This window comes from Bufo bufo, chromosome 4 (genome assembly GCF_905171765.1).
Source record: "Bufo bufo chromosome 4, aBufBuf1.1, whole genome shotgun sequence".
NCBI lineage: Eukaryota > Metazoa > Chordata > Amphibia > Anura > Bufonidae > Bufo > Bufo bufo.
This window is the reverse complement of record NC_053392.1, coordinates 77,740,866-77,885,044: the sequence shown is the minus strand read 5'-3', so window position 1 is coordinate 77,885,044 and position 144,179 is coordinate 77,740,866.

Sequence of the window (144,179 nt, the reverse complement as noted above, 5' to 3'; positions counted from 1 at the left end):
AAAACTGAACATCGGAACGCAATCGCAGTCAAAACTGACTGCAATTGCATTCCTACTCGCGCGGGTTTGCCGCAATACACCGGGACGCATCCGGACCTAATCCGGACACGCTCGTGTGAACCCAGCCTAAGGAATGCAGCTCCCCCGACATGTTTCACTGCCAGATGCGGCGTCTTCAGGGGAAAAGGAGCTGCTATCAACACGAGCGTTACACTTGGATGGTCCTTTATACCTATAGGGCGGATCTCACCCTTTGATAGACTATGGGATTCGAGCTCGTGTTGACGAAAATAATTTCGGGCCAATCCAGTCCACTTATTCAGTCACTATGTGCTGATTTCGGGCGAATCAAATAGTCACTTACGCGCTTCCGTCCGATACTTAGTTATTTCCGGCTACAATGATTAGGTGCGCATGCGTCAGAACTTCAGATTTTTCACATCTCTACTTAAGAAACGCAGATGCGCATGCGCGAGTACTTAGAACATTATTTCAGGCTACAATGATTAAATGCGCATGTGTCAGGACTTCAGATTTTTAACGTCTCTACCTAGGAAGATCCGCATGCGTGTAGGGCAGAGAGTACTGGCTTAACTGGATGAGAGGCCTAATTCAGGGTTTGGGGGATACTATCTCTCATTGGGGAGAGAGCCTTAGTCAGACTTCCAGGCCATACAGGCTCCTCTGGAATTATGGGAAGAAAGGGATGTAAATGAACTCATAACAAGCTCCGCTGCTAATGCCCCCAGATGTAAGGCGGCTATCCTATAAGTTAATGTTCGAGCTGACTTCTATCCGGTAGCATTAGAGGCAGAGCTTGTTAAGAGCTCATTTGCATCTAAATCACAATTTTTGGTAGTTCGATTCAGGCAAATTTTGAGTTTTGGATAGTGACAGAGAGAAATAAAAAAAAATAAAAAGAAATTGTTATAGAAGACATAAAAAATATCCTAGGCACCTTGAGAGTGTCATCCACAAATTTTGCAGGCCGATTGTAGCACTTTTAATTTGGATAGAATCGATTCTGACCCGAATGGAATTGGCCGACCAATTTAGCTGAATTAAGCGGGAGTCATCGCCTCATCTCCCGTTAGAAGCTTTTGGGCTTTTTAGAACTTGGACAACCACTTTAACACTCATCTGCTTTGCTGCCAATGTTTCTTTTGTACCCTGACTACTCTCTACAGTACTCATCTTTTCATTCCTTATCTTCACTCTTGTTTTTGATGACCAGTTTTCAAACATACATCAAATATCACTTATTGCCAGTTACTAAGCAAAAAAAGTAGACAGATGAGATGAAAAAAAAAGTCATTGTAAAGTTCAACTCTGGTGAAGAAAATAAGAACAAAGACAGTAGGTTATTATATTGAGATGTTGATGTGTGGTCATGGACCCTTGACATCGCTAGGAATTGTTGTTCTGGGACTTATCACTCTGTGTTAGGTTTTATTCCTTGCTCTGTCTGACAATCTTCCTATTTTATGACAGTTAAACTTGGTATGGAGCACTGACTCATCTTACAAATTGAGTGTTTTTCTATTTTGCCTTGAAAGGTATATGCTGCCTTGGAGATAAATTGACATTTTCTGACACCAAGATAAAAGGTTCAACAGAACTCCCCGGCTGACATCGAGCGACATCTGAATATAATGTTTACTTAACTGTATCATGTTCTCCTTATGGCACATTACCGGGAGCTCAATACTTTGTTACATTAGTTTCTACATGATGCTTGTTACATAATAACCGCAGTTAAGGATGAGATTGCATTTAACCTCCTAGATTGAAGCAATCGGGAAATTTTACTTTACAATACACGAGATGATACAGCCGACCGTAAGGCTTATCTTTTTCATGTTCACTTCAGTAAACAGTAACCTTCCAAATAGCTGAACATTTTTTATTTACTTTGTATAAATTCCTTGTCTTCTTTGGTTCCGTCCGTACAGACATGTAAATACAGTGGTAGAGAAATACGCAGTACAGGAGTAATTTATTCCCACACAGGGGCAAGGCTTTTAATGAGGGGTTTCCAAGACTGTTGGTTCCCAACAGAGACATGAAAGTTTCCCTAATTAGACGTCTTTTCCAACTTTCTAGATAAATTACATTACACATGTTTACTAGCAATAATAATGTAAACATACTCCTGTTGGTATAGGGCAGGGCTGGCCAACCTGCGGCTCTCCAGCTGTTGTAAAACTACAATTCCCACCAGGCCCTGCTGTAGGTTTATACCTGTAAGCAGTCTGGGCATGCTGGGAGTTGTAGTTTTGCAACAGCTGGAGAGCCGCAGGTTGGCCATCCCTGGTATAGGGTAATGACAGGGTTAATAATGATGTGTAGTATTCAGGGTCTAGAGTGGTTTAGTGGTTAATTGTCCGGTGGTATAAAGTATAAATAGGGCTAAAAGGGTTTTCTGGGGAAAAATGTAAAAAAGTAAAATGAACGGACCAGAACATGTTAAAGGGGTTATCCAAGACCATTAAATGTCCCCCATATGCTCAGGCCCCTCACAAGGAATATACTTACCTCGGCGCTACCACTGCAGCTGCTTCCCCACATGCGCGTATGAAAAATCTGGTGTCGGGGGGGGGGGGGGGGGGGGGGGGGAGCAGCCAATGGCAGGCTGGGAAAGAGATGAGTCTCCCTAGCATCGCGGGTGACGCTAGGGAGGCTCGCCCCCAATGCCGCCTGCCATTGGCTGCTCCCCACCGACACTGGATTTTTATCTGCGCATGTGGGGATACAGCTGCAGCGGTGCAGAGACCAGGAGCAGCGCAGGGAGTAGGGAGCCAGTATATTCATTGTGAGGGGCCCGGGCATATGGGGGGAATTTAATAGTCTTGGATAACCCCTTTACGCATTAAAAGAATCCTTGTTTACCTACACTGATTCCCCAAATCTGCCTTTGCAATGCTGCTCTCTAGTTCCTTCACACAAATATAAGGAAAGGCCTGCTGGCTGTTCATCGCTAAGGACACTGGTTGGTTGAGTTGGCGGTTCCTGGCATTTCCAGTTTGTTGAGTTGGGGCACAAAGTGGAGACCAATAGGGGACCAGGGCTACACAGGGGTAGAATTCAAGCAGGGAGCTCTTTTCAGAGCTGTTGCTCAATATATTAGGAACATCCAGGGGTGGACTGGCCATAGACCCTACAAGGAAATTTCCAATTCCACTGCCAATGCCCAGGTGGCATATATGGCACAATAGGGACAGGATCAGACTGCATTTTGTTTTTGTCTGCCAATGACCAGGTGTTCACCCAAGCCTTCTGCCGGCCGGATACGCAGCGATCTGATGCTATCAGCATTACATAATGTTAGGAGCATCAGGACATCGGGTCTGCTATGAAACTGTACACAGTTATTGAACCCATTATTTTGCTGTGTGATTGGTGGGGTACAGGTGGCGCTACCTGGCCCAGGATGTCACTTCTGATATCTTGACCTTATTATTTGGCCCTGGTTTTACTTCTATAACTACAGAACATTACATTTTATTATATCATGGTATTCCTTACCTCTATCTTTAAATTTCTTTCAGCCTGTTGGATTTGGGTGTGTGGGAGTATGGGGTGGTAATCCGGCGTTTTGCATTTGTTCATTTTAATAGTCATGTGATGTACCAACAAGACCATTTACATAGCCGCACCATCTTCTGCTTTGGCACTGAAATCATTTGGCGCATATGCAGATACAGGAGATTCTGCTAGGAAGTAGACACGTGGCCATTGCCAAATTGATGGCTATGGATGCAGCATTGATCATGGGCAGTGATCATCTTCAGTTGTCCAGTGATAGTACCCCCATCGGTCAGACTGTTATCACTTATTCTGTGGATAGGTGATAAGTAGGGTTGAGCGAACCCGAACTGTAAAGTTCGGGTTCGTACCGAACTTTAGGATTTTTGGACCCCGGACCCGAACCCGAACTTTTTCGGAATAGTTCGGGTTCGGTGTTCGGCGCTTTCTTGGAGCTTTTTGAAAGGCTGCACAGCAGCCAATCAACAAGCGGTTAACTGTCTGACCTTAGAAGCCATCACAGCCATGCCTACTAATGGCATGGCTGTGATTGGCCAGAGCAGCATGTGAGCCAGGCTCTATATAAGCTTGAGTCACGTAGCGCTGCACGTCACTCTGCTGTTACAAGTGTAGGGAGAGGATGCTGCTGCTGTGAGGGAGAGAATAGCAGAGAATCTAACTCAGCGATCTACAGACAAATAATTGCATGGGTGCAGGACACAATCGTTTCACCCTGCCCTGAGGCCATTGACCAAAAAAATAAATAAACTTTTATAATTCTGTTAGTTAGGTGGGTGGCAGCGGCGGCCATTTAATGCAAGCTCAGTGCACCAGCACTGCATCTGAGCTATTGGGACATTGCAAATCACCATTTTTTGGCAAACTATATCTGGATTAGTCAGTGTGCAATTTAAGGTAGAAATACACATCATTTTCTGTGGTTTGAAAAACACACTTTTTTTTTATCAAAAAACTGTATTTTCCAGATCTGCAAGTGTTAAATTCAAGTTTAATATATACAGCTTTCATATTCTGTTACCAAAAAAACACATTTTTGGCAATCTACAACATCTGTTATTAGTCAGTGTGCAATTTAAGCTAGAAATACACCCATCATTTTCTGTAGTTTGAAAAACACACATTTTTTTCTTCAAAAAAAAGTATCTTCCTGTTCTGCAAGTGTTAAATTCAAGTTTAATATACACTGCTCAAAAAAATAAAGGGAACACAAAAATAACACATCCAAGATCTGAGTTAATTAAATATTCTTCTGAAATACTTTGTTCTTTACATAGTTGAATGTGCTGACAACAAAATCACACAAAAATAAAAAAATCTAAATCAAATTTTTCAACCCATGGAGGTCTGGATTTGGAGTCACACTCCAAATTAAAGTGGAAAAACACACTACAGGCTGATCCAACTTTGATGTAATGTCCTTAAAACAAGTCAAAATGAAGCTCAGTAGTGTGTGTGGCCTCCACGTGCCTGTATAGAAACATAGAAACATAGAATGTGTCGGCAGATAAGAACCATTTGGCCCATCTAGTCTGCCCAATATACTGAATACTATGAGTAGCCCCAGGCCTTATCTTATATGAAGGATGGCCTTATGCCTATCCCATGCATGCTTAAACTCCTCCACTGTACAGGGAGTGCAGAATTATTAGGCAAGTTGTATTTTTGAGGATTAATTTTATTATTGAACCACAACCATGTTCTCAATGAACCCAAAAAACTCATTAATATCAAAGCTGAATATTTTTGGAAGTAGTTTTTAGTTTGTTTTTAGTTTTAGCTATTTTAGGGGGATATCTGTGTGTGCAGGTGACTATTACTGTGCATAATTATTAGGCAACTTAACAAAAAACAAATATATACCCATTTCAATTATTTATTTTTACCAGTGAAACCAATATAACATCTCAACATTCACAAATATACATTTCTGACATTCAAAAACAAAACAAAAACAAATCAGGGACCAATATAGCCACCTTTCTTTGCAAGGACACTCAAAAGCCTGCCATCCATGGATTCTGTCAGTGTTTTGATCTGTTCACCATCAACATTGCGTGCAGCAGCAACCACAGCCTCCCAGACACTGTTCAGAGAGGTGTACTGTTTTTCCTCCTTGTAAATCTCACATTTGATGATGGACCACAGGTTCTCAATGGGGTTCAGATCAGGTGAACAAGGAGGCCATGTCATTAGATTTTCTTCTTTTATACCCTTTCTTGCCAGCCACGCTGTGGAGTACTTGGACGCGTGTGATGGAGCATTGTCCTGCATGAAAATCATGTTTTTCTTGAAGGATGCAGACTTCTTCCTGTACCACTGCTTGAAGAAGGTGTCTTCCAGAAACTGGCAGTAGGACTGGGAGTTGAGCTTGACTCCATCCTCAACCCGAAAAGGCCCCACAAGCTCATCTTTGATGATACCAGCCCAAACCAGTACTCCACCTCCACCTTGCTGGCGTCTGAGTCGGACTGGAGCTCTCTGCCCTTTACCAATCCAGCCACGGGCCCATCCATCTGGCCCATCAAGACTCACTCTCATTTCATCAGTCCATAAAACCTTAGAAAAATCAGTCTTGAGATATTTCTTGGCCCAGTCTTGACGTTTCAGCTTGTGTGTCTTGTTCAGTGGTGGTCGTCTTTCAGCCTTTCTTACCTTGGCCATGTCTCTGAGTATTGCACACCTTGCTTTTGGGCACTCCAGTGATGTTGCAGCTCTGAAATATGGCCAAACTGGTGGCAAGTGGCATCTTGGCAGCTGCACGCTTGACTTTTCTCAGTTCATGGGCAGTTATTTTGCGCCTTGGTTTTTCCACACGCTTCTTGCGACCCTGTTGACTATTTTGAATGAAACGCTTGATTGTTCGATGATCACGCTTCAGAAGCTTTGCAATTTTAAGAGTGCTGCATCCCTCTGCAAGATATCTCACTATTTTTGACTTTTCTGAGCCTGTCAAGTCCTTCTTTTGACCCATTTTGCCAAAGGAAAGGAAGTTGCCTAATAATTATGCACACCTAATATAGGGTGTTGATGTCATTAGACCACACCCCTTCTCATTACAGAGATGCACATCACCTAATATGCTTAATTGGTAGTAGGCTTTCGAGCCTATACAGCTTGGAGTAAGACAACATGCATAAAGAGGATGATGTGGTCAAAATACTCATTTGCCTAATAATTCTGCACGCAGTGTATTTGCAGCTACCACTTCTGCAGGAAGGCTATTCCATGCATCCACTACTCTCTCAGTGAAGTAATACTTCCTGATATTACTTTTAAACCTTTGCCCCTCTAATTTAAAACTATGTCCTCTTGTAGCAGTTTTTCTTCTTTTAAATATTCTCTCCTTTTACCTTGTTGATTCCCTTTATGTATTTAAAAGTTTCTATCATATCCCCTCTGTCTCGTCTTTCTTCCAAGCTATACATGTTAAGGTCCTTTAATCTTTCCTGGTAAGTTTTATCCTGCATGCCTGTATGACCTCCCTACAACGCCTGTGCATGCTCCTGATGAGGTGGCGGACGGTCTCCTGAGGGATCTCCTCCCAGACCTGGACTAAAGCATCTGTCAACTCCTGGACAGTCTGTGGTGCAACGTGACGTTGGTGGATAGAGCGAGACATGATGTCCCAGATGTGCTCAATTGGATTCAGGTCTGGGGAACGGGCGGGCCAGTCCATAGCATCAATGCCTTCGTCTTGCAGGAACTGCTGACACACTCCAGCCACATGAGGTCTAGCATTATCTTGCATTAGGAGGAACCCAGGGCCAACCGCACCAGCATATGGTCTCACAAGGGGTCTGAGGATCTCATCTCGGTACCTAATGGCAGTCAGGCTACCTCTGGCGAGCACATGGAGGGCTGTGCGGCCCTCCAAAGAAATGCCACCCCACACCATTACTGACCCAATTCCAAACCGGTCATGCTGGAGGATGTTGCAGGCAGCAGAACGTTCTCCACGGCGTCTCCAGACTCTGTCACGTCTGTCACATGTGCTCAGTGTGAACCTGCTTTCATCTGTGAAGAGCACAGGGCGCCAGTGGCGAATTTGCCAATCTTGGTGTTCTCTGGCAAATGCCAAACGTCCTGCACGGTGTTGGGCTGTAAGCACAACCCCCACCTGTGGACGTCGTGCCCTCATATCACCCTCATGGAGTCTGTTTATGACCGTTTGAGCAGACACATGCACATTTGTGGCCTGCTGGAGGTCATTTTGCAGGGCTCTGGCAGTTCCTCCTTGCACAAAGGCGGAGGTAGCGGTCCTGCTTCTGGGTTGTTGCCCTCCTACGGCCTCCTCCACGTCTCCTGATGTACTGGCCTGTCTCCTGGTAGCGCCTCCATGCTCTGGACACTACGCTGACAGATACAGCAAACCTTCTTGGCACAGCTCGCATTGATGTGCCATCCTGGATAAGCTGCACTACCTAAGCCACTTGTGTGGGTTGTAGACTCAGTTTCATGCTACCACTAGAGTGAAAGCACCGCCAGCATTCAAAAGTGACCAAAACATCAGCCAGGAAGCATAGGAACTGAGAAATGGTCTGTGGTCACCACCTGCAGAACCACTCCTTTATTGGGGGTGTCTTGCTAATTGCCTATAATTTCCACCTGTTGTCTATCCCATTTGCACAACAGCATGTGAAATTGATTGTCACTCAGTGTTGCTTCCTAAGTGGAGAGTTTGATTTCACAGAAGTGTGATTGACTTGGAGTTACATTGTGCTGTTTAAGTGTTCCCTTTATTTTTTTGAGCAGTGTATACATCTTTCATATTTTTGTTACCAAAAAAACACAATTTTGTCAATCTACAACATCTTGATTAGTCAGTGTGCAATTTAAGCTAGAAATACACCCATCATTTTCTGGGGTTTGAAAAACACACTTTTTTGACAAAAAAAAACACTATTTTCAGGCCTAGCAGCATCAGCACATGTGAAATTACAGGCTTATATACTGCTGTCAAATTCAGTTGTTAAACAAACATATTTAGTTCAGGCCTACACTGGTTCAGGCCCTGTGAGATACTCCCTCTACATACAGGGGTTTGATTCAGGGATTTGAAATACAGCCATTTGAAATACAGCCATTTTGTGCAAAGAAATATTTATTTCAGGCCTACACTGGTTCAGGCCCTGTGAGAGACCCCCTCTACATACAGGGGTTTGATTCAGGGATTTGAAATACAGCCATTTGAAATACAGCCATTTTGTGCAAAGAAATATTTACTTCAGGCCTACACTGATTCAGACGATGTGAGATACCCCCTCTACATACAGGGATTTGAATTAGGCATTTGAAATACAGCCATTTGAAATACAGCCATTTAGGGCAAAGAAATATTTAGTTCAGGCCTACACTGGTTTAGGCCCTGTGAAATACTCCCTCTACATACAGGGGTTTGATTCAGGGATTTGAAATACAGCCATTTGAAATACAGCCATTTTGTGCAAAGAAATATTTACTTCAGGCCTACACTGATTCAGACGATGTGAGATACCCCCTCTACATACAGGGATTTGAATTAGGCATTTGAAATACAGCCATTTGAAATACAGCCATTTAGGGCAAAGAAATATTTAGTTCAGGCCTACACTGGTTTAGGCCCTGTGAAATACTCCCTCTACATACAGGGGTTTGATTCAGGGATTTGAAATACAGCCATTTGAAATACAGCCATTTTGTGCAAATAAATATTTACTTCAGGTCTACACTGATTCAAACCATGTGAGATACCCCCTCTACATACAGGGGTTTTAATTAGGCATTTGAAATACAGCCATTTGAAATACAGCCATTTAGGGCAAAGAAATATTGAATTCAGGCCTACACTGGTTCAGGCCCTGTGAGATACTCCCTCTACATACAGGGTTTTGATTCAGAGATTTGAAATACAGCCATTTGAAATACAGCCATTTTGTGCAAAGAAATATTTACTTCAGGCCTTCACTGGTTCAGGCCCTGTGAGATACACCCTCTACATACAGGGGTTTGATTCAGGGATTCGAAATACAGCCATTTGAAATACAGCCATTTTGGGCAAAGAAATATTTAGTTAAAGCTTACATTGGTTCAGACCGTGTGAGATACCCCCTCTACATACAGGGGTTTTAATCAGGCATTTGAAATACAGCCATTTGAAATACAGCCATTTTGTGCAAATAAATATTTAGTTTGGGCCTACACTGGTTCAGGCCCTGTGAGATACTCCCTCTACATACAGGGGTTTGATTCAGGGATTTGAAATACAGCCATTTGAAATACAGCCATTTAGGGCAAATAAATATTTAATTCAGGCCTACACTGGTTCAGGCCCTGTGAGAGACTCCCTCTACATACAGGGGTTTGATTCAGGGATTTGAAATACAGCCATTTGAAATACAGTCATTTTGTGCAAAGAAATATTTAATTCAGGCCTACACTGGTTCAGACAGTGTGAGATACACCCTTTACATACTGTCGTTCTATTCTACTATTAATTAAACACCCATTTAGGGCAAGATCCTAAATTCAAAAAATATGAGGAGAGCGTCAAATAAGGGACGTGGCCCAGGTCGTGGTGCTGCTGGTGGAGATCCTGTTGCAGGGAGAGGACGTGGTCGATCTGTGCCAGCTACACGCACAAGTGAAACCCCTTCCTCAGGTGCGAGTAGGCGACAAAACCAGCAGCGGTATTTGGTCGGGCCTAATGCTGCTCTACGAATGGTGAGGCCTGAACAAGTACAGGCGATAGTAGATTGGGTTGCTGACAGTGGATCCAGTTGCTTCACATTGTCTCCCACCCAGTCTCCTGCTGAAAGACCACAATTGGCACCTGCAGCCCATGTCCATCAGTCTTTCACCTCACCCCCTTGCAAATCAGCCAAGCAGTCTGAGCCCCAAGTCATGCAGCAGTCTCTTCTGCTTTTTGATGACTCTGTTAGCAGGGTTTCCCAGGGCCATCCACCTAGTCCTGCCCCAGAAGTGGAAGAGATTGAGTGCACCGATGCCCAACCACTTATCTTTCAAGATGAGTACATGGGAGGACCATCGCAGCATGTCTCGGATGATGACGAAAAACAGGTGCCAACTGCTGGGGCTTTCAAAAGTGTGCAGACCGACAAGGAAGGCAGGGGTGAAGACTGGGTGGAAGATGATGTGGAGGACGATGAGGTCCTCGACCCCACATGGAATCAAGGTCATGCGAGTGACCTATGTAGTTCGGAGGAAGAGGCGGTGGTCGCACAGAGCCACCAGCACAGCAGAAGAGGGAGCAGGGTGCAAAAGCGGAGCGGCCGTCCTTTAGACAGTACGCCTCCTACTGCCCACCGTAGCAAGGGACCGAGCACACCAAAGTCAGCTCCAAGGAGTTCCCTAGCATGGCAGTTCTTCAGACAATGTGCTGACGACAAGACACGAGTGGTTTGCACGCTGTGCAATCAGAGCCTGAAGCGAGGCATAAATGTTCTCAACCTGAGCACAACCTGCATGACCAGGCATTTAAAGAGGACCTTTCACTAGAATAAAAAATCTAAACTAAGCATACAGATATGGAGAGCGGCGCCCAGGGATCTCTCTGCACTTACTATTATCCCTGTGCGCCGCTCCGTTCTCCCGGTATAGGCTCCGGTATCTTCATATGTTCGGCTCCACCCAGTTGAGCCTGCCGGCGTCTCCTTCTCCCAGGCTGTAGCGCTGGCCAATTGCAGCGCTCAGCTCATAGCCTGAGAGTTATTTTTTTCTCTCAGGCTATGAGCTGAGCGCTGCGATTGGCCAGCGCTACAGCCTGGGAGAAGGAGGCGCCGGCAGACTCAACTGTGTGGAGCCGAACATATCAAGATACCGGAGCCTATACCGGGAGAACGGAGCGGCGCACAGGGATAATAGTAAGTGCAGGGGGATCCCTGGGTGACGCTTTCCATGTCTGTATGCTTAGTTTAGATTTTTTATTCTAGTGAAGGCACGAGCTGCAGTGGAGTAGACACCTCAAAAACCAAGAAAGGTCTCTGGCTCCTCCTGCTTCCTCTTCTGCTGCAGTCATGGCCTCTTCATCCACCCCTGGAGTGACAGTGCCACCTGCCACCCCGCAAACAGAGGATCTGCCAGCAACACCAACACCTGGGTCACCAAGCATCTCCACAATGTCCCACGGAAGCTTTCAGCTCTCCATCTCCCAAACGCTGGAGAGGAAGAGGAAGTAATCCCCTACCCACCCGCGATCCCTAGCCCTGAATGCCAGCATTTCTAAATGACTGGCCTTTGAAATGCTGTCATTCCATCTGGTGGAGACGGATAGTTTTAAAGGCCTTATGGCGGTGGCTGTCCCACAGTACGTCGTGCCCAACCGCCACTACTTTTCAAGGCGAGCTATCTCTTCCCTTCACAACCAAGTAGTGGACAAAATCAGGTGAGCACTGCGCAACGCCATCTGTGGCAAGGTGCACCTGACTACGGATACGTGGACCAGCAAGCACAGTCAGGGCCATTATATCTCCTTAACAGCACACTGGATAAATGCAGTGTCGGCTGGGCCTGAGGCGGATAGCAGATTGGCGCATGTCCTTCTACCACCAAGGATTGCAGGGCGCTTCAGTTTGCCTCCTGTTGCTTCCTCCTCCTACTCTGCTTCCTAATCCTCTACCAGCCCCTCATCCGGTCAACGTAACACCTTCACCACCGACTTCAGCACAGCTAGGGGTAAACGACAGCAGGCAGTTTTAAAACTTATCTGTTTGTGGGACAAACCCCACACCGCGCAGGAGCTTGAACAACAGACCGATGAGTGGTTTGTGCCAGTGAGCCTCAAGCCCAGCCTGGTGGTGTGCGGTTTGACGCACATCCCTTGCCTGGCGCATGTGATGAATTTGGTTGTGCAGAGATTCCTTAAAACTTACCCTGCATAAAGTGCGGGCCGTCTGTGTGCGCTTTCTGCGTTCTCACCCTGCTGCTGCTCGCCTGTCAGCGCTGCAGCGTAACTTCGGCCTTCCTGCTCACCGCCTCATATGCGATGTGCCCACAAGGTGGAACTCCACCTTGCGCATGCTGGCCAGACTGTGTGAGCAGCAGCAGGCGATAGTGGAGTTTCTGCTGCAGCACTCACGGGTGAGTCGCTCGGCGGAACAGCACCACTTCGCCACCAATGACTGGGCCTCCATGCGAGACCTGTGTTCCTTGCTGCGCTGTTTCGAGTACTCCACCAACATTTCCAGTGCCGATAATGCCGTTCTCAGCATTACTATCCCACTTCTATGCAGGGCTGTGGAGTCGGTAGATAAATGGTCCGACTCCTCAATTTTTGGTAACTCCGACTCCTCTGTATTTAATATGCAAATGTTTTTATAGTATAAAATACATTTGCATATTAAATACAGAGGAGTCAGAGTTACCAAAAACTGAGGAGTCGGACCATTTATCTACCGACTCCACAGCCCTGCTTCTATGCCTCCTTGTAAAAACGCTCCTGGCGATGATCGAAGAGGATGTGGCACAGGAGGAGGAGGAGGAAGAGGGATCATTTCGTAGGGTTTCCGGCCAGTCATTCCCAAGTGGCTCCAAGGGTGGGTTCCTGCACCCACAAACCCAAGGTACACAATTGTCCAGCCAGGGCACAGTTCTGGAGGATGAGGAGGTGGAGGATGAGGAGGAGGAGATGGAGGAGGAGGAACCATGTTCACAGCAGGGTGGCACACAGACCGGCTCATGGCCATCACTGGTGCGTGGATGGGGGGATACAGAGGACACAGACGATACACCTCCCACAGAGGACAGCTTTTCGTTGCCTCTGGGCAGCATGGCACACATGAGTGATTACATGCTGCAGTGTCTCCGCAACGACCGCCGAGTTGCCCACATTCTAACTTGCGCTGATTACTTGGTGGCCACGCTGCTGGATCCCCGTTACAAGGACAATGTACCGTTCTTAATTCCGTCACTGGAGCCTGATCGGAAGATGCATGAGTACAAGCGCACGCTGGTAGACGCGCTGCTGGTGGCATTCCCACCTGACAGCGGGGGCACAGTGGAAGCACAAGGCGAAAGCAGAGGATGAGAAAGAGGTCTCCAACGCAGCTGGGGCACTGCCAGCACCTCAGAAGGCAGGGTTAGCATGGCCAAAATGTGGAAAAGCTTTGTCAGCACGCCACAACAACCAGCACCACCAGCTGATATGGAACGTCTTAGCAGGAGGCAGCTTTTCACCAACATGGTGGAGCAGTATGTGTGCACACGCCTACACGTACTGAATGACCGGTCTGCCCCCTTCAACTTCTGGGTCTCCAAATTGGGCACATGGCGTGAGCTTGCCGTTTACGCCTTGGAGGTGCTGGCCTGCCCTGCAGCCAGTGTATTATCTGAACGTGTCTTTAGCACAGCAGGGGGCGTCATCACAGACAAGCGCAGCCGCCTGTCCACAGACAATTAGGAAAAGCTAACGTTCATTAAAATGAACCAGGCATGGATCCCACAGGACTTGTCCGTACCTTGTGCAGAATAGACATGTATGCCGGCACTAACTAGCCATTGTTATACTGCAGCGCAATTGCTCATGTTTGTATTTTGGATATTTCACACTCTTTTGGAGTATACCTTAATTTTACAAAATTAAATTAAAACCAAAAACCTGTGTTGGCTATCTCGTCCTACTCCACCGCCGCCTCCACCTACTCTGCTACGTCCACCGCCTCATCAAACTCCTACTCCATATGGAACTCAACCTCATAAATCCCCCAAAAATTTTTGTACGTGTTTTATTTTATATCATTTCACTACTTTGTCATTTACATTTTCTGGTGAAATTAACAAATTTTTGGGTGTATAGTACCACTGCTATACCTAGTAGGCCGGTTAAAACAAAAAAAAATTGTCATTAACATTTTTGGGTGAAATTCACCAATTTTTGGGTGTATAGTACCACTGCTATACCTAGTAGACCGGTAAAAAAAATATAAAAATTGTCACTTACATTTTCTGGTGAAATAAACAAATTTTTGGGTGTATAGTACCACTGCTATACTTTTATAGACAGGTTAAACAAAAAAAATAATTGTCATTTACATTTTAGGGTGAAATTCACCAATTTTGGTGTGTATAGTACCACTGCTATACCTAGTAGACTGGTAAAAAAATAAAATAAATTGTCAGTTACATTTTCTGGTGAAATTAACAATTTTTTGGGTGTATAGTACCACTGCTATACCTAGTAGGCCGGTAAAAAAAAATAAAAAAAATGTCAGTTAAATTTTTTGGTGAAATTCACCAATTTTTGGGTGTAATATACCCCCCCTCTACCTAGTTGACAGCTTAATAAATTTCAATAATTATTCTGTTACATTCTTGGGTTAACATTATACAATTTTAGAACAAACACCTGTTCTGCATAGGTGACAGGGAATAAAATTTAATATATTATTCAGTAATTAATGCGCGCCACATCCTTTCATTCAATGCTTAAACTTTGAAAAGTTGTCACACTTTTACGCTTTAATAATTTTTCCCATATTTCAACTCTATAACTTTTAATTTGAAAAAATGAATCCTACCTTGGATGTAGTCTCTCTTTCTCACGCTCCCTCTCTGGCCTGGAACCCTGATTCCCCACCACCCGTGATCACCATGGAAGGCGCATAAAAGAACATCGAAAGTTGATAGAGCAGATATCAAATTGGATCGTGAACATCACGGGGACGTGCAAAATGGTGGGGCAGTAAGTGTGCACACGCCTACATGAACTGACTGACAGGGGTCAGCCCCTGCAACTTCTGGGTCTCCAAATTGGGCACATGGCCTGAGCTTGCCCTTCACCCCTTGGAGGTGCTGGCCTGCCCTGCAGCCAGTGTATTGTCTGAACGTGTGTTTAGCATGACTGGAGGGGGTTATCACAGGTTATATTTCCCAATCTTTTGGGGGGTACCCTAATTTTTAAAATAAAATTTAAAACCAAAAAGCAGTGTAGGCTACCTCCTCCTCCTCCGTCGCCGCTTCCACCTACACCGCAACATCCACCGCCTCCTCAATCTCCTACTCCATATGGACCTCCTCCTCTTAGATCAAGATTATTATTTTTTATTTTTACGTATTTTATGTAATTTAAAGTTATTTCCTTATCCACATTTGTTTGCAGAGCACTTGCCATGCTCTTAACCACATTTTGACGCCATTTGCAGCCCTCTAGCCCTTTCCATGACATTTTTACAGCCATTTTAGTGCTCAAAAGTTTGGGTCCCCATTGACTTCAATGGGGTTCAGGTTCCGGGTCAAGTTCGGGTCCCGAACTCGAACTTTTTTCCGAAGTTCGGCCGAACCCGTCGAACCCGAACATCCAGGTGTCCGCTCAACTCTAGTGATAAGTTGAAATCTTGGCTTTTGACCAGTGATAAACCTGCCCACTGTATGACAGGTTGCAGTTGAGTGGTGGCCAGACATATGTAGTCTCCCTCCAGGAAAATAATTTCATCAGAGACTACCCCTTCGATATTGCAGTCATTCCGGCTCCTGGAAACTACTGGTTCTGCCATTGGAAGCATTCTCTGGCAAAACATTGCCCCTGCAAAGAAAATATACTATAGCATGGCTGCCATTCAGTTGAAGGGCCATCCACATGGTATACTGCATGGATGCCTCAAATGTGACAGAGCAGGTCTTGCTAAGTGGCTCACAGAGTAAAAATGGACATATGGACAGGATTTTTCTTCATGAGACATGACAACCCCTTTAAAGTGAATGAGATATACAAACAGAACTTGGCACACTGCTTTGCTGAGTTATAGACTCTCCACTGTGAATATAGAATATAGAATGTAATGGGACTCCTTGAGTCAAGGGCAACATTTGAGGCCCCCCTTATGTTGTAGATTAAATACGTTTTCTGGGAGTTTAATATTCATGGCCTATCCTCAGCACCGAGGCCTCATCACAGCTAAGCAAGCACAGCTCTGCACATTGAGTAGTGGTTATATTTGGTATTGAAGCCTAAGCCCATTCATTAGGCCATGACCGATGAACAAGATGTCACTAACCTAGGAAAAGGCCAAGGTGGAGAGCTTCACCTATTCTAACAGCTGATCGGTAGGGGTGCCGGGATCAGATGTTGATAACCTTTCCTGAGGATAGGCCATCCTTATTAAACTCCTGGAAAACCCCTTTTAAAAGTAACTATACTTTTTTTTCAATTTTTGATACATCATAGGGACATATCAGAAGTATTGATCGGTGGGGGTCCTAGCTCTGAGACTCCTACCGATCGCATCCGCCTCGGTGCTGAGGGCAAGACTGTGGACGAGCTCATAGTCTTTCTGACAAAACCATCTACAGTCTCTGGGTCAGCAGCAAGGAGAAGCTGCGCTCGGCTAAGCTCTTCTGACCCCTCATTCTAGCGATCGGCGGGGGTCTCAGAAATGAGACCCCCGCTGATCAACTCTTCTGATATGTCCCTATGACATATCAAAAATGGAAAAAAAATGTGTTAGTTAGTCTTTAACTACCACTGCTGCAGATCTAATAGAACATGATGTCATCATGACATCAGCAGCAAATGATGGACCCAACTACAGATGTAGCAGGGTAGGGTTAACACACAAACCCTTAACTTAAATTTCTTAACTCAAAGCCATTGAAAAGCAATTGAAGGTGTTTGCTTGTGTGCTAACTCTACTACATCTGTACCTTATCCCATCCCCAAGCTCCAAGCTATAGCTTCTGTATCCTCCTACCTAAACAGACCTAGTCACTCCTGGTAGATAGGAAACCACTGTATTTATGACCGCTGGAGTAAACTACCTTCTGCCTGGTTTTAATAAATACATAAATTTTATGTTTTGCCAATGAAATGAATCTTTAGCATTTATTTTTCATCCTAGAAACTTCTGCCGATTACTTTTTCCAATAACGACAGACACACAACCAAAAAAACTAAATATCCCACCAAATACATTAAGCTAATGTAATGAAGGTTTATAGCCCTCAAATACCGAACAACGAAGGACGGTAATTGCCGGTCAGTTTTACGATGTGATTTTAATTGTCATTCGGCTTTAAAATGGGATTTTAATTGCCGGTCAAGTTTTAAAATGCACTTTCAATTGCTGGTCAGCCTGGAGAAATATGTTTTGCAAGATTGGATTCACTCTCTTTGTTGACTTTATTGGTACAATAAAGCTAAGCTGAAAAAAAAAATCAATGGAGATCTGATTAACAAGATGCACTAAATCCAGTGCCGACTTCTTTGATTCCAGCTGTGCAATTCAGTTTAACATGAATGTCTCTATAATTAATGCAAATTATTTCGAATCAATATTTTAGCAAGCGAGTTGAAAGTAGCGGGAAGAAATTATTTATAAAATAAATTTCACCTTATATTTTCTGCTTTTACCACATAATTACACACAATTTACTGTCAGCGTGCTATTCACATTGTGCATTAAAAGAGTATTATATATTTATAGTCTGTGCCGTCAACGGAGCCGGCTATGTAAAATTAACACAATCTGTCTCCTCCGAATTACTAATTACCTAGCTGCAATCGTCAGGTACGAATGCTCATTTGTGTCATTATGTTGTAATTATATTATACTGTAGTTTGGATGCAGCAAGCATGTATAAGGGCTGATTTACTAATGTCCCAAGTTTTTGTTTGATTAGAAATATGCTAATGAGGCAATTTGCATATTTTGAAAGTTGGAGCGCTTGTTAGGGAAGTGAATGGCGGAAATGACGGCGTCTATTTGAAATCTGTGAATGAAGAGTGAATGGTTCGATATTAGGCAGATAGGTTCCCCTTTGCTTTAGCTCGAATTTAGTAAGGACTCTACTTCCTCATGAAACAAATTCAGCACAATATTGCAAGATGCTAGAAATTCACAGCACAATCACTGGGTGGCCACACATAGAGGACAGACATCTTGTGACACAATATCACACAGTCATATTTTCGTTTTTACAATATGATCGTCTCGCTCCAAACATCTCAGGATATGTCGAGCTACGACAAAAGTTAAGGATACATCTGTATATGGGCTCATGCACAGGAACGTATTTTCTTTCCGCGTCCATTCCATTTTTTTTGCAGACCGTATGTGGAATCATTCATTTCGATGGGTCCGCAAAAAAACAGAAGTTACTCCGTGTGCATTCCGTTTCCGTATGACTGCAGGACTTTAGCCCCCCAAAAATAGAACATGTACTATTATTGTCTGCATAATGGACAAGGATAGGACTGTTCTATTAGGGGCCAGCTGTTCCATTCCACAAAATACCTATGAACTTGCCTACCTTTGGGGCCTGTTCATACTGGTAGTCTGTCAGGACTAGAGTTAGGGTTTTCTCTCTGAGGAGTCCATCTTCCTTCCATAGTTTCCAGGCCTTATTCCGGTATCTCCTTTACCTCCTCTGCTCGGTGTGGAGTTTTCCTCCAACACACGAGTGTGACACCAGCATCTGATTTCTTGGTGCCAGCGACCGCCATTTTTAACTTTATTTGTATCCTTAGACCATGAATAAAGTTGAAAACTGTGGCAGCACTTGGAAGCCACTGGCTCCATGCCACAACTTTTATCTTTTAGACCTGCTGAACTCAAATGTAGGCATGTGCAGCAGGCCTCTGAGGAGCCGTTGCAGATGATTGGAGTGGTAATGTCCCTTATGAGGTGTTGTGTCACGGTGTATTTCCTCAGTATTTTTCTCCCTGGGGTTCTTTGCAGTTGGAGGAATTAGGTCAGAAGTAAATGTATAAAAGTTATTCTTTACTGAGTGTAAAAGTTCACTTGTGGCACATCCAGCATTATTAAATTCAAAGTGCAGTTTCTCAGAGACCAGATGAGGAGGTATGATGGCTGGTTGGATGGCAATAGGTTGGCATTAGCAAGTGCTTGTGGATATAGGTGTCCACTTTAGTATTGGCTTAATGTTAATCTGGCCTAGTGATGGTTATTGTAGGTGGTGGTGTCTGAGCTGTTGTCCATCACCTTGTAGCAGTGTCTGTAAAGCTGAATTCTGTTGATCCTTGTTCTGTCTTGTCTCTCAAGTGTTCTTCAGGCAGGATTATGTTGTTCTCACAGGAGAATAATACCTTGTTCCTGATGATCTGGAGTGTTGGTCTCACAAGGGAATAAGATACGGTTCCTGGGAGTGGGAGCTTTGACATGTGCTTAGTAACTCCTCCACTATCCGAACAGAAACTCTTTCTCCCCTCTCCCTTCTGTGTCTCACTGACTAGACTGAAACTTACCCTTCTGGCAGGCAGCAGGTCCAGCCCACTCCCAACAAGAGGGGCGGAACAGGGCAGTTAGCCCTGTTCCTGCCAACCATTGGCAACCATTTCTCCTCTGCTGCAATAAATGGCAAATATATGGAAAATACATAACATTACATAATACAATAACAGTAATTGCAGATACCTCCAGGTCTTGGGTACCACACAGGCACAATATCATTATGTCCACCTGTGGCATTTCACCCATGCTGTCATACCCTACCAAGTTAAAACTTTGTTCTTTTTTTTTTGTTCCACCTTCTGCTTGGTGCCACAATCTGCGCTGCATTTCTTCTTTAACAGGAATTCAACCTCAGGTATTCAGCTTTCTAGGTTAGCTGATTTGCCTATTGAATTGTTTCTTTTGCAAACTCCTAAATGACTTTGGTATGATCCAAACCACGACTAATGATTACGACCAATCATATATTCAACCTTGTACATTTTTGTTGGTATCGCTAAAGGAAACATGAATTATAAACTTGTTTAATAAAGCCTTGTAGAACTGATTCTCTTAATTGAAAGTTTGCAGTGATTTGCAGCTTGGAGAACCAATGAAGAGCATTAATTTTAAAGATTTGTTTGTTCCTAATTAGAATTATTCAGTATAATGATACAGTTAACTCTTCATGTTTCATTAGGATGGAGGCATCAACTTTTTTGGCCTGTAAATATGAAATAATTTTCTCAGGTTCCACTACAGTATATGGACAATGGGTCTGGTTAACATGTCTGAGAGTGTGCTGGGATTTCCTGCTGAGAGAGTGGCTGAGAATGCTGCTACATTTACGGACTCAACATGGAGCTGTTTATATGACCGCTGCATAGATAAATGTTTACCAGTGACTGTTTAGGTTAGTTCACATAACAGACTCCGTTAGTCTGTTTCAGCAGGGGAACAGACTAACAGAGTTTACCATATCCGGTGTAGCCCAATACTGTGGCTTACTGACAGATCCCCATTGACTATAATGGGATCCACTGCATGCAGTATTTTTTGTCTGGCCAATATCCGGCATTTATGCTGGAAACCTACTGAGTCCCTGTCAGATCCCATTATAGTCAATAGGGATCCAGTGGTGCTCATTAGTATTCAGTTATACCAGATACAGTAAACAGTTGTCTGTTTCTCTAATGGAGTTTGTGACGAAACCAACCTCGCCACTGGGTGGTGGAGAAGCCTGGCTACCAGCCTCTTGCCCCAGGATTATGGGCCCTCTCATCAGCCAGGCTTTCTTTGTTCACAAAGGACTTTTACTAACTTTTGAACCCCTGGTCTAATTTGTGCCATTTTGGGATATGTTAAATGTCTATGTGTACTGTAAAGGGTGGGACATTGTATATTTGAGTAGTGATGTCTGTCCTATTGTCTCCACGTGTGTATTGGCGATTTCCCTTTGTCCTGAGAGATAATTGACTTACTCCTCGGTTGTCTCCAGGACAGAAGACACTGTGTATTCTCCTGCCTGTGATGCAATTACATCAACCCATTGTGTAAGGTAATTGTATCACAGGCAGAGGGGAGGATTTTGTGTGGGAGTGTCTGAGTGTATTGTACGTGTTTATTTGTTGTTTTTACAAAACTCTGTGGGTGGTAACCTTGTTGGAAAATGTGTATAAGTCTATGCTTGTGTGTTCAATAAAGAGTTCCTGTTTTACCCTTCATCATGTTGAGGCTGGTGTTTTGGTAACTGATCAACACTGGGGATTGCTATACGCTGAAGATTTGCTATACTCCCCTGGCTATACTATTAGCTCTTGTAAGAGCTGTTCCTGCTCTCTGGATTTAGGAGAGGTTCACCCACTGGAGCCTGGAGCCTTGTCGTAGGGCCAGGGTGCGTAGGAGACGGTGAGACCTCAACCAAGCTTCGGCGGTTCGTGGGGTCTGCAGCACTTACGGTGTCAAGTGGAGTGCTTGGAGTCCTCGGGAAGCACTAGGAGCATCCATCGACGGAGGTACCCGGTCGGGGTGCCAGGAGATCCGTTACAGAGTTCGTAATATATATGTAAACATACACTTAGCTGGGTAGCAATGGAATAGATTGCTAATGTTCAAATATGTATATGGACAATGGGTTCAGCAGTTTAATAGGAAGCAATTTAACTGCTGATTGATATTTGAGATTTTGCTGAGACTTCCTGCTAGAAAGGTGGCAGAGAGAGCTGTTACATCTACTGCCTCAACAGGGAGCTGTTTACACGGCTGGTGAAGAGAGCATACATTGTGAAATATGCTGTAGGTAAGTTAACCGTTTCTCCTTTTTTGCATTTTAGGCCTTAGTAACAAAACGTTAAAATTTTTCCATTGATGTACTGTACTTGTGTAAGGTTTTTTTTTTGCAGAATAAGTTATAGTTTTTAATAGTGTCATTTTGGGGTACACATAATCATTGATTAACTTTTATTTACCCTTTCTGTTGAAGAATGGGAAAAAAAAAACAGCAATACCACCACTTCCTTTTTACGTTGTAAATTTTACAACATTCATTTTGCGGCATAATTAACATGATAACTTTACTCTCTGGGTCAGTACAATTACAGCAATACCAAGTATACTGTGTATATATATATATTTTTTTTTAGCATTACTGTATTTTTGTACAATGAAAGCTTTTTTTTTTTTTAGAAAAAAGTTTTTAGTTTTTTTTATCAGCACTACTGATGTGTGAAGTTCTGTAAAATCCGATTCGGCTGTTTTGCTGAATTTTACAAAAAAATTAGCTTTTTGACGAATTACTTCATCAGGAATCACATTTCTTTGTAATTAGTGGGTGCAATGACAGGGAGCGGCGATTGTGCCACTTCCCATCATTGTACCCCTCAGATGTTGTGTTTATAGCTGAGCACAGTATCTGATAGTAATAATACAGTGTAAAATTAAAAAATATATTAATAAAATCATACTTACCTCATCCATTTGATCACAAAGAGCTGGCCGCCACCATCTTGATTGAAGATCTAGTGTGAAATCTCTCAAGATCCGTGATGACATCATCACATCGGCTGGCATAGTGACGTCATTTCGTGCAAGATCTTTAATCAAGATGGCTCTTCACGCTCAAACAGATGGTAAGTATTATTTTTATTTTTTACTGCCATTCAGAGAAAATCTAATTTTCCCTGAAATTCTGATCGAAGTCCACCACATTCCAAGACCCATCATTTTATTATTTTTCTTTCTATGGAGCTGTGAGAGGGTTTGATTTTTGTACTATAGTTTTCACTAGTATCATTTTGGGGTACAAAAGAATTTTTGATTGTTTTTTATTCCTTGTTTTTGATGGCGGATAAGCAAAAAACAGCAATTCTGGCATTTTTTTTATAGGTTGGGTCATTATGGATGCAGAAATACCAAATATGTGGAGGGGATCTATTTATATATATTTTTCCAATGAAAAGCATTTTTTTTATTTGAACACTGAAGTTAAACATTTTTTTTTTAAATAAAACTTTTATTATTGACTTTACACTTATTAACCCCACAAGGGACATGGGATCCTTTCATTGCTCATATAGGGGTTAATTTATTAAGAGTGGTGATTTGTGTCTCTGTACTGCTGGAAGAAGCATCAAAGTTATACGGATGTGCAGGCCTCTAAATAACTTTGCCGTATACTCCAATAGGCCGCGCGATTAACAAATCGACACCAGCTCCCTTGTTGGTGTAAATTTTAGCCATTTTCTATGCCAAAAACTGGTGTGGAAAATGATGAATCAGACAGGCTTGCTGGCCGCCCTCTTCCCCACCAACACCACACACCCTTTTCTCGCCCTGTCGGAAAAGTGGTGTGGGTGGGAAAAAGTCGAAAATTTGGTCACAAAATCTGAAAAAATTTGCAACTGATATCAGTAATAAATGAGCCCCATAGTACTTATGTAGTGCATATATACTACTTATGCATTACAGTGTATTATGCTGTCAGTAGACCTGAGGGGGGGGAGCTTTACTGGACCACAGACTTTACCGTGAAGACATTAGCACCCTGCGATCTCATTCGTGGCAGTGCCAATGGTTGATAGAGGGAGCACCCTCCCTCTGAACCAACTTAGATGCCATGGTCGCTATTAACAACTGCATCAAAGAGTAGAGAAGAACAAAGTTTAGAAAACTTTGATTCAGCTGATTTGCCAAATTGCACAAAGAAATTTGCTTCTAATTTGTCACGAAGCCCATTTCTGTGTGATCAGCGGGCGCAATGATGGGGAATGGCAATTGCACCACCCCCGGTCATTGAACCCTTCACATGCCCCATTTATTGTTGATCGGGGCATCTGAGATAAAAAAAAATGGGCTTTTAGGGGTTAATCAGTTAAAAAAAATACACACATTATCCATTTGAGTGCGAAGTGGCTGCCGCAGCCATCTTGATTGAGGATCCCAGGTGAAATCAGGGAAAATTGATTCGTTACCAAAAAGCAGAAGGAAATTCCAGCTTTCCAGAGAATTGAATTTTTCCTAAAATTCGGATCGAATTCCACTTTGGATACTTCAATTCGCACAACATTATGAAAGAGGTTAAATGTCGCTGTCATACCAGAGCTGAGCTTCTGCATTTTACTGCACAAGTCCCCCACACCGCGCTTAGAAGAGGCTGCTGTGAAAAGGCGGCGGCCTAGATTAAGGCCCTTTTATGACCACAGTAAAAGGTGCATTGGCGGCCATTAAGAAGTTAAATTTGATGTTTTTTGCTATGAGTACTGTCCAAAAATATTTTATACAAGAACATTAAAGTTATTTTTGAAGAGGAATAAGTTTTTGTGTTTAAAACCTCTTTAGTCTCGAATTGAATCTATGCATTAGCAAAGCCATACAGGATGCATACTCAATGCAGGTTATCTCTTTTCAATGGAACATGTTATGTGCTTTTAGAAATGCTTAGCTGAGCAATTACTTAATGAGAAATGTACTATAAAGGTTCTTTGCTTTTCTATACATTTCATAAACTAAAAGCATAGCAGTGAAAGTTTAGGTTCAGCTTTGGTGAAGTACTGCTTAAGAAAAAAAAAATGAAAAAAAAAAAATCATGCCTCTAGGATCAAAATCAAGTAAGTCAAAGCGGCAAAAACTTTTTGTTTTTGAAATGAGGGACATAGGAGGAATACAAGGCATAACGCTAGCTAAATAAAAGTGCCATAGAATGTCCCGAGAGTACCATAAAGTATTCAAATAACAGTGCCTACTATTAGCCACTTTAGGAGCCTGCCGTTTTTCACCTTAAGGGCCAGGCCATTTTTAGCAAATCTGACATGTGTCACTTTATGTGGTGATAACTTTAAAATGCTTTTACTTATCCAGGCCATTCTGAGAATGTTTTCTCGTCACATATTGTACTTTATACACTCACCTAAAGAATTATTAGGAACACCTGTTCTATTTCTCATTAATGCAATTATCTAGTCAACCAACCACATGGCAGTTGCTTCAATGCATTTAGGGGTGTGGTCCTGGTCAAGACAAACTCCTGAACTCCAAACTGAAGGTCAGAATGGGAAAGAAAGGTGATTTAAGCAATTTTGAGCGTGGCATGGTTGTTGGTGCCAGACGGACCGGTCTGAGTATTTCACAATCTTCTCAGTTACTGGGATTTTCACACACAACCATTTCTAGGGTTTACAAAGAATGGTGTGAAAAGGGAAAAACATCCAGTATGCGGCAGTCCTGTGGGCAAAAATGCCTTGTGGATACTAGAGGTCAGAGGAGAATGGGCCGACTGATTCAAGCTGATAGAAGAGCAACGTTCACTGAAATAACCACTCGTTACAACCGAGGTATGCAGCAAAGCATTTGTGAAGCCACAACACGCACAACCTTGAGGGGGATGGGCTACAACAGCAGAAGACCCCACCGGGTACCACTCATCTCCACAGCAAATAGGAAAAAGAGGCTACAATTTGCACGAGCTCACCAAAATTGGACTGTTGAAGACTGGAAAAATGTTGCCTGGTCTGATGAGTCCCGATTTCTGTTGAGACATTCAAATGGTAGAGTCCGAATTTGGCGTAAACAGAATGAGAACATGTATCCATCCTCTGATGGCTACTTCCAGCAGGATAATGCACCATGTCACAAAGCTCGAATCATTTCAAATTGGTTTCTTGAACATGACAATGAGTTCACTGTACTAAAATGGCCCCCACAGTCACCAGATCTCAACCCAATAGAGCATCTTTGGGATGTGGTGGAACGGGAGCTTCGTGCCCTGGATGTGCATCCCTAAAAATCTCCATCAACTGTAAGATGCTATCCTATCAATATGGGCCAACATTTCTAAAGAATGCTATCAGCACCTTGTTGAATCAATGCCACGTAGAATTAAGGCAGTTCAGAAGGCAAAAGGGGGTCCAACACTGTATTAGTATGGTGTTCCTAATAATTCTTTAAGTGAGTGTATATTGGAGAATGGAATACTGCACACTGTTATGCTCTTCCCGGTGCCAGCAAAGACCCGACGGCCATCCAACAGTAGTATAAATATGCGGCACACGGAATATTATTTGCAATTTAAAGGTAATTTTATTTAGTGATTTTCACAATAAAAAGTGATCCAGTTTATAGGAAATTAAATGTTGCGTAACTACTATCCATATGTGAGCCAGACGTTTCTGTCCATACAGACTTTCTTCAGTGACTTGGAGTTTCTGTAGTCAAAGATGAAGGGATATCTGAAAATCACTAAATAAAATTACCTTTAAATTGCAAAGAATATTCGCGGTGCCGCATATTTATACTAATATTGTACTTAATTACAGTGGTAAATTTGAGTCAAAATACCAAATCTACAAAAAAAATTTAAAAAATTGCAAATTTTAATTTCTCTACCTTTAAAATATACAGTAATACCTCCAAAAATAGTTATTACTTTACATTCCTCATATGTCTACTTCATGTTTGGATCATTTTGAAAATTACATTTTATTTTTTGGGATGTTAAAAGGCTTAGAAGTTTAGAAGGGAATCTTAACATTTTTAAGGAAATTTCCAAAACCCAATTTTTTAAGGACCAGTTCAGTATGAAGCCACTTTGTGGGGCTTAGATATTCGAAACCACTTATAAATTACCCCATTTTAGAAACTATACCCCTCAAGATATTCAAAACTGATTTTACTAACTTTGTTAACCCTTTAGTTGTCCCACAAGAATTAAACGAAAATGGGAATGCAATTTCAAAATTTCACTTTCTTTAGCAGATTTTAAATTTTAATCCATTTTTCCTGCAACACATCAAGGGTTAACAGCCAAAATTAAAATCTATTACCCTGATTCTGGAGTTTACAGAAACACCCCATATGTGTTTAAAAACTGATGTACAGGCTTCAGAGTGGAAGGAGCACTATATGGATTTTGGAGAGCAGATTTAGCTGGAATGGTAATTGGGAGCTATGTTGCATATGATGACACCCTGAGGTGGCCCTACAGTGGAAACCCCCAAAAAGTTACCCCATCTTGGAAACTACACCCCTCAAGAAATCTTTCAAGGTGTGTAGCGAGCAATTTGACCTCAAAAGTGTTTCCTAGAATTTGGAAACACTTGGCAGTGAAAATTAAAAATAGCATTTTTTTCTAGAAAAAGTTCCTTTACACCCACATTTTTCACTTTCCTAAAGGGTAACAGGATAAAATTCACCCCACATTTTGTTCCCCATTTCTCCCCGAATACGGCAACACCCCATATGTGCTCAAAAAATGATGTATGGGCACACAGCAGGGCTCTAGAGTCAAACAGCAAAATATGTATTTTGCTGACCTGTATTGGCAGACATGGATTTTAGGTGCCATGTCGCATTTAAAAATTTCCTGAGATCCCCAGAAATTTAAAACCCCAAGATGTGAATTACATTTTTGACAGTGCACCCCCATACGAACATTTAAAGGGGTGGAAAGGGCACTTTTGACCTAACAGGTGTTTCACAGAAATGAATATGTAATGGTTGGTGAAAAGTGGATCTGTAAATCAGAGATATAAGGTGGTAAAACTACAGGGTACATCAATGATGAAATTAAATTAATACTCCATGGATGTGTGTAGATTTTAAAACAATCCTGCATGCACAGGCCAGGTTTTTCAGGGCAGGTTTCGCAGTGGTAAATGGTGTCTTTCCTTATCCCCCTTTTGGAACACACCCTGCATCTTTTTGGGGCCCTTCCCTTCCTTGCTGTCTGGGGGACTTGACCTGTAAAATGTTGCCCTGGTACAACACGGGCACTATGACTTCCTGAAGTACTAGGAACCTCCCTAGCCTGGTTTTTAATAATTAGGGCCTTGATAACCACCTCTTGGAACTGCAGGAAAGTTTCTGTGTGGTCTGCAGATTGAAATAGCACATACGCATTGTAGATTGCCGTCTGTACAATGTGTATGGCCAGCTTTTTGCACCACACTTTCATTTTTTGTGTGGCACTGTAGGGATTCAGAAGTTGATCTGAAAGACCCACCCCTCCCATGTGCCTGTTGTAGTCCAGGATGCAGACTGGTATGGGGACAGTGGTAGTGGTACCACGTACTGGGGCAGGGGAGCTGGCGTTAGTGTGAATGAAGGTCAATAAAAGGACGTCCCTCTTGTCCTTGTACTTAACCACCATCATGTTCTCATGGAGGAGAGACCTGCTTAAATCCATTCTGAGTGGTTGCCCTACCAGGGATCTAGGGAGGCCTCTCTGATTTTTGCGCACTGTGCCGCAAGCCACAGTACATCTGGCAGTTAGGGATATGAATAGGGGTATGCTGGTATAATAGTTATCCACATAGGAGTGGTAACCCTTATCCAGAAGTGGGTGCAGTAAGTCCCACACTATCTTCCCACTAACTCCTAGGATGGGGTGGCATTCTGAGGTTCTATCCGGGAATCTATCCCTTTGTAAATGCGGAACTTGTGGGTGTACCCGGAGCTACTCTTACAAAGTTTGTAAATCTTTATGCCATACCTTGCCCGTTTGCTAGGCAGGTACTGACGGAATCTAGCCCACCCTTTGAAAAGTAATAGGGACTCATCTGCACAGACATTTTTATCTGGGTTGTACACCTCAGCAAACCTGGTGTTAAAGTGGTCAATGACAGGCCTAATCTTGAACAGACAGTCAAATGTTGGGTCGCTTTGGAGTGGGCACTGTGCATTGTCGTTGTAGTGTAGGAGTTTCCTAATTGACTCAAATTGCTTCCGGGTCATGGTCTGACTGTAATTTGGAGTCTGGTAGAAAATGTCTGAACTCCAATATTGCCTAACGTTTGTTTTTTTTACAACGCCCATATGCAGCACAAGTCCCCAAAACTTCATCATCTCTGCTGCATCTACTGGGGTCCAACCTAGGGGTCTAGCATATGGCGAAGTAGGGTCCGGGAAATAAATTGTTGGGCACAGGGGCGTTGCTAGAGTCGGAAGAGATCTGGGGCACGAGCCCATGTGAAGCCACACCCCCAACCCATGAAGCCACACCCTCATCACAACCGGGGGGGCCTTCACAGTAGTTATTAACCCTTCAGTGAATGGGGGACTGCTGAATGGGGTTAATACCTACAGTGAAGGGCCTAGCCATCTGGGCAACCCCACAGATCCCCATAAGTGTCATCCACAGATCCCCCATAAATGTCATCCACAGATCCCCCATACATGTCATCCACAGATCCCCCATAAGTGTCATCCACAGATCCCCCATAAGTGTCATCCACAGATCCCCCATAAGTGTCATCCACAGATCCCCCATAAGTGTCATCCACAGATCCCCCTCCCCGCCCAGCGCCGCCTCCTAGCTAATTTATTCACTTCACTTGCCTCTGTGTAATCTCGCACAGGCGCACTGGCAGAGGCATTGTCGAATAAGGTGTGCTGGAAGACGGCGCATGCGCACTTCGTTCGACGATGCCTCTGCCAGTGCGCCTGTACGAGATTACACAGAGGCAAGTGAAGTGAATAAATTAGCTAGGAGGCGGCACCGCGGACCGGGTGCCCCTGCCGGCCCTGCATTTAGGGCACTGGACAAAACATCTGGGGCTCCAGCCCTGAATTTTTTGACCTAACGATGCCCCTGATTGGGCGTATAAATTAGTTTGGGCCACCATTAAATTTACAAAATCTTCAGAGAAAAAAAGTTTGAAAAAATCTAGCTCAGTGAAGCCCGCACAATCTATCTGAATTCCTGAGTTGCCCACAAACTCAGGAATTTAGGGCTGATATTCGTCAGGGGGTGGGGTCCATATGGGGTCACTCTGGGGGGCTACCTCCTCTGCTAGCCTTTGGCGCCTTCTAGAGGGTCCCTCATTAGCGGATGATGATGATAACGAGGGGGTAGGGGAGTAGAGGAAAGCGGCATCCTCTTCTACCTCACTGGCAGACTCAGTATCGGAGGCAAGCATGGCGTATGCCTCTTCAGTTGAGTATACTCGTCGGGACGGACGCGCCATTTTTATTTTATTGGGGTGTGACGTGTGAAATGTGTAAACCTTTATTTAGTGTGAGGGGTGTGTATGTTGTGTTTTCACACATGAAGGGGCTTGTAATAAATATAGAGAAAAGGAGTGCATGCGTGCAAAAATCTATACTAACACTACCTAACTAAAACTGATTTCTATATATATTGTGGGGTTTCGCTCTGGTACATAGGGTAAGTGGACGCCGTAGAGATGCAAAATGCAAGTTCTTAACTCAAACTTCAGAGTTTATTCACACTTGCGGCAGTTGCATAAAACAACACATCACTTTGCAGTCTTTGGTGTTAATTCACACACAAATGGAAAGTTCAATTTGCACAGAACAAGATGTCACCTTGTTAGCAGTTCTGCCTCCAGTAGTCCACAGCAGGCTTTAGGGGGCCTTTTCATCCTGCACATGGGTCTCAGCCCTCTAGTCCGGCACAAAACCTCAGATCCCAACACAGAGACTCAGCTGCTGAGCCCAGCTGCTGCGCCCATTTAAGGACAGCCAGGTGCTACCAAAACCCAGACCGGCACTTAAACTCCGGTCCGGAATTTGACCTCACCTGGCTGGAAACCAGCCCAGCCGCACATGTTGGGAGGAGAAAACCTGCCTTCCCAGACAAAACCCCTCACTGTGTCACATACCCCCCCTTTGTTCAACCCTGAAGGGGTGAACACACACCAGACAGTGTACCCAGGACAGGACATCCACATTTCCCTGTAACCGGCCTACCCTGTGTTCCACCGAAAACTTAAAGTTTTGTAAGGACAAAAACAATTGGGTGACCTGGGCATTTCTGTCCTTGACCTGGCTCATCCATTTGAGAGGGGAGTGGTCAGTCACCAGGTGGAACTTTCTCCCCAACAAATAATAGCGGAGATACTCGAGTGCCCACTTGATAGCCAGGCACTCCTTCTGCACTATACTATACCTGGTATCGGCTGGGTTGAGCTTACGGCTGAGGAAGACAACGGGATGCTCCTCCCTGTTGACTTCCTGAGACAGTACAGCACCGAGGTGTCACAACCAGACAGCTGAGAAGCTCTGACAGAAGCCTTTCAGAACCTCCTCCTTGAGTTTTCTTTGTTTTGGTTTTCAGTTCCTCATCTCGTTAGTCTCTCTCAGCTGTCATGTAGTTGGACTGATTGCATCCCTTTAAATTCTCCCCCATAATGCATTAATGTGCGGCTTATACAACTTCCTGGAGTGTGTGTGCATGCTGTTCCTATTTCCCAGTCTTCTACAAGATAAGTGCTGTACATTCATTTGTGATTTTCTGTTTGCTGGATCCCAGATGACCCTGACTCCCTCCGTGTCTAGTGTAGGGAGCCGGTGGTCGTGTCCCCTCACTATTGTAGGGTGTTCAGGTATTATATAGTCGAGGTATGGGGATATGCGATCATCCACCTTTGGGGTGTTCGCATAGGCTGAGCAATCAGGGAGAGTACCAGGTCTCATGCAGGGGTCTCCCTTTTGTTCCTTAGTTTTGGATCCAGTGAGTCATAGATTCTTTTGCATTGTCTTGTTTCCTGTACACCTTCCGTGACATTATAAGCCGCCAAAACCGTCTCAAGCATGGATCTGGTTTCACTTTTGGCTGAACGCTTCCAGGGTCTTTCATTGGAGGTAGCTGATCTCCGTAAGACTTTTTCTCAGTTTCAAGTGACCGGTTCAGCTTGCGTTCATGGAGTTTGTTCTGAGCCTAATATCTCGCTCCCGGATACGTTCTCCGGGGGTAGTGAGAATTTTGTGCGTTTTAGAGAGGCTTGCAAACTCCATTTTCGCCTTCTTCCCCATTCCTCTGGTGATGAGTAACGGAGGGTGGGGATCATTATATCGCTGCTCAGGGGTAACGCTCAGTCCTGGGCCTTTTTGCTGCCGGAGGGGGCACTGCCCCTCCGTTCAGTGGATGAATTATTTTTAGCCCTGGGTCAGATATATGATGATCCGGATTGTATTGCTCTGGCTGAGTCTAGACTACGTCTGTTATGCCAGGGTAAACAATCCGCAGAGATATACTGCTCAGAATTTCGGAGATGGGCAGCTGATACTGGTTGGAATGATGCTGCACTCCGAAGTCAATTTTGCCATGGTCTTTCAGAGGGATTGAAAAATGCATTTGCCTTTCATGAGAGGCCTATCTCCTTGGACTCTGCTATGTCTCAGGCCGTTCGTATTGACAGGCATCTTAGAGAGAGAGGAGAGATCTCTCCTTCCTGTCATACTCAGTGCAGCGGTCTCATTCTGTGCGCAGGGGTCTCAGTCGCTGTCAGCCCCTTCTGAGCAGGAGCCCATGCAGCTGGGGTTGATTGCCTCTGACAATAGAAGATTCAGCCCGCATGGGAGGGTTTGTTTTTGTTGTGGAGGTACAAATCATTTGGCAAATGTTTGTCCCTCTAGGAGATTCAGGCAGTTTTCTGGGAGTAATAAAGAAACAAAAAGGAAAAAATCTTTTAAAAATGTTCTGTCTGTTACTATTGGCAGGGTTGAGGCGGAAATTGAAGGTTTTCCGTTTGCTTGTAGTTCCCGTTTTGTCCTGCCTGCTAGGGTGGCGCTAGAGAGCAAGAGCATTTTTTGTGAGATTTTTGTGGATAGTGGAGCAGCTGTCAATCTCATTGATAATCAATTTGCAATAACTCATGGTTTCCAGGTATGCACTTTGGGAAAGGATATTCCTGTTTTTGCTATTGATTCCGCTCCACTTTCTCAGAAATCGTTAAAGGGCATAGTTCACAATATCCGTTTAATTGTGAGTGATACTCATGTTGAGGATGTGTCAGGTTTCGTCCTAAACGGGTTGCCTACTCCTCTAGTGTTGGGGCTACCCTGGCTCACTAAACATAACCCCACCATTGATTGGCAAGCGAGGCAAATAAATGGTTGGAGTGACTTTTGCAGAGAGAATTGCCTCACGACATCTGTTTCAGAGGTTTCTACTAAGACTGTACCACCTTTCCTCTCTGAATTTTCGGATGTGTTTTCTGAGAGTGGTGTTCAAGAATTGCCCCCTCACAGGGAGTACGATTGTCCTATTAATCTCACCCCAGACGCCAAGCTGCCTAAATCTCGTTTATACAATCTCTCCCAACCTGAAAGGGTCGCTATGCGTGCTTATATCTCTGAGAGTCTGAGAAAAGGACACATACGACCCTCGAAGTCACCTGTTGCCGCTGGTTTTTTCTTTGTTAAGAAAAAAGATGGTTCTTTAAGACCTTGTCTGGATTTCAGGGAGCTGAACAGTATCACTATTCGTGACCCTTATCCGCTTCCTCTGATCCCGGACCTGTTTAACCAGGTTGTTGGGGCTAAAGTCTTTTCCAAATTAGACCTAAGAGGGGCATACAACCTGGTCAGGGTCAGAGAAGGAGACGAATGGAAGACGGCCTTCAATACCCCTGAGGGCCATTTTGAGAATTTGGTTATGAATTTTGATTTTGATGAATGCCCCAGCCGTTTTTCAACATTTCGTGAATAGCATTTTTTATCATTTAATGGGAAAATTTGTATTAGTGTATTTGGATGACATTTTGATTTTTTATCCTGATTTCAAAACTCATAAGGAACACTTACGTTAGGTCTTGCTCATCCTGCGGGAGAATAAATTATACGCGAAACTGGAAAAATGTGTGTTTGCGGTTCCAGAAATTCAATTTCTGGGGTTTCTTCTCTCCGCTTCTGGTTTTCGCATGGACCCCGAGAAGGTCCGCGCTGTGCTTGAGTGGGAGCTTCCTGAGAATCAGAAGGCGCTGATGCGTTTTTTGGGCTTTGCCAATTATTACAGGAAGTTTATTTTGAATTATTCCTCTGTTGTTAAACCACTGACTGATATGACCAGAAAGGGGGTAGATTTTTCTTCCTGGTCGGTAGAGGCGCGTAAGGCCTTTTCTAATATCAAGGAGAGTTTTGCTTCCGCTCCCATCCTGGTACAACCTGATATTTCTTTACCCTTCATAGTTGAGGTTGATGCTTCTGAGGTGGGTGTGGGTGCGGTCTGAACCCGAGACAGGCCAGATGGTCTTTGTTCTTTTCAAGGTTTAATTTTGTTGTCACGTTCCGCCCTGGGGTTAAGAATGTGAAGGCAGATGCCCTGTCACGTTGTTTTCCGGGAGGTGGGAATTTTGAAGACCCGGGTCCCATTTTGGCTGAAGGTGTGGTGGTCTCTGCTCTTTTTCCTGAATTGGAGGCAGAGGTGCAGGCAGCCCAGTCGGAGGCTCCTGATCTTTGTCCTCCTGGGAGGTTGTTTGTGCCTCTCGCTTTAAGACACAAGATTTTTAAGGAACACCACGATACGGTCCTTGCTGGGCACCCGGGGGCAAGAGCCACACTGGATCTCATCGCTCGGAGATTCTGGTGGCCTGCGCTTCGTAAGTCGGTTGAGGGTTTTGTGGCAGCCTGCGAGACTTGCGCTCGTGCCAAAGTCCCTCATTCACGGCCATCAGGTCCTCTCCTTCCCTTACCCATTCCTTCCCGTCCTTGGACACATCTGTCCATGGACTTCATAACGGACCTGCCTCGTTCCTCGGGGAAGACTATGATTCTTGTGGTGGTGGACCGTTTTAGCAAAATCCTGCATTTCATCCCTTTTCCTGGTTTGCCCAATGCTAATACGCTGGCGCAGGCATTTATTGATCACATTGTCAAATTGCATGGTATTCCTTCAGACATAGTCTCTGATAGGGGCACGCAGTTTGTTTCCAGATTCTGGAAGGCTTTCTGTTCTCACTTGGGGGTTCGGTTGTCATTCTCTTCTGCTTTCCACCCGCAGTCGAATGGCCAGACTGAGCGCGTCAATCAGAATCTGGAGACATATCTGCGCTGTTTTGTGGCGGAGAATCAGGAGGATTGGTGTTCTTTTTTGTCCCTTGCTGAGTTTGCTTTAAATAACCGTCGTCAGGAGTCCTCTGATAAGTCACCATTTTTTGGTGCATATGGGTTTCATCCGCAATTTGGGACTTTCTCGGGAGAGGGGTCTTCTGGTTTACCTGATGAGGACAGATTCTCCTCGTCTTTGTCATCTATTTGGCAAAAAATTCAGGATAATCTAAAGAGCATGAGTGAGAGATAAAAGCGTGTGGCAGATAAGAGACGTGTGCCTGGTCCGGACCTGAATGTTGGTGATCGGGTGTGGTTGTCTACCAAGAATATCAAATTGAAGGTTCCCTCCTGGAAGTTGGGTCCTAGGTTTATTGGGCCTTACAAGATCCTGTCTGTCATCAATCCTGTTGCCTACCGTCTTGATCTTCCTCAGACTTGGAAGATCCATAATGTTTTTCATAAGTCCTTATTGAAACCTTATGTTCAACCCATTGTACCCTCGCCTTTGCCTCCTCCTCCGATTATGGTTGATGGGAATCTTGAATTTCAGGTCTCTAGGATTGTGGATTCTCGTCTTGTCCGCGGTTCTCTCCAGTACCTCGTTCATTGGGAGGGTTATGGTCCTGAGGAGAGGATGTGGGTCCCAGTGACGGACATTAAGGCCACTCGTCTCATCAGGGCTTTCCATAGGTCCCATCCTGAGAAGGTGGGCTCTGAGTGTCCGGAGTCCACTCGTAGAGGGAAGGGTACTGTCACAACCAGACAGCTGAGAAGCTCTGACAGAAGCCTTTCAAAACCTCCTCCTTGAGTTTTCTTTGTTTTGGTTTTCAGTTCCTCATCTTGTTAGTCTCTCTCAGCTGTCATGTAGTTGGACCGATTGCATCCCTTTAAATTCCTCCCCATAATGCATTAGTGTGCGGCTTATACAACTTCCTGGAGTGTGTGTGCATGCTGTTCCTATTTCCCAGTATTCTACAAGATAAGTGCTGTACATTCATTTGTGATTTTCTGTTTGCTGGATCCCAGATGACCCTGACTCCCTCCGTGTCTAGTGTAGGGAGCCGGTGGTCGTGTCCCCTCACTATTGTAGGGTGTTCAGGTATTATATAGTCGAGGTACGGGGATATGCGATCATCCACCTTTGGGGTGTTCGCATAGGCTGAGCAGTCAGGGAGAGTACCAGGTCTCATGCAGGGGTCTCCCTTTTGTTCCTTAGTTTTGGATCCAGTGAGTCATAGATTCTTTTGCATTGTCTTGTTTCCTGTACACCTTCCGTGACACGAGGCCTACTTCGGAGGCATTGGTCTGTACTATAAACTCCCTTTTGAAGTCCCAAAACCGGGGACCCACACAGGGCCGACTTCAAAGCAGAGAAAACCTCTTACTCCCAATAATACCAGCGAACCATCACTGACTTGTGTCCCTTCAAGAGCCCTGTCAATGGCGCGGCCACCGTAGCAAAGTGGAGAACAAATCTCATGAAATAGCCCACTATTCCCAGGAATTACTTTACTTGCCTAGTGGTGACAGGTCGGGGCCAATTCCGTATTGCCTCTATTTTGTTTACTTGGGGTTTGATGACTCCACGCCCAATGACATACCCCAGGTACTTAGTCTCCTCTAACCCTATCGCACATTTTTTCGGGTTATTGGTTAGTCCAGCCTTCCGAAGGGAGTCCACTACAGCCTTCACTTTTGGTAGGTGACTTTCCCAGTCGGTACTGTGGATGACAATATCGTCCAGGTAAGCCGAAGCATACCGACAATGTGGCCGAAGCACAATGTCCATAAGTCGCTGAAAAGTGGCGGGGGCCCATGCAGACCAAAGGGTAACACCTTATAGTGATACAGCCCTTCAGGTGTGACAAAGGCAGTTTTCTCTTTGGCAGCCTCCGTTAAGGGCACCTTCCAGTACCCTTTCGTGAGGTCCAAAACAGAAAAGTACCGTCCTTTTCCTAACTTCTCGACTAGCTCATCCACCTGGGGCATGGGATACGCGTCGAACCTAGAAATATCGTTAAGTTTATGAAAGTCATTACAAAACCGCAACGTCCCGTCCGGCTTGGGCATCAATATTATAGGACTGGCCGACTCACTTTTTGACGTCTAGCTGCAACATTAGCTGCACCTCCTCTGATATGGCTTGTCGCCGAGCCTCAAGTACCCGGTATGGTTTTAACCAGACTTTTGCCTGAGGCTCAGTGACAATGTCATGCTGGATTATGGAAGTGCGTCCAGGGAGGTCCGAAAACACATCCGTGTCTTCAAACTAACTAACTCCCTGGCCTCCTGAGTCTGTTTAGAGGAGATGCTGTCAGCAATTTTTACTGTGGCAGTCGCTTCCCTTGCATTAGACAGAGGGGCCGGAAACTCTACTCCTAGATAACCCAGCAGCGGGCTGGAGTACAGGATTCTCTCTCTTTCCATGGTTTGAGTAAATTCACATGGTAAACCTGCTCCGGCTTTCGTCGCCCTGGCTGGTGTACCTTGTAGTTTACATCTCCAATTTTCTCGAGTACCTCGTAGGGCCCCTGCCACCTAGCCAGGAATTTACTGTCCACGGTCGGCACCAGAACCAAAACCTGATCACCTGGGTTAAAGATCCAGGCCCGAGCCTGCCGATTATAGACCCGATTCTGGGCTTGCTGAGCTGCCTCCATATGCTCCCTAACAAGAAGCAACACTGTCTCTATCCGAGCTTGTATCTAGTTAATGTACTCAATTATACTTTTAAGTGCAGTGGGTTGTTGTTCCCACGCCTCTTTGGCCACGTAAAAGAGACCGCGAGGGTGTCTGCCATATAGCAGTTCGAAGGGCGAGAACCCAGTAGAGGCCTGGGGTACCCCTACTGCGAACATGAGATAGGGCAGAAGGAGGTCCCAGTCCTTCCCATCTTTAGACACTACCCTTTTCAACATATTTTTTAATGTTTGGTTAAACCTTTCTACCAGACTCTTCCACCTCTCTGAATATGCCGGGCCAGTAAAACCGCTGTAGAATACGATACTGAGTTTTCTGCAGCACCAGGTGACCCCCGAGAACGTGTTGGTGGGCTAGATCTAACACGAGTTTGCGATAAGCATTGGGGACCACCAACAGTTCAATAGGCTCACCCCGTAGTTGGTTTACCCGATAGAACATATCTTGATGAATCACAAAATGGGGAAACACTGACTCTGCGCCAGGTTGTTGTGAATCACCATCTACTATTAACACATTTTCCCAAGTTCGGGATAGGGTCCCGACGTGGGCGGTACCAAAATTGTCCCTGGAGACATTGAGGTCTGCCAACTCAGGACCCGGCGTCAAGTCCTCCAGGTCTCGCACCATCACACTTAGCAGGGTTGTCTCCCCCTCTTTCACCGAAGTGGCGGTCACCCCTATCGCTGGCCCTTCGGTCTCGGGTTCCCAGGGTTCTGGTCTCCCCCCTGAGCAGGGCCACTCTGCTAGGGTTACCCCTGTCTCATGGATATCTGTAATTCTTGTAGCAGGCCACACTGCTGGGAAGCCCGGGAAGTCTCTCCCTATTATCAGTTTATAGTGTAGATTGGTTGGCGATGGACACCTCGTGGGTCCACCTGCCGGCAACCGTGGATAGAGACACCATAGCGGTGGGGTAGTCTTTTAAGTCTCCATGAATACACATTACCCTAACTTTCCGGCCAGTATACTAAGCGGGCCGTACTAGTGTAGCCCTTACCAGGGACACCAGACTCTCTGAGTGCAGCAACGCCACCGCCAGAGTGTTTCCTACTTCCACCTGGCACAAGTGGTTGTTGTCTATAGTCTCTGGGGTACCGGAGGCACACAGCTTCCTGGCATATAATGAATGGTGGTAGCCATAGTTAGTGTCCACGGGCTCACCCCGACGGGGACAGTCAGCCCTTATGTGGCCAGGCTCCTGGCACTGCCAGCAGACTATCGGAGCCGGGTCCTTAGGCTGGTTTTATTGCCACAAGTCGCCGGGCCTGGGGTGGAGATTTCTGGGGTTTGACTTCCCCCTCACAAAAGAACCCTCCTGTAGATTCCTGGTAGCCTCATAGCATTCCTCCAGGTCTCCATCTCAAGGGCATTACCAGGAGACACCTGGCCGATCCAGTGCTGGAGAGGGTATGGCAAAGCCCTCCAGAATACATCAGCCAACAGACGGTCCAGCATAGCAGTGGAACTTAGCACGTCAGGCTGCAGCCATTTTCGCAACAGGTGTAGATCATAATATTGAGGTCTCAAGGGTTCAGCCGGGTTAAACTCCCACTGATGCACCCGCTGGGCCCGGACCAACACATTTACCCCAGTTTCGCCAGAATCTAGAATCTCACCCTTTATTGTCGGGTACTCGGCCGCTTGATCGTCCGGTAAGTCGAAATACACCTGCTGGGGTCCAGATGCCAGAAACGAAGCAACGACCTCAGCCTATTGATCTCGGTGTAGCTTTTCCGTCACGGCCACCTTTTCAAACAACGCCAAATAGGTTTCAACGTCATCCGAGGGGGTCATTTTGGGAATCACCACACGGACTGCTTTCCGGGCATCGTGGACGCTCTGGGATGGTCCAGCCTCCTGTAAATCCATCACATGTTGTAACAGCAGCTGGCTTGTTTCTTGCTGCTGCCTATTAGCCTCCCACTGCTGCAGGTTAGCCTCCACGAGGGCTTTTCTGACAGCTTCCATTTTGTCGAGGGACACGGGTTGTAAATTACTACCAAATATTAATTAAGGCCTGCGATATATCATATTTTTTGCCCTATAAGAAGCACCGGCCTAGGTTTTTGAGGAGGAAAATAAGAAAAATAATTTTTTGAACCAAAAGGTGTGCTTTTGATGGGTTTTGAACTAATGGTGGTCTGTGGATGACACTATTATGGGGGATCTGTGGATGACGCACTGTTATGGATGGATCTGTGGATGACGCACTGTTACAGGGGCTCTGTGGATGGCACTGTTATGGGGGATCTGTGGATGGAACTGTTATGGGGATCTGTGGATGGCAGTGTTATGGGGATCTGTGGATGGCACTGTTATGGGGATCTGTGGATGACACTGTTATGGGGGATCTGTGGATGACACATATATAGCATCTTATGCTATATATGTCATCCACAGATCCCCCCCATAACAGTGTCCCTGTGAATAAATGACCCCCAATACAGGGGGTGGGGGCCAGCATCTGGTGTTTTAATGGCAGCGGGTCCCGATGCAGTAACTGTATTCTATTACACTGGGTCCCGCTCACTGTAGTATTCATATGTAACGTGTATGCATTAAACAATAGCAATCCTCTGCGTACTTACTTTAACTCCTTAAGGACACAGCCTTATTTCACCTTAAGGACCAGGCCATTTTTTGCAAATCTGACCAGTGTCACTTTAAGTGGTGATAACTTTAAAACGCTTTGACTTATCGAGGCCATTCTGAGATTGTTTTTTCATCACATATTGTACTTCATGAAACTGGTAAAATGAAGTCAAAAAATTCTTTTTTATTTATAAAATAATACCAAATTTAGCAAAAATTTGTAAAAAATGGCAAATTTCCAAGTTTCAATTTCTCTACTTCTATAATACATAGTAATACCTCCAAAAATAGTTATTACTTAACATTCCCCATATGTCTACTTCATGTTTGGATCATTTTGGGAATTATATTTTATTTTTTGGGGATGTTACAAGGCTTAGAGGTTTAGAAGCAAATCTTGAAATTTTTCAGAGATTTTCAAAAACCCAATTTTTAGGGACCAGTTCAGGTCTGAAATCACTTTGCAAGGCTTACATAATAGAAACCACCCAAAAATTACCCCATTCTAGAATCTACACCCCTCAAGGTATTCAAAACTGATTTTACATACTTTGTTAACCCTTTAGGTGTTCCACAAGAATTAATGGAAATACAATTTCAAAATTTCACTTTTTTGGCAGAATTTCCATTTTAATAATTTTTTTCAGTTACAAAGCAAGGGTTAACAGCCAAACCAAACTCAATATTATGGCTCTGATTCTGTAGTTTACAGAAACACCCCATATGTGTTCGTAAACCGCTGTACGGGCACACGGCAGGGCGCAGAAGGAAAGGAATGCCATACGGTTTTTGGAAGGCAGGTTTTGCTGGACTGTTTTTTTTGACACCATGTCCCATTTGAAGCCCCCTGATGCACCCCTAGAGTAGAAACTCCATAAAAGTGACCCCATCTAAGAAACTACACCCCTCAAGGTATTCAAAACTGATTTTACAAACATCGTTAACCCTTTAGGTGTTCCACAAGAGTTATTGGCAAATGGAGATGAAATTTCAGAATTTTAATTTTTTGGCAAATCTTCCATTTTAATCCATTTTTTTCCAGTAACAAAGCAAGAATAAACAGCCAAACAAAACTCAATATTTATGGCCCTGATTCTGTAGTTTACAGAAACACCCCATATGTGGTCGTAAACTGCTGTACGGGCACACGGCAGGGCGCAGAAGGAAAGGAATGCCATACGGTTTTTGGAAGGCAGATTTTGCTGGACTGTTTTTTTTTACACCATGTCCCATTTGAAGCCCCCCCTGATGCACCCCTAGAGTAGAAACTCCAAAAAAGTGACCCCATTTTAGAAACTACGGGATAGGGTGGAAGTTTTGTTGGTACTAGTTTAGGGTACTTATGATTTTTGGTTGCTCTATATTACACTTTTTGTGAGGCAAGATAACAAGAAATTGCTGTTTTGGCACCGTTTTTATTTTTTGTTATTTACAACATTCATCTGACAGGTTAGATCATGTGGTATTTTTATAGACCAGGTTGTCATGGACGCGACGATACCTAATATGTATACTTTTTTTTATTTATGTAAGTTTTACACAATGATTTCATTTTTGAAGCAAAAAAAATCATGTTTTAGTGTTTCCATAGTTTTTGGGCGATTACCTTGGGTAGGGTATGATTTTTGCGGGATGAGATGACGGTTTTATTGGCACTATTTTGGGGTGCGTATGACTTTTTGATCGCTTGCTATTACACTTTTTGTGATGTAAGGTGACAAAAAAATGGTTTATTTTGCAGTTTTTATTTTAAATTTTTTACGGGGGTTCATCTGAGGGGTTAGGTCATGTGATATTTTTATAGAGCCGGTGGATACGGACGCGGCGATACCTAATATGTATAATTTTTCTTTTTATTTATGTAAGTTTTACACAATATCATTTTTGAAACAAAAAAAAAATCATGTTTTAGTGTCTCCATAGTCTGAGAGTCATAGTTTTTTCATTTTTTTGGCGATTATCTTAAGTACAGTCTCATTTTTTGCGGGATGAGATGACGGTTTGATTGGCACTATTTTGGGGTGCACATGACTTTTTGATTGCTTGCTATTACACTTTTTGTGATGTAAGGTGACAAAAAATGGTTTATTCAGGACAGTTTTTTTTTTTTTTTACGCTGTTCATCTGAAGGGTTAGGTCATGTGATATTTTTATAGAGCCGGTCGATACGGACGCGGTGATACTTAATATGTATACTTTTTATTTATTTATGTGGTTTTACACAATAACAGCTTTTTTAAAACAAAAAAAAAAATAATGTTTTAGAGTCTCCATATTCTGAGCCATAGTTTTTACTTTTTGGGCGATTGTCTCAGGTAGGGGCTATGCTGCAACTAAAACCAGCTACAGTAAAAGTTGTGAGTTGTATCATACCACTGTCTGCCTCATTCTTCAATACTACCACTACAACTGGTTGTACCACCATAAACGGTACTGGCGTCACGACAAATACCACCAAGGGACCCAGCTGCCACAAGCACCCTAAACACCGCCGTCATCAAGGGCACCTCAACCTCCATCTAGGCTGGTGTTTCCCTACCACAGAGTGTGACCTGGAGGATTTCGTGCTGTCTTCCTCATCACTGTGCTGCTGGCCCAGGGAGGCTTTCTGCTAACCGTGAGTAAACCGATGAACTGTATTGCCTACTGCCCCTCATCGGCTCACCGTGCACCTCACGTGTCGCCCCTGCGGTTCTGGCACGCCACACTGGCTACATGCCATTAGGAGGTGAGGCTCTTTGGTTAAAAGAGTATAAAAGCTGGAACTTTTCAGCAAGCTGTTGAAGTTCATGTACAGAAGGAAACTTCACATAGAAATGTTTTCCCAATCGAGACTCTGGCTGCTTTTGCTGAAATGGACTTCCCAGCTGATGTGTTACTGTCAGATGATGTTAGCTCAATCAGTGATGTAAGTTTTCTATTCTTTGTATTTACTTAACTTGACAAAAGAAGGACTTCACATGTCTACATCTATATACTTATTGTTATATTTAATAAAATCATATTATCAAGGTTCATTTGAAGTGTAGTTGCATAGTTGTCATCTTCATTTGAAGTTGCAGTTAAAGAGATCCCCTCTTTAAACAGTTTCCAAACCTGAAGTTTTGCTCTTATCAGCAAAACAACTTATTCCTGTGAAATATGATAAAAGAGAACAATTACCATTATTTTCTCACACGCTCTTACACATTAATGAGATTTAAGCTCTGGTTCTGGTAAACAGACTTTAATGTGTGATATTTATATTTCTTGCGGAATCATACGATACACATTGCCGTCCAGCCCATAACACTTGTAATATAAGGGTACTTTCACACATGCGTTGTGAAGATCCGGCAGGCAGTTCCGGAAATCCGTGTCCAAACGAATAACATTTGTAGACAGATCCTGATGTGGATCTGTCTAACAAATGCATTGAAACACCAGATCCGTCTCTCCGGTGTCATCCGGAAAAACAGATCCAGTATTATATTTTTTTGCATTTTTAAAGGTCTGCGCATCCTGAAGTCTGGATACGCCAATGCGGCACTAATAAATTTCAATGGAAAGTGTTCCAGAATTTTGGCCGGAGATAAGCATGCTGCGGTATTTTTTCTGGCCAAATACCGTAAGAGGGACTGAACTGATGCATCCTGAACGGAATGCTCTCCATTCAGAATGCATTAGGATCAATTTTTTTCCGGTACTGAGCCCCTAGGACGGAACTCACTACCAGAAAAGAATAACGCTAGTGTGAAAGTACCCTAAGGTGGCACCTTGTAGCTTAAAGCCGCTTGGCCCATGATGTATCGTCTATAAGGGCAACACATCGTAGGACATATATACTGCATAAAACATTGTAATATGTCTTGGACTTAAATTATTATCTCATTATTCCATAAGCATGTTTAGTGTCTGTGTCCTGTCTACTCCGAGCTCTATACTCCCTAGAGCTACTCCGCTACCAAGTGATAATGTAGTTGTATTGCAGACATACATAGCAGGCGTCAGCTCATATCTGCTTTATTGGCATATGGCAGGAGAGCCTTTGGGGGAGTCCTAGGACCTGTAAGAATCTCTGTAAGCCACTCCTCTTCACTTAGGGGGCCCCTTTTTGAGACCTACACTTATCTGACATTGATGCTATTTTCTAGCAATATGCCATCAATATCTGAGATGAGAACACCCTGCTATTGAAGCATTTAGTATAGGGACTAGTTCTCCAGAAACCTGCCCTATTAGTTATTCTCACAGTCACAGACTAGCTAAAAGAGCACTGTCTACCATCCCCCAACATGTTTTGCTTCATCAGCAGCGAGCCCCTGAGGAGCCGGTGCAAAAGATGGCAGTGGTAGTGGCCCTGATGAGATGTGTATCGGTGAACCTGTTGCTCCCTGGGGATCGGTGCAGTAGAAGGGTGGTATGAAGAATCAGGCCAGAAGTAAAAGTATAAAAGTCTCTCTTTACTTAGTGCAAAATATAACTTGTGACATATCCAGCTGTAGTAGGTACAAGGTGCAGTTTCTGTCACCAGATGATGTGGTATGGTGGCTGGTTAGATGGTGGCACTTGTAGGAACTTTTGGAATAGGGGTCCAGTGTATGATAAAGGCCTGGAGCTAGACTGGCCTGGATGTTAGCTAAATAATGGGTGTCTGATCTGTATTCCTTCTCTTGCAACAGGGTTAGAGTTGAGCAAACCCGAACTGTAAAGTTCGGGTTCGTACCGAACTTTTGGTTTTTCGACACCCGGACCCGAACCCGAACATTTACGTAAAAGTTCAGGTTCGGGTTCGGTGCTTTCTTGGCGCTTTTTGAAAGGCTGCACAGTAGCCAATCAATTCAACAAGCGTCATACTACTTGCCCCAAAAGGCCATCACAGCCATGCCTACTATTTGCATTACTGTGATTGGCCAACTGCAGCATGTGACCCAGCCTCTATTTAAGCTAAAGTCACGTAGCGCCGCCCGTCACTCTGCTCGGATTAGTGTAGGGAGAGGCTGCAGCTGCTGTGAGGGAGAGATCAGGGAGAAATCTTATGAAGAACTGCTTCTTTACTCAGCGATCTACAGAAATTTGTGTTTTGTGGGTGCAGTGCACAATTTTTTTAAGCCTGCCCTGAGCCAACTACTGCTGAAAACGAACTTTTTTTACTTCAGTTTGTCAATATCAACACATAATCGGCAGCCATTTTATGCAATGATAGTGCACCAGCACAGGATATCTGCCTGTCTGCAAGTCAAGAAATACAGCATTTTGCTTACTGGGGTTAAAAAAAACATCTGTTTCATATAGTGCACATCTGGGATTAGACGTGCATAAGTGAGTGTCACATTTAGGCCAGAAATACAGCTTTTTGCTTACTGTGGTGAAAAAAAAACATCTTTTTCATATACTGCACATCTGGGATTAGACGTGCATAAGTGAGTGTCACATTTAGGCCAGAACTACAGCATTTTGCTTACTGGGGTGAAAAAACCCTCTGATATACTGCACATCTGGGATTACACGTGCATAAGTGACTGTGAAATTTAAGCCAAAAATACGGCTTTCTCATACTGGGGCATACTGGGGTGAAAAAATAACATCTGTTTCATATACTGCACATCTGGGATTAGACGTGCAAAAGTGACTGTCACATTTAGGCCAGAAATACGGCTTTGTGCTTACTAGGGTAAAAAAAACCTCTGATATACTGCACATCTGGGATTAGACGTGCATAAGTGAGTGTCACATTTAGACCAGAAATACGGCTTTTTGGTTACTAGGGTGAAAAAAAACCTCTGATATACTGCACGTCTGGGATTAGACGTGCATAAGTGACTGTCACATTTAGACCACAAATACGGCTTTGTGCTTACTGGGGTGAAAAAACCCTCTGATATACTGCACATCTGGGATTAGAGGTGCATAAGTGAGTGTCACATTTAGACCAGAAATGCGGCTTTTTGGTTACTGGGGTGAAAAAACCCTCTGATATACTGCACATCTGGGATTACACGTGCATAAGTCACTGTAAAATTTAGGCCACAAATACGGCTTTCTCATACTGGGGCATACCGGGGTGAAAAAAAAACATCTGTTTCATATAGTGCACATCTAGGATTAGACGTGTAAATGTGAGTGTCACATTTAGGCCAGAAATACAGCTTTTTGCTTACTGGGGTAAAAAAAACTCCGATATACTGCACATCTGGGATTAGACGTGCATAAGTGACTGAAATTTAGGCAACAAATACGGCTTTTTGCTGACTGGGGTGAAAAAACCCTCTGATATACTGCACATCTGGGATTAGACGTGCAAAAGTGACTGTCACATTTAGGCGAGAAATACGGCTTTTTGCTTACTGGTGTAAAAAAAAACATTTGTTTCATATAGTGCACATCTAGTATTAGACGTGATTAACTGACTGTGAAATTTAGGCCATAAATACAGCTTTTTGGTTACTGGGGTGAAAAAACCCTCTGATATACTGCATATCTGGGATTAGACAAGCATAAGTGACTGTCACATTTAGTCCAGAAATACGGCTTTGTGCTTACTGGGGTGAAAAAACCCTCTAATATAATGCACATCTGGGATTAGACGTGCAAAAGTGACTGTCACATTTAGGCCAGAAATACGGCTTTTTGCTTACTGGGGTAAAAAAAAAACTCTGATATACTGCACATCTGGGATTACACATGCATAAGTGAGTGTCACATTTAGGCCAGAAATACGGCTTTTTGGTTACTGGGGTGAAAAAACCCTCTGATATACTGCACATCTGGGATTAGATGTGTATAAGTGACTGTCACATTTAGGCCAGAATTAGGGCTTTGTGCTTACTGGAGTGAAAAAACCCTCTGATTTACTGCACATCTGAGATTAGACATGCATAAGTGACTGTCACATTTAGGCCACAAATATGGCTTTGTGGTTACTGGGGTGAAAAACCCCTCTGATATACTGCACATCTGGGATTAGACATGCATAAGTGACTATTTAGGCCACAAATACGGCTTTCTCATACTGGGGCATACTGGGGTGAAAAAAAAACATCTGTTTCATATAGTGCACATCTAGGATTAGACTTGCATAAGTGAGTGTCACATTTAGGCCAGAAATACAGCTTTTTGCTTACTGGGGTAAAAAAAACCTTCTGATATACTGCACATCTGGGATTAGACGTGCAAAAGTGACTGTCACATTTAGGCCAGAAATAGGGCTTTGTGCTTACTGGGGTGAGAAAACCCTCTGATATACTGCACATCTGGGATTAGACGTACATAAGTGAGTGTCACATTTAGGCCACAAATACGGCTTTGTGCTTACTGGGGTAAAAAAAACCTCTAATATACTGCACATCTGGGATTAGACGTGCATAAGTGACTGTCACATTTAGGCCAGAAATACGGCTTTGTGCTTACTGGGATGAAAAAACCCTCTGATATACTGCACATCTGGGATTAGACATGCATAAGTGAGTGTCACATTTAGGCCACAAATACGGCTTTGTGCCTACTGGGGTGAAAAAACCCTCTGATATACTGCACATCTGGGATTAGACGTGCATAAATTACTGTGAAATTTAGGCCACAAATACCGTTGTCATATAGAGTAAAAAAATAAATAATTTGTGCAATACCCTACATCAGGGTTTTTATTGGCGGTTAATTATTTTTAACAGACTTAACCACTTTTTACTTTGCTTTGTGAACGCTAACTATGAGGCAAACATCTAATAAGGGACGCGGTCATGGTCGTGGTGGTGGTATTGGTGGAGCCTCTGGTGCAGGGAGAGGACGTGGCCGTTCTGCCACAGCTACACGTCCTACTGAACCTAATACCTCAGTTCACAGTGGCCGCTAGAATCGACAGCGATATTTGGTTGTGCCTAATGCCGTTCTAAGGATGGTAAGGCCTGAGCAAGTACAGGTGCTAGTCAATGGGGTGGCCGACAGTGGATCCAGCACGTTCACATTATCTCCCACCCAGTCTTCTGCAGAAAGCGCACAGGTGGCGACTGAAACCCATGCTCATCAGTCTGTCAAATCACCCCCGTGCATATCGGGGAACCTGTTTGAGCCTCAAGTCATGCAGCAGTCTCTTATGCTGTTTTAAGACTCTGCTGGCAGGGTTTCCTAAGGGCATCCACCTAGCCCTTCCCCAGGGGTGGAAGACATAGAATGCACTGATGCACAACCACTTATGTTTCCTGATGAGGACATAGGAATACCACCTCAGCACGTCTCTGATGATGACGAAACACAGGTGCCAACTGCTGCGTCTTTCTGCAGAGTGCAGACCGAAAAGGAGGTCAAGGAGGAAGACTGGGTGGAAGACGATGCAGGGGACGATGAGGTCCTAGACCCCACATGGAATGAAGGTCGTGCCACTGACTTTCAGAGTTCGGAGGAAGAGGCAGTGGTGAGACCGAGCCAACAGTGTAGCAAAAGCGGGAGCAGGGTGCAAAAGCAGAGCAGCCGTCACCAAAACAGTTTGCCTGCTACTGGCCACCGTCACCAGGGACCGAGCACACCAAAGGCAGCTTCAAGGAGTTCCCTGGCATGGCACTTCTTCACACAATGTGCTGACGACAAGACCCGAGTGGTTTGCACGCTGTGCCATCAGAGCCTGAAGCGAGGCATTAACGTTCTGAACCTTAGCACAACCTGCATGACCAGGCATCTACATGCGAGACACGGGCTGCAGTGGAGTAAGCACCTTCAAAACCAAGAAAGGGCTCAGGCCCCTCCTGCTCCCTCTTCTGCTGCTGCCTCGGCCTCTCCCTCCACCTCTGGAGTAACGTTGGCAACTGCCGCCCAGCAAACAGAGGATGTGCCACCAACAACACCACCTCCGTCACAAGCATCTCCACCATGTCACACGGAAGTGTTCAGCTCTCCATCTGACAAACCTTTGAGAGAAAGCGTAAATACCCACCTAGCCACCCTCGATCCCTGTCCCTGAATGCCAGCATTTCTAAACTACTGGCCTTTGAAATGCTGTCATTCAGGCTGGTGGACACAGACAGCTTCAAACAGCTCATGTCGCTTGCTGTCCCACAGTACGTCGTTCCCAGCCGTCACTAATTCTCCAGGAGAGCCGTGCCCTCCCTGCACAACCAAGTATCAGATAAAATCAAGTGTGCACTGCGCAACGCCATCTGTGGCAAGGTCCACCTAACCACAGATACGTGGACCAGTAGGCACGGCCAGGGACGCTTTATCTCCCTAACTACACACTGGGTAAATGTAGTGGCGGCTGGGCCCCAGGTGGAGAGCTGTTTGGCGCACGTCCTTCCGCCGCCAAGGATCGCAGGGCATCATTCTTTGCCTCCTGTTGCCTCCTCTTCCTACTCGGCTTCCTCCTCCTCTTCTACCACCTCCTCATCTGGTCAGCGACAGACCTTCACCACCAATTTCAGCACAGCCAGGGTAAATGTCAGCAGGCCGTTCTGAAACTGATGTGTTTGGGGGACAGGCCCCACACCGCGCGCGAGTTGTGGCGGGGTATAGAACAACAGAGCGACGAGTGGATGCTGCCAGTGGGCCTCAAGCCCGGCCTGGTGGTGTGCGATAATGGGCGAAATCTCGTTGCAGCTCTGGGACTAGCCGGCTTGACACACATCCCTTGCCTGGCGCATGTGCTGAATTTGGTGGTGCAGAAATTCATTCACAACTTCCCTGACATGTCAGAGCTGCTGCGTAAAGTGCAGGCCGTCTGTGCGCGCTTCCGGCATTCTCATCCTGCCACCGCTTGGCTGTCTGCTCTACAGCGTAACTTCGGCCTTCCCGCTCACCGCCTCATATGCGACGTGCCCACCAGGTGGAACTCCACCTTGCACATGCTGGAGAGACTGTGAGAGCAGCAGCAGGCCATAGTGGAGTTTCAGCTGCAGCACGCACGGGTGAGTCGCACTGCGGAACAGCACCACTTCACCACCAATGACTGGGCCTCCATGCGAGACCTGTGTGCCCTGTTGCGCTGTTTCGAGTACTCCACCAACATGGCCATTGGTGATGACGCCGTTATCAGCGTTACAATACCACTTCTATGTCTCCTTGAGAAAACACTTAGGGCAATGATGGAAGAGGATGGGGCCCAGGACGAGGAGGAGGAAGAGGGGTCATCTCTAACACTTTCAGGCCAGTCTTTTAGAAGTGGCTCCGAAAGAGGATTTTTGCAACAGCAGAGGCTAGGTACAAATTTGGCCAGCCAGGGGCCACTACTGGAGGACGAGGAGGAGGAGGATGAGGAGGAGGATGAGGAGGAGGATGGGGATGAAGCATGTTCACAGCGGGGTGGCATCCAACGCAGCTCGGGCCCATCACTGGTGCGTGGCTGGGGGTATACGGAGGACGCAGACGATACGCCTCCCGCAAAGGACAGCTTGTCCTTACCTCTGGGCAGCCTGGCACACATGAGCGACTACATGCTGCAGTGCCTGCGCAACGACAGCAGAGTTGCCCACATTTTAACGTGTGCTGTATCCCCGTCACAAAGACATGTGCCGTCCTTAATTCTCTCACTGGAGCGTGATCGGAAGATGCGCGACTACAGGCGCACGCTGGTAGGCGCGCTGCTGAGAGCATTCTCGTCCCCCAAGTGGAAGCAGGGCCGTGCCGACACAGATGCTGGGGAGGCTCCAGCCTCAGGGCGCAGGCCAGCACCCCAGCCTCTGGGCAGCAGGCAGGCCACTGACCACGTCGCTGCTGCTGCCGCGCCTGCCACGCTGGAGGACGGAAGGAGTAGTGAGCACTTGGCACTGACTTACGTGCTCCCTCCCCGCTCCGCCTCCTGGCTCGGCCGCTCCGCTGCTCTGGTCTTTGCTCAGTCGCTTGTCTGACTGGCTGCGTACAGCGCGCACTTTGACCTGATGCGCTGTATGCAGTCAGGTCACATGTGCGCCCTCTGGAGACCAGGAGCAGCGCGGGCAGCAGCAGGCAGCAGCACAGCACTGTGTCACGACCCAGCCCAGGCCTCAGCAGGGATAGAGCGTGAGAGTCTGCCCTGAAGTGAAGTAAGATAGTTCTTAAATAAAGATAATATTATTTTCCGTCTGATCTGAGGTCTGATGGGGTTCTGGATGGATAAAATTACAAGGAACGTTGGGGTGGACGTTGGGGTGGATTAATAACAAACATACATATCTAAATGGCGGGGGGGGCTTGACTTGAGTCATCTACTGATCAGTGATCATCAGAGCATTAGAGCTGCAGGAATAAATAACATCTAAATGTCTGGTGGGGTAGATGGGGGGGGGTCGAGGGCTGGTGGGGGGAGGGGGGGTTAAATGATCTAACCCAGCCCCCCTTCCCCCATCAGCCCTTGTCCTACCACACCATCTACTTGTACCCCCCCCATCTACCCAAACAGACATTTAGATGTTATTTATTCCTGCAATTCTAATGCTCTGATCAGTAGATAACTCAAGTCAAGCCCTCAACCCCCCCCCCCCACTTTATTTCTATCTTTATATGGATCTAAAGAGGTTGTGCATTTGTTTACAGCTATAGTTAATTGGTACATTAAACTGTGCATATTTATGTGTGATTACAACAGTAAGTATTTAGTAAAGACTCCACAAGCTGGAGGGGGGGCGCACTTGGGCAGCTCAGCCTCTGTTGGTGGGGGACCTTGTCCCAGTCCTGAGTGGAAGCACAAGGCGAAGGCAGGGGAGGAGGAAGAGGTCACCAACGCAGCTGTGTCAGCGCCAGCACCTCAGAAGGCAGGGTTAGCATGGCCGACATATGGAAAAGCTTTGTCACCTCGCCACAACAACCGGCCCCAACTGCTGATATGGAGCTTGTTAGCAGGAGGCAGCATTTGAACAACATGGTGGAACAGTACCTGTGCACACGACTACACGTACTGACTGATGGTTCTGCCCCATTCAACTTCTGGGTCTCCAAATTGTCCACATGGCCAGAGCTTGCCCTGTATGCCTTGGAGGTGCTGGCCTGCCCTGCAGCCAGTGTACTCTCTGAACGTGTATTTAGCATGGCAGGAGGCGTCATTACAGACAGACGCAGCCGCCTGTCCACAGCCAACGTGGACAAGCTCACGTTCATTAAAATGAACCAGGCTTGGATCCCTCAGGACTTGTCTATACCTTGTGCAGAATAGACAGTTCTAACAGCCTCAACCATCCATCCTTGTACTCAAGTGCACTTATTCCTTTTTTTTTTTATATGTCCCAATATTTTGGGGGATACCCCTATGTAAAAATGCAAAATAACACACATCTGTGTTGGCTACCTATTCCTCCTCCGCCGCCGCTTGCACCTAGACCGCCACGTGAGTCTACACGGCCACATCCACCCATTCACCGCCTCCTCAACCTCTTCCTCCTACATCATTCCTAATTTTTTTTTTTAAGGTATTTTATGTTTTTTAAGCACATTTTGCTGCCTTTTGCAGCCCTCTATCTCTTTCCATGACATTTTTACAGCCATTTTAGTGCTCAAAAGTTCGGGTCCCCATTGACTTCAATCGGGTTCAACTCTAAACAGGGTCTATAAAGCTGAGATTGCTGGTCATAATAATAATAATAATAATAATAATAATAAATGAAGATTTTAGTAACTAGAAGAGCAAGCTATTTGTAGTCTGTAACCATGGAGACACATAAATGTGCACGGGAGCTGTAAAGACAAAAGGAAATTATTTATTATCAAAACTATTTATTTACATTTACGTACAGTCGTGGCCAAAAGTTTTGAGAATGACACAAATATTCGTTTTCACAAAGTTTGCTGCTAAACTGCTTTTAGATCTTTGTTTCAGTTGTTTCTGTGATGTAGTGAAATATAATTACACGCACTTCATACGTTTCAAAGGCTTTTATCGACAATTACATGACATTTATGCAAAGAGTCAGTATTGACAGTGTTGGCCCTTCTTTTTCAGGACCTCTGCAATTCGACTGGGCATGCTCTCAATCAACTTCTGGGCCAATTCCTGACTGATAGCAACCTATTCTTTCATAATGACTTCTTGGAGTTTGTCAGAATTAGTGGGTTTTTGTTTGTCCACCCGCCTCTTGAGTATTGACCACAAGTTCTCAATGGGATTAAGATCTGGGGAGTTTCCAGGCCATGGACCCAAAATGTCAACATTTTGGTACCCGAGCCACTTAGTTATCACTTTTGCCTTATGGCACGGTGCTCCATCGTGCTGGAAAATGCATTGTTCTTCACCAAACTGTTGTTGGATTGTTGGAAGAAGTTGCTGTTGGAGGGTGTTTTGGTACCATTCTTTATTCATGGCTGTGTTGTTGGGCAAAATTATGAGTGAGCACACTCCCTTGGATGAGAAGCAACCCCACACATGAATGGTCTCAGGATGCTTTACTGTTGGCATGACGCAAGACTGATGGTAACGCTCACCTTTTCTTCTCCGGACAAGCCTTTTTCCAGATGCCCCAAACAATCGGAAAGAGGCTTCATCGGAGAATATGACTTTGCCCCAGTCCTCAGCAGTCCATTCACCATACTTTCTGCAGAAGATCAATCTGTCCCTGATGTTTTTTTTGGAGAGAAGTGGCTTCTTTGCTGCCCTTCTTGACACCAGGCCATCTTCCAAAAGTCTTTGCCTCACTGTGCGTGCAGATGTGCTCACACCGGCCTGCTGCCATTCCTGAGCAAGCTCTGCACTGGTGGCACTCCGATCCCGCAGCTGAATCCTCTTTAGGAGATGATCCTGGCACTTGCTGGACTTTCTTGGACGCCCTGAAGCCTTCTTAACAAGAATTGACCCTCTTTCCTTGAAGTTCTTGATGATCCTATAAATTGTTGATTGAGGTGCAATCTTAGTAGCCACAATATCCTTGCCTGTGAAGCCATTTTTATGCAACGTAATGATGGCTGCATGTGTTTCTTTGCAGGTCACCATGGTTAACAATGGAAGAACAATGATTTTAAGCATCACCCTCCTTTTAACATGTCAAGTCTGCCATTTTAACCCAATCATCCTGACATAATGATCTCCAGCCTTGTGCTCGTCAACATTCTCACTTGAGTTAACAAGACGATTACTGAAATGATCTCAGCAGGTCCTTTAATGACATCAATGAAATGCAGTGGAAAGGTATTTTTGGGATTAAGTTAATTTTCATGGCAAAGAAGGACTATGCAATTCATCTGATCACTCTTCATAATATTCTGGAGTATATGCAAATTGCTATTATAAAAACTTAAGCAGCAACTTTTCCAATTTCCAATATTTATGTAATTCTGAAAACTTTTGGCCACGACTGTACATCTTTTAGATGCGTTGGAACTAGAGATGAGCGAAGTTTGAAAAATTCTATTCAGCAAGTTTGCCGAAGTTTGGCAAGAAATTCTATTTGTTCTGAATTAATTTGTCATGAATCGCTATGTTACAACCCTATCCAGCCTAACAATCAACGGCCGCAAAAGTGCACTCGTCTAACGGCCGTTAAAAATGGTAATACGCTAGTGCAAAAGGACCTGCTCTGAAAGTGATGATGTCACCGTATGCTCCGAGCGTGGTGACGATGACATCACGCTCAGCGCAGGTCTTTCGGCAGGTCTTTCCCACTCAAGAGAGGAGCGGACTGCCTCTGCGCGAGCAAGTGGATGAGATGAGTAATTTTTTTTCCTGTTCTTTCTAAGACAACTCTAGCTGCCATTTTAGGAAAAATTATTAGTTACAATGAAGAGTGAGGAAATTTTGTTTCGTGGTGAATTAAATGTTTCCTAAGCTTCGGATTGAATTCCACTTTGGATGCTTCAATTCACTCAACGCTAGTTGGAACACTAGACACATTGACAAAGGTGGACACAGACTTGGTAATGTCAGAATATGAGAGATCAACCATTAATGGGCCTAAACGAGAACTATCTCTAGACTTACATAACCATAGATATGGTTTTCCAGATATCTTCTGGTGGCTTAAGCTACAGTAGCTATTATTCCTGCAGCCATTATTCCCCAGTAAAGACAGGAAAGAAGCATACGGGAAGCACATGCCATTTGTCTGGCTGCCTCCATAACGCCTCACCATAACTTCATGGAAGGTTCATGTGTTCTATACAATGTGACACCTATGACCTTATTAGAGTCTCTCGTACTCCTACACTCAACTTGTTATTTCGGGAGCTGTGATAATGACGGTGGCATGTGGCATCATGTTGAGTCTACCGGGAAATGCTTTATGTATTAATGATATGACAATACCTATGTAACGGCATCTAACCTTGCAATGACAGGAGTCACACAAGGCTCGGAGTATTCACTGTGCCATAGGCTGTCAGTGCTGTCATAGCTAGAGGTGATGTATTGTATGTAAGCATAGACATATCTGAAACCTCTGCAAGGTGAAAAATATATACAAGAAGGTAGAGGTATATAGCGTATCACAGCCCAGAGGCAATTTCACTCATGATGCCAAGTTGCATATGTCTTAGTTGGTTCGTCACTTTGCAAGCATTGATGAGATCTAGATGCGAGCCTGGTTTCATTTCAGTGGTGACACCTGCTCACTTTGAAGATGGAAATGATTGAGGTTGTCACAGCCTCGCCCCTGTCATGATTGCTGAGTAGCTGGAAAGTCTAAAACTGTAAAATCATACTGGTTACCTTTTGTAACACAATTTTTTCTTGTTTTTTGATTGTTCAATCTTTATGTCCTGTTAATATCATCAAATATAGAATATACCCCCAAAATAACAGTAATTACTCCCTTTAAGGGGATGTCTCACAAGGACATCCTCTGTCTATATGTTCTATGAGACAGATTATATGAGCTTCTCCCAATGTGATGCCCATCCACAGGGCAGACTGGCCATAGACCTTACAGGGATATTTCCAGGTTGACCGATGCCCAGGGGGCCGCCCGAGCCCTCCTCTCTGCCACTGGCTGGGTACTCTCAGTGGTAAATAATGCCATGAGAATCAGGTACCTGGCCAGCGACCGCACATGCCCTTCTAAATTCAATTGCTATGGCCACATCTCCCCTCCTAAGCCCCCTGCCCCATATTTTAATCAGAGATAACTGGAGAAAGAGGACAGAAAATGGTGCAGTACGCAGCCTTGCAGGGTATTGCGATGGTGAGGTCACGGTTACTAGGCAATCGAGGGTTTCTCTTGGTTACTCACAGTTTGTAGGGAAACCCTGGGCAGGCGTACAGCAGTGATGGAGAGGCTGGCACAGAAGTCCTCTGGGGCACTCTCAATGTATATGGACCAGGCCGGTGGTAGGTGAGGTGCCCTGGGTGTTGCAGATTTAATGTGCCAGTGGCAAGGTCCCTTTAAGTTCGTGACGCCAGTGCCGGTAACGGTGGCACACCGATTTATAGCAGTAATAATTGAGGAACACGATGTGGTAGTGAACTAAAACTTTTGTTTACTGAAGCAGTTAACTATTTACAGTTCTTTAGGTTCAGTTCCACATGACAGAAGCAGTCTCAAGCAGGCTTATACAATAATGGCAGACACAATGTTCTTGCAAGATACTCAGAGGGTTAAAACACTCACAGATCAGGCTGCACATTTCCTCAGAAATCCTGTGCACTATTCCTTAGAACTCCTGTCTGTCTTTATCCCAAGGCCCGTATGCCCTATGGTTGGCTTTATCCTTCCTCAGGTATATATCTCCTTGCATTAGATAGATCCTTCTGCCCTTCAGCTCTGGGGTTTAGCTGGTAACACTTCTTCTCTGCTCTGCACTGTACTTTGTAGGAACTGCAGGTTTCTTCAGGAGGTAACTCTTCCCCTGGGGAAAACTAGAAGCCTGGGCTGTCTAGCTACATGTCAGAGCCTGCATCTCAGCTCCTCTCTGGCTAAAGGTGTCTTTTTGCTTCTGACTCTACACACAGACCTCTTTCCCTGAACAGGACCTGACTATATATTAGGGGTTCCCTAGCTCCCTCTACTGTCTAGGAGGAGGAAACTACACACTAACAGGCCTAAAACACAGATAACAGGGGAAATATGCACATAAAAGCATAGCAATACACATAAAAATGTGATGTAAAATACCATGCCACTGTTCCACAGGAGATGGAGAACAACGTGGCCCAATTGACCCTTGTGTAGTGCCCACATTTACCTAGTGGGACACTACATTGCCCGTTGCTTTAACGTTGCCCGTCCTCGGCGCAACACAAGGGGCCTTGCCCAGCTGGAAACTGTCACCTGAAAGACAAAAAGTGCAAAGCAGGAACACACATCTACATTTGCAGTACATATATATATCAGGTAGCTCCGCTGGCAATGGAACAAGTCCGGTGAAAAGATGCGTCATTCTCTTCAATCAGGATAGTATAGGGAACAGGGGGCGCTGACCTGGTGCAGCATAGCAAGGATAACCAGGATAGAACACAATAATTAAATACAATAGTCCCATAAAACAGCATCTCAGAGGCCCACATACGCTGGGGTCATCTCTGGGCACATTTCTTGAATCAAGATTTGCATATAAAAGTCACAGCACGAAAAGTCCACATTATTAAAATGGCATATAAAATAGTGCTGCAATGTCCCTATTTAACCTGAAAAGGGGGTTAAATAGGGTTAAGGTGCAAGAAAAACAAACAGGCACAACTTGGCTTAAGTCCTGAAAGAAGGCAGGAGGTCCTGTAAACAGTATGGCAGCAGAGCAATGGACTTCTCAGTGGTCATGCAACCACCACTGGGCCGTGGGGAACTGGCAGTAGCTCAATGGTGCCAAAACAAAGGACTCCTGTCCTGTAATGGTTAAATCCACTGTAAGGGTCCTTCAGCAAAATCAAAACATGGCCTGGCAGGCCTACTCACAGGTATGTGTCAATTTCACTGTAGTCATCAATGTTGGTACATCCTGGTGCGGCTTGAAGTCTTGGCCTGTAACAAGGATCCAAGTATGGCTGGGCCCACAGAACAGTATTGGCTGGTAGCTGTAACATAAACGGGCCTGTCACAGGTATAAGCCCCATAGGTCTGGGGTTGGACAAGGTAGGAGGCTCCGTGGGTCAAGGTGATGCTGGCTGTAAGCGGCGGACCCGACTTCTCGAATAGCAGAGTCTCTCCGGGGCCACGACAGCGGGCGCAGTTACAGGGGTCGCCCAACTGACAGGGACAGGAACCCTGACTACTGGCGCAGGGGCATCTGAGTCCTTAGGTAGATCCACTTTATCCATTGGCGTAGGCACCGCTCGGGGGGCAGCAAGTTGGCGCAGGCCATGTAGGTGAAGTTCCAATCTGGCAATCTGGTCTTCCAGTTTCTCGGGCGCTGCGTCGCTGCAGGGATCTGTCACAATTGCAGCAGGTTCAGGTACGGGCTCCGGACTTTCTGGCACGGCCGCCGCAGGTTCCGGCGCCGGGTCTGTACTTTTTCCTTTTCGGATGGCATCCAGTGCTGCATGGAATTTTTCTAAGTTCTCCATATCTTTCAGAGTCTTTTCTCTGCGAGGCAGCTCAGGTGAGGGGTAAGGACTCACCCACTTCTCAAGTACAGTTGGCTGCCAAAAGATATTGGGGCCGGTGAAAGAGCCCCGCTCTTGGTAAGTATTATGCGCCGGCTCCATCGGGCGCTCCGGTTCACGTTCCGGACTAGAAGGTTCATCGGGCTCCTCCCAATCTTCTGGTCCCGGCTTGGGATGGGCTACAGCTGTAGCGTATGGGCCTCTACGGCCCTCGGCAGGGTTGTGCAGGTGTTCCGGCAGATAGCTGCGTTTCACTGACCTCCGGTTCACAAACAAGTCTCTTCCGGTAGAATAGTCCTTTATGAAGCCGAATCCTCGGCTCTTGTCGAAGGCCACCACTACCCCCATCCTCCTTTCCAGGCGGGGTTGGGAATTGGCGTGGCACTCGTATACAGTCTTTGCTAACTCTTCGAAGTAAATCTTCTTGCGCGTTGTTTTCTTTATGGCCACATCTCGAATTTCCGCCATCAGCGCAGACCATTGCGCCGTGGGCCGCGCAAAATCTTTCCATGAGCCGAAGTATGGCTCAGGCTGCGATCCCTGTGGCAGGCAGGGTGGTCTCTCCGGTCCCAGAGTATAGGCCGGTGGTGCTTCTTCCTGGTCCAACATTGTAGTTTCTATAATCGGGACAACAGGTGAAGCTAACAAGTCAGAGCAATCCTCACTTTGCAGCATGCTCGATCCTTCTCTGGAGAGCGACAGGGCGGCACATATTATTTCAGACAAGACCTCCCATTGCTCCGGGAGGCCGCCCCCTAGGTACTCTAACATGGTCGAGGTGGAGTCCAACTTGGCAGACATGCAAATTCGCAGACAGGGCGGTGGCGCGGACATCCAGTCTTTCCCGTACTTTTAGCAGAAGGCGCCAATTTTTCCCGCCAACAAAATGCAGAGATGGCGCTGCAATAAATGAGTCAGTCAGCTTAAGCGGCCATCTTTAAACATAGGGCTGTCCATTCACTTACAGCAAGCGGTGACATTAAAAGGCAGAACAGTCCACAGCAATATCATTTTCACACCGCGATGTTCACTAGTTCCTACCTGTTTATGGGCCATGATAGCCACACAAAGTCCAAGGAGCGCAGGTCACGGCACCGTACGGGGTTAAAAGCAGAGTGTGCCTGGCGTGCATGCTGTACCTGCGCTCCCTGGACTTTGTGTGGCTATCATGGCCCATAAACAGGTAGGAACTAGTGTTAGGGACCACATAGAGGCGACCTTGACGTGGTGAGTGGCTTATTACGCTTTGGCCAAAATGTACACCAATGCCTCATTCAACATCCAGCATAGAGGCAGGGCAGAGTGCTGGTTGCAGAGTGCTATTGCATTTGTGTTTTTGCGTTTGTATGTGTATTTCGCCATAGCGATGTGCACCTGCATACAGGGTTGTGCTGACTGAATCCCCCACATTTTTTTCTTTGTAGCATATATTGGAGGCGTGGCGATCTCCATGCAGTCATGCACACCTGACCAGTTAGTCTGCCCTGGAGGCTGGTTTTAAAGTCAGTATAAAACTGAGTCTACTTTTACAGCGCCTACCAGTAGCCATTTGGCTCCAGGAGAAGTATATAGTGGGCTCAGCATGCATGTTGGTACTTGCATCCCTGGATCCGATGAAAGTTGTCACGGCACCGGACGGGGTTAAAAGCAGAGTGTGCCTGGCGTGCATGCTGTACCTGCGCTCCCTGGACTTTGTGTGGCTATTATGGCCCATAAACAGGTAGGAACTAGTGTTAGGGACCACTCATAGAGGCGACCTTGACGTGGTGAGTGGCTTATTACGCTTTGGCCAAAATGTACACCAATGCCTTATTCAACATCCAGCATAGAGGCAGGGCAGAGTGCTGGTTGCAGAGTGCTATTGCATTTGTGTTTTTGCGTTTTTATGAATAAACAGATAGCCCTATCTGTTTATTCGCAAAATTGCTAGGCCAAGAACTGTAAATAACGGCACACAGTTTATATTCCACAATGGCGCAGGAATGATCACATCCTGTTCGTGACGCCAAAATATGCAGTACGCAGCCCTGCAGGGTATTGCGATGGTGAGGTCACGGTTACTAGGCAATCGAGGGTTTCTCTTGGCTACTCACAGTTTGTAGGGAAACCCTGGGCAGGCGTACAGCAGTGATGGAGAGGCTGGCACAGAAGTCCTCTGGGGCACTCTCAATGTATAGGGACCAGGCCGGTGGTAGGTGAGGTGCCCTGGGTGTTGCAGGTTTAATGTGCCAGTGGCAAGGTCCCTTTAAGTTCGTGACGCCAGTGCCGGTAACGGTGGCACACCGATTTATAGCAGTAATAATTGAGGAACACGATGTGGTGGTGAACTAAAACTTTTGTTTACTGAAGCAGTTAACTATTTACAGTTCTTTAGGTTCAGTTCCACATGACAGAAGCAGTCTCAAGCAGGCTTATACAATAATGGCAGGCACAATGTTCTTGCAAGATACTCAGAGGGTTAAAACACTCACAGATCAGGCTGCACATTTCCTCAGAAATCCTGTGCACTATTCCTCAGAACTCCTGTCTGTCTTTATCCCAAGGCCCGTATGACCTATGGTTGGCGTTATCCTTGGTTAGGGAAACTTCCTTAGGTATATATCTCCTTGCATTAGATAGATCCTTCTGCCCTTCAGCTCTGGGGTTCAGCTGGTAACGCTTCTGCTCTGCACTGTACTTTGTAGGAACTGCAGGTTTTTTCAGGAGGTAACTCTTCCCCTGGGGACAACTAGAAGCCTGGGCTGTCTAGCTACATGTCAGAGCCTGCACCTCAGCTCCTCTCTGGCTAAAGGTGTCTTCTTGCTTCTGACTCTACACACAGACCTCTTTCCCTGAACAGGACCTGACTATATATATTAGGGGTTCCCTAGCTCCCTCTACTGTCTAGGAGGAGGAAACTACACCCTAACAGGCCTGATACACAGATAACAGGGGAAATATGCACATAAAAGCATAGCAATACACATAAAAATGTGATGTAAAATACAATGCCACTGTTCCACAGGAGGTGGAGAACAACGTGGCCCAATTGACCCTTGTGTAGTGCCCACATTTACATAGTGGGACACTACAATGGCAGCTATTGATGGCCACCACTAGTGATGAGCGGCATAGCGAATATTCGAATTCGCAATATTTAGTGAATTGTTGGCCAAATATTCGCCATAAATTCACAAATTCTAGAATTCGTGATCTCCAGTCATTGTTTATTTGATTGCGAAAATCGGCAATGTAATATATTTGCGATAAATTTACGATTAGAATATTCAACACTATTCGCGAATACGAATATATAGCACTATATTCTAAATATTTGCGAATTCTCGAAGTTGCTATATTCGCGATTGAAATTTGCAATTCGAATATTCGCGATCAACACTAGCCACCACAGAAGGACAGCTTTTGGGGCAATATATTGTGCTGTACTGTGGTATAATGATCTGCTGGGACTGTATATTGCGCCATGGTATTTCTGACCCGGCCTATTTGTGTTGCCCCAACTTCTGTCAATTTGCCCCCCCCCCCTAAAACATGGGGACACTTCTATATTTTTTTTCCCAGGCCCACTTCAAGTTCCCAGTCCAACCTAATGGGTTGTCAATGGTGCCTCAATGATCAGATGATGCCAATGGTAGCTAAATTCTAGAAGAGGTCATGGGACAACCCCTTTTGAAGACCCACACCTTTCCAGTTTAGTCCTAACCTGTCTCATATTGACAACAGCTATTCTGCCATGTCCTTCTTATAAACCTATGTCTAGCTGTAAAGCTGATTGACTGGAGCAGGAGCCTTCCCCTACATATTTGTTCGTAATAGGAGACAGAAATCACTAAGATCCACCCATCAGCTAAGCCTTGTCCTTCCAAAAAATTTCTACAGTCTTCTACACTTCTATAGTCTCCATAAAGAGGTCTACGATAGCCCTTCCCCACAAGCTGAGGAATGGTAGGGAAGTGGCATACAAAGCCTTATCTGTGTACTGTATAGTGGACAATGTTAGTACCTTGTCGTATCTCGTCCTTCAGCAGAATGGTTTTCCTTTACACCAGTTTTGATCTCCCCCACTGTCTTTTATTTCTGAAACGGTGCTTCTGCTGTGCAGACCTAAGGGTTTTAACCTCTTCCTCATATGCATTTTGCACTTTAGTGACAAAACTATTTTTTTCAGTTTTTGATTTTCGCGTTCCAAGAGCTATAACTTTTTTATTTTTCCATTGATGTAGCCGTATGAGAGCTTCTGTTTTGCAGGACAAGTTGGGGTTTTTAATGGCACCATTTTGTGTAGTATGCATAACTGATTTTGGAACATTAACTTTGCAGCATAAATAACATGATAATGTTAATATCTGGGTCACTATGAGTGACAGTGATACCAAATATATATACTGGTAGTTGTTGTTTTTTTGTAGTAGTTAAACTACTTTTGCAAAATAAAATTCCCTTTGGAAAAAAAAAATCTGTTTTGCATTGCCACATCCCAAGATAGTTTATTTTTTATTTTTCTTTCTACAGAGCTGTGCAGTGGCTTGATTTTTGTGGGACAAACATAGTTTTCAGTTTGGGGTACATAAAACATTTTGATCACCTATATAGCACAGTGTACTATGTTGTCAGTACGATACTGACAGGCACTCTGTTAAGCTGTCCCTCTGGCATAGCCTAATATGGCATATACACATGGCAGACCTGAGCCATTTTACCACAGTGGCTGCTCATCTAGGAGCACCACTACTCCAGAGAGCCTGCAGTGTCGCAGGTTACAGAACATCTGTAAACTACAGTGTATTTTTGTCAGCAGAGTGGTCAATCAATTAATCTATACAGGCTTCGCTGCAAGGTGAAGGGAAACACGTTAAAACACCACCACCATCACAGTTCAGGACAGGCATAGCTAGAAGCCTGCATCATATATTGGACACCTACTGCCACAGGTGCCACAATACAGCCAAAGGGAAAGGAATAAGGAGGGAAACATTGTCAGCTGTCCATCTTCTGCCACATTGCCAGCCATCATACCCCATTAACTGGGAGGAGAAAATAGAACTTTGTATGAACTGCTGCTGGATGTGCTGCTATTTCTTTTCTACACCCCGTAAAGAAAGACATTCTTTATTCTATAATATCTGCCTGGTTCTTTCACATCACGTATTCACTGCACTGAATCTCAGGAAGCAATGGCCTGAAGGAGTACACCATGACACAACACAACATCTCATAAGGGTCATTACTACTCCCATCCTCTGCTCCTCAGGGGCACACTGCACAAGTTAGTAGTTTAGTGCACTGAAGGCATTAACACTTCCCAAGGTATATAAAAAATCCACTCCTTAAAGGGGTTGTCTCACTTCAGCAAATAGCATTAATCATGTAGAGAAAGTTAATACAAGGCACTTACTAATGTATTGCTATTATCCATATTGCTTCCGCTGCTGGCTGGATTCATTTTTCTAGCACATTATACACTGCTCATTTCCATGGTTATTACCACTCTGCAATCCATCAGTGGTGGCCGTGTTTGCTTACTATAGGAAAAAGCATTAGCCTATGTGCGCTCCCACAGTCCTGGCCACCAAAGAAGCCAGCCCTTTTCCCTATAGCGTGCAAGCACGACCACCACTGATGGATTGCAGGGTGGTCGTCACTATATAAACGAGTAGAGTATAATGTGATAGAAAAATGAATCCAGCCAGCAAAGGAGGCAATATGGACAATCACAATACATTAGTAAGTGCCTTGTATTAACTTTCTCTACATGATAAATGCCACTTGCTGAAATGAGACATCCCCTTTAAGCCTCTCAGCCCCTGCTTCTGGACGTTGATTGACAAGCCCAGCCATTAGATACGTCACCTTGGCTGGCCCTACCTTTCTGAGCATGTGTCATGCAATTACACATTGGCGCATCCACAGCAGCAGAGATTGCGGACTGTACTGCGCATGCGCTGATATGTAACTGCACGGCGCTTGAGCGAGAAGACGGAGCCAGGCAAGATGTCAATCAATGTTCAGAGTGAAGGTCTGGATGGCTGAAAGAGTTGATCTTTCATACACCGAGGGTAGCGGGAGTGCACTTGGAGAGCGGAGCTAATAATCTGAATAAAGTTACAGCTCTCATTTCTGGCAGTGCTGCTCCTGATGACAAACGCCCTCGAAAATTTTTTTTGTCATACAACAATTGATTCAAATAGTAGATTATTTCGGATACATTTCCATTTTCCTCCAAATATACTAAGTTACAAATATGTAAAATGAATGTATAACATAAGGAGCGTTGAACGCCATGCAGTGGGAGAATTATGCCTCAGAGCTGGGCTTACAGTGTATTCTGAGGCGGTGGGGTCAGAAAATAACATATTTTTATGGCTCGTGCTAGATCATTACATTAAAGTATTCTTGTTAGGCAGTGGCCTGTGTGAGGTCTTGAGAGGCAGCAATTATTTTATTATAGCTTCTCCAGGCAGCCAGGCTTATTACAGATACATTGCTTGTATGCCTCACCACAGACCAAATACAATCTGCAGCAAACTGTGCGGAATTCAGTGACATCTGCGAATTGTCTGATCACCTAATTGGAGATGAAAATGGTATCAGCCTTGGGCACCTGCACCTTTATTGGGGCGTCGGTGACAGCGACCCCTTCATTGGTATGTGAGGAGCTTCTTCGCTCAAAGAATTAATGCTTAACTTCTCTATTTTGCCTTTTATTTCTTCCGAGCTGATAGATCACGGAGCGCTGCGAGCAGCGGCTGCCCGAGTGGGCAAGGCTGCCAGAGCATTGTACAGCGCTGGTAAAATAGATCAGAGATTTCAATGCAGTTAATTAAGCAACTTGTCTTGACAGTATTAGGTGCCTGAGGCGATATCAAGTTGTACCTAGGGGGGAGAGGAATTGTGGACCTATGATGGAGTTATTTTAGTACAGCATATTGATGAAACATATTGGATGTCAACTAAAATCAGGAGGTTCTAGGCGTACTTGATAACCTTTTGAAAACTGCCATAATGAGTACATTTAGTATACTGCATTCTATCTATCTATCTATCTATTTATCTATCTATCTATCTATCTATCTATCTATCTATTTATTTGTCACTCCTACGCCCTGCTTCTATCTGTGCATGCTAATATAATGTCATCTATGTATTTTGTTCAGGTCCACTACACTGTGCATTCCTATTTCTAATGTAACTGTTATGTTCACGTGTAATATGCCTGGTTCACCAGCAGGTGGCAGCAAACATAGCAGAGCTACATTTAAGTAGAATGGAGCTTTCCATTCCATTCTAACCCCCCTCTGTGGAGATCACTGCAGGAAGCGTGGAGATCAGTTTTAGTCAGTCTAGCTTACCCCTTGCTAGGGGAAGGAAGATGTGCTGGGCACGGCTCTGCTGGACGTGCCCAGGCCAAGCCAAGCTCTGCTGGATGTGGAGGCCACAGCTTAAAGCCTCAGGAGCCAGGAGGAGAGTTCCCTGGCATAATTAAGAGACAGACTACAAAGAGAAAAGTTGCAGCATAAAGAAAAAGCTAAGTTATACAGCAAGGCTGTCAGCACAGCAGAGCCAGAGAGCAACAGATGTAGCAGAGTTGAGTTTGCCTGCCATAGTTTTAATGCCAAAGCCTGCTGGGACCAAGACAAAGTTGGAAGATTGTGTCTGATGAAAGTTTATCAAAGTAAAGTTGCTATTCAACTTCATGACAAGGTCTCGACTCAATTATTTCTTCAAATTACTCAACTATTCCCCCCAATTTGTAGGCTTCGGAGCCAACGCCTGGGGTCCAGCCGTATCCAGGTAGGAGCACCGTGACACTCACTTACACTAGAAGGGACATTTTAGGCCGCCCTATACCATTCGGCCATTCCTACACCTGGGTACCAACCCTCTAATAGGGCCCCAGGGAGCGGCCCGTCGCATATTATCTATCTATCTACAGTATCTATCTCATATCTATCTTTCTCTAATAAGGAAAAAAGAAAAAAAAATGAGCAGCACCAGCAACAATAGAAAGTAGGTACAAAAATCCTCTAGTAAAGTGGTTCTAGTTCCTTAAATTAATAACAAGAAGTTAGGCAGCACTCCGGATCTAGTGAAAAAGGCAACTTTTCAGCTCAAAAACTCAATGGGGCCTTTATCTATCTATCTATCTATCTATCTATCTGTCGATAGTTCCCAAAACCTGGGGGTACTACAGTTGGTTAGTAATGTAATGATATTTAATATTCGTGTTATGTCACCTTTCATGCAATACACTTTGTTCATCAGCAGATGGGGTATGATTGGCAGTGTTTGGCAACAGGACACTCCCCTCTTGTTAGGAGTTGGCTGGTCCACCTTCATGCCAAGGGAGGAGCAGAGCTAGGTAGAGTCAGTAGTAGAGAGTAAAGTGAGAGAGCATGCTATCCATCTCCCACAGAGGCAACTCACCTAGGAGGACATTTCCCCAGATTTCCTGCAGGGTCCTAAGCTGCAGAAGATTAGTAATCTATGGCGTATTTGTGTTAGCCGTCTGATCAAACAATCAAGCTATCAAGACTGGCAAGGTGGTGGAAAACACGTTAAGACACCATCACTGCAGTTCTGGATACCTATAGCCACAGGTGCCAGAGTACAGCCATAGGGAAGGGAGTCAAAAGGGAGATATTTTCTTCTGCCACACTGCCAGCCACCAAACCCCAATATCTGGGAGGAGATATCATGCTTTGTACAAACTGCTGCTGTATGTGCTGCTATTTATTTGTTTTTTGCACTCAGTAAAGAAAGACATTCTTTGTTCTATAACCTCTGCCTGGTTCCTTCACATCACTCATTCACTGCACAGAACCCCAGGTAGGGGCGTGAGGTAGGACACCATGACACAACATCTCATCAGGCCCACTACCACTCCTACCCTCTGCACAGGCTCCTTGTGAGCTCACTGCATATCTATCTATCTATCTGCAATGAGCCCTGGGAGAGGGGAGAGGTGTAGTGTACGGGGACTGTAATGCCCGTCACTACAAAAGTGTCACTTGGTGTGCTGTCGTCCCCCCTTATTTATGGGGAAGTTGGTATATGTCATCTTTATAAATTGTCATGTAATGTAATGTTATGTATTTCCCTGTTACTGTGACACTTGCATGTACAGGCCTGCTAGGGGTGTCATTCCAGCCTCTAGTCACTAGAGGGAGCTAGAGAGCCCTAGTTTATATAAGGCCCAGTCAGGGAAGTGAAGGGGAGTCTAGTCTAAGTGTCTGTCTAAAGCTGCAGCCTGTAGCCTGAAGCTGGAGCTTAGACTATGTCAGAGACAAGTCCAGGCCTGAAGCCTGCGGACCAGGAGAGGGTATTGCAGTCCCTGTAACCGGGTTCCGAATCCAAGGAGAAGGTTCCCCTCCTGAATATATACATATGCAGAAGCAGGAAGACCACTGTTCAGAAGCTTCTAGAGTCTGAGGAAAGAGGGAGAGAGACAGAGGCAAAAGCACAGAAAAGCAAGAGGTACTCAAGATAAAAGAGGAGGTACTTTATAAAGCTAAAACCAAGGATATACGCCAGAGTTAAGGTATTGGGCCTTGGAGAAGATTTGCTATGTTCCAGGATCAGTCAGAGATAGAGTGCAAGCTCCTGTACTGCAAGTCCTGTGTGTTTAACACTCTGTAGTCACCTTGCTCAATCTGTATTGCCTGCATCGACCGTATTGAGAAATCAACTGTATGCAAAGGAACTGCGCTTCCGTTAATGTCTCTATGAAAACTACTAAAGTTGGAGTTCTGTTTTAACATCACGGTGTTCCTCATTTATTCCTGCTATCAGCAAACGGCGTGCCACCGTTTAATTGGCACTGGCGTCACGAACATTTTCCTACCATCACCTGCCTATGCAGAGAGTCAGCCGTCTCAGGTTAGTGTCATTGCACTACTACACCCAGAAACTCTATTACACACAACTTGAGTACGCTGCACCTCTCTTTTGGCGTCATGAACAGGATACGCACGCTTTCTAGTGCAAGAAGCGTGAACTTTGTGCCTTATACAGTTGCCCTGTGACCAAAGTGACAAGTTGCCTGTTTATTTAAAGTGGACTTTGTGAACTGAAAATCGTACCAAAAGTGTTCCTAAAACCTCTAAAAAGCGCTGTGCAGTGTTGCGCTACCAAGAGGAAGAAAATCGCCACATTGGAGTGTGGTTTTGTGGACTTTTCATCCTCCTGCTTGCTGTCTGTGAATAGACAGCGTTTCTTGCTAAAGATGGCCGCTGAGCTTGCTGAAATAACTGCTGCGTCATCTTCATCCCGAAAAGGCGGGAAAAATTGGCGCCTTTCTGAGGAAATAGCGGGAAGGAGTTCAAGGTCAGGCGCCACTGCTTCTCTGGACATTTGCATGTCTGCCAGCATGGACACCGCCTTCCATATACTGGAATACCTGGGGGGCGGCCTCCCAGTGCAAGGGGAGGAGCTGGCTGATTTAATTGACGCGACCCTATCGCTCTCCAGAGAAGAATCGAGCATGTTGGAAAGTGAACAGAGCGTTGCTGCAGCGTCCGCGCCTGACATACCAGAGATGTCTGATATTGGTGTAGTGTAGTGTACGGGAACTGTAATACCCGTCACTACCAAAGTGTCACTTGGTGTGCTGTCGTCCCTCCTAATTATGGGGAAGTTGTTATATGTCAGTTTTATAAAATGCCATGTAATGTAATGTTATGTATTTCCCTGTTACTGTGAAACTTGCATGTACAGGCCTGCAGGGGTGTCATTCCAGCTTCTAGTCATTAGAGGGAGCTAGGGAGCCCTAGTTTATATAAGGCCCAGTCAGGGAAGTGCAAGGCAGACGGAGTCTAGTGTCTGTAATCTACAGTTGGAGATTAGACAATGTCTGAGACAAGTCCAGGCCTGAAGCCTGCTGTCCAGGAGAAGATTCCCTCCTGAATTCCCATATGCAGAAACAGGAATATGTTAGATCAAGAACCTGAGGAAGTAACAGGCAGTCTAGTGAAGTGCTGAGGAAGTTTCCAGAAGCTGAGAGAGACAGAAGCAAAGATCAGGAAAGCAAGAGGTACTCAGAAAGACAGAGGAGGTACTTATTAAAGCTATAGCCAAGGATATAAAGCCAGAACTAGGTTAATGGGCCTTGGTGAAGATATGCTATGTTCCAGGATCAGACAGAATTAGAGTGCAAGCTCCTGTGCTGCAAGTCCTGTGTTCAACACTCTGTAATCACCTTGCTGTAACTGAATTGCCTGCATCGACCGAATTGCAAAATCGACTGTATGCCAAGGAACTGCGTTTCCAATATTGTCTCTGCTTGAAAACTACTAAAGTTGGAGTTCTGTTTTAAGACTACGTTTCCTCAATTTATTCCTGCATCCGCAAACGGCGTGCCACCGTTTACTTGGCACTGGCGTCACGAACTATTTCTACCTATACCTGCCCTTGCAGAGAGTCAGCTGTACCAGGTTAGTGTATATTGCACTACATCACCCAGAAACACCTATTGCACACAACTTGAGTACGCTGCACCTCTCTTTTGGCGTCACGAACAGGATTCGCACGCTTTCTAGTGCAAGAAGCGTGAACTTTGTGCCTTATACCGTTGCCCTGTGACCAAAGTGACAATTTGCCTGTTTTATTCAAGTGGACTTTGTGGACTGAAAAACGTACCCAAAGTGTACCAAAAACCTCTAAAAAGCGCTGTGCAGTGTTGCGCTATACAGAGGAAGAAAATCGCCGCATTAGAGTGTGGTTTTGTGGACTTTTTACAATCCTGCTTGCTGTCAGTGAATAGACAGCGTTTATACCCAAAGATGGCCGCTGAGCTGGCTGAATTTACTGCTGCGTCACCTTCATCCCGAAAAGGCGGGAAAAATTGGCGCCTTTCTGAGGAAAAAGCGGGAAGAAGGTCAAGGGCAGGCGCCACGGCTTATCTGGACATTTGCATGTCTGCCAGCATGGACACCGCCTTCCATATACTGGAATACCTGGGGGGCGGCTCCCCAGTGCAGTGGGAGGAGCTGGCTGCTGTAATTGACGCGACCCTATCGCTCTCCTCAGAAGGATCGAGTATGTTGGATAGTGAGCAGAGTGTTACTACAGCGTCCGCACCTGAAATTGCAAAGATGACTGATATCGGTGTAGAGCCAGAAGAGGCTCCACCAGCCTACTCTCCGGGACCGGAGCAACCCGCCTGCCGCCCAAGGGAGAAAGAACCCGAGCCCTACTATGGCTCGTGGAGGGACTTTTTCCAACCATCTTTTAAATGGTCCTCCCTGATGGCGGAGATCCGAGAGGCCGCTATAAAGCGGAATACAAAGACCAAAATCATCTATGAGGAACTAACCAAGACCATACATGAGAAACATACGCACACCCAACCCCGCCTGGAAAGGAGAAAGGGAGTGGTGCTGTCATTTGACAAACCCCGTGGCTACGGGTTTATTCAGGACTATCTAACTGGCAGAGACCTCTATGTTAATCGAAGGTCTGTCAAAAGAGACTACCTCCCTTCGTACCAGCACAGCCTCCGCGAGGGAGAGGAAGTGGAGTACACCCCTGCCGAGAGCCTACGAGGCCCTTATGCGACTGCTGTGACCCGTCCCAAGCGTGCATCTGAGGACTGGGAGGCAGAAGAAGGAGAAGACTACTCTGGCTGCGAGCGGGAACCGGAACGCTCTCCAGAGCCGGCCCATCACGCCTTTCAGGAGCGGAGCTCCTTCATTGGGCCTAATGTCTTCTGGCAGCCAACCGTGTTGGAGAAATGGGTGAGCCCCTATCCTTCCCCCGAGCTGCCTCGTCGGGAGAAGACAATATCGGAGCTGGACCAGTTAAAAGGACTTAGTGCTACCTTTCAGAACATCCGGATGGGACGGAGACCAGACGCATCGCCAGAACCTGCAGAGGCCGAGTCCGCACCATCGGTGACTGTACCTGCGCCAGCGGCGCCAGCAGAGGACAGCGACTCCGACACAGAGAGCATCGGTGAGCAGATCGTCCGGCTGGAGGAGAAGTTGCGGGAGTTGCGCAAGACATACACCGCCAGGATCCAGACACCGCCGAGGAAGGATGAGGTAAGGGTGCCTGTCACCACCCGTAAACCGCCTTCTGTTGCCACCGCTCCGTCAGTGCCCCAGACCGGACCCGCGATTGCCGTAAACTGCTGCACCCAGAGCACCGGACCGCTTGCTGCGGCGGTGCCAAGCGCATTACACCCTGCAGTGATCATGCAAGGACCGGCACTGTCCACCAGAGGGTTCACCCCTAGGCCTAATGGGCCAATACCTATTAGGGGCCCCTTTACCCTACAGCTGCCACCTGACACAGTTATGTGGGCACACCCTCCTGTAGAAGAATACTACAGACGATACCTACCAGCGGAGCCAAGTGGATATGATATGTCACTGTAATCAGCCTGCTAGGCCTTTGATTTACTTCACTGCAGGAGTTTGATGTTAACCCTTCCAGGACAGGAGTCCTATGTTGCTGGTCCTTTGTTGCGGCTGCCAGTTTGTCCACGGCTCAGTGGTAGGTGTTGACCACTGAAATCACAAAGTCAGCAAGGCCACGTTTGTTTCCAGGATCTCCTGCCTGCTTTTGTACCCCACACCAAGTTGTGCCTGTTCCTTTAGTTGCACCTTTTACCCTTCACCCCCTTTTCAGGTTGATCAGGGGTATTACAGCACTTGTCTTTGCTGTCCTTTTATTGTGCAACTTCATACTAAGGAACCGTGCCCGGAGACAGACTCAAAAGTACCTGAGCCTCTGAGATTCTTATTCTTTTAAAAGTAATGTGCCCAGAGATGGACTCCACCGCATGAGAGCCTCTGTGATTAATAAGAAATAACCTGGGTACGGACTCATGTTTGTTCTTCGAGCCTCCAAGAACTTTTATACTTTTTTATCTATTGTGCTGTTCCTTTATGGACTTATTCATTGTCATGGACTATCCCGGTTATAATGTTACGCTGTGCCAGGTCAGCGCCCCAGTTCCATTCACTATCCTGAGGAGAAGAGAACGACGCCTCTTGTCACTACCCTTCACCTTTGCCAATTGGACCTGATATGAACGTAAATGCAGATGAATTACATGTATGTATGCCTGCATGTCTCTTTTTTCTGTTTCAGGTAGAGATTCCAGTTGGGCGAGCCCTGATGGAGTACGAGGGCGTACTCAGCTTAAAGCAGTGGGGTATGTAGTGTACGGGGACTGTAATGCCCGTCACTACAAAAGTGTCACTTGGTGTGCTGTCGTCCCCCCTTATTTATGGGGAAGTTGGTATATGTCATCTTTATAAATTGTCATGTAATGTAATGTTATGTATTTCCCTGTTACTGTGACACTTGCATGTACAGGCCTGCTAGGGGTGTCATTCCAGCTTCTAGTCACTAGAGGGAGCTAGAGAGCCCTAGTTTATATAAGGCCCAGTCAGGGAAGTGAAGGGGAGTCTAGTCTAAGTGTCTGTCTAAAGCTGCAGCCTGTAGCCTGAAGCTGGAGCTTAGACTATGTCAGAGACAAGTCCAGGCCTGAAGCCTGCGGACCAGGAGAGGGTATAGTTATGGCCGGACTGAAGGGCGTAGCCTTAGGGGAGGGCATCATGACAGGGGTTTGGTTTAGGGAGACCCCTGGTAGTGGGTTGGGTGGGGTTTAGTGGAGATGGGTGGATGAAGCTGGGTAAAGGGGGATTGGGTGGTTTGAGTGTAGGGGTGGGGTCAAGGGGTTAAATAGGGGAGCAGTGAGGAAGACAGGGGCCATTTTGTGGAGATCTAAAGCGAACTGGTACCTGTACTCTGCAGCATGGACCAGCTTGAAGAGACCATCTCTAAACTGCGGGCAGCGGCGGAGGTCTGCGGCGCCGAATGGATAGAGGCACAGGTGCAGCAGATGCTCCAGGGGGCGGCAGAGGCTCCAGCTGGGCCTCAGCCAGTATCAGTCCGGCCGCGGCGGGCCAGGCCGCCGGCGCGCTACAGCCCGGAGGCGTCTAATACGTCTCCGCCCCCCACCAAGGCTCAGCGCCGAAAACGGAGCCCCCCTAGGGACCCTCCACGCCGGGGGTCGGCGGGGACCGCTTCCTCGAGTACCTCCCGACGTGGGAGGAATCCGGTCGTGAGGCGGAGCCTGCGAGGTGGCCGGGCTCGGTCACCTCGGCCTTCAACTATGGACGACGGGGGAGAAGGACCAGGTGCGGGGGTCTCCTGCCCAGGATCGGGGGCTGAGACCTCCCGGCGTGCACAGGACGGCGTGAGGAACGGGGCTGCTGCAGTTGCCATGGTGTCCGGCAGCAGGCCCCTGTCTTCGGTGGTCGAGATGCAGGGGAGAAGAAGCTCCGCCCACTCTGCTGCAGCCGGTGAAGATGGAGGTCCTGACGTCTCTAGCCTGGGGCTGGCTAGGAGACTGGATGAAGAGGCGGCATCGCGGAGGAGTGATCTACTGGATTCCGGATCTTCGGCTGGTGGGGACACAGCACCCAGGCAGCCAGGTGAGGCCTCTTGGGGAACTTTAGCGCAGATTGTTGGGGGGGCTGGGGGTGTTGGGGGCCCCCCCGTAGATGTTAGCAGGGGTTTGGGACAATTGTTAGGCGGGCTAGCAGGTTTGCTTGCGGGCTGGAAGATGGGGGGTGCGTCTCCGTTACCAGCGTGGGGGGTGTCTGGTTTTTCTGCTGGCGCGAGTGGGAGTGGGGGAGCCAGTTCAGGGGTAGGGTCTGCGGTAGCGTCGGTGCAAACGCAGGCAGGGGGGGCGGCGGAGGACGAGACGGTGCGGATGGATGATAGGGCGAGAGGGGAGGTTTATGTCTGCTTTGAAGGCCCTTTGGGGGCGCATTTGAAACAGGAGGTGAGGGAAAAGATTTGGAAGGGGGAGTATGTGGAGATTTTTTCTCTGCTCCCCTTAGACAAGTTTAACCTGGACAGGGTGAGACGGGAGGATGGTAAGAAGGAGGAGGAAGAGAAGCGGAGGTACCGGCTGATACCGCGGACGTTTACAAACTGGCTGCAGGCGTTCGCGATATTAGCAAGCGTAATTGGGGAGAAGGCGCCGGAGTGCTGTTCGGCGTTATTTTGTTATTTGGATGCAGTTGGGGAGGCGTACAGGGTGTATGGGGGGGTAGCGTGGCTGCGGTACGACGAACAGTTCCGGCAGCGGAAGGCGGTGCGGCCCGAAATAAAGTGGGACCATAAGGATATCGCGCTGTGGTTAAAGGTTACGGCGCCGGTGAGACAGGGCCAGTCCTTTCGGGGGGATGCAGGAGGTGGAGGGCAGTCCAATGTCGCGTCGGCATCAGCGAAAGGGCTTTGTTTCGGATTCAATGATGGGACATGCAAATTCGGAGCGAAGTGTAAATTTAAACACGAGTGCTCGGTGTGTGGGGGGTCGCATGGGGCAGCGCGGTGTTTTAGGGGTAACAGACAGAGGGGGGGGATTTTAATAGCAAAGGGGGAGACGCCAGTACGTCTGGGAAGGATGGGCCCGTTTCTAGATAGATACCCGGATAGGGATGCGGCAGCTTTATTGCAGGAAGGTTTTTCGGTTGGTTTTCGGATACCGTTTGTTCAGGGTGATGGGTTGTTGAGTAAGAGAAATTTGAGGTCGGCGTTGGAGCATCCGGAGGTGGTGGCGGAGAAACTTAGCAAGGAGGTCAGTCTAGGCAGGATGGCGGGCCCATTCGTGGACCCACCTTTGCCGAATTTGCGAGTGTCGCCGTTAGGGGTAGTGCCGAAGAAGGAGAGGAATAAGTTTAGGCTTATTCACCACCTGTCTTTTCCGAAGGGCTCGTCGGTCAATGACGGTATAGACCCCGCCTTGTGTTCGGTGGTTTATACCTCGTTTGATGCGGCAGTGCAGTGGGTTAGGAAATTTGGAAGGGGGGCGCTATTAGCAAAGACTGACATCGAGGCTGCGTTTCGGTTGCTGCCGGTTCACCCGGATTGTTTGCATTTGTTGGGGTGTTTTTGGGGGGGGGGAGTTTTTTGTGGATAGATGTTTGCCTATGGGCTGTTCCCTGTCCTGTGCGTACTTTGAGGCGTTTAGCTCATTTTTGGAATGGGCGGTGGCGGATTCGGCGGGTTGTGAGTCTATTATTCATTACCTAGACGATTTCCTATGTATTGGTCCGTCGGGGTCCAGGGTGTGCGCATTGTTGTTGCATACATTAGAGTCGTTGTTTGGATTTTTTTGGGTCCCGTTGGCCTCGGAGAAGACGGTTGGGCCGGTCACGGAGTTGAGTTTTTTAGGTATTGTGATTGACACGGTTAGGATGGAGTGTAGGTTGCCCTTAGATAAGTTGGAGGATCTGAAAGGGGAGGTAGCGAGGGCGTGTCGTTTGAAAAAGCTGCAGTTGAAGGAGCTACAGTCGCTGCTTGGAAAACTTAATTTCGCGTGCCGGATTATGCCTATGGGGAGGGTGTTTTGTAGGAGGTTGTCTATGGCGACGGCGGGGGTGGTCGCACCACATCATTATGTTCGGTTGGGAAAGGAGTTGAGAGCGGACTTGAAGGTGTGGGGTTCCTTTTTGGATTGTTATAACGGTCGCTCTCTGTTTATGGGTGATGTGGTGAATTCGTTTGATTTTGAGTTGTTTTCGGATGCAGCGGGGAGTGAGGGTTTTGGGGTTTATTGCCGGGGGCAGTGGTGTGCGGGTAGGTGGCCTGATAGCTGGGTGGAAAGAGGTTGGGTAAAGAACGTGGCTTTGTTGGAACTTTTTCCTATTGTGGCGGCGGTGGTGTTGTGGGGGGAAGTGTTCCGTGACAGAAAAGTTCGGTTCCACTGTGATAATTTGGGAGTGGTGCAGGCAATAAATGGGTTGTCGGCCTCGTCAGGGTTGGAGGTGCGGTTGTTACAACAGTTGGTGCTGGAGTGCCTGTTGATCAATGCGTGGGTGGTGGCGGTGCATGTGCCTGGTGTAGAAAATGGTATAGCTGACGCTCTTTCTCGTTCACAGTGGGACCGGTTCCGGCAGTTGGCTCCAGACGCGGAGGAGTTTGGGAGGGAATGCCCGAGTTGTCTATGGGAGGTACTGGAAGAACGGTAGCAAGTCTCATTCAGGCATCACTGGCGCCTAGGACGTGGGAGTTGTATTTAAAATCATGGCAGTACTGGGAGGATTGGTGCAGTCAGTTGGGGGTTGGGGAAGGGGACCTTGAGGTTCCTATGTTGTTGTTTGTGGGTCACTGTAGGGAGGAAGGCTGGTCTATAGCAAAAATAAATAGTTGCATGGCCGGATTGGCGTTCGGCTTTAAGTGTAGACAGCGGCCGGATGCGACTAAGTCATTTTTGGTGATGCGGGCGTTGAAGGGGTGGCGCAGGGCGGGTACAGGGCGTGATGGCAGGAGACCTGTGTCCTTTGGGTTATTGTTAAGACTGGGCGAGCAACTGGGGGTGGTATGTACTTCCGCCTCGGAGGTTCGTTTGTTCCGATTAGCTTTTTCGTTGGCGTTTTTTGGGGCATTGCGGGTGGGGGAATTGGTCAGTTCAACGGTGCGTAAGGCAGGGGGGTTGCAGACGACAGATGTGGAGTTATTTCAGGACAGGCTAGAGTTCGTGATTCGCCGGTCTAAGACAGATGCGGAAGGACGGGGGCGCAGGGTAGTGTTGTTTGGGGTCCCGGAGTGCGCTATGTGTCCGGTATTGAGCTTGCGTGAATATTGGGGAGGTAGGAGGAGCGATGCGTTGCCGTTGTTAGTGCATGGGGATGATTCATTTTTGTCACGCTTTCAGTTTGCGGCGGTTTTTTCGAAATGTCTAGTTCGGTTGGGTTTGGGGCCTGACGGGTATTCGAGTCATTCATTTAGAATCGGGGCGGCAACGGAAGCGGCGAGGTGGGGGTTGGGGGATGAGATCATTAAAAGGATTGGGCGGTGGGAATCTGTTCGGTTCAGATCATATATTCGTTTGCATAGCTTGTAAGGGAACGGCCGGGGGGGCTGGTAGGGGAACGGTTTTTCTGTATGCAATGTTATTATTGGTTGGTCTTGGTTTGTTTTTTCTTTACAGATGCAGTGCCGGCCCTGGTGTGGATCCTCGGACATTCTTATGTCTTTTGGGGGGCTGTCCGGGCAGCGGTTCGGCCGGATGGTCAGCAGCTGGGGTTCTCGAGGTCCGTGGCGGTGGTGAGATGGCTAGGGCGGAGAGGTATGGTTTGGGCCGGGGTGTTGCCGGAGATTCACAGGTTTGTGAGGCAGGATAGGGCACCCGAGGTGTTGGTTTTGCATGTGGGGGGTAATGACCTGGTAGCGCGGCCATTTAGGGAATTGTTGCAGGGCATTAAGTTTGACTTGCTGAGGATATGGGCGTTGTTCCCGCGGATGGTGACAGTATGGTCTGATATAGTGCCTAGGATGGTGTGGAGGGATGCAAGGTCCGTGGAGGGTGTAAACAGGGCCCGTGTCAAGGTGAACCGGGCGATGGGTCGGTTCATGGCCAGGAATGGGGCGGTGGCAGTGAGGCATTTGGAGCTTGAGAAGGGTGTGGGGGGGTTTTGGCGGGCTGATGGAGTGCACTTAAATGCGGTGGGTTTGGACATATGGTGCTTGGCAATTCAGGAGGGCATTGAGGTGGCCTTGCGTTTGTGGAGGAACGCTCAGTCTTAAGGCGGTCAAGTCTTCGCGTCTGTGGCGGGGGGAGGTCCTTGAAGTTGGTCATATTCACAGAGGAGGATGCTGGGAGGGCTCCATGGTGAGGGCTGGACTCCCAGTGGTGACGGATTTTAAAGGGGCCATTCAGTGGTGCTTCTGAGCTGGAGGGCAACGGCTGGAAGCAAGATGGCTCATTCAGTGGAGTTTCTTGCAGTTATTTGGGGGCTTCAAGGACCTCCCCTCGGGGGGGAATTGTTATTTATAAATTGTTATGTTTATTTGTTAATAAAAGACGGCTGCTGTGGCCGATTTATTCCAAGATCGGTGTCTGTGTGTCATTTTGGGGTCAGGTTGAGTCGAGTGATGGGTGGAGTTAGGTTCAGGATGTTGGTAAGTGAAAGGGAGTGTTGGGGGTCGAGCGGCAGATAACCAATACCCCTGTCATGCAGTCCCTGTAACCGGGTTCCGAATCCAAGTAGAAGGTTCCCCTCCTGAATATATATATATGCAGAAGCAGGAAGACCACTGTTCAGAAGCTTCTAGAGTCTGAGGAAAGAGGGAGAGAGACAGAGGCAAAAGCACAGAAAAGCAAGAGGTACTCAAGATAACAGAGGAGGTACTTTATAAAGCTAAAACCAAGGATATACGCCAGAGTTAAGGTATTGGGCCTTGGAGAAGATTTGCTATGTTCCAGGATCAGTCAGAGATAGAGTGCAAGCTCCTGTACTGCAAGTCCTGTGTTTAACACTCTGTAGTCACCTTGCTCAATCTGTATTGCCTGCATCGACCGTATTGAGAAATCAACTGTATGCAAAGGAACTGTGCTTCCGTTAATGTCTCTATGAAAACTACTAAAGTTGGAGTTCTGTTTTAACATCACGGTGTTCCTCATTTATTCCTGCTATCAGCAAACGGCGTGCCACCGTTTAATTGGCACTGGCGTCACGAACATTTTCCTACCATCACCTGCATATGCAGAGAGTCAGCCGTCTCAGGTTAGTGTCTATTGCACTACTACACCCAGGAACACATTTCTACACACAACTTGAGTACGCTGCAGAGGATGTGAGTGGTGGTGCACATAGGTGTTTCAGTAGCGGTAGTAAGGGTTGCCAACCAGAATTTTTCTTTTTTTCTGGACAATTTATCCCAAAATCACAGACAGACAACTTTTTTATGGACAAATTAGAAAAACATAATGAATAATTATAAGTAATCCATGTCTATAACTCATTACCAGCATTTACTGTGAGCTGTAAAACAATGGTAATTACCACCAAAATAATCTAGTCAAGTCATTGGAGGATCCGGGCGGCGTGGCCCTGGTGAAAAGTGGGGGGCGGTGGCGGCAGGGCATAGCGAGATGAGCGATTCCATTGTGGAAGCGCTCATCTCCATAGTCATCTGTATTGCCGTCCTCAGGACAGCGATACAGGTGGCTGTGCTGCGGCGGGGCAGGGGAGGGAGAGGCGTGTCCCTTCCTTGTTCCTCTGATAGGCTGCCGGCCTAGTGTTGGCAGCCTATCAGAGGCCGGTGCAGGTGGCTCGATGATGTCCTCGCGCCTCCTGAGCCGTACAGCGCGGGACACAGGCCAGAAGAGGCCTGCATCGCATCGCTGATAGAGGAAAATATAATTGTTTTGTTTTTTTATATGTACAATACTTTTACTGCCACATGATTGGGGGGCTCTTGTTACTGGAACATGACTGGGGGGTCTTGCTACTGGCACATGATGGGGGGTGCTCTTGTTACTGGCACATGATTGGGGGGGCTCTTGTTACTGGCACATGATTGGGGGGGCTCTTGTTACTGGCACATGACTGGGGGCATCTATTGGGCACATCTTATTGGCACATGATTGGGGGGCATCTATGGGAGCACATTTAAGGCTACTTTCACACCTGCGTTTGGTGCGGATCCGTCTGGTATCTGCACAGACGGATCCGCACCTATAATGCAAACGCTTAGATCCGTTCAGAACGGATCCGTTTGCATTACCATGAACGGAAAAAAAAAAATATATATTTTTTTTTTTTCATGATAATGCAAACGGATCCGTTTTGACTTTACATTGAAAGTCAATGGGGGACGGATCCGTTTTGACTTTACATTGAAAGTCAATGGGGGACGGATCCGTTTGAAAATTGAGCCATATTGTGTCAACTTCAAACGGATCCGTCCCCATTGACTTACATTGTAAGTCTGGACGGATCCGTTTGGCTCCGCACGGCCAGGCGGACACCCGAACGATGCAAGCAGCGTTCAGGTGTCCGCCTGCTGAGCGGAGCAGAGGACAAACGGTGCCAAACTGATGCATTCTGAGCGGATCCGCCTCCACTCAGAATGCATTATGGCTGGACGGATCCGTTCGGGGCCGCTTGTGAGACCCTTCAAACGGAACTCACAAGCGGAGCCCCGAACGCTAGTGTGAAAGTAGCCTTACTGGCACATTATTGGGGGGCATCTATGGGGGCACTTATTACTGGCACATTATTGGTGGGCACTATAGGGGCATCTACTGAGGCCACAAAGAAGGGGTATTTTATATGGGGGGCTCTGTACAGTAGCATTTTATACTGGGACACATTATGGTAGGTACTATGGGGAAGGGGGGAGAGCAGTACTATGGGGTCATCTACGGGGGGCACCACTAAGAAAGGGTATTTTATACTTGCAAATTATGGGGACACTGAGGGCATCTACTAAGGCACTATATATGGGGCATTTTATACTGGTAGATTATGGGGGGCACTAGGAGGAAGGGGGGGGAGAGGAGCACTATGGGGGCATTTACTGGGGCACTATATAGGGGTATTTTATACTGGCACATTATGGGGGCACTATGGGGACATTAGCTCAACTGTGGGCATTACAAGGGGGTATTTTTTGCACTGTCACATTATAAGGAGAATTATTTCTACTGTGGGGGGGGGGGGGGGCATTATGGAGGGCTTTATTACTCCCCATGGTATGACCCCCTAGTAGCAGCATCAGCCTCTCCCTGCTCTGCTATCCCTCTGCCCCTTCTCCAAATCCTTATTATGAAATCTTTCTCATTAGGATAAAACACAACATCAGTTCCACCTAGCCCCCAGCCAAGTGTTGAAGTGGCGTCCGAGATCCCCAAGGGCCAAGCCAAGTAACTAAGTTTTCATGTGAAATATGTTTATAGACATATAGCATCCACTGTGCCACACAATATACAGTATACCTCTACACTGAGTAATCTGTTCTATAAGCACCAATGTTTTGTGGCAGCGGACAGAAAATAATCTGGAAGTGCCCCTCCCAATACCAGGCTCTGGATCCGCCACTGAGTCAAGTACTACTAGCTTAAAAAAAAAAGAAAAAGTTTCCTATTTTTCAGACTGTCCAGAAATTTCTTGACGGTTGGCCAAAGGGTGCAAATTCTGGATATATTTTTGTAATGCCATAAGGGAGCAGTCCTTCAAAAGATGTCCAGTCTGTCTCAGTAGTGTGTTGGGCCCAGAAGCAATATGACCCAAACTTGCAGTTGGTCTACAGCCGTAAATAACTTTCACTATCTTTTTGTCCATGGACTGTCCCTCTTGCAATGGTCCTAAACCTTCTGAAAAATTCAATGCTTCTTTCTCAGAGGTTGGCACTGGCTTTTTGTAACTTTTTCATGCATCTCTTATGGTTACTTGTATAAGCTTAGGCCCCTTATTGATCATTTTATTCAAAAATGTTCCCATCTGCTTACCCCTTCTAAATTTATTTTGGTGAATGAGTCTACCGTTCACTTCAAATAGAGACTGCATTTCTGCCAGTGAGGGCAAAGTATGGTGTGAAAATGCTCAATGGGTGACATGTCCGGTGAGTATGCTGGCCATGCAAGAACTGGGATGTTTTCAGCTTCCAGGAATTGTGTACAGATCCTTGCAATATGGGGCCGTGCATGATCATGCTGCAACATGATGTAATTGTCTTGGGTGAATGGCACAACAATGGGCCTCAAAATTTTTTTAATCGTACGATTTATTTATTTATTTTTTTTCCTGTATAAGGCAACGTTCCTATGACTATGGCTAGGCTAATATGTGTATTTTACGAAATTTCTTAATATTGCTCTAACTTCGTCTTTTAGAATATTCGTAATATTGCTCTAACTCCGTCTTTTAGAATATTACGAATATTCTAAAAGACGAAGTTAGAGCAATATTAAGAAATTTCATAAAATACACATATTAGCCTAGCTATAGTCATAGGAACGTTGCCTTATACAGGAAAAAAAAATAAAAATAAATCGTACGATTAAATTAATCGTACGATTTTTTATTTTTTTTTAAAAAAATTAAAAAAAATACGAATATTCGATTTCGCGAATATTTGGAACTATATTCTAAATATTCGCGAAATCTCGAAATTGCGATATTCGAGAAAAAAATTCGGAATTCGAATATTCGCGCTCAACACTAAACAGAACGCCTCTCCAACGTGCCAGACGCCATCAAATGTGAGCATTTGCCCACTCAAGTCGGTTACGACGACGAACTGTAGTCAGGTCCAGGCTCCGATGAGGACGACGAGCATGCAGATGAGCTTCCCTGAGACGGTTTCTGATAGTTTGTGCAGAAATTCTTTGGTTATGCAAAAGGATCATCTGAGACCAGCCACCCGGACAGCTGCATCAACAATCATGGAGGTGAACATGCTGGATGTGGAGGTTCTGGGCTGGTGTGGTTACACGTGGTCTGCGGTTATGAGGCCGGTTGGATGTACTGCCAAATTCTCTGAAATGCCTTTGGAGACTGCTTATGGTAGAGAAATGAACATTCATGGCATGGGCAACAGCTCTGGTAGACATTCCTGCAGTCAGCATGCCAATTGCACGCTCCTTCAAACGTTGCAACATCTGTGGCATTGTGCTGTGTGATCAAACTGCACATTTCAGAGTGGACTTTTATTGTGGGCAGTCTAAGGCACACCTGTGCAATATTCATGGTGTCTGATGAGCACCTTGATATGCCACACCTGTGAGGTGGGATGGATTATCTTGGCAAAGGAGAAGTGCTCACTAAAACAGATTTGTGAATATTAGAGAGTAATGGGTCTTTTGTGTATGTAGAAAGTGTTTTAGATCTTTGAGTTCAGCTCATGCAAAATGGGAGCAAAACCAAAAGTGTTGTGTTTATATTTTTGCTCAGGGTATATGAGCTAACTAACGTAATTGGATAAGGAATAGGATCCAGATGAAAACACAGTAATGCAACTGCTCTCTTTCAGAGCTGCAAAAAACAGCAGAAAATGGCTGCTGGGGAGGTTCTTATATAGTAAGGGGTAGGCAGCATTCCTATTGGTTGCCAAGCCCTGACAAAGATATTGCAGCCTTCTCATTGGCCCACAAGCAAGAAAGGAGGTTACTGATGAACACTAGAATATTCGCAATTACGAACATATAGCACTATATTCTGAATCTTCGCAGATTCTCGAAGTGCCGATATTTGTAATCAACACTAGTAGACACCATTATTGGCCAAAGTCATCGGTACAGAATATAAATACAAGGAGATGGGATGTACAAGAATATAATATTTATTACAGAGATCAGGAGAAGGGATCCTGGGTCATGGAGCCGTAGCCAGTATCATGGAGGATCGACACATTGACATAGATCTGAGGAAGAATCCTCCCGTCAGCTGGAGATCAGGGCAACGGCAACCACATTGAGGAACTTGTCACAGGCCGACTTGTCCACATCTGGGAAATGCTTGACGACTACCTCCAGGAGACAACCACACAGCAGCTGGAGATGGATGATGGGAGTCAGTGCACGCTCAACACTGCAACAATTCTTATAAGGATGGGGGGGGGGGGGTTTGGTTTTGAGTCTAGCTGATTCCCCTCCACCCCCCCAGAAATGGCTGCACTCTTCTCCATGGGTTGTGGCTCAGCACTATTGACAGTCAGTAAAGATGAACTGAATTACCAGATAAAACCGATGGACAAGAGTGGCACCATTTTTTTGCAGACTTTCTAACCACCACTGAACAGATCTGCTCCTCACCTTGATGGTGTCCACATTGAGCTTCAGCTTGTTGGTGTGCAGCTCCCGTAGTGTGGCCAAGTTCTCCTGCAGATTTCCGTGGTGGTTGAGGGCATCATTAATGGCGTGGATGATCTTCCCTCCATGTGTCTTCAGATCCTGACTGCCAGAGGTCACATCCATATCAGTGAAGTGGGACTTGGTGTCTGGATGGTGCCGGAAGAGACTGAGGAAAGAGGTGTTAAAGCCTCATTCACATGTCAGCGTTTGGTCAGTGATTTCCATCAGCGAGGCCTCACGAACGGACAACGTCCGCACCGCAAAAAGATAAAAAAATAGAACACATTCTATTTTTTTTGGCGCACTCCGTATTGGTTCCGTGCCTCCGTTCTGCACCACAGCTCTGGATTGAAAACCCATTCAAGTGAATGGGTCCGCATCCATGATGCAGGGAGCACACGGCTGGTGCATGCATATTGCTGACCCGCTGTAATACGGCCACAGCTGTGCACATGAGGCCTTATTCTCAGCCAAAAATGGGATTGGAGCCTCCACAGACATAAGGTTTAATGGAAAGACCTGCTCTGTGTGAATTTAGCTTTAGGAAAACATGGCTGCCTTCATGCATAAGCAGCACTACACCAGTCTATGGTTGTGCCTGGTATTGTAGTTCAGTTCCATTGAAGTGAACCAAAATGAACTGCAGTATCACACACCGCCTTTAGACAGGGGTGGCGCTGTCTAACAAAGCAGCCATGTTTTACTAACCCTATACAACACCCTTTAATAGTTCTTTCTGGTTCTAGTCACCTACAGGATACGTCTGGTACTGCAGGTCACCTCCATTCACTGAAATGAAAACAGTGTAATAACAGATGTAACCCTGTGAAGTTACACCGGCTGCGTTATCTGAAATGCCCAGTAGATGGACTCAGTATGCTGTTAATAAGACATTGAGCATTGATCACCTGACTGGCTGAAATGAGTCACATGGTTAGTGACATCATCGCAGGTCCTAAAACGGCGCTGGCTGCACAGCTCTAAGGAGGAAGGTCCTGGAAGTTTCTGGAAGTTACGATTTGCTCAGCCAGAGAGAGGACATGGGTCTGGCATTGAGAGACTGCAGCACAGAGATAGAACCTGGCGGAGAGAACTTACTTCACCCAAGATCACACCTGCTGAGAGAGGGACCGCTGGCAAAGACAAGCACTGAGTCCAGACGTCTGGTGAATCCAGTGAGAGGAGATTGCTGCGGACTGGCCTGGTAAATGGTGTTGTGAGGGTAAGTCAAACCTCTCCCTGTATCACCACAGGGCACCTGTCTCCTCACCACAATAAAGACTCTGAGGTCCCGTGCGGACATTACACAGCTCAGGCTGCTTCAGTGACCCTGCGGAGCAGGACTTATAAGGGCCCCAACTCTCCTATGTGCACCAACGGCCATTAGGGCGAAGATAGGGGGTGGGACGCAGGTGTGCTAGTGGGTGGGTGAGGAAGAATCCACATTACCCTGTTATTTGTGTTACTCTATTGTATTTTTCTATGTATGTTGGTTCATTTTGTTACGCACTATATAAAGTTAATTCCAGTTAGGCTGTGTCAGTCTCATTTGCACCAGGTATGTTCCCAGTGGAGCCTCACATCCCTACCCCGGATGCTCCACTGGGTGGAGGCACTGCCGCAGACATGTACCCCAACTCCCAGATAGCGGAGGCTCAGGATCCGCCTGTCAGGCATAGTGAGTTAACTAGGGTTAGGGACCTCAGAGACACTAGGGGACGCCCCCAAAACCCCGTTACATATGGAGGCACTGCTGAGATCAATTGGGGTACAACCAGTGAGAATAGATTAAATCCTCAGGCCACTCCCTCCTTTGCAAAAGAGTGGGCCCAGCAAAGAAATGTACCATTGCAGCAAGCTGTGATGTTATGCAAAGTTCCATCCTGCTGTGAGATGAATCACGTCATCTTGTGTATAGAACTTCGATTGGGAATAGGAATGGCGACCGTCAGGGATATCATGCAGGATTCTGAAGGCCAAACTTACATGTTAATATATTGTCATACGGACTTGGGAGTCCATGAGATGCCTACCAACATTCATTTATATGGAGCCCCGGATGAAGGATGCTCTTTAGTGTACGCTCTCCTTGATAAGAAAGAAAGGGTCTCGCTGCAACAACCTTTTAAATTAGAACAGAGAGATTATGTCACAGAAAATTATTCTAAGCTCCTGACTCCCATCTCCGGAAAGGCCGGAGCCATTCCTAAACAAGCTGCCCATCCTCCTAGAAAACAGGGGATGATTACTCCTAAAGCAGAATTTCATCCATCTACAGCATTACTGAAACCAGACAACCCTGAAGTCCGCACCCCGCCTACAGGAGGTAGTGATGTATCGGACATACTCCAGAAACTCTCAGAAGCCATAGTGACGGCAAACCACACCCATAGTTACCGCAAACTAAAGGTGTTTTCTGGGAATCAGCCTGTTCCTTCAGGAGAAGAGCCTTTTGAGGTCTGGAAGGATAATGCTATGCAGTTGTTGGAGGAATGGTCTTGTACGGATACCATAAAGAAACAGCGGTTGGTGGAGAGTCTTCGTTTTCCCGCTACAGACATGATAAGACTGTACAAGGGAGTAAATGGGCAAGCTACTGTGCACGACTATCTACAAGTTTTGCAGGATGCTTATGGGAAATCAGAAGATTTGGATGATCTGCTGGTTAAGTTCCTAGCCACTAAGCAGAAGGAGCATGAAAAAGCCACTGACTATTTCAACCGGTTACAGCTATCGCTTGGAAAGTTATTCCATAAAGGAGCAGTTCCTGCCTCTGAGTTGGATGCTCGGCTATCTAAGCAAATTCAGAGAGGTGGTTTAATCAATAATCCAATTATGATTCTGCTGAGAGCCAAGTTGGATGATAAAGTCCTGCCTTATTCCACTTTTATAAATACAGCCAGGAGATTGGAAGACCAGATGTGTCCACACCTACAGAAGGAGAAAGAGGATACAGAACTGTCAGCTCTTAGGAAGAAGGTGGCTGAATTGGAGTTCTTATGCAAGTCACCACCAGAGAGAGCAGATCCTCCCCCTGGAAGTGGGGGGCAACACAGGAAGACTCAGAAAAAACTGTTTCCTGAGGATTCACCCCGTCGAGGGGATTGCTTTAAATGTGAGACTCAAATGACCAGGTCTTACAAGCGAAGGAAGACCCGTCCTACATATGGGTTATCTGTAGGAGCCAAGATTGGGCCTAAATCTTTGATACACGTGCAAGTAGAAGGAATTCAAGCTTCAGCATTGCTAGATACAGGTTCTCAAGTCACCATTATCTACCGAGACTTCTATGAACGTCATTTGAAACACATTCCTATGGAACCTGCAGGAGAGTTTCAGCTATGGGGCGTTGGTTCTCAAGCTCAACCTGTGGAGGGATGCATAAAATTGACCATAACTATTCCTCAGTTAAACACTGGGATAATATGTCCTATGGAGCTGGAAGCTTTAATATGCCCTGCAGCCAGGAAAGTGTGTGCCCCAATAATATTGGGCACTAATGCAAAGATGGTACAGGATGTATTCAAGGCCTATCTGACAGAAGTGGGAGATGTCTCCTTAGACCGACTGATGGAGGTCAGCCCTGTCCTAGGGAAAGAGTGTAGACGACTAGCCCTTGAAACAAAACCAGGGTCGTGCCACTATTCAGGAACAGAACCTGCATTTGTGAAGCCTGGTGAGACCAAAACCTTACGAGTCATAGCCTCAATGCACCATGAAATGTTGGGGGGAACTGGACAATACCTTATTGAGTCTCTGCCTGAAGAGGATCAGAAGAAAGGGTGGACTCTCATACCTGAGGTAAAAGATTGGCGGAAAAGGTGGCGTCAGAGCTTTCCTGTGATGGTACAGAATTTAACCCCCACGGAAATCCGGATTGATCGTCATCAGAAGATTGGTGTGATACACCTTTTGGATCAAGTTTCGTCCATCATGTCTGTGAGTGCAGAACAGAAGGATCATGTGAAAGCACCTTTAGATTTTGATCTAGAAGATTCTCCTCTACCACAGGAGTGGAAAGACAGCCTTCGTTCAAAACTGGTCACCAGAGAGGGAGTGTTTTCCAGAGCAGAGATGGACGTGGGGTGTTCTAAGAGTGCCACCCATACTATAAGACTTGCTGATTCTACTCCTTTCAGAGAAAGGTCAAGAAGAATACCCCCTCGAGATGTGGAAGATGTCCGGGACATACTCCAGCAGATGGAACGAGCAGGCATCATCACAGAGTCTCGGAGCCCCTATGCCTCACCTATTGTGGTAGTGAGAAAAAATAATGGTTCAGTTCGGCTATGTGTGGACTACCGTACTTTGAACAAGAGGACTGTGCCAGATCAGTACACTTTGCCCCGGATAGAGGATCTTCTGAACGCCCTATCTGGCAGCCAGTGGTTCAGTGTGCTTGACTTGAGGTCTGGATATTATCAGGTACCCATGAAGAAGGAGGATCAGGAAAAGACAGCTTTCATCTGCCCTTTGGGGTTTTTCCAGTTTACCAGAATGCCACAGGGAGTCACAGGAGCTCCTGCTACTTTTCAGAGGCTGATGGAGAAAACTGTGGGGGATATGAATCCCAAAGAGTGTCTAGTGTATCTAGATGACCTAATTGTTTTCGGGAAGACACCAGAGGAGCATGAACAAAGATTGCTAAAGGTGTTGGATCGACTTCAAGCTGAAGGCCTGAAGCTATCAGTGGACAAATGCCGATTTGCCCAGAACTCTGTCACTTATGTGGGGCATATAGTCTCCGCTGAAGGAGTAGCCACAGATCCTGCTAAAATTGAAGCAGTGTTGAATTGGCCAAGACCAGATAACATCAGTGAGTTGCGGTCCTTTCTCGGATTCTGTGGTTACTACCGAAGGTTTGTGAAAGACTACTCAAAGATTGCTCGAGAGTTACATGACCTACTGAAGATTACCTCTGACGTAACGGGTGCTAAGGCACCATCTCCTAAAGACCCCTTTGGAGAGAAATGGACTTCAGGATGTGAAGATGCCTTTCTGACATTGAAGAAGAGACTTACAGAAGCTCCTGTTTTAGCCTATGCAGACCCTGAGAAACCATATATCCTCCATGTGGATGCCAGTATGGAAGGTCTAGGGGGTGTACTGCACCAAAGTTATCCAGAAGGATTGAGGCCGGTGGCTTACATAAGTAGAAGCCTTACAGGTGCAGAGAAGAACTATCCAGTCCATAAATTGGAATTTCTGGCACTCAAGTGGGCCATCGTGGATAAGCTACATGACTATTTGTATGGAGCAACATTCGAAGTAAGGACTGACAACAATCCACTTACCAACATTCAGACTACAGCTAAGCTGGATGCCACAGGACATAGGTGGTTGGCTGCCTTATCAAGCTACAGTTTCAGCCTGAAGTACAAGCCTGGGCCCAAGAATGTCAGTGCAGATGCCCTGTCCCGCAGACCTAGACTCCCTCCTCACCAAGAAGAAGAGGAGTGGGAAGAGATCCCTGGGCCGGGGGTAGGAGCCTTTTGTCAGATGTATGTGGTGGCCGAGAGTCAAGAAGAGTTTGCCGAGCTAAGGGGGATAGACTCCATTAGCCACTCTCCAGAAGCCATGCCTGAGGTGTTCCATGCTCCAGTCATACTTCAACAGTGGTCCAGTATAACCACAGAAGACAAAAAGAAGGCCCAAGCACAGGACTGGTATATTGGGATAGTTATCAGAGCAATAAAGACTAAGAATCCTAAATTGCTGACTTCTCTACCTGTGAGTCAAAGAGAATTATACCAAAGAGAATGGAGCCGACTACATCTTGAAGATGGAGTACTCTATAGGGTCGTGAAGTATCATGATCACCCTGACAGAAAACAATTGGTACTACCCCACAGATACTGTGGCATGGTCCTGAGAGCTCTCCACGATCAACATGGGCATCTCGGGGTGGACAAGACCTATGGCCTAGTACAAGATCGGTTCTATTGGCCTCGCATGAGGGAACATGTCGAGCAACATGTAAAGACATGCAGGAGGTGTATCCAGATGAAGACCCTGCCTGTGAGAGCTGCCCCTATGGGTCATCTGAAAAGTACGGGACCCATGGATCTTGTGTGCATGGACTATCTCGGCATTGTGAGCGATACAGCGGGAATTGGAAATGTGCTGGTGGTAACGGACCATTTCACCAGATATGCTCAAGCCTTCCCCACTAAAGATCAAAAAGCTGTGACTGTAGCCAAAGTCCTTTGGCAGAAGTATTTTATTCACTATGGACTACCCAATCGGATACACTCTGATCAAGGTAGAGACTTTGAGAGTAAGTTGATCAAGGAGCTGTTGGACATGTTGCAGGTGCAGAAGTCCAGAACCACACCTTATCATCCGGAGGGTGATGCACAGCCAGAACGGTTCAATAGGACCCTCCTAGATATGCTAGGGACTCTCAAGCAAGTCGAGAAGCGGTCTTGGAGTAAACATGTGGAAGCTATGGTCCACGCATACAACTGTACAAGGCATGAATCTACAGGGTTCTCACCCTATTTCCTAATGTTCGGAAGAGAAGCTCGATTACCGATAGATGTCCGTTTGGGAGTGTCTCCTGATGGAACAGATTCAACTTCACACTTTCAATATGTGAGGAACCTCAAACAAAACCTTCATCGGGCCTATGAGTTGGCCACCCAAGCTGCAGCAAAAATGGAAGAACGGAACAAAAGAAGGTATGATTCTAAGGTGAGATATCGGGAGATTCAAGCAGGGGATAAAGTTCTTCTCCGGAATCTAGGTGTGCCTGGAAAACACAAACTGGCTGACAGATGGAAAGATACCCTGTTTGAAGTTGTGTCCAAACTGGAAGGACTGCCAGTGTACAACATTAGGGGCCCGGAGGGCCGAATAAAGGCTTGGCACAGAAACCATCTGCTTCCAGTTGTGTATGCTGATGAAGAGGAAGAGAGTAGTGAAGAGCTGGAGGAAAACCCAGCAGAGAGTCCTGGAAATGGGGCAGAGGCGACCCCGGGAACTCCCAGTGCAGAGGATCAGTGGTGGTCATCACCCGCAGAAGAAACACAGTAATTGCCTCTTTTAACTCCGGTGGTTCCACAAAGTCCCGGAACCTCTCCTGGGTCACAAAGTTCTCCAAGGTTGAATCCAGAAAGTCCATGTTTTGTGCCTGGAACTTCCCTTAGAGACTCTACTTCGAAGGCAGGAGTCGAAGTCCCACAGCGAGAACTGAGACACAGTACCAGAGTGCGGCAGCCCCCTAGGGCCTTAGTTTATGATAATATAGGAGAGCCCAGTTATGCCCCGCTGACACAAGCAGCATCTAAAATGGCCACTTTCCTACATGCACTAGCTGAAGTGGTAAATGTTAGTGACTCTTTACCCTAAATAAATAGCTAGCTAGGATATTACTGTGCCAACTGTACTGTATGTATGCTAAACATTTTTCTGTTGAATTTTTGTTAAGCCCCTGGCTCGGACTTGCCAGTGGAAGGCAAGTATTTTTCAAGGGGGAGCATGTAACCCTGTGAAGTTACACCGGCTGCGTTATCTGAAATGCCCAGTAGATGGACTCAGTATGCTGTTAATAAGACATTGAGCATTGATCACATGACTGGCTGAAATGAGTCACATGGTTAGTGACATCATCGCAGGTCCTAAAACGGCGCTGGCTGCACAGCTCTAAGGAGGAAGGTCCTGGAAGTTTCTGGAAGTTACGATTTGCTCAGCCAGAGAGAGGACATGGGTCTGGCATTGAGAGACTGCAGCACAGAGATAGAACCTGGCGGAGAGAACTTACTTCACCCAAGATCACACCTGCTGAGAGAGGGACCGCTGGCAAAGACAAGCACTGAGTCCAGACGTCTGGTGAATCCTGTGAGAGGAGATTGCTGCGGACTGGCCTGGTAAATGGTGTTGTGAAGGTAAGTCAAACCTCTCCCTGTATCACCACAGGGCACCTGTCTCCTCGCCACAATAAAGACTCTGAGGTCCCGTGCGGATATCACACAGCTCAGGCTGCTTCAGTGACCCTGCGGAGCAAGAGCTTATAAGGGCCCCAACTCTCCTATGTGCACCAACGGCCATTAGGGCGAAGATAGGGGGTGGGACGCAGGTGTGCTAGTGGGTGGGTGAGGAAGAATCCACATTACCCTGTTATTTGTGTTACGCTATTGTATTTTCCTATGTATGTTGGTTCATTTTGTTACGCATTATATAAAGTTAATTCCAGTTAGGCTGTGTCAGTCTCATTTGCACCAAGTATGTTCCCAGTGGAGCCTCACATCCCTACCCCGGATGCTCCACTGGGTGGAGGCACTGCCGCAGACATGTACCCCAACTCCCAGATAGCGGAGGCTCAGGATCCGCCTGTCAGGCATAGTGAGTTAACTAGGGTTAGGGACCCCATAGACACTAGGGGGCGCCACCAAAACCCCGTTACACAGATACAAATTATGGAAAACTGAAAAAAAAAAAAAACTTTACAGCCCTCTTAATGAAGGATAGGTGACCAAATCCATAACTATTTACCAATAGTCACAATTCATCCATCCCAATCAAATCCTCTTTAATCTCTATGGACATGCTTTACAGTGTTTTGAATTTTGCATTTCTTTTTACATTTACTATGAATGTGCACCTATTTAAAATCAAATAAAAAAAAGTTAAATATATATATATATATATATATATATATATATATATATTGTAGGAGAGTACCTGGGGTGGTCGTAAACGGGAGGTACGTGCCAGCGGGGGCCCTGGCCCCGCTGGAGTAAGAGCCGGAAAAGTGCATTTTGCAGCGGTTACGCTGTTAACAACGGATCCGGGCCGGCTCTTATTGGGAGCAGGCAGATATGCGGGTGGGTGCCTGTCTCCCCACGGTCCAGGCCAGGTTTGGCAGGGAAGGGTTAAAACCTGACCAGCAACAAGGGTGTGGTGCTCAGTGTGGAGCTTCTGTGTTCTCTGGCTGTGAGAGTGAGGAGTGGAGGTGAGCTGGGCTGCGTGCTGAGGCCTGTAAAGGAGTGTGCAGGGATCCGCAGCTGAATCCAGGAGGGATCCATGTCCTGTGGCTAGGAGCCGGACAGATGGACTTACTTCACCAAGGAGAAGAGGTGACATTACTCCTGGCTTTAAATAGACTTTGCTTTATGTGACTGAAACAGGCCTCAAGCAGCCTGCAGCAGGGACTTGCTGTGTTTGAACTTTTATTTTGCTGTGTGTGACCACCCTCCCTATGAACTGCACCGTCTTTCACAAATATGCACCGTGTGAATAAACAAAGCATTGTGTTTTACACCAAGTCCGGTCTGTGTTGCCTCTATACTGCACTCGCTACCACTGCCTACCAGAGCGGATCCCCACAATTGGTGGAGGATGCGGGCAAACAGCAGTGAGGCCGGAAAATTGTGTTGTTTGGACTGTATGTCATATATTAAACCGGCAAGTTTTGTGGCTCCAGATAAGATGGAGGAAGCCATTAGACACTTGGTGCAAAGTAATGAGGAGGCTACTCGGAGACATGAGGAAGCCCTGAGAGACCAGAGGCAGTTGAATAGTCTACTGGCCCAGCAACTGGCGACTATGCAGGAGTCCATGCGTGTGTTACAACAACAAGCCGTCCCAGGGGGAACCGCAGTCCTACCTGCTGCCCGGGATAAGGTGCGCTCAGCGTTAAGAAAGATGGGCCCCGAGGATGATATCGAGGCATTCCTGATGGTCTTCGAACGCACTGCGGAACAGGAAAGGTTACCTGCAGAACAGTGGGCCGAAGTAGTAGCACCATTTTTAGTGGGAGACGCACAAAAGGCCTACTTCGACCTCAGTCAGGAGGAAGCCAAGAGCTATAAGAGGCTGAAGGGGGAGGTGTTGGCTCGTCTTGGGGTTAATACCTATGTGCGTGCACATCGAGTCTACCAGTGGGCCTTCTCTGAGTCCCGGCCTGCTCGGTCCCAGGCCTATGACCTGTTACACCTAGTAAAAAAATGGCTGCAGCCTGAGACATTGAGCCCCTCGCAGATGGTGGAACGGGTGGTGGTCGATCGTTTGGTGCGGACCCTGCCAAGGGCCATACAGCGCTGGGTTGGTCAGGGAGACCCCGGCAACCTGGATCAGTTAGTAAGCCTAGTCGAGAGGTATGTGGCGACCCAGGACTTGGTGCGGGACTCAACGCAGGTACGGGAATCCCGTCAGGCTCCCTCTCAGGCTAGGGATCCGGGAAAAGGGTCCCAACCACAAAGGGGGGGGAAGGCTAGTCCTACTCCAGGGAAGAGAGACCGGGGAGGGACCACGGGGATTCAATGTTGGCACTGCCACGGCCTGGGACATAGGGCAGCGAACTGTCCTCAAACACCTGAACCCATGGACTGCGGGTTCGCTCGCCGGTCCTCTTTCTTTGCCCGGCCTGTATGTACCGCAGATGCCTGGCCGGACGCAGATATGCCACCTCTGTGCCAAGTCTTGGTCGATGGGCATCCGATTAATGCTTTGCTGGACTCTGGGAGCCTGGTAACCCTAGTGCATGAGTCCTTAGTGTCTGAGACACTCCCAGAGAAGCAAACCCTGTCCATTGTCTGTATCCATGGGGATCGCCGGGAGTACCCCACTGCCAGGGTTACCATGTCCGTGTTGGGCAAAGAGGTGCAGCATGTCGTCGGAGTGGGACGCCAAATCCCTTATGCCGCCATACTGGGAAGGGATTTTCCTTTATTCTGGACTCTATGGAAGAGCGATATGCCTTCCCTTAGGGACAGACGACAATCTGGCCCAGTGCCTGAGGATCCCGATGCGGGGATACCAGCCGTAGGGGTCACCACATCATCTGTAGAGTGTCATCCCGATAGGTTTCCCCTAGAGGTGTTGGCAGGCGAATCCGTGGAAACCCCGTCCATCCCGGACCTGGAGGTATCCCGTGACACGTTCGGGACCGCCCAGCTCCAGGATCCGACATTATTGCGGGCGAGGGAAGGGGTGACAGTGGTAAATGGGGTGGCTCAGCACCCAGGGGCCGACTCGGTGTTTCCCCATTTGGCTTTTAACCAGGACCTGCTGTATAGGGTGGACAAAGTGCAGCACGAGGTAGTGGAGCAGCTGGTGGTACCCCAGCCTTACCGCCGTGTGGTACTGGACTTGGCCCACTCCCACGTGCTGGGAGGACATTTGGGCGTAAAAAAAAACCAAGAGCGGATTCTGCAAAGGTTCTATTGGCCCGGGGTTTATGAGGAGGTCAAAAGGTTTTGCCAATCCTGTCCAGTGTGTCAGATGACGAGCCCCCAGCCCCACTATCGCAGTCCCCTAGTACCCATGCCCATCATTGAGGTCTCCTTCGAAAGAATAGGGATGGATCTGGTAGGCCCCATAAACAAGTCGGCCAGAGGGCACCAGCATATCTTGGTGGTCTTAGACTATGCCACCAGATATCCTGAAGCGATCCCACTACGTCATACTTCAGCTAAGCTCATAGCTAAAGAACTCATGGGCATGTTCGCAAGAGTGGGGATTCCAAAAGAGATCCTGACCGACCAGGGGACACCCTTCATGTCTAAGGTGACGAGGGAGCTCTGCAAGCTTTTAGGGGTTAAACGGTTACACACGTCCGTATACCATCCTCAAACCGACGGACTAGTGGAGCGCTTTAACAAAACCCTAAAAACTATGCTTAAAAGAACCGTAGCCAAAGACGGAAAGGATTGGGACTTGTTGCTGCCGTACGTATTGTTCGCAGTGCGAGAAGTGCCCCAGGCCTCTACGGGTTTCTCGCCCTTCGAGCTATTGTACGGTCGACGGCCAAGAGGGTTGCTGGACATCGCTAAAGAGGCGTGGGAGCAACAGCCCACCCCACACAAGAGTATTATAGAGCATATAGAAAAGATGCAGGACCGTATCGAGACAGTCCTACCAATCGTCCGGGAACACATGGAGGCCGCCCAACTGGCACAGAGCCGGGTATACAACCGGAGTGCCCAGGTCCGGACATTTAACCCGGGTGACCGGGTACTGGTGCTAGTCCCCACCATTGACAGTAAGTTTTTGGCACGGTGGCAAGGTCCCTACGAGGTGAAAGAGAAGGTAGGGCCAGTGAATTACAAGATATCCCAGCCAGGCCGGCGGAAGCCAGAACAGGTATATCATGTAAATTTACTGAAATCGTGGAGAGATAGGGAGTGTCTCATTGGGGACGGCCCAAGCACTGTCTTGTCTGCGGGGAAGATCCCAGCTCCACCCGAGGTCCCGGAGGGCACCTCCGCGGTAAAGATAGCGGGTGGTCTGTCGACCAGACAAGCTCAGGAAGCCAAAGAGTTGGTGAGTCGAAATAGGGACGTGTTCTCTGAGCTTCCTGGTCGAACTTCGGTAGTCCGACATGACATCGTCACCGAGCCCCACGTCAGGGTACGGTTAAAGCCGTATTGTTCCCCAAGGCCCGGCGACAGGCCATTTCAGAAGAAGTAAGGCCGATGTTGAGGTTAGGGGTGATTGAGGAGTCAAGGAGCGAGTGGGCCAGCCCCATAGTCCTCATCCCAAAACCTGACGGTACTCTGCGCTTCTGCAATGACTTTAGAAAGCTCAACGAAGTGTCGAAATTCGATGCCTACCCCATGCCCCGGGTAGACGAGCTCATAGAACGGCTAGGGAAAGCTCGCTATTTCTCCGTCCTCGACCTCACAAAAGGATATTGGCAGGTGCCTCTCACGGAGGCGGCAAAGGAGAAGACTGCCTTTGTCAGCCCCGAGGGGTTATTTCAGTACCAAGTTTTGCCCTTTGGCCTACATGGCGCTCCAGCCACCTTCCAGCGATTGATGGACGTCATCCTACGGCCCCATCGTCCATATGCTTCGGCATATCTGGACGACATCATCGTGTTTAGCCAGGACTGGGAGAGTCACCTGCCCAAGGTACAGGCCGAAGTCGATTCACTTAGAAAAGCCAGACTGACGGCCAACCCAAAAAAGTGTTCGATCGGGTTCGAGGAGGTCCGGTACCTGGGATACGTGATTGGGCGGGGAGTTGTCAAACCCCAGGTAGACAAGGTTGAGGCGATCAAGAGCTGGCCCAGACCTCTTTCCACCAAGCAAGTACGTTCGTTCCTAGGGATGATAGGATATTACAGGCGCTTTATCCCCAACTTTGCCACAGTGGCGGCCCCATTGACAAGACTTTTAAAGGGGAGGAAGACTGTGATGGTCCGCTGGGATGAGCAGGCGGAAGAGGCGTTCTCCCGTTTGAAGTCGACTCTGTGTGGGTCCCCGGTTTTGGTGACACCAGACTTCACACAGGAATTTGTCGTTCAGACGGACGCCTCTGGAGTGGGCCTAGGGGCAGTACTCTCTCAGGAAATCAGTGGGGAGGAACACCCTGATGTTTTCCTGAGTCGCAAACTCACCCCAGCGGAAACCAGGTACAGCGTGGTAGAGAGAGAATGCCTGGCCATTAAGTGGGCCCTCGAGTCCCTTAGGTACTATCTGTTAGGGAGAAGGTTCCGTCTGGTGACCGACCATTCCCCTCTTCAGTGGATGAGCCGGGCCAAGGAGGGGAGTGCCCGGGTCACCAGATGGTTCTTATCCCTCCAGAATTTTAAGTTCAGTGTCGAACACAGGGCAGGGCGCTTACAGGGGAATGCCGATGCCCTGTCCCGGGTACACTGTTGTACGTGTGTCCAACCTCTCAGGATTGAACAGGGTGTGCAACCCTTCAGGGTTGAACAAAGGGGGGGGATATGTAGGAGAGTACCTGGGGTGGTCGTAAACGGGAGGTACGTGCCAGCGGGGGTCCTGGCCCCGCTGGAGTAAGAGCCGGAAAAGTGCATTTTGCAGCGGTTACGCTGTTAACAACGGATCCGGGCCGGCTCTTATTGGGAGCAGGCAGATATGCGGGCGGGTGCCTGTCTCCCCACGGTCCAGGCCAGGTTTGGCAGGGAAGGGTTAAAACCTGACCAGCAACAAGGGTGTGGTGCTCAGTGTGGAGCTTCTGTGTTCTCTGGCTGTGAGAGTGAGGAGTGGAGGTGAGCTGGGCTGCGTGCTGAGGCCTGTAAAGGAGTGTGCAGGGATCCGCAGCTGAATCCAGGAGGGATCCATGTCCTGTGGCTAGGAGCCGGACCGATGGACTTACTTCACCAAGGAGAAAAGGTGACATTACTCCTGGCTTTAAATAGACTTTGCTTTATGTGACTGAAACAGGCCTCAAGCAGCCTGCAGCAGGGACTTGCTGTGTTTGAACTTTTATTTTGCTGTGTGTGACCACCCTCCCTATGAACTGCACCGTCTTTCACAAATATGCACCGTGTGAATAAACAAAGCATTGTGTTTTACACCAAGTCCGGTCTGTGTTGCCTCTATACTGCACTCGCTACCACTGCCTACCAGAGCGGATCCCCACAATATATATATACACTGCTCAAAAAAATAAAGGGAACACAAAAATAACACATCCTAGATCTGAATTAATTAAATATTCTTCTGAAATACTTTGTTCTTTACATAGTTGAATGTGCTGACAACAAAATCACACAAAAATTAAAAAATGGAAATCAAATTTTTTAACCCATGGAGGTCTGGATTTGGAGTCACACTCAAAATTAAAGTGGAAAAACACACTACAGGCTGATCCAACTTTGATGTAATGTCCTTAAAATAACTCAAAATGAGGCTTAGTAGTGTGTGTGGCCTCCACGTGCCTGTATGACCTCCCTACAACGCCTGTGCATGCTCCTGATGAGGTGGCGGACGGTCTCCTGAGGGATCTCCTCCCAGACCTGGACTAAAGCATCTGCCAACTCCTGGACAGTCTGTGGTGCAACGTGACGTTGGTGGATAGAGCGAGACATGATGTCCCAGATGTGCTCAATTGGATTCAGGTCTGGGGAACGGACGGGCCAGTCCATAGCATCAATGCCTTCGTCTTGCAGGAACTGCTGACACACTCCAGCCACATGAGGTCTAGCAATGTCTTGCATTAGGAGGAACCCAGGGCCAACCGCACCAGCATATGGTCTCACAAGGGGTCTGAGGATCTAATCTCGGTACCTAATGGCAGTCAGGCTACCTCTGGCGAGCACATGGAGGGCTGTGCGGCCCTCCAAAGAAATGCCACCCCACACCATTACTGACCCAATGCCAAACCGGTCATGCTGGAGGATGTTGCAGGCAGCAGAACGTTCTCCACGGCGTCTCCAGACGCTGTCACGTCTGTCACGTGCTCAGTGTGAACCTGCTTTCATCTGTGAAGAGCACAGGGCGCCAGTGGCAAATTTGCCAATCTTGGTGTTCTCTGGCAAATGCCAAACGTCCTGCACGGTAATGGGCTGTAAGCACAACCCCCACCTGTGGACGTCGGGCCCTCATATCACCCTCATGGAGTCTGTTTCTGACGTTTGAGCAGACACATGCACATTTGTGGCCTGCTGAAGGTCATTTTGCAGGGCTCTGGCAGTGCTCCTCCTGTTCCTCCTTACACAAAGGCAGAGGTAGCGGTCCTGCTGCTGGGTTGTTGCCCTCCTACGGCCTCATCCACGTCTCCTGATGTACTGGCCTGTCTCCTGGTAGCAATATAACAAAACAATAACAAATACAGGTGCACTCTGCAATCTACCTAAACCCTCAAACTGATTTTAAAATTGAGAGATTAGTCAACATGTCGTACGGTGTAGAACATGTCTAAGCCCGGGCACCACGCCAAGGTTTCTCAAGTAGCCCGGGACCTAACACTCTCCTACCTGAGCCGTATGGGCGATACCAGGAGCCAGTGGGCAAATTACAGGAGCATAAGGCCGACTCACAAACAACTCACCAGTTACCTCCAGCATGTGGCCATGCTTGCAATGGGAGGAGGGAGGAGTCTGCGAGTCCCACTCAAGACTGGCTGATATAGCCCAGGCTTCACAGGTGCACCTAAATGTGACCTGTAGATGGAAAACAGGCACATTTGAATTGGAGTTTATACACCTCCAGGAATCTCTATATATACAAACTAAGAAGACAGGTTGGCATTAGCAGGAGCTGCTCAAACCCCCATGCAGTTGTGCATATATATAGGGGAGCAGATCCTGCACTTGTGGCCCGTTGCTAATGGCAATCCCCAGCAAAATGCATACGGTGGAGGATGCCCGCGGCGAACCACAAGTACCACAATAGACATCCTACACAAGGTAACAAGTGCGGATGTTGTAATTAATATAACAATATAACAAAACAATAACAAATACAGGTGCACTCTGCAATCTACCTAAACCCTCAAACTGATTTTAAAATTGAGAGATTAGTCAACATGTCCTACGGTGTAGAACATGTCTAAGCCCGGGCACCACGCCAAGGTTTCTCAAGTAGCCCGGGACCTAACACTCTCCTACCTGAGCCGTATGGGCGATACCAGGAGCCAGTGGGCAAATTACAGGAGCATAAGGCCGACTCACAAACAACTCACCAGTTACCTCCAGCATGTGGCCATGCTTGCAATGGGAGGAGGGAGGAGTCTGCGAGTCCCACTCAAGACTGGCTGATATAGCCCAGGCTTCACAGGTGCACCTAAATGTGACCTGTAGATGGAAAACAGGCACATTTGAATTTTAAAATCAGTTTGAGGGTTTAGGTAGATTGCAGAGTGCACCTGTATTTGTTATTGTTTTGTTATATTGTTATATTAATTACAACATCCGCACTTGTTACCTTGTGTAGGATGTCTATTGTGGTACTTGTGGTTCGCCGCGGGCATCCTCCACCGTATGCATTTTGCTCGGGATTGCCATTAGCAACGGGCCACAAGTGCAGGATCTGCTCCCCTATATATATGCACAACTGCATGTGGGTTTGAGCAGCTCCTGCTAATGCCAACCTGTCTTCTTAGTTTGTATATATAGAGATTCCTGGAGGTGTATAAACTCCAATTCAAATGTGCCTGTTTTCCATCTACAGGTCACATTTAGGTGCACCTGTGAAGCCTGGGCTATATCAGCCAGTCTTGAGTGGGACTCGCAGACTCCTCCCTCTTCCCATTGCAAGCATGGCCACATGCTGGAGGTAACTGGTGAGTTGTTTGTGAGTCGGCCTTATGCTCCTGTAATTTGCCCACTGGCTCCTGGTATCGCCCATACGGCTCAGGTAGGAGAGTGTTAGGTCCCGGGCTACTTGAGAAACCTTGGCGTGGTGCCCGGGCTTAGACATGTTCTACACCGTAGGACATGTTGACTAATCTCTCAATTTTAAAATCAGTTTGAGGGTTTAGTAAGACCGCAGAGTGCACCTGTCTTTGTTATTGTTTTGTTATATTGTTATATTAATTACAACATCCGCACTTGTTACCTTGTGTAGGATGTCTATTGTGGTACTTGTGGTTCGCCGCGGGCATCCTCCACCGTATGCATTTTGCTGGGGATTGCCATTAGCAACGGGCCACAAGTGCAGGATCTGCTCCCCTATATATATGCACAACTGCATGTGGGTTTGAGCAGCTCCTGCTAATGCCAACCTGTCTCCTGGTAGCGCCTCCATGCTCTGGACACTACGCTGACAGACACAGCAAACCTTCTTGTCACAGCTCGCATTGATGTGCCATCCTCGATAAGCTGCACTGCCTGAGCCACTTGTGTGGGTTGTAGACTCCGTCTCATGCTACCACTAGAGTGAAAGCACCGCCAGCATTCAAAAGTGACCAAAACATCAGTCAGGAAGCATAGGAACTGAGAAGTGGTCAGGTCACAACCTGCAGAACCACTCCTTTATTGGGGGTGTCTTGCTAATTGCCTATAATTTCCACCTGTTGTCTATCCCATTTGCACAACAGCATGTGAAATTGATTGTCACTCAGTGTTTCTTCCTAAGTGGACAGTTTGATTTCACAGAAGTGTCATTGACTTGGAGTTACATTGTGTTGTTTAAGTGTTCCCTTTATTTTTTTGAGCAGTATATATATATATATATATATATATATATATATATATATATATCCAAAAAAACGGAACAGCACCTCCAGGAGGTGCTGTTCCGTTTTTTAGTTATATGTATATTATAGAGGACTAGGCATCCTCTTTGGAACTTAGCACTCCCCACCCATCCCCCACCCCTTGGTGTTTTTAATCAGAGTAACAATGGAGCTGGACCCTCCGTGTTAGAGTAGGTCCCACCTGATAAGAAGCTACCTTGTCGTCTGGTAGGTGGGCCCAACATATTTTTGATCAATAATATGCGCTAAGGCTGGGTTCACACCTGAGCGTATTCGGTATGCGCTTTTTACAGACTTTTTTTAGGCGGATTTTGGGGCGTTTTTGTATTTAGGAAACGCTCGTAATACGCGCGTTTGTGTGATTGACAACAGAGGCATCCAATGAAAAACTGCCTTGAGGTGTCCAATGAAAAGAGACTTCCTGCGGAGCTATTTCCTGTGTGTTTTCCTGTGTGAGTAGAGTGTGGAACAGTCTGTAACCATGGATCTCCGCAAAAGACGGCAAACAGCAGCTATAGTATCAGCAGTGCTTATTATGCGTTTGAGGAGAAGGAGACTGAACAGGCGACGGTTCTGGGTCCATCCAGTGATTGCGAACCGACAGCAGAGAGGACAGTTCTGGGCGATGTACGAAAGCCTTCGTGCACATGAAGAGAAATTTTTTTCCTACACACGGATGTCCATAAACAGGTTAGTACATATACAAAGCTTATTGTTGTGGTGTCTATAATGGTAGCATGCTACATTAGGTTTTTATGTCTAACAATTTTTTTTCCAGCTTTGATGAGCTCCTGGGATTGATGTCCATCCATTTGGAAAGGGCAGGAGACATTCATGAGGGACAGCATAGCACCAGTGGAAAGACTGCTCATAACGTTGCGGTAAGTAGACAAATCACTGCACAAATAATCCTGTGCTGCTGCAGGTTGTGACCTATGTGTGTTTGTGTAGGGGGTATGGCATGTGTGACTGTCCGAAATATGTGTAGCACAGCCATACCTAGTTTAACCACATTCAAATAAATGCCCAACCCCCCAAAATATAACCAAAAATACACCAACGCTTGAGAGTTAAATATTAAAAAAATGATAAAAATAATAATTAAAAGTGCAAACGTTGCAAAGAAACAAGTGCAAAATTTATATAAAATAAAGACAAGGTGCACGGCATTTTGCCTCCTCAATGTGGTTAAACACCCTGGAGGCCAAAATGAAAAAGGTGCCTAGAGTGACAAATCAAATAACTCACAAGTCTTGGTAATGTGGGAAGGCAAAGTCCGGCGCGTCCTCCTGCATCTCCTCCCTCATTCCACGTGAGCGGGCACCAATCTGCGTTTGTGTAGTGGTGGTGGTGCTGTGCCCCAGGTTGGTGGAGGGATAACCATAGGACGATTGTGTGTGTGGCTGCCATGTGTCGTGATGTGGGTATGTTTGAGATGTGTGTATGTGCATGGGTGGTGCATGTAGAGGTGCAGTATTCTGATGTGTAGCACCTTCAGGTGGAATGAAGGAGTCAAGACAGCGTGTTAATGCTTCCCGTGCTTCAGTCTGTCGACTCCTGGGCACCATTTTCATTTTGTCCTCCAAGCTGAGGAGGAAATGGGCCTCGCACGATAGCCTTGGGGCCGGATGGGCCATGGCATCCAGGCAATCAATCAGCCGATCCTCCTCTCGTTCCGGCCTCCTTCTCCGTGATCTCGGATTGGCCTTACCACTGGTCGGTTCCTGGGCAGGTGGGGCAGTAGGTGTGGGGGTTAATGATGGTGATGTGGCATTTGGTGGCGTTGTACTAGCAGGCCCAGTAGAGACGCAGGCGTCGCTTTCCCTGGTGGCCTCCTCATCTTCCTCATCCTGCCTCTCTGTAGCCATTCAGCTACTGTCAGTGCTGTAAAAAGTAAAGTGTGTATAAGTACGTGCAATATAGGATTATGAATGAATGTACTGTCACACATAACCCTCACAAACATTCGTATTGAATTTAGCTACCCACGCATCTCTGTGCAGGGCACTAGAAAAGCCAATTGCTCAGAGTGGATGTAGCTTGCTGGGGCCATTGCAGCAGCTCCGCTTCTGAACTCCCGCTCCTTTCGTCGGTGCCGCATGAAGGCATCCTTCAGGCTCTTCCATTTTAACTTCAGGGTATTGACTGTTGAAAAAAGATATAAACATCAACAAATTTAATTTATCTTTCCTTTTCCATATCTTAGGTATTTAGCAACTGGACAGTCATTGGTCAGTCTGCACTATGCCTTCATGATTGGTAAATCGACAGCAAGCGACATCATCCGGGAAACATGCAGTGCCATATGGGATGTCCTTCATGCGGTTGTGATGTCCAAACCGAACAAGGATGAGTGGCAGAAAATTGCCCACACATTTTACCAAACATGCAATTTCCCTAATTGTGTGGGGGCGCTAGACAGAAAGCATATCCGCGTGATAAAACCCAAGAGGAGTACAAATTGCACCGGCGTCCGTGGTACCACACATGGAGCCACCATTAGGGACAAGTTTGCGGCCTATTTCATATCACCGGAGGGGGAGGTGCCATGGCAATTGCAAGCTATACAAGCTTAATTATATAAATAAAGACTTTGCCTTCTCTTTGTTCAGTGGTGCGTTGTGTACTTGTATTTTGTATAAATAAAGTTGATTTAGATTAGACTGTTGTGATCACCTTTTTTTTTATATTGACAATTAACATCTAGCAATTATGGGCACACCCACTCTCAACATGCGTTGTTTCTGAGGGTATTTTTATGTGATTTCTGGGTAGAACTCAGACTGCTTATGTCACCACTAGTCACCACACAAAATGGAGGCTGGTGGTGACATCAGCAGTCTGAGTTCTACTCAGAAATCACATAATACCCTCAAAAACAACGCATGCAGTTTACTGTGCATATACTATATATACTAATGATCACACGTGGAGGAATATTGATCCTTTTATTAAAATACACATGACAATGTCTGTTGTACCTTTTGCCTCTTTCACTTGCTTTGTCAAACTATTCCATTCTGGCCATATATTCTTTCCAATGGCTTCCAAGGTCTGCTGCCTGATTCTCCTGTTCTTGTACTGGGGATCCTGCATGTCGTACAGGAATCGCCTCTCCTGTACCAGCCGAATCAGGGTCTCACTGTCTATGGCTTGATCCTCCATCATGTCGGCTGTGAGAAATGTGGCTGGTTACCTAGGAGTGGTCTGTTGCTAAGTGAGAAACGTGCGTACGTACGCGCGTTTTTAAATGAGGAAACAAGGAACGCCCATTTAGGCGCGTTCTCGTTGAAATCTATGGGCGGGAACGCGCGACAATACGCCCCAAAGAAGCTCCTTTACTTCTTGGGGGCGTAGGGCGTTTTACAGCGCGTTCATACGCGCTGTAAAACGCTCAGGTGGGAACCATGCCCATAGGGAATAATTGGTTTTTGCCTGTTGAGCGTATTACAGCGCGTAGGAACGCGCTGTAAAATGCTCAGGTGTGAACCCAGCCTAAGGCTGGGTTCACACTTGAGCGTTTTACAGCGCGTTCAAACGCGCTGTAAAACGCTCAACACATGAAAACCAATGCTTCCCTATGGCCCTGGTTCTCATTTGAGCGTTTTACAGCGCGTTTGAACGCGCTGAAAAACGCCCTACGCTCAAAAAAGTTCTTGAGCTTCTTTGGGGCGTTTTGTCGCGCGTTTGCGGCCATAGGACACTGCTGTTAATCACACAAACGCACGTAATACGCGCGTTGACTATGGACAAAAACGCGCGACAAAAACGTGCGTTAAATGCGCATATCAATTACGCTCAAGTGTGAACGCAGCCTTAGAGCTTCTTCAGTAAGTATTGGCGTCATGTATTTGACCCTGTTCACACATTTACCTGTTCACTCAGTCTTAGTGCATTTAGTGGTGTGCTGCTACTTTTTTTGTTTGCTATATATATCAAACAAAAAAAGTAGCAGCACACCACTAAATGCACTAAGACTGAGTGAACAGGTGAATGTGTGAACAGGGTCAAATACATGACGCCAATACTTACTGAAGAAGCTCTTAGGGCATATTATTGATCAAAAATATATCGGGCCCACCTACCAGACGACAAGGTAGCTTCTTATCAGGTGGGACCTACTCTAACACGGCGGTTCCATCTTGACTCACCCGTCCGGCAATGCACAGGCAAGCCCTTACCTGTACCTGTGGCGGGAGCCGATCTGAGATCAAATGCGGTCTCCGGGAGCAGGCAGTTCCGAGAACGGGCCTTCATCGGGTTGTTCTCGGAACTGCCTGCTCCCGGTGACCGCATTTGATTTCAGACCGGCTCCCGGCACAGGCACAGGTAAGGGCTTACCTGTGCATCGCCAGACGGGTGAGTCAAGATGGCAGCCCACATGTGTTAGCTGGCAAACACTGCGAACTGACCATTACTGTCTGTGATGGCTACCTTTGGGTCTGTTCACACTGTCAAAATCTGACATGTATACAGTGGGAGAAACTGCCGTGGTTTCTGTCACAGTTGTTCAGTTTTCATGCCGTGGTCCTGCTGGTGGGTTGCCTCTACTGAATGGAGCTAAACCGAGAGCGGACTCTCTTCTTAGTGCAGTCATGGCCTGAGAACTGTAGCGCTGCCCATTGAAAACAATGAAAGGCTGACACCATGTTACAGGGACTACGCCAATAATTCCACCATATGAACGGGCCCTTAGGGGGATTCACACAGGGCCTTTAACAACAATGGGGGTCATTTACAAACGCCAGATTCTAGTGTAAAAATTTCACACAACCCTCTCTTTTGCAACTTTTTGAACACCCGTCTGAAAATATTTTGGGTGTGGCATTTGCGTGCCCTTGGCCCCAACAAATTTACCAACATTTATGCCTGGGAATAGGCGTAAATGTTGGCAAAAAGGACTCCAGTCAGGGGCTGGTCTAGATTTCACTCCAGATGCACAGACTGAAGGTTCACATGTTGTCATAAATTAGAGGCATCCTTTGTCAGCAAAACCAGAGCGAAAGGGGAGTGAAAGACCGTAAAAAGCCAATCTTAGTAAATGACCCCCACTCTCTACCAGTAAAACTCTTAGTTACCCACAGCAACCCTTCAGAGCTCAGCTTTAATTTCTTAAAGTGGGAACCTAAGACCAAACCTCACAACTTCTGAAGAGCTGAAGGAGGGCTTGGCACTCTTTCACACAGCGGATTACCCGCATGGCATCCGCTCATGTGAAAGAGCCCTTGGGAGTCCCTGCTCTATGTCCATATATGGAGTCAGTGGTTCTGGGAGTCAATGCTCTATGTCCATATATGGAGTCAGTGCTTCTGGGAGTCCCTGCTCTATGTCCATATATAGAGTCAGTGCTTCTGTGAGTCCCTGCTCTGTGTCCATATATGGAGTCAGTGCATCTGGGAGTCTCTGCTCTATGTCTATATATGGAGTCAGTACTTCTGGAAGTCCCTGCTCTGACTCCATATATGGCTTAGGAGCCCCTTGTGAGGAAATGACGAGTTCTGATTTAATACCTGCCCATTTGCTGTCATCTGGCAGAAGAAGCAAACTCCACAGGGGGCTCAACTTCACGTCAGAGTGTTTACATTTCAGATTCCCATCAGCCACGCTGGAAGCAAGCTCTACTGACAGGACGACTGCCTGCTGGGGAGACTGAGCTGTTCTTCTAGAATAAAAGAACTCTCTAGACATTGTGGAACCAGGAGTTCATAAGAAATTATGAAATGACTGCAAATCTCAGAAATACACTGTTTACGTCTTTGAGACCCTGGGACCGATACGGATGTTCTCCCAGTCTTTGTTTGCTTGTGGGACGCAGGGAAGGGGAGATACAGAGAACTCCTAGTTGGAACCAAATATAAATGCCATGTTTGGTCTCCAATTATATCCAGAACCCAGGCAGATTAACTGATACCAGAACCATCTCCCTATGACCTTCTGGTGAGGAGCTATGAGCCATAATGTGTTTTTGGATCTCTAGCTGCCAGGCCAAAGGGAGAAAGAGTGGTATCTTTCCAGAGGAAGGGAGGGGTGTGACCGACTAATGGTTAAAGTGCCCGTACAGGGCACTGGCCATTGTCTTTTCTGAAAGGAAGTCATGCTAAGTAATGTGTTTGGAGGAACCTGGAAATCCTGCTTACGTCGCCGCCTCCCGTGTGGCCATAGTGTCCAACCATACAAGATTACAGCTCTAAAGGACCACATACATATACGGTAACTTACTTTATCTTTGTACCATCATCTGTATTTGCATATCAGACCATTGTATATATCTGTGCGTATATAGTGTTGTGTCTAATGCGCCCTTAAGGAAATTAAATATATAATTTAATCTTGCGCTGTTCTTTATCTCAATCCACGAATCCCACGCGTCCGTGTCTCGATATAACATTACATGCTACCTTCTACCCGTTGACGGGCCGGGCTTATATCTAATGAAGAACTGGTGGCAGTCTACGGGACTCTGTTTCACTGGGGGCAGTGAAAGGGCTTTCCCGGTTTGTCAGGGTTGTAAGCGAGTGTTGTGCCACACCGGAGGGAGGTTTGTGTGGGCCACCCTCTCTCACTCCCTGTGCCTGTGTGGACAGGAGGGAAGGTGTTAGTGTAAAATTGTGCCAAGCTGACCTCATGTACTCCCACAGAAGCGTAACGTCACGTCTTGGTAACCAGTGACAACACCGTACCTCGTGATCCCGACATTCTGTGACGTCAGGCGGGGCTGCGAGATGCGGTTTGTCACACCCTTGCTCTATGTCCATATATGGAGTCAGTGCTATAAAGATGAAGTGAGAATCCCTAAGCACTGTCAGTATACTTGGGGACACCTTGTGTATTTCAAGGGCATCTGTCAGCAGATTTGTACCTATGACACTGGCTGACCTGTTACATGTGTGATTGGCGGCTGAAGGCATCTGTGTTGGTCCCATGTTCATATGTGCCCGCATTGCTGAGAAAAATTATTTTTATTATATGCAAATCAGCCTCTAGGAGCAACAGGGGCGTTGCCGTTACACCTAGAGGCTCTGCTCTCTCTGCAACTGCTGCTCCCTTTGCACTTTCATTGATTTTAGGAGAAGTCAGTGTCACATTTACATTGCCTGGCCCTGTCAACCAAAGTGCAAAGGGTGCAGCAGCTGCAGAGAGAGCAGAACCTCTAGGTGTAACGGCAACATTCCTGTTGCCCTTAGAGGCTCATTTGCATATATTAAAATTTTATTCTCAGCAATGCGGGCACATATGGACATGGGACCAACACAGATGTCTTCAGCTGCCAAGCGCACATGCAATAGTTCAGCCAGTGTCATAGGTACAAATCTGCTGACGTTTTATTTAGCTTCTATTTTTTAAGTGTTTCTGCCTGGTTTCAAACTCATCACCATCTACATTGAAGGCAAAAACTCAAACACTGAGCTATACAGCTAAATGTTAATACGTAGTAAATATATTCTGGCTAACCTCAGTAGAATTTTTCCATGTATTAGGTATTCATACATAGCAGAAGTATAATTATATATATATATATATATATATATATATATACAGTATATATATATATTTTTAAAAAATATATATATATTTTTTGTAACTGCAAAAAAAAATATAATTTGGGCACAAAATAAATTTCCAATTACCACAAAACATACAAAATGATACTTCTGCTATGTGTAAATACATAATACATGGGAACATTCTACTAAGGTTTTTAGCAAGAATATATCTACTACTTCTTAACATTGGGCGTAACTGTACGTCCAGATTGCTTGATAGTTTGTGCAATTGGGCGCATAGTTACATCTGAACTCTTGGGCATGGTGGGAGTTGTAGTCCTCTCCTCTTATACCTCCTCCCTGTAATATCCTCTGATTCTGGTATATAGAGTACGGTTTCCATTTTGTGTGTTGAATCGTCACCCACTGTCCCGAGTATGGTGTCCTCCTTTTGGGGGTTATGAAATTGGTCACCCTAGTCAACACTATGATCCATGGCTTAATAATTTATAAGACAACATTAATATGCAGTTTCATAAAAAGAGTGTAATCCACTAAAAACCTACCGGTCCCACTGGGGAGTTTCAGTGTAGATTTGTAACCACCTTTACTTCATCTTATAAGGCCTCTTGCATGCGATCGTATGCCATCTGACATATACGGTCCGTGAGCGGGCCATATGTCCCTGAACAGAATTGATCATGTGCACGGGAGCACACAGCAGCATAGATTACAATGATCCTGTGCACGTGTGACATATTGAATAAGGGGTTCTATATACCTGCTTCCACAAAATACTGCTTAAGGGGTTTGATATACCTGCTTCCACAAAATACAGATTAAGGGGATTGATATACCTGCTTCCACCAAATATTGATTGAGGCTGGATAACCCTCTTGCCCAACGGCTGACCGCCGGCTTGTCGGAACTGCTAGCCCGCCAACTACTGCCAAATAAACTGGTGCACTCGGAGGCCTTTAGAAAATTTGTGGCCATTGGAACACCCCAGGTCCCCAGAAGGATATTTCTCCCAGAAAGGCATCCCAGAGCTATATGGCCACGTTCAGCGGTAATTGAAAATATCTCTGGCACACAGTGTCGGTGCCAAGATACATCTGACCACAGATACGTGGTCTAGCAAACACGGGCAGGGAAGGTACATAATTTTTAGTGCCCACTGCCTGGGTGAACCTTCTGACTGCAGTCAAGCATGTAACCCGTGGCACCCGTGTGGATTTGGTGTTACCGCCACGGATTGCATGCAGGCCTGCCTCTTCTTCTCCTCCGCCTACTCCATCCTCCGTCTTCTCCTCGGCTGACTCCTCCTTTTCCACTGCTACCGCATCTTCCGCTGTGCCCCCCAAGCTCCCCGGAACCTATTCGACGCGCCAGGTGAGAAGTTGCCATGTTGTGCTGCGGCTGTTGTGCCTGGAATCCAAGAACCACACCGGTCCTGCACTCCTTTCAGCTCTGCGGTCACAGGCCGATCAGTTGCTAACCCTGCTCAATTTGACATTTGGTAAAGTGGTGTGCGCCAACGGTGCCAATCTGCTGAGCGTGCTGAAACAGGGCAAAATGACACATGTGCCGTGCATGGCACACGTCCTGAACTTAGTTGTGCAGCGATTCGTTGCCAAATACCCCGAGGTCAAGGACGTCTTGCGACAGGCCAGGAAAATCTCTGGCCATTTTAGAAGATCTTACACGGCCATGGCTCGTCTTGCTGACATTCAGCGGTGAAACCACCTGCCTGTCAGACGTCTGATTTGTGACTGCCCGACATGCTGGAACTCCACCTTGTATATGCTTGATAGTCTGCTCTAGCAGAAACGTGCCGTTAACGACTACCTGTACGAACTCTGCAGCAGGACAGGTTCTGGGGAGCTTTGGTTTTTTCACCGCGTCAGTGGCTGCTCATGCGCGACACAGGCAGACTTCTACGGGCATTTGATGAGATCACAAAACTGGTCAGTCGCAGCCAGGGCGCCATCAGGGACATCATAACTTACGCCTTCTTTCTGGAGCGTGCATTGTATTGTGTCATTGATCAAGCCATCGAGGAGCAGGAGCAGGAAGATGAGGAAGTCGCAATGCTGAATGAATTCCCAGGGGGGCTACTACATCTGAGACAAGTCAGTAGGAGGCTGAAGAGGAGTCAGAGGAGGATGGTGGCTGGGGGCAGGAGGAGGAGCAAAAAGAGCAGGCTTTCAGGGGGACTTTAAACTTTCCGGGGATCCCTGGTGTTGTCCGTGGCTAGAGGGAGGAGACCGAGGATGACCTTCTCCTGGGCAATGAGCAGGAGCCAGGGTGCTCCACCGCTTCCAATTTAGTGCAAATGGGGGCCTTCATGCTCCAGTGTTTGAAGAGGGACCCCTGTATAAAAAGCATAAAGGGCAAGGACCAGTACTGGGTGGCAACGTACTAAGACCCCCGGTACAAACACAAAATGGCAGACATGTTACCAGTAGTGATGAGCGGCAGGGGTCATATTCGAATTTGTGATATTTTGTCAATATTTTGATAAAATCTCTGTCATATATTCGCGAATTCGCATATTCGTTATATTCAACTTTTTTATGCGAAAATCGGCAAGGTAATGATCGCGTAATACTAGAATATTGCGCACTCAATACAGGCGTGGGTCAAAAACGAATATATAGCACTATAGAATATAACCCCCACCATCCTGGCCCCAGTGTGATCCAGCATGTAAGTTGCTGCTTGTTGCTTGTATAAGTTATTTTCTATTATCTATCTGTCACACATGTACATATATATATATACACACACAAATGTACACACACAAATGTATATATATATAGTACACTTGCAGCGTACTCAAGTTAGGTGTAATAGTGTTCCTGGGTGTTGTAGTGCAATCATGACACTAACCTGAGACGGCTGACTCTCTGCAAGGGCAGGGGATGATAGGAAATGTTCGTGACGCCAGTGCCAATTAAACGGTGGCACGCCGTTTGCTGATAGCAGGAATAACTGAGGAACCACGTGATGTTAAAACAGAACTCAAACTTTAGTAATCATCATGCATGGACATAGATGGAAGCGCAGTTCCTTTGCAGACAGCTGGTTACATTACATTTGATGCAGGCAATATATATAGCAAGGTGACTTCAGAGTGTTAAACACAGGATTTGTAGTGCAGGCGGCTTGCACTCTATTCCTGACTGATCCTGGAACATAGAAAATCTTCCCCAAGGTCCAATGCCCTAGCTCTGGCGTATATCCTTGGTTTTATATCTATCAAGTACCTCCTCTGTTGTCTTGAGTACCTCTTGCTTTCCTTGACATGCCTCTGTCTCTCTCTCAGCTTCCTCAGGCTCTAGAAACTTCTGAACTCCCAGGCTGTTTAACAGTGGTCTTCCTGCTTCTGCATATATAAGTTCAGGAGGGGAACCTTCTCCTTGGATCTGGAACCCGGTTACAGGGACTGCAATACCCTCTCCTGGTCCGCAGGCTTCAGGCCTGGACTTGTCTCTGACATAGTCTAAGCTCCAACTTCAGACTACAGGCTGCAGCTTTAGACTCCCACTTAAGACTGACTTTCCTTTCCCTGACTGGGCCTTATATAAACTAGGGCTCCCTAGCTCCCTCTGGTGACTAAGAGCTGGAATGACACCCCTAGCAGGCCTGTACATGCAAGTTTCACAGTAACAGGGAAATACATAGCATTACATTACATGACATTTTATAAAGATGACATATACCAACTTCCCCATAAATAAGGGGGGACGACAGCACACCAAGTGACCCTTTTGTAGTGACGGGTATTACAGTCCCCGTACACTACATACCCCACTGCTTTAAGCTGAGTACGACCTCGTACTCCATCAGGGCTCGCCCAACTGGAATCTCTACCTGAAACAGAAAAAAGAGACATGCAGGCATACATATATGTAATTCATCTGCATTTACATTCATATCAGGTCCAATTGGCAAAGACGAAGGGTGGTGACAAGGGGCGTCGTTCTCTTCTCCTCAGGATAGTGAATGGAACTGGGGCGCTGACCTGGCACAGCGTAACATTATAACCAGGATAGTCCATGACAATGAATAAGTCCATAATAGAACAGCAAAATAGATAAAACAGTATAAAAGTTCTTGGAGGCTCAAAGAACAAACATGAGTCCGTACCCAGCTTACTTTCCTATTAAATCACAGAGGCTCTCATGCGGTGGAGTCCATCTCTGGGCACATTTCCTTTTAAAAGAGCAAAAATCTCAGAGGCTCAGGTTCTTTTGAGTCTGTCTCCGGGCACGGTTCCTTAGTATCAAGTTGCACAATATAAAACAAGTGCTGTAATACCCCTGATCAACCTGAAAAGGGGGGTAAGGGTAAAAGGTGCAACAAAGGAACAGGCACAACTTGGCGTGGGATAGCAAAAGCAGGCAGGAGATCCTGGAAACAAACTTGGCTTTGTTGACTTTATTACTTCAGTGGTCAACACCTACCACTGAGCCGTGGATAAACTGGCAGCAGCAACAAACGACCAGGAAACATAGGACTCCTGTCCTGGAAGGGTTAATAACATCATTCTTTGGTGAAATAAATCAAAGGCCTAGCAGGCTGATTCACAGGGGTATGTCATCATTACCCAGCTCTGCTGGCAAATACGGCCTGTAGTAGTCCTCTACAGGAGGATGGGCCCACATAACGGTGTTAGGGGGCAGCTGCAAGGTAAAGGGGCCCCTAATAGGTATTGGCCCCATGGGCCTAGGGGTAAACCCTTGGGTGGACCGTACTGGTCCCGGCATGATAATTGTGGGATGTAAGACAGTTGGTACCGCCGCCGCAAGCGGTCCGGTGGGCTCGGTGCAGCAACTCACAGGAATAACGGGTCTTCCTTGGGGCCTTGACGGAGCAACATTAGCAGACGGTGGTTTACGGATGGTGACAGGCACCCTTACCTCGTCCTTCTTTGGCGGCGTCTGGATCCTGGCGGTCGCGATCTTGCGCAGCTCCCGCAACTTCTCCTCCAGCCGGACAATCTGTTCACCGATGCTCTCCGTGTCAGAGTCGCTGTCATCTGCTGGCGCCGCCGGCGCAGGTACAGTCAACGATGGCGCGGACTCGGCCTCTGCAGGTTCTGGTGATGCATCGGGTCTCCGACCCCTCCGGATGTTCTCAAAGGTATTGCGAAGTCCTTTTAAGTTTTCCATATCTTGTATGGTCTTCTCCCGACGAGGCAGCTCGGGGGAAGGATAGGGGCTCACCCATTTTTCCAACACGGTTGGCTGCCAGAAGACGTTAGGCCCAAAGAAGGAGCTCCGCTCCTGGAAGGCGTGATGGGCCGGCTCTGGAGAGCGTTCTGGTTCCCGCTCGCAGCCAGAGTAGTCTTCTTCTTCTGCCTCCCAGTCCTCAGGTTCTCGCTTGGGACGGGTCACAGCAGTTGCATAAGGGCCTCTCAGGCTCTCGGCAGGGGTGAACTCCACTTCCTCTCCCTCGCGGAGGCTGTGCTGATAGGAAGGGAGGTAGTCTCTCTTGACAGATCTTCTGTTAACATATAGGTCTCTGCCAGTCAGGTAATCTTGTATGAACCCGTAGCCACGGGCTTTGTCAAAGGACACCACCAACCCCTTTCTCCTTTCCAGGCGGGGTTGGGTGTTGGTGTGTCGTTCATGGATAGTCTTGGTCAGCTCCTCATAATAGATTTTAGTCTTTGTATTCCGCTTTATAGCGGCCTCCCGGATCTCTGCCATTAGTGAGGACCACTTGAAAGAGGGCTGAAAGAAGTCTCTCCAAGAGCCATAGCAGGGCTCTGGTTCTTTCTCCCGTGGCGGGCAGGCGGGTTTCTCCGGTCCCGGAGAGTAGGCCGTTGGAGCCTCTTCTGGCTCTACACCAATATCATTCATTTTTGGTATTTCAGGCGCGGACGTTGCAGCAAAGCGGTGCTCACTCTCCAACATGCTCGATCCTTCTCTGGAGAGCGACAGGGTGGCGCCAATAAGATCAGCCAGATCCTCCCATTGCACTGGGAGGCTGCCCCCCAAGTATTCCAGTATGGGGAAGGCGGAGTCCATGCTGGCCGACATGCAAATGTCCAGATAAGCAGTGGCGCCTGACCTTGAACTCCTTCCCGCTATTTCCTCAGAAAGGCGCCAATTTTTCCCGCCTTTTCGGGATGAAGATGACGCAGCAGCTATTTCAGTAGCCTCAGCGGCCATCTTTGGGTATAAACGCTGTCTATTCACTGACAGCAAGCAGGATGATGAAAAGTCCATAAAACCACACTCCAATGTGGCGATTTTCTTCCTCTTGATAGTGCAACACTGCACAGCGCTTTTTGGAGGTTTTTGGTACACTTTTGGTATGATTTTCAGTCCACAAAGTCCACTTTAAATAAACAGGCAATTTGTCACTTTGGTCACAGGGCAACTGTAAAAGGCACAAAGTTCACGCTTCTAGCACTAGAAAACGTGCGTATCCTGTTCGTGACGCCAAAAGAGAGGCGCAGCGTACTCAAGTTAGGTGTAATAGTGTTCCTGGGTGTTGTAGTGCAATCATGACACTAACCTGAGACGGCTGACTCTCTGCAAGGGCAGGGGATGATAGGAAATGTTCGTGACGCCAGTGCCAATTAAACGGTGGCACGCCGTTTGCTGATAGCAGGAATAACTGAGGAACCACGTGATGTTAAAACAGAACTCAAACTTTAGTAATCATCATGCATGGACATAGATGGAAGCGCAGTTCCTTTGCAGACAGCTGGTTACATTACATTTGATGCAGGCAATATATAGCAAGGTGACTTCAGAGTGTTAAACACAGGATTTGTAGTACAGGCGGCTTGCACTCTATTCCTGACTGATCCTGGAACATAGGAAATCTTCCCCAAGGTCCAATGCCCTAGCTCTGGCGTATATCCTTGGTTTTATATCTATCAAGTACCTCCTCTGTTGTCTTGAGTACCTCTTGCTTTCCTTGACATGCCTCTGTCTCTCTCTCAGCTTCCTCAGGCTCTAGAAACTTCTGAACTCCCAGGCTGTTTAACAGTGGTCTTCCTGCTTCTGCATATATAAGTTCAGGAGGGGAACCTTCTCCTTGGATCTGGAACCCGGTTACAGGGACTGCAATACCCTCTCCTGGTCCGCAGGCTTCAGGCCTGGACTTGTCTCTGACATAGTCTAAGCTCCAACTTCAGACTACAGGCTGCAGCTTTAGACTCCCACTTAAGACTGACTTTCCTTTCCCTGACTGGGCCTTATATAAACTAGGGCTCCCTAGCTCCCTCTAGTGACTAAGAGCTGGAATGACACCCCTAGCAGGCCTGTACATGCAAGTTTCACAGTAACAGGGAAATACATAGCATTACATTACATGACATTTTATAAAGATGACATATACCAACTTCCCCATAAATAAGGGGGGACGACAGCACACCAAGTGACCCTTTTGTAGTGACGGGTATTACAGTCCCCGTACGCTACACACTGCGTGCAGAATTATTAGGCAAATGAGTATTTTGACCACATCATCCTCTTTATGCATGTTGTCTTACTCCAAGCTGTATAGGCTCGAAAGCCTACTACCAATTAAGCATATTAGGTGATGTGCATCTCTGTAATGAGAAGGGGTTGGTCTAATGACATCAACACCCTATATTAGGTGTGCATAATTATTAGGCAACTTCCTTTCCTTTGGCAAAATGGGTCAAAAGAAGGACTTGACAGGCTCAGAAAAGTCAAAAATAGTGAGATATCTTGCAGAGGGATGCAGCACTCTTAAAATTGCAAAGCTTCTGAAGCGTGATCATCGAACAATCTGTTTCATTCAAAATAGTCAACAGGGTCGCAAGAAGCGTGTGGAAAAACCAAGGCGCAAAATAACTGCCCATGAACTGAGAAAAGTCAAGCGTGCAGCTGCCAACATGCCACTTGCCACCAGTTTGGCCATATTTCAGAGCTGCAACATCACTGGAGTGCCCAAAAGCACAAGGTGTGCAATACTCAGAGACATGGCCAAGGTAAGAAAGGCTGAAAGACGACCACCACTGAACAAGACACACAAGCTGAAACGTCAAGACTGGGCCAAGAAATATCTCAAGACTGATTTTTCTAAGGTTTTATGGACTGATGAAATGAGAGTGAGTCTTGATGGGCCAGATGGAAGGGCCCGTGGCTGGATTGGTAAAGGGCAGAGAGCTCCAGTCCGACTCAGACGCCAGCAAGGTGGAGGTGGAGTACTGGTTTGGGCTGGTATCATCAAAGATGAGCTTGTGGGGCCTTTTCGGGTTGAGGATGGAGTCAAGCTCAACTCCCAGTCCTACTGCCAGTTTCTGGAAGACACCTTCTTCAAGCAGTGGTACAGGAAGAAGTCTGCATCCTTCAAGAAAAACATGATTTTCATGCAGGACAATGCTCCATCACACGCGTCCAAGTACTCCACAGCGTGGCTGGCAAGAAAGGGTATAAAAGAAGAAAATCTAATGACATGGCCTCCTTGTTCACCTGATCTGAACCCCATTGAGAACCTGTGGTCCATCATCAAATGTGAGATTTACAAGGAGGGAAAACAGTACACCTCTCTGAACAGTGTCTGGGAGGCTGTGGTTGCTGCTGCACGCAATGTTGATGGTGAACAGATCAAAACACTGACAGAATCCATGGATGGCAGGCTTTTGAGTGTCCTTGCAAAGAAAGGTGGCTATATTGGTCACTGATTTGTTTTTGTTTTGTTTTTGAATGTCAGAAATGTATATTTGTGAATGTTGAGATGTTATATTGGTTTCACTGGTAAAAATAAATAATTGAAATGGGTATATATTAGTTTTTTGTTAAGTTGCCTAATAATTATGCACAGTAATAGTCACCTGCACACACAGATATCCCCCTAAAATAGCTAAAACTAAAAACAAACTAAAAACTACTTCCAAAAATATTCAGCTTTGATATTAATGAGTTTTTTGGGTTCATTGAAAACATGGTTGTTGTTCAATAATAAAATTAATCCTCAAAAATACAACTTGCCTAATAATTCTGCACTCCCTGTATAGTGGTCATGCAGGTGGAATACTGGTGGAAGGAAGGTATATTTCACCCAGATTTCTCACCTGGGGGAAGTGTAATCCAGGGAGTGCTGTGACCTGAACAAACTTAGTTGTTTAGGCAGGATTCTTTCTGGAAATACGCGGGGCCTGGATTATGCGGAACGGTTGTTAAGCTTGGTAGAGGGAGCAACCGTTCCCTTCCTTCCAGGCCAGTTTGTTGGTATGCTCTGAAACACCTTTAAGGCAGTTAACCTCGTTAGGTTACTATATACAGAGTGCTGTGGCCTCACTTAGGTGGAGGCCTGCAAGGACAGCACACGGTGCTGTGAATACTGAGGACCAGTGAGAAAACTACATGCTGTGTGAACGTTTGTCTCACCTAGGCTACAGTGGTTAGGCTAACTCTGTGTTATTAGTTAGTCCCAGACGGGAAGGCTTTTGTTTTCTGATTTGTTACTGCAATACTGGAAATCCTGGCTTCCACTAAAAAGCATGTGAAATTGGACCCTAAATAAAAGTGCCGTGAACCTTATATCATCTGTGCCTCCGTGAATGTCCCCCCCTTGCAGGCTTACAATATATATAAATATATTATATATACGGTATATGTATAAATTCAAGTGGTTTTGCCAATTTTGGAAGTTATCTCCTATCTATAGGATGGGGATAACTAACTGATTAGTGGGGGTCTGACTACAGGGACCCCACTGATCCCAAAAACCGGAATCCTGTTCCCTCAATCTGATTGAGTGCCAGGTCAGGCATGCTCTCTGCCACTCCAGTCATTCTCTATGGGACTGCCAGATAGTGATGGACGAACATCTGCCGGGACGATTCGCGAACACTATCAAATGTTCGCAAACCGCAAGTTTGCGGCGGGTCCCAAACACTGAAAACACGGATGTAACTAAATTGCATTAATGCTATACTTAATATATCAAAAATAGAAGCTCTTTGCGGACATTTTTGAAAATTGTGTCTTGCCCATTTACCAATAGTGATGGACGAACATCTGCCGGGACGGTTCGTGAACGCTATCGCGCGAACACGATCAAATGTTCGCGAACCGCAAGTTCGCGACGGGTCCCATTCATTTTAATGGCAGGCGAACCTGAAAAACCTACAGCTCATATTTGCAGCCAAGAAATAATTACTAGAAGTGCACAAATAGCCCCACAACATGGACAGTGACATACCAGATGTATTATTCGAATTTGCAATCTCCATTCATAATTTTTTTTCAATGTGAAATATCGGCAATATAATTTTAGCGTACGCGCATGCGCAAATGCACTATACAGTACCCAAATGCACTATAAAGAAAGTATATTGGTATATAACACCCTCTTCAATCAGTTTATTTGGGGGGCGACTGGTATATCACACCAGTAGAAATCATTTGTCCCAATAACGCTTGTCCCTCTATATACCTCCAGTATCGCAGCAGAACCGCACACAACTGCCGCACAATACAAATGCACTATAACATAGAAAGTATATTATAACATTGTACAAGGAAGGCAATCCATTAGAATATACATGAAGATAAAACGTAACCTTGAATAATGTTACTCTGAGGGTCCATTCACACGTCCGTAAGTGTTTTGCGGATCCGCAAAACACGGACACCGGCAATGTGCATTCTGCAATTTGTGGACCGCACATCGCCGGCACTATAATAGAAAATGCCTAATCTTGTCTGCAATTGTGAACAAGAATAGGACATGTTCTATTTTTTTTTTGCGGAAACGGAACCACGGATGCAGAAGTGCGGCTCCGCAAATGCGGATGCGAACAGCGCATTCCGGCCCCATTGAAAATTAATGGGTCTGCACCCGTTCCGCAAAATTGCGTAATGGATGCGGACCCATTTTGCGGACGTGTGAATGATATCCCTCAAAATAAAAATTAATTAAATTATTAAAGTTAAGCAAAAAGCATAGATGTGGTCGGCAATAACAAGTGCTCGGCGGCACTAAATCAGGTGCTTGGCGGCACCAAATCAGAAACCATATGTCCTACCACAATCCGGGGGGTTCCAGTGAAAATCCGTGAATCCCGGAGGGAAAGCAAAAAAACCATCCATCCCTGGGCTAGATGATGATGTGGTATTGAAGGACAGGGTGGGCAAAGAACTGTCCCTGATATTGCCCTACAGGGGGTGCTATTCTGGCCCTGATAGCCTAACCACAGACCACCCGCCCTGATAATAGCGACCCCGTCTGGAGCCTTACCCTATATAAAAATGCCCTTAGTAAGCCCCTAGGCCCCTGACATCCAGGTTATCACTATATAGATCTATGTGTTTTTGACTCATTATAAGTATATTGAAAGTATATCGCACCCCTCTGTGTATCACACCTATCGATAGCACACCTATACCAGTCCTTAAAAGGACTTTTGTGGCCCTATTAGCTAGCGTTTGGTGTCCCTAACAGTCTGTCCCTGCTCCACACAGCAACCTCTCCCTACACTGGCAAAACACTGAATGTGAAATGGCGGCCAGATCAGGTTTATTCATAAGGTAGGCGGTATGTCCATGTGCTGAAACGTCTCAATTGGCTGTCCTGTACCACCGGATGGATGTGTCATGGGTCAAAGTTCTTCACAATGTAAAAGAATATGGCGGGCGCGAATATCTCCATATGTTTGCATGTCAGGCGGACACGCAAAGTTCGCTGCGAAACGACCGCCGGGCGAACCGCAAGGCCAACTCTACTGCCAGAAATGGCCGAGCGCTGCACTGGGCTATCTCCGGCAGTCCCATAGAGAATGAATGGAGCGGCTACTTCATCAGATTGGGCGAAAGGAACTCCCAGTATCAGTCTGGTGTAGTCTTCAATCACTATGAGGTGGTAATAAGTGTTCATGGTTTTAGCAGTATTATTTGTATAGTAGGCTGCATTCATATGTTGCCAATTATGTGCGTTTTTTCCTTGCAGTGGAAATCTGCAGTGTAGTACAGTACCAGCAATAGGTATGGGATTACACAAATCTCATGTACACTTTGCAGCTTTTGTCTGTGTGGAAATTAACCTGCTGTGCGGAGTTTGAAATCTGCAGCATGTTAATTGTGTTTGCAATTTTTTATGTGGGTTTCACCCTTTTCAATAGAAGGGTGAGATCTCTTAAAAATCAGCATGAAATCTGAAACAAAAAAACACAAGTAACACATGTGCACAAAAAACAAGTGGTAGTTTAGTGTTGGTAATGCTGGTTTTGGTATAGTTTATTATTTATCAGTATGGTGGTAATATTCTCATCATATGTGACCAGGTGGTATTAGTATTATTTGGCCTTTATATAGAATTATTGGTAATGTTGATCTTTTGTATAATTTGGGGTGTGGTTCTATAAAAAGGGGTGTGTCTACAGATTAGGGGGCGCAATACTTTGCTTGCCCCGGGTGCTGGTAACCCAGGCTACGCTACTGCAGCAGAATGATGTGCGGCCTGCTGGGGAGCGCCAGAGCTCAGGATTACAGTGAAGCAGGGAGCGGACGGTGCTTCCCCTCTCCTCGCTACACCCCTGACTTACCACTGTGAAACCTGCCCCAAACAACCTGGTCTGTGCATTAATAATTGCTTTAAGATATACGACACGTCCCGGAAATATTAATTGTGCACCTGTTTTAATGCAAATTTGATGGTGTAGACTGAACACTGAAAATGTATCTGTAATGTACTCCACACATCTTACATCCCCAGAGATTAGTGCATGCTACTTGTAGTAATGGCGTATGTTTATGTAACATCCCAGAGTTAAGTTACTAAACACTTTTACCCCGCTACAATCTGTTAAGTGTATCTGCATTGTCATCCTGTGTAATTTACCATCACATTCTCACAAATGTGCATTATTCAAGCCTGTTACATATATTTGCTGTAATTTCTATGTACACCAGCAGGTGGCAGCAATGTGTCACCAGGAACTTAGTTCAGTTTAATGTTTCTAAACTGGAATAGTACATTCCAGTTTAGTCCCCCTCTATGGGCAGAAGTGGGCTGGCCCATGTCCTGTCTCATGGGGAGGAAAGGAAGTTAGTGTGTGTGTGTGTGTGTGTGTGTGTGCCAGCCACCCCTGCTAGGGGAAGGCTGTGTTAGTAGGAGCTCCCAGAAATAGGGATTCCAAACCAGGATCTGTCTCGACTGAGACCAAAGATCACCAACCCCAGACTGAGCCCTCAGCCTCAGTGCTGGTAGAAAGCAAGCAGCACCTCCAGAACTACAGATCTCCAGGACGAAACATTCCCTGCGAGCAGAACTGTGAGTAACTTATGCAGAGTCCAGGAGAGGCCAAATTCCTCCTCAGCTAGTCAGACCCATACCAAGCAGAAGATAGAGCAGAAGACAGATTCCTGCCATATTCTCCAGGCACATAGTATAGGAGCAGAAGAGATATTGATCCCTGCCATACATTGCCGAAAACCTGCTGGGACCTAAAGACTAATGCTGTATCTCATGTGGATTTATGCTGCAACCAGTAAAGACAAGTTGAACCTTATTACAAGTCTGGATCTCCTTTACTGCTACCAAAATCCTTCAATTACTCCTACTAGCAACACACTCATTTATTGCAAGTGAGCCAGGATCCAGGAGTCCCGCCGTACCAAGGTAGGAGACACAGTTGACACTACATAGAGACATTATCCCCACTCTGGCATTCCTCACCTAGTACGTGAGTTACAACATCTTAAAGGGCCCTGCAACAGTACCCTGCGCACGCTGCAATTGGCGTCACGAACAAACCATAGACTTTTATACACTTATCCTGACCCACTGCATAATTTGGCACCGTACCACGGTCCTGCTCATTGCATTTACTCACCAAAATTTTAGTACCTTTTTTACATACAGGCGGCTGCGCTTGTCTGTGATAACCCCTCCTGCTGTGCTGAACACATGTTTGGACAATACACTAGCTGCAGGGCAGGCCAGCACCTCCAAGGCGTAAAGGGCAAGCTCAGGCCATGTGCCCAATTTGGAGACCCATAAGTTGAAGGGGCAGACCCGTCATTCAGTACGTGTAGGCGTGTGCACACATACTGCTCCACCATGTTGCTGAAATGCTGCCTCCTGCTAAGATGTTCCATATCAGCTGGTGGTGCTGGTTGTTGTGGCGTGCTGACAAAGCTTTTCCACATTTCGGCCATGCTAACCCTGCCTTCTGAGGTGCTGGCGGTGCCCCAGCTGCGTTGGTGACCTCTTCCTCCTCCTCTGCCTTTGCCTTTTGTTTCTACTGAGCCCCGCTATCAGGTGGGAATGTCATGAGCACCGCGTCTACCATCATGCGCTTGTACTCGAGCATCTTACGATCACGCTCCAGTGACGGAATTAAAGACGGCACTTTGTCCTTGTAGCGGGGATCCAGCATGGTGGCTACCCAGTAGTCAGCACTGGTTATAATGTGGGTAACTCTGCGGTCATTGCGCAGGCACTGCAGCATGTAATCGCTCATGTGTGCCAGGCTGCCCAGAGGCAACAACAAGCTGTCCTCTGTGTGAGTATATAGTCTGTGTCCTCTGCTTTGGGTGCCACCCTGCTGTGAACACTGTTCCTCCTCATCATCCTCCTCCTCCTCATCCTGCAGAACTGTGCCCTGGCTGGACAGTTGTGTACCTGGCCTCTGTTGGTGCAGGAACCCACCCTCCATGCCACTTGTGAATGACTGGCCTAATAACCGTGGAAATGATCCCTCTTCCTCCTCCTCCTCCTCCTCCTCCTCCTGTGCCACATCCTCTTCCATCATCGCCCAAAGTTGTTTTTTTAAGGAGACATAGAAGTGGAATAGTAATGCTGAGGACTGCGTCATCGGCACTGGCCATGTTGGTGGAGTACTCGAAACAGCACAACAAGGCACACAGGTCTCGCATGGAGGCCCACTCGTTGGTGGTGAAGTGGTGCTGTTCCGCAGAGCGACTCACCCGTGCGTGCTGCAGCTGAAACTCCACTATCGCCTGCTGCTGCTCGCACAGTCTCTCCAGCATGTGCAATGTGGAGTTCCACCTTGTGGGTACGTCGCACATGAGGCGATGAGCGGAAAGGCCGAAGTTACGCTGCAGCGCTGACAGGCGAGCAGCAGCAGGGTGAGAACTGATGAGCGCACAGACGGACCTCACTTTCTGTAGCAGCTCTGACATGTCGGAGTAATTTTTCAGGAACCTCTGCACCACCAAATTCAGCACATGCGCCAGGCAAGGAATTCACATCAAACTGGCTAGCCCCAGAGCTGCTACGATTTCGCCCGTTATCGCACACCACCAGGCCAGGCTTGAGGCTCAGCGGCACCAACCACTCATCGGTCTGTTGTTCCATGCCCATCCACAGCTCCTGCGCGGTGTGGGTTTTTCCCCCCAAACAGATGAGTTTGAAAACTGCCTGCTGTCGTTTACCCCTGGCTGTGCTAAAGTTGGTGGTGAAGGTGTTACGCTGACCGGATGAGGAGGCGGTAGAGGATGAGGAAGCAGAGTAGGAGGAGGAGGCAACAGGAGTCAACGAGAAATGTCCTGCAATCCTCGGTGGCGGTAGGACATGCGCCAAACTGCTATTCGCCTCAGGCCCAGCCTCCACTGCATTTACCCAGTGTGCAGTTAGTGAGATATAACGTCCCTGCCCGTGCTTACTGGTCCACGTATCGGTAGTTATGTGGACCTTGTCACAGATGGCATTGCGCAGTGCACACCTGATTTTGTCCGCCACTTGGTTGTGCAGGGCAGGGATGGCTCGCCTGGAAAAGTAGTGGCGGCTGGGCACGACGTACTGTGGGACAGTGACCGCCATAAGGTTTTTAAAAGTGTCTCCACCAGACGGAACAGCATTTCAAAGGCCAGGAATTTTGAAATGCTGGCATGCAGGGCTAGGGATTGTGGGTGGGTATGGGGGTACTTCCTTTTTTCTCTAGTGTTTGGGGGATAGACAGCTAAACAATTATATGGGACCGTGTAGACATGCTGGGTGACTGAGGTGGTGGTGTTGGTGCCACATCCTCTGTTTGCGGAGTGGCAGGTGCCACTGTCACTCCAAAGGGGGAGGAAGAGGCCGAGACCGCAGCAGAAGAGGGAGCAAAAGGAGCCTGAGATTTGTTTTTTCAGGTGTGTACTCCACTGCAGCTCGTGCTTTGCATTTAGATGCCTGGTAATGCAGGTGGTGCTCAGGTTTAGAACATTTAAGTTTCACTTCAGGCTCTGATTGCACAGAGTGCAAACCACTCGCGTCTTGTCATCAGCACATTGTCTGAAGAACTGCCATGCCAGGGAACTCCTTTGGTGTGCTCAGTCCCTGGGTGCGGTGGGCAGTAGAAGGCATACTGACTAGGGGAGGGCCATTCTGCTTTTGCACCCTGCTCCCTCTTTTGCTCTGCGGCTGGCGCTGTATGACCACCACCTCTTCCTCCGAACTGCACAAGTCCCTCGCATGACCTTGATACGGTACAGACCTGAACTTTACAGTTTGGGTTTGCTCAACACTAATCACAATTTATTGTACCTAACTGGTGCATCACAATTTTTGTGCCTAATTGGTATCACAATTTTTACTACCTAATAGGTGAACTACATTTTTATGAAAACAATTTACCAAAATTTTTCAGAAATTTTCCTGCCAAAAATTTTACCAGTTCATTTATACAGTTTTTAAAAGGGAATTTGATGCTTTATCCTGCACTAATTGCAGCACATAGATATATACTGTATATATTTTTAAAAAACACTACCGGTGGGTTTAAAAAAACTCATTACGAGATGAATTCCTTCCGGTCTGTAGTCTCCCAAATAGGGACAATTCGGTTTACAATATTTTAACACCTCTAAGACAATTGTAATTGTGGCACAATGTAGTAATTATTAGGCTACTTTCACACTAGTGTTTCAATTTTCCAGTATTGAGATCTGTCATAGGCAGAGCCGGCGCTTCCATACAGGCAAGGGGGGAAATTGCCCTCAGGCCCTCGAGTCCTTAGGGGCCCCCAAGCCCACCACCCGACACCGAAATTATTATTTTTTTTGCGAGGCCTCGCGCTGGTGGGGGCCTCGCTCTGGCTCCGGGAAGGGGTCACAGAGAGATGAACGCTTCCATTGTGGAAGCGTTCATCTCCATAGTCATCTGTATCGCCGTCCTCAGGACAGTGATACAGATGTCTGTGCTGTGGGGCAGGGGAGGGAGAGGCGTCTCCCTTCCCTGTTCCTCTGATAGGCTGCCGGCACAAGGCCGGCAGCCTATCAGAGGCCGGTGCAGGCGGCGCGATGGCGTCATCGCACCGCTTGAGCCATAAAGCGCGGGACACAGGCCGGAAGAGGCCTGCATCGCTGTGTGATGGAGGTAAGTATAAGTGTTTTTTTTTATTTATTTTTTTTATACTGGACTTTTACTGGCACGTGGGGGGAGTGGTAGGCACTTGATACTGGCACATGGGGGTGGGTTTGACACTTGCTACTGGCACATGGTGGGGTTGGCACTTGATACTGGCACATGGGGGTGGTTTGGCACTTGATACTGGCACATGGGGGGGTTTGGCACTTGATACTGGCACATGGGGGGGTTTGGCACTTGATACTGGCACATGGGGGGGTTTGGCACTTGATACTGGCACATGGGGGGGTTTGGCACTTGATACTGACACATGGGGGGGTTTGGCACTTGATACTGGCACATGGGGGGGGTTTGGCACTTGATACTGGCACATGGGGGGGGTTTGGCACTTGATACTGGCACATGGGGGGGGTTTGGCACTTGATACTGGCACATGGGGGGAGGCACTTGTTACTTGCACATGGGGGGTGGAAGAGAGGCACTTGATACTGGCACATTATTATGGGGCACTACGGGGGCTTCTACTGAGGCCACAAAGGGGTATTTTATGAGCCGCTCTGTGTGGTACTAGTATTATCTGTTTCTGCAGTATAGTATTGGGGAGCACAGCGGCACAGTATTGGGGGTAGTAGGATGATTTGTCCAGAAGATGGGAGGATGATGGAAAAGTAGTAAACTAAGATTATTATTTTTTGTCAAACTGCAGAGACTGAAAATGGCGACAAAATGGTGGTCTGGTCTGAAGGTCTGAAAGGAAAAGACGAGGACAGAGAACATCAAAGGAGACATCACTGAATGTAAGAGGTATGGGGTGCTGTATTTCTGTAGTGATTGGGGGGGGGACGTTAAAGTCAGCAAGCGTCGTGTGGGGGGGGCCTTATTGTTTTTCGCCCTAGGGCACCATTTCACCTAGAACCGGCCCTGGTCATAGGATCTCAATACCGGAGAAAAACGCTTCTGTTTTGACCCCATTCATTGTCAATGGGGACAAAACGTAACTGAACAGAACGGAATGCTCCAAAATGCATTCCGTTATGTTTGGTTGCGTTCCCATAACAGAGAGCAAACTCCAGCAAGCTGTGGTTTTCTTTCCATCATGGGATGCAGAGCAAAACTGATCCATTATGACCCACAATGCAAGTCAATGAGGATGGATCCGTTTAACGCTGACACAATAGAAAACGGATCCGTCCCCCATTGACTTTCAATGGTCTTCATGACGGATCTGTCTTGGCTATGTTAATGATAATACAACCGGATCCGTTCATAACAGATGCAGATGGTTGTATTATCAGTAACGGAAGCATTTTTACTGAACCCTGCCGGATCAGGCAAAAACGCAAGTGTGAAACTAACCTTACCAAAATACGTAGACCTCTAATTTTGCATGGGGCTATTTCTATTTCTAGAGTCCTACCATGTGACTATGCGGCTGAAAATGACCACATGTGGGGTTCTCGCTCTGTGTATTAAATTCAGGAAAACACAAGTTAAAACACAAAACGCTCACTGCACCCCTAGATGAATTCCTTGAGGCACATAGTTTGGGGGTTTCCACTGGAATGGTACCTCAGGGGGGTCTGCAAACGTGACCTGGCAACTGATTATCTTCCAGCAAAATCTGTGCTGCAAACGCCAAATGGCTGTCCTTCCCTTCTGAGCCCTACAGTGTGCCCATGCAGCGGTTTATGACCATATATGGGGTGTTGCCAGTAGCATAACAATGACTCGTGGGGCCCTATTGGAAAACTTGTAATGGGGACCTTCTTTACCATGACCACCTTCAGTAGCAAGTTCTGAACATGAGCAGTTTATGGCTATGTTGGTTTCCTTAAAAGCACAGGGATAATGTACACAGTGATGTCATCATAGTCAGATAATGCCTCAAGCACATAACCGTATTTTGGATCTGTGTCCTATCCACATTGTTTTGTCGGATGCTCTTCCCATAAATTTAGCCAAACTCCTGATGAAGCCGCATCGCGGCGAAACATGTCGGGTGGAAGAGTGTTAGGCGCGGCATTTTAGGCAGGAATGAAGGTTGAATGTGACCCGTGTATGTGTGTGACCACCATTGTTTGTACAGGGGCAGATATCTTAGGCCTGTGATACACAATACAAAGATATAGCTTTTAGGAACAGGAATTAAGTTTTGTGTAATGGTACTGAGCCACAGTACCTATACAACAGAACTGATTAGTACCCTTGGTCTGAATGCTAATTGATCAAATGTGAGTTGCACGAATTAAACAATTCCATTACCATTGGCAATTAATTGCTACGAGTTTCTGGGAGACTGTAACATAACATTCAATGGTAGCAACCTAGATTGCACCTAATTGTTTATTAATGAACTCTCAGTCTCGCACAGCAGTACCACACATGTAAACTACACCTAATCCTTAATGTAGTCTAGCTATCCTCAGTTCTGTGACAGGCTCTGCGCCCATAAAATAACCAAATAGTCCATAAAGTGTGAGGAGGCACCAATTGCAAGTGAGGAACCGTCACCCCCCTCTCATTCCTGATAGTTTTAACCTATCCCTGTAGGTGTTTAGATATGTTACAATAAAGTTATTTAGTTTAGGACCCCTAGAGGGATTTTTGTCGGTCCCCTGACCGAATTGAGTACTTGTGAAATTATCCTGAGGGCCCTAAAATTGGGCATTTTTTTGTTTTTCATGATGTACGACATCACCATGCTCATCTTGGGCCGTTTGAAATTTCGCGCCAGATCTTCAAGCAAGATGTCAGCGGTCGGCCCGTCACGTGCAAATGGAGGGCCGTAAGTTTGCTAAAAAAAAATTATGTTAATTTTACAGTTTTTGCACTCAGATGCCGTGATCATGTATGAGCGTAGCATCTGAGGGCTGCAATGATGGGGAGCAGCGCTGTTGCGACTCCCTGTCATTGCACCCGCTACTTACAAAAAAATGTGCTTCGTGATGAAGTAAGGGTGGGTTCACGTCAGCGTTATGAATTCCGTTTTTGTTTTCCATTATAACATGGTTACAATGGAAAATAACGGAATCCATAAGACGGAAGTCAAAATGGAAGCCTTTAAGAGGAATTCTGTTTTGCATTCCGTCATAATACAAGTCTATGGGCAGCATAACGGATCCGTCCTGGTTTCCGTTATGCAGGACTGGACTCATAATGGAAACCAGGACGGATGTGTTATGCTGCCCATAGACTTGGATTATGAAGGATCAAAACGGAATGCCTCTTAAAGGCTTCCATTTTGACTTCCGTTATAACGGAAAACAATGACGGAATCCATAATAGTGATGTGAACCCACCCTTAAATTCGTCACGAAGCAAATTTTTTTTGTAAAATTCGGCGAAGCAGCCGAATCAAACTTTATGAAAATTCGCTCATCTCTATCAATGATGGAACAGAAACAATGCAAAAAGTGAAGCACTTTCCATTGTCCATATACACTCACCTAAAGAATTATTAGGAACACCTGTTCTATTTCTCATTAATGCAATTATCTAGTCAACCAATCACATGGCAGTTGTTTCAATCTATTTAGGGGTGTGGTCCTGGTCAAGACAATCTCCTGAACTCCAAACTGAATGTCAGAATGGGAGAGAAAGGTGATTTAAGCAATTTTGAGTGTGGCATGGTTGTTGGTGCCAGACGGGCCGCTCTGAGTATTTCACAATCTGCTCAGTTACTGGGATTTTCACGCACAACCATTTCTAGGGTTTACAAAGAATGGTGTGAAAAGGGAAAAACATCCAGTATGCAGCAGTCCTGTGGGCAAAAATGCCTTGTGGATGCTAGAGGTCAGAGGAGAATGGGCCGACTGATTCAAGCTGATAGAAGAGCAATGTTGACTGAAATAACCACTCGTTACAACCGAGGTATGCAGCAAAGCATTTGTGAAGCCACAACACGCACAACCTTGAGGCGGATGGGCTACAACAGCAGAAGACCCCACCGGGTACCACTCATCTCCACTACAAATAGGAAAAAGAGGCTACAATTTGCACGAGCTCACCAAAATTGGACTGTTGAAGACTGGAAAAATGTTGCCTGGTCTGATGAGTCTCGATTTCTGTTGAGACATTCAAATGGTAGAGTCCGAATTTGGCGTAAACAGAATGAGAACATGTATCCATCCTCTGGCTACTTCCAGCAGGATAATGCACCATGTCACAAAGCTCGAATCATTTCAAATTGGTTTCTTGAACATGACAATGAGTTCACTGTACTAAAATGGCCCCCACAGTCACCAGATCTCAACCCAATAGAGCATCTTTGGGATGTGGTGGAACGGGAGCTTCGTGCCCTGGATGTGCATCCCTCAAATCTCCAACTGCAAGATGCTATCCTATCAATATGGGCCAACATTTCTAAAGAATGCTATCAGCACCTTGTTGAATCAATGCCACGTAGAATTAAGGAAGTTCTGAAGGCAAAAGGGGGTCCAACACTGTATTAGTATGGTGTTCCTAATAATTCTTTAGGTGAGTGTATATCACTAGCAGCACATATGTCTACGTGGAGACTGGCCCCATCAGATCTTGTAGTGATGGGCATTACGACTCTTTTTAGTGATCCTGATCATTTGGCTCAGCGCACCAAATAGAACTGGCTCTTTGGGCTCTCAAATGGCCCTTCTTTTAGTAGAACTTACGGCTTTTATTATTCTGTGAAATTTAGCAGTATTTTTTTATTGGCATGCTGTATATTGTGCCATATAACAAATACAAATGAAATGGCATTAACCCTTTCACTACCAGGGCCACAGATGTCTGTTTTATAACTGTTGAAATGACGGAGGGAGGGAGGGAGGGAGGGGAGAGTTGGCCTGGAGGGGAAGAGAACTCGTGCCCACCCAAGTCCCCAGGCAAGGTCCAATTTGCGTCCACATCTCCAGGATGCATATCCAGTTGTTAACTATGGTAAGACACTGGCTGCTTTAGACCTCTTGCCTGCCAACAGATGTCAGGCGGTATTATAACAGCAATGCATCACACCGTCTGTGCCAGGCTCTAGAAAGCAGAACAGTGGAAGTGGACCAAGTCCAGTGCTCGTCATGATAATGGGGGTAGATGAGTTTAAGCTTTTTATTTTAATTGCTAAAATATAGGCATGAAGGGGGACAAGATAGTTCAAGAATTGGGATGATACTCATGTAGGTAGACATTATGATTGTATGAGGAGTAAAGGGGAACATCATTAATGTATGAGGGACAAAGGGGGGCATCATTATTGTATGGGGCCATAGGGGGATATTATCAGCTCCCCATTTAGAGGAGGTAGGGCCAGCCTCCCTCCTACTGAGTACGACCAGAAAACTAAGCTGTGCTACCCATATACAACTCTTGGGATCACATGCAGGATATGGCACAAGACATTAAAAGGCAACGTGTTTCGATGCAAGACGTTCTTCATCAGGCGACAGCTCAATGAAGGCTCATGTCCTGCACTGAAATGCATTGCCTTTTACTGTCTTAAACAAAATGTGTCCCTGGAAAATGTATCTGCCAGTTAAAACCAGATAGCAACAAATATCCTTTTTTCTAATAATTTTTTATTTTCTGATTACAGATTTTTTAGTTCTATTTCCTGAACATGATTATGAAGGCGGCCATCTCGCCTGAGCGCATTTAGAAAGCATTAAGAAAATTGCTTTACGGCAGCCCCAGGGGCCATAGACACAGTGGTCAGGAGAGGACCCCATTGACTTCTATGGGATAGTTTTTCTAGGTATGCTCTGTGACCTGTGCAGAGTTCATTGTACTGTCAGGCACCCAGGGAGACAGATGTAGTCTCACCGGAAGCATGTTACCACGCGAAGACGTGTCTCTCATTCTTCCAGGTGGTCTCTGGCCCTCCGGCGGGACATTCCTCACCCCTCACTGGCCACGAGGGGCGGGGTGTTGCCCCCAGAGGGTGGAGCTAGTAAAGGTTTGCGTTTTGCGCGCGCAGGTCACTCTGTGACATCCACTCCGGATCTTGGTACTACTGGGAGATGGGACACCGTCATTCCCAGCGCTGACACTGGTCAGGGGTTGTGGGACCCTGGAACCCCTAGCGTCAGCTGTTGCCAGGGAACCTCTGTTGTCATGTCTCCTGACTTAGACATGTGGTGGGAGGTTCCTTCCTCTGCACACTCTCAGGCCCCACATGTGCTTCCCTGGTCTGAGGGTGGAGATTGGGTGTGACCTCAGCAGTGTCAGGTGATCTGTGGATTGATATTTAAACTTGGTTTTCCCCCCACTCACTGCTAATTATTCAGTTGCTTCCCTGGCTCTAGATCTTAAGCTATCTGGTGAGTGGTTTCTCTGGTTATTGACTCTGGCTTTGGTTTTGGTTGTCTTCTGGTTCCAGTGCCCTGGCTTACGTTTACTGACCATTCTCGCGTTTTCCTAGTGTCACGGTATTTACTTTGGGGTTTTGCCCAACTACGGCCGGTGTGCCCAGCCACCAGCCGCCCTGCTTTTTGACACCTGGGAAGGGCTCTGCCAAAGTCCCCCTTCCTGCTGGAGGTGGGTGCAGAGTACCCCGGCCCTCAAGGGTGTTCAGAGTGTAACGGCAGCGATTGCTGGCCGTCAGTTTGGCTTTATCGTTACATTAGCATTACATGTACAAAGGAAAGAATAGATAAGCTTTAACAATCGCCTACTGTGAATGGTGGATCCTGTCTTATCTATACACAGAGGTGATATCATTACAGGCAGGATTAGAATGACAGATAAGCAGATAACTGCAGTAAAGTGATCTGTACAGACCACGAAGTGGTGCCTATTATTAGGCTCATTGTCCAGTGTGAAAACTGCAGGATTTTATTGTTTGTTTAAATATAGATATTGACATGACAATAGCTCATTTTCTTATGACACATTCCCTTTAACAAGTGGCAATAAATTGTCTTTTTCATTGTGGTCATGGTGGTCCAGGAGTGGCTCTTGATCCCTTTGTGTAATTTGTAAATCCGCAAAAAATGCACTTTACTTCTGGTTCTCGCCATATGCAGATTAGCTTTTTGAAGTCAAGAAGGCTGGCTGAAAACCTACCGGAAGTCAGGCTTTTCTCGCCCAACCCTCTCTCCCAGGCCATCCCCTGTTCTCGCAAGATCCCGGGCAGGCTCCATTCGCTTTCACTTCTGGCGCTTGCCCAGTGCTGTACAGGAGCTGCAGAGGGGAAAGCACTACTGCCCTGCAGCGCATGTGCAGGGAAGTGATGAAGCCAGGAAATTCTTCACCCTCCCTTTCCCTGTTACTGTCAGGTGTGATTTCTTTTTTTTCTTCCAATATTTGGAAAACCCCAAAGTAAAATATTATTTCAAGCCTGCAATATATTTTCTTACAAAGTGTAATACATTCTGAGTCCATGAAAACAATCCCTTAAGAGGACAAGCGAACATTTATCTTGGTATTTTGAAGAAGAAGAAATGATTGCGCGAACGGAATCTCAATATTTATAAACATCCCGCTGAGCAGATGCTGTTAAGGTGAAAGAAAGGAAAAACACAGATGGATTTTTCGATGCTTTTAAACTTGTGTAAACAATGGCGTTTTAGTAGGTGGATTTCTTGAAGCATCCTGAATGACACAATCCGTAATATTACTAATCACTGCAGAGCTGCGGGAGGCCTGACTGACAAACAAAACACAAAAAAAAAGTACAGATTTCGAACGTGGCGAAGATAGCATCGATTGCACTTGTGCCCCTCTTCATGTGAATACATTAAATAGCGTTGGGAATAATAATTGAGGGTGAAAGCACGTCTTCCATGTGACATCAAAGGAGAAAAAAGCTCAAAATTAAAACAGTTCCACATAGGGCATAACGCTTATACGCCATAATCAAAGTTAGAGCACATTCAGATGGCCGTATGAAGGGGTCCACGCCAGTTCCGCAATTTTGCGGAACAGGTGCGGACTCATTCATTTTAATGGGGCCACAAAAGATGCGGACAGAACACTGTGTGCTCTCCGCATCCGTGGTTCCGTTCTGCAGCTCCGTGGAACTGATAGAGCATGTCCTATTCAAGTCCGCAATCACAGACAAGAATAGGCTTTTTCTATTAGGGTTGGGGCCGTGTGCGGTACACAAATTGGGAAACGCACATGACCGGTATCTGTGTTTTGTGTATCCGCAATTAGCGGGTTCCGTGAAACGCTAGAGCCATCTGAATGAGGCCTTAAAGGATCACAATCAACAGCGTCAAACCTTCAAATTTTTTCATTTGTACTCAACTGAGAGAGGGAGGGACAGTCTTGTGTATTTCATTTTAGTTTCATGTATTATGGCTTGGTCTACACAACGATATGTCACACAACAAAAAGGATGCATCTACACTGCAACATACATCATGCGACATTTATGTGGTGCAATATTTTTTGTAATGATAGTCAATGGTGTTGCACTGCGACATGACGCGACTGTGACTTGAGAGTCACACAAAAATCCAACCGTTTTTTGTGTGAATTTTTGTGTGACTGTCGTCGCAGTCCAACACCATTGACTATGATTATAAAAAATGTAGCGCAAGATTGCTGCGACAAATAATTCGCGTGACAGGTGTCTTCATGCAGCCATAGCTTAAATGTTAGTCTGGTTAGAGATTATCATTAATGAATTAAAAGATTATGAGATTATAAATAATGGGAGTTAGTTATCAAGACTGCCATTTGTATGCTGGTCTTGTTGTCCCCGTGTGCCGCCATAAACTAAGTGCATCCTGCTGTAATTAAGGGAATGTACTGAAATCTAGGCCAGCTCGTTGCTGGCGTAAATTTCAGTCATCATGAACGCCAGAAAACTTGCGCAAATGTGGATAAATGAGCCGGGGTAGATTGCCCCACCCAGGCACAGGATTCAGCCAGTTACCTCCAGCTCCGGTTGTTAAAATTACATCTGGATCGGAGAACCGTGTTGCCGGCTGAGTCCCGATCCAGTGCTCTGGTGGCAGCAGGGCAGCTGGAGATGTTTGCTTCCATTGCTTCGCGCACCACTGATGGCTTAGCTCCTCAGTTGGGTGATGTGTGTGTGTGTGTGTGTGTAGTGTATATATGGTGTATTTATGTACGTATGTGTACCATGTATATGGTGTGTTTATGTGTATGTGTGTTGCATATATATGGTGTATGTATGTGTAAACATGTGTTGTGACGAAGCTTGTCCGCCGTTGAATAGGGAATCTGTTATTAAAAATTTGAATTGCGCCCCTGGCCCCACCCATACGTTACCACTGCCATGCCTTCTTTTTGGGAAAGGGCAGCGTAGAAACACTACTTACACCTATAATTAGGCACAGTGGTGTTTACAACATCCCAAACCCCCAGTATCAGAAGGATAATAAATATGGCCTATTGTGTTTAATTTATATTTTATTTTTCCAAATTTCCATGGGAGTGGTCATATAGGAAACACATGTTTCCTTCTTGTATTGTATGTATGGACAGTACATCAAGATGTGTTTGCTTTGTGGTAGCTGCGATGATTGAAATGTAATGGAAAGAACAATGTCCACAGACTAATACTGTCAAGTAAAGTAGGGAATACTTCAGTCCTGTACTCCACCCCATTAGCGTAAGCTACTTGGATGATCCACCTTAAATGGTTTCCCCCAACATGGCGACCGTCCCTAACTTGACTAAACCTAAACCTAGTGTCTAGTCAGACAGAAAAAGGTCAGAACCAGACAGGCAAAACCTGGACCGGATCAGAATCCAAAGCTAAGTCAAAATCATTCCAGAACCTAAACCACAGACATATGTCAGAATCAACATAAGATACAAACACAGAGTCAAATACCAAACAGGGTTAGTGCCAGGAGATAATGTTAAAAGAATAATCATCAGTCAGGAACAAGGTTAGGGACAATCTAAAAGTCTGAATACCAGAGATCCAAACGATAGAGCAACCCACTAGCTCTACAACAAATCTGCACATGACCCAGTGGCTCCATGTCTCTTGGCTATTGTGACTAGTGAAATTACTCTGTTGACCTTTTCACAGGCTACACAGCAAAACCGAAAGTCAGCGGCAGAATACAAGAAATGGCAGCCTATTGTTTGTTCTCCAGGCATTTTTGTAATATACGTAGATTTAACAATTGATGACCTATCCCTAGGATAGTTCCCCAATAGGAAATCAGTGGGGGTCTGAAGCCCGGCATCCCCACAGATCAGCTGTTCAGGACTGCATTGACACTGGAAAGTCACAACAACTACACAACTCCATCCGTTGTGTAGTTGATGCAGGTGGTTAATGCAGTGATGCTCCCATTGAAGTGAATGAAGGGGAAACAACCATTGAAAGCAAATTTGTGCAAGCCAGGCTTCATGGCAATCTCATGGGGTACAGTATTTTAAAAAAGGGTGTGGTAGGTAGTATATTAGGATGCATTGCAAATTGCTGTATAATTTGACCCCCAGGCAAAGGGTCAAAGTTGTCAGCCTCACGTTCCTTACTGGTATGTCACCTTACTTTTTGAATTGCCATGCAGAAGTAGTGCCATACCTTGAATTTTTTGGGATAAATCCACTACAATTCATCATTCATAAAGAATTTTCCAGCTCACCATCCCCAAAGTGTGACAAAATACACAACAGCCTATGAATTCTGTATTTAGACACTGAAAGCCTTTTAAAATACAATAAACAATTCAGCTGAGGTATAAAGCGCTGTAAGCCTCCAGTTCGGCTCTGTGAGTGGCAGTCTTTTATGTCCAAAACAAAGGAACTGGAGAAGTGTAATTCCAAGATGGATGAGACTTCCAGGAGGGAGGCGCAGACGTATATACTTAAAAAGCATCAGTTTGCTCAGATTCACTTCATGCCAGACATTACACCGGAGCAAAGAGGAGAAGACTGAACCTCATGCTCCGCAAGAAGTGCTAGAGAGGGAAGAATATTTACATATAAAACTAAGGCAACTGCAGTTCTAGAAAGTACCTGGATATACAAAAACAAAGTTAGAATATTAGCTATTGACTTCTGTAGTACAGTGGAGTGAACATGCTCTGTAATTGTGCAGAAAGGGGATAAGAAGCTGAGATGTCTCTATCACCTATTTTTAAATGGGTAGTCCCATCTAGACATTTATTCATATCAATGAGAGATGCTATAGATGTCCGATAGGCATGGTTCCCACCTCTTTGACCCACTCCAGTTTAAAAAACAGGACCCCGCCATGAATGAAGAGCAAGTTGCAAATGCAGAGCCATCCCACCATTCACCAGTGAGGGACTTCCAAAAATAGCAAAACACATTACAGCACAAAAAAAGTGATCACAAGAATAGATAGATAGATAGATAGAATAAGATAGAAAATCACCATGTCTTGACACTGTCCTGATGATTATAAACTCAAATGGCAAATACCTGAACAAGGCAACGTTTCCCAGGAAAAAGAGTAAGTAAAATATGCTTCTCAACATCAAACAAGCAAGCTGTCATCAACAATCCATATTTCACCAACTCTAACCACATTATCATACATACGAGCACCAACAACCTCCAGGACCAGCACCAGCAGACATCAGGACAACTGAGCCAGCCTGCAAAGACCACACAACAGAAGTTTTCAGCTATAAATCATCCTTATATCCCTGCTCCGAACAAATGATATCCCTGAACACATCATCCGGAGCATCAACACAGAGGTGATAGCTAAAATCATCTCCATGTTAGACATCACCCTGGCACAACATCCCTCCATAAACCATCATCATCTGTACGATAACAAAACGCCTCAACAACCAAGGGTAACCCCTCTGGCAAAATAATTGAAAAACATACTGCTCAACAGAGACCCTCGGTCCCGACCCCACCTAGACAAAACAAATAGACCTCAAACTTCATATTGCTTCTCAACAAAGTGGAAACATCAATCTTTACCAAAAATCTGAGACACAAACCATTGAGGAAACCACCTGCTTCACCCAGAGTAATGCAGAGCAGAGAAATTGAGGAGATAAAGACCCTGCTCAGCACAAAAAAAATAAAAAATAATTTGATTGGAGTTGGACCAAATATCTACAACATGGCCATCAATCAAGAATCCAGCTTTTCCTATAGAGGGCAGCTCATTAAAAGGTATTATAAATACAAAATTATGTCTCATCAGCTGGAACATTCGGGGCCTGAACAGTCTTGTTTCTGCCCTGAAAAACAAAAACATCAAGTAGGACCAGACCTAAGGAGGAATATTACAAAACCACAGCACCACTACCACATCTACAGTCGTGGCCAAAAGTTTTGAGAATTACACAAATATTAGTTTTCACAAAGTTTGGTGCTAAACTGCTAAACTGCTTTTAGATCTTTGTTTTAGTTGTTTCTGTGATGTAGTGAAATATAATTACACGCACTTCATACGTTTCAAAGGCTTTTATCGCCAATTACATGACATTTATGCAAAGAGTCAGTATTTGCAGTGTTGGCCCTTCTTTTTCAGGACCTCTGCAATTCGACTGGGCATGCTCTCAATCAACTTCTGGGCCAATTCCTGACTGATAGCAACCCATTCTTTCATAATCACTTCTTGGAGTTTGTCAGAATTAGTGGTTTTTTGTTTGTCCACCTCTTGAGGATTAACCCCAAATTCTCAATGGGATTAAGATCTGGAGAGTTTCCAGGCCATGGACCCAAAATGTCAACGTTTTGGTCCCTGAGCCACTTAGTTATCACTTTTGCCTTATGGCACGGTACTCCATCGTGCTGGAAAATGCATTGTTCTTCACCAAACTGTTGTTGGATTGTTGGAAGAAGTTGCTGTTGGAGGGTGTTTTGGTACCATTCTTTATTCATGGTTGTGTTTTTGGGCAAAATTGTGAGTGAGCCCACTCCCTTGGATGAGAAGCAACCCCACACATGAATGGTCTCAGGATGCTTTACTGTTAGCATGACTCAGGACTGATGGTAGCGCTCACCTTTTCTTCTCTGGACAATCCTTTTTCCAGATGCCCCAAACAATCGGAAAGAGGCTTCATCTGAGAATATGACTTTGCCCCAGTCCTCAGCAGTCCATTCACCATACTTTCTGCAGAAGATCAATCTGTCCCTGATGTTTTTTTTGGAAAGAAGTGGCTTCTTTGCTGCCCTTCTTGACACCAGGCCATCTTCCAAAAGTCTTCGCCTCACTGTGCGTGCAGATGCGCTCACACCTGCCTGCTGCCATTCCTGAGCAAGCTCTGCACTGGTGGCACTCCGATCCCGCAGCTGAATCCTCTTTAGGAGACGATCCTGGTGCTTGCTGGAATTTCTTGGACGCCCTGAAGCCTTCTTAACAAGAATTGAACCTCTTTCCTTGAAGTTCTTGATGATCCTATAAATTGTTGATTGAGGTGCAATCTTAGTAGCCACAATATCCTTGCCTGTGAAGCCATTTTTATGCAACGCAATGATGGCTGCACGCGTTTCTTTGCAGGTCACCATGGTTAACAATGGAAGAACAATGATTTCAAGCATCACCCTCCTTTTAACATGTCAAGTCTGCCATTTTAACCCAATCAGCCTGACATAATGATCTCCAGCCATTTGCTCGTCAACATTCTCACCTGAGTTAACAAGACGATTACTGAAATGATCTCAGCAGGTCCTTTAATGACAGCAATGAAATGCAGTGGAAAGGTTTTTTGGGGATTAAGTTAATTTTCATGGCAAAGAAGGACTATGCAATTCATCTGATCACTCTTCATAACATTCTGGAGTATATGCAAATTGCTATTATAAAAACTTAAGCAGCAACTTTTCCAATTTCCAATATTTATGTAATTCTCAAAACTTTTGGCCACAACTGTACACACCATACAGAGCCACGTCCACAATACAAAGCATGGAAAGATCTATGCCTGTTTTGTGGACTTTAAGAAGGCCATTGACTCAGTGTGGCACCCAGGCTCATTCCTGAAAAATCTAGAAAAATGGAAGCTCATCAGAAGCTCCTACACTGAGAACAGATGCAGCATGAGGATAAATGGGCAGAGAATGGCTTATTTCTAGAAGAGCTGAAGTGTCAGACAGGTATGCAGTTTCAGTACAATGCCCTTTAACATCTACATAAATGAGATGGCAGTAACCTTATCAGCACCAGGTCTCATCCTCCATGACACCTACAGTATGTGACATTTTCGCTGTATGCAGATGACCTCTTGTTTATCCAGGTCCATCAGAGCACCTCAAAAAGAGCTTGTCAAGCAGAGCTGGGCAGATTTCAACTACAACTTGCTGTGCAGAAGTCACAGCTCCCACCATCACAAAACCTTGCTATATCAAGAAGCCCCAGGAAATAAAGCACTTCAGAACAACTCACCCACACCAGCCTGATCAAGCCACCAACCAATACAGCCTGACAAAAGGTGAAATACAGGGCAGAGGACAAAGTAAAAAATATCAGGAGTATCGACATGAGAATATCATTGAAATTGACAATATGCCACAGCCTATAGAAGTACAAACTGGCGCCATATCTAGAAAAATTACCCAACCCCAGAGACCGACAGATCCTTAGCTGGTGCAGACTGAGCCTTGCAGCCTGCTCATTGAATCTGGGGGTCACCGACAAAAGTACAAACCCAGAAATAGCAGACTGTGTCAGCAGTTTGACCAGGAGACCACAGAGATTGAGGTCTACTTCCTGCTGTGGTGCCCCAAATACTCAGCAGTGAAGGACACTTACCTTCAGGAGACTGATCTCTGCCCAGACTTTATATCAATAGAGGAGGAAAAGAAAATATCCATACTGGGAAAGATGAACACAACGGCTAACGCAGCACATTATGTTAGTGTCACGGATGTTCCCTCGACAGGTGGCAGGAGATCGGTGAGACTGGCAACACGTTGTTTGATCTGACAGGTTTTCCTTGTGGATCAATAGGCGTCTGTGTTTCTGGTAATGGCAACACCCTTTGCCTCAGGTGTTGCTAATGTGGTTTTTAACCTTCCTTATTTATTGTTGCTTCTACCACAATGCTGTGCGGTTTATAGCTTCAGTTTCAGTTGTGGATTGCTGGTGTGTGGGTCTTGGCTGAGTTCCTGGTGCTTCAATTGCTCCTTTGAAGTTACGTCTTTCCTTTCCCTTTTGCATTTTGTTTGGGTTCTGTGTGTTGCATTTCCCTATTGTTTGTATTAGGCCTGAAGGAAACTCCTGTTTGTCCTTCCTTTTGGAGGAAAAGGTAGTCTTGTCCCTGCCTTTAGTACCAGGGTCCTATAGCGCTAGATAGGACTCTAGGTATTCCTGTGGATGAACACACCTACCTCTGTGGTCTGTTCATACTGGTATCCATTCAGGATTTTGGTTAGGGTTTTACTAGGAGGTGTCCATCTTCCTTCCCTAGTTCTCAGGCCTAATTTCCCTGTTCCGCCCCTTCCCTCTTATGCTCGGTGTGGTGTTTCCTTCCCACACGAAGTGTGATTTTGCCATAAACTGAAAGCGTGATATGCCATGGACTCCTTTACCCCCACCCTGGATGTATCCATATGCCCATTTCCCATCGCAACCCAATTATTTCCTACTAACTTTGGCAATGTTAATATATATTTAGTACTGCCAATAAAGCTTGTTTGAACTTAAATTTGAATGATAGATAGAGATTTACTACTAGGAGTACTGTGGGGGCATTATTATTGGGTACAGTATGGAGTGCATTGCTACTAATGGGGGCATGCTTGGGGAGCATTATCACTATTGTTTGTACTGTAGGGAACACTAATACTAATGAAAACGGTCTGAGAGAACTAATACTATTGGTGGACTTTTGGAAGAACTATTACTATGGGGGTACTATCTGTATGGCCTTATTATTTTTGGATTGCGGTTATTGGGGGCATGGGGGATCACAGCCGGCATAGTATTGGGGGCAGCAGCAGGATAACACTGTTGAGGCACCAAGAGGGGGAAGATGGTGGGAAAATGAGGGACCTAGGTTGTCTGTGTGCCAAATTGCAGAGATGAGACACGGCTAAAATAAGTCATTAAGGTGGTCTGATTTCTGAGGATAGAGAACGTCTACATCAGAGTAGGTATCACTGGATGTACTGGGTATATAGTGCTGTATTATCCTGCATGTTCTGTCATGTATGTAATGCCCACCCAAATCTGTATTTTACAGTAGGGCTGAGAATTTGACGGCCTCTGGCAGCAGAAAGGCTAGTATTAGATAAATAGATAGAGAAAGAAAGAAAGAATATTAGATACACAAGGTGCAGTAGACATTGCTTATCTAGACTTTAGTAAGGCTTTTGATACTGTCCGACATAGAAGGCTCATCAATAAATTAGAGTCTTTGGGCTTAGACTCCCATATTGTTGAATGGATCAGGCAGTGGCTGAGGGACAGACAACAGAGGGTTGTAGTCAATGGAGTATATTCAGACCATGGTCTTGTTACCAGTGGGGTACCTCAGGGATCTGTTCTGGGACCCATATTGTTTAATATCTTATCAGCGAAATTGTAGAAGGCCTCGATGGTAAGGTGTGTCTTTTTGCTGATGACACAAAGATTTGTAACAGGGTTGATGTTCCTGGAGGGATACACCAAATGGAAAAGGATTTAGGAAAACTAGAGGAATGGTCAAAAATCTGGCAACTAAAATTTAATGTTGATAAGTGCAAGATAATGCACCTGGGGCGTAAAAACCCAAGAGCAGAATATAAAATCAGTGATACAATCCTAACCTCAGTATCTGAGGAAAGGGATTAAGGGGTCATTATTTCAGAAGACTTAAAGGTAGACAGACAATGTCATAGAGCAGCAGGAAATGCTAGCAGAATGCTTGGGTGTATAGGGAGAGGAATTACCAGTAGAAAGAGGGAGGTGCTCATGCCGCTCTACAGAGCACTAGTGAGACCTCATTTGGAGTATTGTGCACAGTACTGGAGACCATATCTCCAGAAGGATATTGATACTTTGGAGAGAGTTCAGAGAAGATCTACTAAACTAGTACATGGATTGCAGGATAAAACTTACCAGGAAAGATTAAAGGACCTTAACATGTATAGCTTGGAAGAAAGACGAGACAGAGGGGATATGATAGAAACTTTTAAATACATAAAGAGAATCAACAAGGTAAAAGAGGAGATAATATTTAAAAGAAGAAAAACTGCTACTAGAGGACATAGTTTTAAATTAGATGGGCAAAGGTTTAAAAGTAATCTCAGGAAGTAATACTTTACTGAGAGAGTAGTGGATGCATGGAATAGCCTTCCTGCAGAAGTGGTAGCTGCAAATACAGTGAAGGAGTTTAAGC